At 36.9% G+C, this 144,179-nt stretch overlaps 1 protein-coding gene across 3 annotated transcripts; it reads right to left on the bottom strand.

Annotated features, from left to right (window-relative positions):
- Nucleotides 1-5,954: 5,954 nt before the first annotated feature.
- ABCB7 (ATP binding cassette subfamily B member 7) lies at nt 5,955-109,411 on the bottom strand. Of its 3 annotated transcripts, none has more exons than XM_004064412.5 (16): nt 108,658-109,411; nt 67,339-67,419; nt 65,476-65,562; nt 51,565-51,684; nt 29,181-29,313; nt 28,021-28,289; nt 26,534-26,622; nt 26,355-26,442; nt 24,172-24,346; nt 23,019-23,176; nt 21,952-22,115; nt 21,668-21,797; nt 17,746-17,917; nt 15,004-15,107; nt 12,893-13,000; nt 5,955-6,258 (listed from the first exon to the last, which is right to left on the bottom strand). In XM_004064412.5, exons 1-16 carry the CDS (start codon nt 108,823-108,825, stop codon nt 6,043-6,045), a joined length of 2,262 nt encoding a protein of 753 aa, XP_004064460.4. In that variant the 5' UTR covers nt 108,826-109,411; the 3' UTR covers nt 5,955-6,042. The 3 variants fall into 3 exon arrangements, with proteins under 3 accessions (XP_004064460.4, XP_018875252.3, XP_055232738.1); XM_019019707.4 differs by having other exon boundaries at nt 67,339-67,416; nt 108,658-109,401; XM_055376763.2 differs by lacking the exon at nt 108,658-109,411 and adding an exon at nt 108,533-108,609.
- Nucleotides 109,412-144,179: the final 34,768 nt, after the last annotated feature.

The following is a 144,179-nucleotide window of genomic DNA, read 5'->3' on the forward strand; positions in this document are numbered from 1 at the left end:
GTGCAGCCTGATGTTAGCTCTATTTTTCAGTTCAGCTATTAATACCTAAGGGTTGCCCCCAGGTTAGCACAAGGCACTTATTCGTCAATAGGATTTTTACCCTTTACGACTGGATGTGTGCATGTTTGGAGGCTGTTATAAATAGCTCACGAAATTTATTTTCACCCATATCCATCAGGGACTAGAAGCTTGGAGGATCCCTGTGTGATCAACCTAAGAAGGCACAGCCTTCAACATACACACAGTCTTTCAGATTGCCAGGGATGAGTGTAATTTTATTTTTAATCCTTGTTCCTGGGAGTCACTTCTGGGTCAAAGTAGCTTATTGCAGTGTTTGGTCAAAGGTTGTTTTTAAACTCCTTGTGCCAGTAAAGATTGCACCTTCTGTTGATGGGTCTGCATGCATTGGAATGCTTTCAAGTATGTCCCATGTTCTGCTCTGATTGTCGTGAGTGGGTGCAGACCCAGCACATGCACACAGACTTTTCAACCCCCATAGTTGACTGCACTCTCAGGACGGCTCTTCTTGGCTGTCTCTTTCATGTTTCTATTAAACTTCTGGTTGCTTTGCATGTGCAAGCTTCCCTTAATTGATCTCCACCAAGATCTCCATCCACTGTTTTTTGACAACATCTTTAGGGACGAAGTTCTTCATGCTCTGTTCCAAATGAAGTCAGTTTCCACAGGCAGAGCTATGGAGTTGTCTTTATTGCATGCCTTTCCCCTTGGGCAGAACCTCTGCACCACTGAACTGAAGCTGAGGGTGGGGCTCATTTTTCCTGAAATGAAATCATCATTTTACTCACGGGTGATGGGGTGGGGTGGAAGTCCCCCGTATTTGCCAGTTTCCTTCTTCGGGTGATGCCTCCAATGTTATGAGCAAGCTGGGATAGAGAAAATCAGGGCCCCCTTATTCTCAGTCTTTGCATAGAACGGAATTTCTACTCTAAGGGGGTGGGGGTAGGGCTGGGTGGCAGAAGGCATCTCTAGTCCTTTTGGCTTTGTCTGCCTGGGATAGAGTTTCTGCAACACAGGTTTGAGCATGTGTTTGTATGGGGTTGAGGGGTGGGATAAGAAATGTAAACAGTTGGCCATGACGGGGTGAAACTGTAGTCCCAGAATGGGAGCTGGGAGAAGAGTGAGCCCCACCTACCCCCATCATCTTCAGCATACAAGCCCTGAATGGAGCATCCAGGGTGGAACACTCAGGTAACACTTGGATGGGGGTGGGGGATATATGGAACAGGTTGCTCCTCAAAGACCAGACTTTTGCTGTTCTTAATAAGATTCAACATATTTTCTTGAATGAATGTTTCTCTATTTCCCATATGCCCTTAAGACAATTTTCAGAAATTTTAAATGATTGTTTTAAAAAACAATTTTACCAGTAAAAATGTTGTTTTGCTGGGGAGAGGGTCTATTGAGCTCCTTACTTTGCTATTATGGAAGTCCTACTCTCCAATTTATTTATTTCACCAATGCCAACTGTATTTCAAGTCATAATGGCCGGGTATCGGGAAAAATTTTCAATTAGCAATAACTGTGCCTCGGATAAACCTCGCTGGCTTCCAATTTATTTTTAAATGTAACTTCAGTGGAAATGTGGTGCAGTAGAAGGAAGAACAGACTAGGTGTCAGGAGCCAGGGTTTTCATCCCAACTTGGCCTGTTTCCTCATTTGTAGAATGAGGGGATTGTATTAAATGACCTCTAAACTCCTTCTCACTTTAAAATCTCATGATTTTATGAAACTGAAACTACTGTAGCTGTGTAACAACAGGAAGTATGGAAACAATCCACTGACCTTTTTCAACCAAAAAATGCTCCAACCTGTTATTAATTAGAGCATGCATTTCATTTCCAACTCTACCTAGCTAATAAAAATGCTAGTTTATCACATGATTTGCAGTCAAGACATTTCTATACCCAAAAGTTTACTTCCTAATCATTAGAACTGAGAAACTGGGGGCAACAGAAACTTGCCTTTCACTGATTGGTCATCAAAATTATGACAGCTTAATGTCAACTGAAAGCACACTATAATTTGCTGCCATTTTACCCACATTATGAGCTTCACAATTACTTAGAAACAATTCCAAGTTTTCACCTTCTGCATAAGGCTGTAAGGTCATACCCTCGGAGTGTCTCTTAATTATCTGTATTTATTCTCAGTATGTGAATGACAAAATGTCAGTTTTCCCTGGACACTGCAGAGAAGAGTTGCTTCAATGGGATACCCATTTCTTGTCACAAATATAATGTTATTTAGTAATGTTTATCTACACAGATTGCTATAAACAATAACAGTGAGGTTAAGGGCCTCTCTGAGTTATTTTGTCTTAACTGACCAGTTTTAATCTATTTGATTTGGTATTATCATTTACTATAAAATTTACATTAAAAATCTATATATTCAAAGGGATTTGTTTACAATTTAAGAAAACTGCAATTGCAAACATATTTAAATGCTTTCAACTATTAATCCAGGACAGACTATCTAGTACTAAAGATACAAGGTAAGAGAATTGTGAATATACACTGGCAAAAGTTGCTACTCAGCAACACATTCAGCAAGTAGGAAGGATAAGAGCAAGATGGCAGTATGGACAAAGATCCAGAAATAAGGAATCATAAAATCTTTAAATATCTTGCCTTTAAAGCAAAAACTTTTTTAAAAACAGCCATCTTCACAAACTACTTTGTCAACATCCAAAGGAATGACACAATATTTATCTTAAGGTTTATAAAAGGTGCAAATCTCTGTAGAGGAAAAACATACGCTTATCTTGAGCTTGTTCATGTCCAAATGCTAAGGTCTCTTTCTGATTTTCAAAAGTGACCCTCAGACTTGAGCTGTTAAAAATTTCCAAATGAGCCCATCTGCTCACCAAGATATTTCTATGTTAAGAACCTTCAGTAAGGCATCTGGCCCAGTTTTTACAATCCCAAATTACCTTGGTTTCAACTTAATTTTTGTAAACTGGAAGTCCCTTAGGAAGAAAGTAAAATTTTCAATCTTTAAAATAAAGAGACATAAAAAATAAAACCCTATCATCTTGCTCCATTTTCAGACTCCATATTCTAAAACTGTACCTGATTCATCTCAATATATTAAAAAACATTATGTTGCAACACTGATTTAGAAATTTATACACTTTATCCTTTTGTGTGAGTACATAATATTATAATGTAAAATTAGTACACTATAATTAAATGCCCTTTTTCTTGGCATTTCCTCTGAATGAATCATCCTAGGAAGCTTTTCTTTCATCTTAATTTGTCTATTATTTCCCTGTATAGAACTACCTTAATATGAAGTGGTTAAAAGAAATGCCTTTAAGACTTAGTTATGGACCCTACAATAACTGCTTTTCAAGTAATTTAAGATTTTGTTAGTTGAAAATAATGGTTAATGACAACAATGGCCTAGGGACCACTTACAATCATACGAAAAAAAAATAGCTTTGTATCTCTTAGTGGGAAAATTATCCACACCTTGGAAACATTCCTAACCTTCTTGGACTAAAGGTTTCCCATATCACAAAATAACTTACTTTGAACACTATTCACACCTCAAAACGAATTATTGCTGATGGTTACTTCAGTATTATGTGTTTGTTTATGCGGCTAAGCAAAATCTTTTCCATCAGCATCACTGGAAATGTATAGAGGGAATTAACAAAGAAGCAAAATTTCTATTGAGACTTTAACCACATTTCCAGTAATGCAACTGGTTTATTAAAAGTACTCACCCCACCCCCAGAAGAGCAGTAACAACTATGGTTTCAGAGTAAGAAATGTTGAAAAGGAAAAAAAAAAAAAAAACTAATCCACTTTTCAGTTGATTATGCATCTCAGTATTAACTCTAGCTTTAAAAGCAAGATCTTGCATCACTTACTCTGGCAGCAAAGACTATGAAATACTGGTTTCATGTTACTTATCAAATTACCTTTATATAGCAAGAGTGGACACCTAAGTTAGATAAGTTCAGCTATCCACTCACCAATGTGAACAATACTAAAATTAATCTCTCCCATATCAAATTATAATGAAAAATTTCCTAAAACTATAAACCAATAAAATATTAGGACCTTTTCTGAGAAATAAAACCTTATTACATAGTTATGTGGCCATTCATGAGGTACATATGTTTTCAAATTGAATGATTACTACCAAACAAATGAAAGCAAGTTCATACTGGAAAAGAGAAGAACTTTCTAAGTGAATGTATAGCAATATTTTATTAATTCTTTCTAGCAGGTAAAACTTTTTTTCCTCCCAACGTAAAACTTGATTATGTTGTTTGGGCTCTTCCTTGTTATGTCAGGCTTAAAGAAACTAATTAAATTACTGAAAAGTAAGGGAAGATCTTTTAATAAAGAAATTCTGAAGTGTCAACACAGAGATTAGAGTCTTGATCATCTAAAGAATATAATATGTAATACTCTATTTACCTAAATGTTAATATTTTTTAAATGGACACTGATTTATACACGTGTGAGCATGTGCATACATGCACGACATCCCATTTACTTGTTTCTTTGTAAACTTCGAGTAGAAAAAGCAGCACATTTAAGATGGAAATATAAAAGGAAATGAACTTTCTAAGCTTTTCAGATTACTCCCAGTATAGCAACTTTCAAATTACATAGGAGTTTGTAAATCTTTAAAGAAAAATGTGTAGTTTTGTCCAAAACAAAAACAATGCCTCATATTTTTATGGAAAAATAAAATTCTAATCACTAGATGATAGTTATGGTGCTGCTTAATGATGAAGAATATTCTACATAGCGACATGAGAATGAAGGTTTTTTTCCTTCAAAAAGTACATAGTTGCAAATACTTCAAAAATTCTAGCGGCCGGGTGCGGTGGCTCAAGCCTGTAATCCCAGCACTTTGGGAGGCCAAGGCGGGCAGATCACGAGGTCAGGAGATTGAGACCATCCTGGCTAACACGGTGAAGCCCCATCTCTACTAAAAATACAAAAAAATTAGCCAGGCATGGTGGCGGGCGCCTGTAGTCCCAGCTACTCAGGAGGCTGAGGCAGGAGAATGGTGTGAACCCAGGAGGCGGAGCTTGCAGTGAGCCGAGATCGCGCCACTGCACTCCAGCCTGGGCTAAAGAGCGAGACTCCGTCTCAAAAAAAAAAAAAAAAAAAAAAAAAATTCTAAGTATAGGCTGGGCATGATGGCTCACACCTGTAATCCCAGAACTTTGGGAGGCCAAGGTGGGCGGATCATGTGAGGTCAGGAGTTCAAGACCAGCCTGGCCAACATGGCAAAACCCTGTCTCTACTAAAAACAGAAAAATTAGCCAGGTGTGGTGGCACGCGCCTGTAATTCCAGCTACTTGGGAGGCCAAGGCATGATAATTGCTTGAACTCAGAAGACAGAGGTTGCAGAGAGCCGAGATGTGCCACTGAACTCCAGCCTGGGTGACAGAGTGAGAATCTGTCTCAAAAACAAAAAACAAAAAACAAAAAACAAAAAAGAAAAGAAAAAAGTAAGTAACCTATCAAGTAAGACATCAAACTATAAATGCATGTCTATTTCTGATACATTCTAATTTTAAAAGTTTATAAATTCATTTTCACATCAATTTCAATTGGAGGAAGGAGGGAGAAGAAACAATGAACCTACACTATCCTCTTTTTCTTTCATGTTAAGAAACAGACACTTTCCCTCTAAATTGTCAGCATAAAGGTTTTAAAAACTATAAAAATTGGGAAACCAATCTGATTTATCTGGCTATAGATCAAATGAATGTCAGGCCTCAAGAGGGTAATGTGGTAATATCAAACAGGTAGCAAAAATTATGCATTGAGCACAACCAGGACAGTGACAAGAAAATAATTTGGGGATAAATACAGATGCCACATTAAATAGACTATGAAAGATGTAAAACTCAAATCCCCTTTTAAATAAATCTTATCTAAAAGAAGGATTATAGAAAATGGGAATGTATTTTTTTTAATAAAACAATTCTGCTTCAGTGCAAATATGTAGTCCAAAACAACAAAAAAAGAAAATGTCTTATGTGACTTAGCACGAACAGTTTCCACAGCCTTTCACACTATTGACAATTTCTTCTTGTAGTTTCTTTCTTTCCTCCTCTTTGGATATATTTTCTTTCTTTGCTTCCCATTTGGGGTTATCATGGTTCTGCACACGGCTGCTCTGTGTATGCCACATTTCTGAATAGATACTATGAGGGTTAGCAAGCAAACCATGGTGGGTACCACGTTCGGCTACCTTACCCTAAAAAGTAAACACATGAGAAACACGGAGAAAGGTCATTTAACTAGCATAATAACTGAAAATACCAAATACTTTCTAACTAAGGAGTTTGAAGGATTTGCATTCATTAAAATACTTCTCCCAATTCCTCATACACAGTATAAGTGAAAAAAATTTAGGTAGGAATGCTTTCCTCCCTGTTGAGCTACCCAGTGCCAGAACAAACAAAAGGCTATAAAATTTCTAATACCATAAACACCATTTTATTTAAAGGAAATAAAATTGTAATGTTTCATTTGTCATTTTGAAGGGAAGAAAGGGAAGGTTAAAATGTAAAAAGGTGATATTTTCTGTAATCAGCAAATATTCAAATCAAAAGCACTGTTATTTACAGAGACTTAAAAGATTTAAAAATAATATCCTTAAATCCTTATGTGTACTTTGAAATAAAAAAGATTTCATAAAATAAAAAAGATTTAATGAAAATGAAAAGTTTACTTCTTCCAGTGGCTATTTTTGTTAACAATGGTTATTAAACTTAACACTGCAAAGATTTGGTGGTATAGATTCCAAACTCTGATCTACAATTAATTTGTTTCTTGATAGCTACGGTTAACCATGCTGAGAGACAAAAGGACTTTTGTCACTTTTACTGGTATTCCTGGTAACAAGACTTTTACAATAAACCCTTAAGTAAAATAACTGAAATGTCTGTGCCTACATTTAAGTATTTACATGTAAGGTTATACCGCTATTCCTTGATTTATTCATTTCTGGCATTATCTACTAACTTCCTACTATGGAATACGGAGATTCAACACTGATACTATCCCACATTCCCACTACTCCATCATTTACTCTCCTAATAACATCAGTTACATCACAAATTTTGATTCAGTGTTTACCTTATTACGACTTTGTAAGTATTCCCTGCTTAGCTAAGTAGGTACTAGGATTTTATATTTATTTTCTTATATAGTCTTTTAATTCTCCTAGACTTAGTAACTTGTTTTTTTTTTCATTTGCTTAGTTTTCTGTGTCACTATTGGAAATCTCTCCAAAGTTTATTACACAATCACAAAACCCTTCTCAACAGTATTTTTCTCATAATCAACTACATTAGGTAATCTATTAGTTTATTTCACCTCACCACCCAGAGATATTCCCTTCAGAGTTTTTAGGTTGTTTTCTACATCCTCAATTCTGAAATTGTATGATAATGTGCCCTGGCACAGCTTTATTTTTCCTTTCCATTCATTGTGGTGGGTACTCAGGCCCTTTCAATCTAGAAACTCTTGCTCTGAAGTTCTAGACACTTTTTTGGTATTACTTTCTACGGCAAAAACCACAATAACTTTTGTACCAACCTATTATTTGACAATTTCCTCCCCTGTTTCTGGCCTCTCTAGAACTACCACTAGTCAGATGTTGGACTTTTTAGATAAATTCTCTTGTTTTCTGATCTTTTCTCTATATTCTCTCTCTTTTGGAGATTTCCTTGACTTTATTTCAGCAAAGACATTTCTCATTTCAAAAATCTTGTTCTCAGGTCATTCCTTTATTTATTTATTCACCAAATCCATTTTAAAATTTTGAAATATTTCAAGAGTGACACAATGAACAACTTTATATGCTTCTCCTAGTTTGGCAACCATTATTTTTTCCTACATTTGCTTTCTCCACCTCACCTTCTCTCTATATATACATGATTTTTTTGCTACACAATCTGAGAATGAGCTGCAGACATCATTACACTTCATCCCTAAATATTTCATTAGCATGTATCTCCTAAAAACAAAGACATTCTCCTACATGACTGAAATACAACTATACCACACTCAGGAAATTTAACAGTGGCCAGCCATGGTGGCTCATGCCTGTAATCCCAGTTCTTTGGGAGGCCGAGATGAGAGGATTGCTTGAGCCCAGGAGTTTGAGACTAGCCTGGGCAACATGATGAGACACCCCCCCGCCCATCTCTACCAAAAAAAAAAAAAACACCAAAACACACACACAAAAAACTGAACAGTGATATGATATTCTTATTTAACATACAGTCCATATTCAAACTTCATCAATTGTACCAATAATGTCCTTTATACTTTTTTTCCATCTAGGATCCAATCAGGATCAACAATTGAATTTATAACAGCTTCGTTCTAGTCTGTGTGTGTGTTTGTGACATTGATATTTCTAAAAATGTCCAGTCCTGTTTTTAAAAGACTGCCCTTCAATTTGTATTTGTCTAGTTGTTTCTGATTATTAGATTCAGGCTAAATTTTTTTTTTTTTTTTTTTTTTTTTGAGATAGACTCTTGCTATGTTGCCCAGGCTGGTCTGGAACTTCTGGGCTCAGGTAATCCTCCCACCTCTGCCTCCCAAAGTGCTGTTATTACCAGCATGAGCCACCATGCCCAGCCCAAGTTAAACATTTTGGGTAGAAAGAAAAGATAATATATCTTCAGTGCATTACATCAGGAGGTACATGAGTTCAATTTGCTCCATTACTGATATTAGGTTTGATCAATTGGTTAAGGTGACATCTACCAGTTTCTCTATTTCTCTATTTTCAAGGTATTTTTTCTCTAATTAGTAAGTAACCTATGGTAATTTCAAACCGTGCAAATATTCTAGGCTCAATAGCTTTACACCATATGGTTTCAGCAACCAGTGAGGACCCTTACCTGAATCAATTATTACAATGGTGGCTGTAAAGTGTGATTTTCTAAATTTGTAATTCCTTTTACATTTCACGTGTTAGTTGGCTTTCTTCCTAAAGGGGAATTGTCCCTTTCCCCTTGATAATTTTTGTTTTAGCAGTATCATCATGGATGCTTAGATGTTTTTTATTTAATGTATTATAATTAGTGTCATTATTCTTTTTATGCCCCAATTGGCTAGTGGGAGCTCATTCAAAATGGTTCCTCTGTCCTCATGACTTGTGTTCATTAGTTTCCCTGACCCAGATCGGGAATCAACTACTTCTCCAAAGAGTCTTGGTTCCTTTTAGTGAGGAACAGTATTTAGTGCCCAAGATCTGGGTGCCAAGTATACCCATTACTACTGGGTTTTCACAGCTTCTAGGCCTCTTCAGTGAATAGAGTTGGGACATTTTTTTTAAATCATAAATTCAGACTGATAATACTATTCCAATATATCACAAGGTTCTCCTCTTCCTTGCCAATTCCATATTTTTATCTTTCTTCTCCAAGAGATCTGTTTCCCAACATCAATGTATTTGCTCGTAAGCGCAATCTTACACTATACACAAAAATAGTCTCAAAATGGTTACCCCCACACTACTACCAACAATACACTAGGTTCAAATTTCCTTTGGGTTATTTTTGTCTTTATAATATATTCCACTAAGGGTATATAATCAAAGTAATATATTCAAAAGTTACTTGGCTTAATTCTATTTTTCTTCTGTATGGTTATGTTAGCAATTTTATATGCAATTCGTTTTACTTCTTTCTGTTTGTATTCAATTTTTATTTTTCCCCATCCTTGTTGATTTAATTTTATTTTTGAAGGTATAAAAACACTAAGCATGGTTCAAAAGTAAAAGAAATATTAAAACTTCATTCTCTTTTCTGTATCTCTTCTAACCCTTTGTACCCACATCCCATAGGCAGCCAATTGCTTTAGTTTCTAGTTTATCCTTTGAGTTTCTTTTTGCAAAAATAAGCAGATATACATATATTCCTTTTTCCTTATCTTCTTTGCAAAAGGTAGCATGCTATATTCTCTTTTGTATCTTACTTTTTTTTTTCACTTACCAATATATTCTACAGATCATGCCATATAAGTTTCCTTTACTTTTTTTTTTTTAAATTTTTGGAGACAGAGTCTCGCTATGTTGTCCAGGCTGGTCTCCACCTCCTGGGCTCAAGTCATCCTCTTGCCTCAGTCTCCCAAGTGGCTGGGATTACAGGTTACTTTTTTTTTCTTCTGTCCTTATTTTAGAAATACTGTATTTTCCACAATCTCTGAGCATATTAAGAAAGTCTACATTTTCCATTGAGTTCCTTTTTTCTCTGTTTTGGAGGTCTATCCACTGACATTTAAGAATAGAGCATTGAAAGGCTGAACGGAAGCTCTGTGTGCATCAATATGCCTTTCTAAACCACTGGACTTCATGGTAGGATGATTATGTAGATATCTGGACATTTTGTTGGGGTTCTCAAATACAAATATCTTTTTTTTTTTTCCTGGGGCTGCTTTTGTTTCTCCAGAGAAGAATCCTCCTATTATTTGCTGATGAGTTAAGGAGTAGTGATGGTAAAAATAAACAACTGGTTGGCAAAGTTCTTGGAGCCAGTGGCACAAGAGGGTCTGTGGTCCTATCCTTTGGTATGTTTTGATTTTCAGTTAATCTCTCCCTTCATTGTTAATGTGCCTGCTGGTCTGCTTGTGTCCAAAGCCAGTAATTTCCTGATAAGTAAATCTCCAGACTCTTGCTAAGGTTAGGAAGGAGTATAAACACCAGGCTGTGGGGGTGAGAAAGGGACCTGGGAACTTTATTTCTTATGTAGTCTTACACTTAATTCTGTTACTTTCAACCTCATGCTTATCGCCACTTTTCATCATATCTGGTGCCTTCAATTCCTGAGCCTTTTCAGGGGTCTACAACATGAATCAACTTGCTTTTTTTTAAATTGATGTCTCTCTCTTTTGACACACAACTTTTTAGCTCTGCTAATCTGTCTACTTACCAGTTTCCCCCAATTTGCTGGTATCTCTTGTCCACTGTTACTCCCTCTCCTATTATCTTTGTCCTTACGGCTGTATACTTATTATACTTATTTTATTTCTTCACTTTCATTTTAGTATGGTTAGGGGAAGAAGAGATAAACAAATGTATCCAACCTTCCATGTTTAACTAGAAGTTCCCTAGATATGTCGTCTTAACATTAACACTACTACAAGAAATTGCTGACAGAACACAGGAGGTGACAGATTATTAGTCAAAGCTAAGGTCATATTAGTTTCACTAGAAAATGAAAATCTGTTATCTTCATAATCAGACAACTATAGAATCATCAAATTATGAATAATAAAGAGATTCTTGTTTAGATACAGTTGCTATGATCATTAATAAATTAGGTCCAATTATAACCCAAAACCCAAGTGGCAATGGTGTAAAATAAGTGTATAGATACTGTGAATTACATGGCATGAGGCAGGTAATTACATGGCATGAGGCAGGTAATCACATGCCTGCTAACGTATTTTAACAACTTCTATTTGTAATAAAAGGCTCTTACTACTTGGCTGCATAGAATCAGAAAGCTTATAAAAAAGTAGCAGATTTTATTTAAGATTCTTGAACATCAATGATATAATAAGGTATTATTTACAAAATTTCCCATTTAAGACATTCTGGTACAACCATACTGGAAAAATCAGTTTGGTAATGAATATAAATATTTAAGAACAAACCAACAGAAAGGCCTAGGGTCACAAGTATGCAAGCAACTTATGAAGGTAATAGTATACAAACCACAACACTGAATACCCTATAAGAAATGTTAGTGGAGTGAAAAAGTCCCTTTAAATAGCTCAATATACAGACAGTACATGAGAATGCTTCTCTCTAAACTCTTAGTACACAGGTTTTCAAAATGTGACCAGGCGTGATGGTTCACGCCTGTAATCCCAGCGCACTTTGGGAGTCTAAGGTGGGCGGATCACCTGAGCTCAGGAGTTTAAGACCAACCTGGGCAACATGGTGAAACCCTATCTCTACAAAAAATTAGCTAGGTGTGTGGCACATGCCTGTAGTCCCAGCTACTTGGGGGGCTGAGGTGGGAGGATTGCTTGAGCCCAGGAGTTCGAGGCTGCAGTGAGCCGAGATCACGCCACTGTACTCCTGGGTGACAAAGTAAGACCCTGCCTCAAAAAGGAAAAAAAAAAAAACAAAATGATAAAGAATTGAAGATATATTTATTAGAAGGGAAAAATAATTACAGAAAAGGCTGAATGCAGGGTGGAAAACTGCATAATGTTAGAAATAATCAAGTACTAGGGGGGTGTGGGGAGAAGAGGTCCTTACAGAAAGGAGAAAAGAAAAATTATTGCAATTTTCAAATCTACCCATCACAATAGTGGTACTCTGATTTGTCTAGACTTTTACAGTATACTCATATAGTAATTCCCTTAGAAGAGATAAAGCAGGCTATCTTTTTTCTTACTTTCCCGAGAAGGAAAAACATAAAATAAAAATGACCATGTTTAAAAATGACTACTTTATTTTATGGTAATTTTCTTTTAACCATCAAGGGTATGTGCAGGTATTAGAAAAACAAAAACATATAATACAGCAAAGACACCAAGCAAAGAGTCTATTCAGAGCAAAAATGAAGGCAGAAAAGTTATTTTATATATGCACCATTGAAAAACCTGCTTCTATCGTGAAGATTTAATGCTTTCCTGATTAAACTTTTGCTTATAATACTTTAATAAAGAGTGAGTTAATATACTTTATTCCTTCTTGGAAGTGACATGCATTATTTCCAATCAAAAGGGGCTAAAAACAGAATTGTAACAGGATTCAGTCTCAACCAAATAATGTAAGAAACAATATTTAAGCTTCTTGTATCTATAACAATTTCCAGTGTTCCTCAAATACTAAACTTTAAAGTTAAATCTCTTACCTGATCCAAGACAATGATTTCATCTGCATCAACCACTGTTGACAATCTGTGTGCAATGAAAATAGAAGTTCTGTGTTTGACCACATCCTTCATGGCACCAAGAATAGTCTGCAAGTTTGGTAATATGAAGAACAGGAGAAAATAAAAAGAACTACACATTAGGCAAATGTAAATTAAAATAATCATACATTTCCTAAAGGAACATAAAAAATGCCAGTTTTTTTTAATTATGTAAACTTTATACTGATACCAAATATTAGACCTAATCTAATAACTGCTAAAAGGAAGAGGAGAAAGCAAAAAGAGAAGGCAACTATGATCACATTATCGTGGAAAAAAATTCTTTAAGATAGGCAACATTTCTCTAAGTTACAAAATCTGGGAGAAAGTAGATATTTTCTATACAAGTACAAATAAACAACAACTCTCGTGATATCAGGAACATAGCCACATATAATGTTTACCAATGAGAACAAAACTAAAATGAGGAGAGACTTAAGTGATAGGACACAGAGAAATTCAAAATAATCCAGAGATAGGGAGATTCAAAGAGTATAGGAACATTTGCTTTTCCTTAGTTCAAACTCAGAAGACAGAAGGGGAAACAATGATAACTGTATATTTTTAACTGCAGAAACCTCTTTTTCAAAAGCATTCTGACTTCCTAATGCATCCTGGAAATACATTTTTGTTTATTCCCAGTAAAGTATAAGAGTTGTATATATATTCAGCTATACTTGGAAACCTGGGTCTAAGTACAGCAAGCTAGATGGAAATAGCAGTGTGGGGGATGGGGATATACCCAAATTTCCTACGGATATTTCTGAACATTTTATTTATTAAAGGAATAAAATTATCAAGAGCAGATGGTTACCCAGGAAAAGATCTTATTTTACTAGGGCAGACTGATAATAAGGTACAAGGCCAATACTAAGAAAGCCTGTTATGTTTGTGAGGACTCCTTTTTTAACCTTTAACAACTTAAACTCTGACATCCTACTGAAGACTCTGGACTTTTTAAAAAGGCCCATTAAAATTTACCACATCTTCTAATAACTCCTCCCCTTGGGGGGTTGTCTATTGGCTCTTAATGGGTTATGCTCTCTGACATAATAAAGCTGTGTGACTCAAATAATGACTGTTGGTAAGTCTTTTAGTTTGTGGTAGTATGACACATTTTTAGGTAAAAAGTTCTTATAAGCATGTTCCTATTTTTCCTATGAATGGGGTCTGGTCCTGCTTATGGGTCACTTTAAATATATGCTAACCAATTCACTTCAAAATTAAATTGCTTTAAATATGCTGCAGATCAAACAATGGGCCCTGAAACTTAACTCCGTATGAAAATACGTCACACAGCCTGTAAAGCTGAATTAGGCCTATCCTTCAACACTAGGTTTATACTATGTATTGAATTAAAAGGTAGTTGAATGAAGGCAATTGACAAATGCATCTGCCTATCTTCAGTTCTAGATTAAGGGGATATGATAATGAAATTACCATTGTTGTTGAGACTTTTGTATGTAATGTAAAGATGTTGCTATAAAATCTAATGCAGCTGTGGGGCAATGTCATGACATCAGTGTCACATCTTGGTGTTTCATAACACTTCCAGTGAAATGAATACAAATTGATACCAGCACTGCAGGTTGTGTGTGCCTGACTTGCATCTCATGAGTCGCTCCACGATAAGTGAAAGGCTTTCTGGTATGTACCATGTCATAGGTTTCACAATCACTTCCATGACTATTTTAATGAGTGTTAAGTGGCAATACGAGAGAGACTAAAACTTTCTTCCTTTGTCAGCATATCAGGTGATTCCTACAGCTTTGTAAGATGCAAGGGCAATACAACAACAGCATAAGGTATCACACAGTTCCAAAAGGAGACACATTTGCAAATGGACTTAACACTGTGGTATCTCTAGTTCAATACAACCTGGTATTCTTACCATCAACACTTGCCATATGGAAAAAGGGGGATAGGCATTTTGCTCTATAGCACTTACTATTGAAGTTTATTCAAAATACAAAGTAATGCAGCCATTTTACTGAAACTTCCAAGTAGAAAAGTTAAACATTGAAGAGCTTTATATTTTAATCATAACTTACCTCTTCAGTAATCGAATCTAACGATGAAGTAGCTTCATCATAGAGTATGACTGGGGGGTCCTTCAAAATGGCTCTTGCAATTGCTACTCTTTGCTTTTCTCCTCCTGGTAAAGGAAAATTTTACTTTAAGGAAGCATAGTGCATGCATATTTTATGTTTTTAGTGTTTCCATTGATTACAACCACCAAGTAATACACTGAACATTTCCTTATTCTCCTGATCACAGTTCATTTTACTGAGTTGTAGAGTTGAAGTTCATATATAATATCTTTTGACAAATTATAGTCCCTGAAACATGAATGCACTACTGAATTCTGACTTCATAGCAGGTGGGAAGAATGAGAATGAGGCAGGAAGGTAACAACTTTGATTCTACTATTATTCTTCTACCAGAAGCATGCTCATTATATGTTACTTTATATTACAGATAATTCTCAATGAACTGCAATCTCAGAAAAATTTCAATGACAGAATTGACAATGCCAAAAAAATAAATATCTGAAACCTGAAACTTGAAGACATTAAACTATGAATAACTGAATTCGTCTCTTAAGATAAAAAAGTAGCATTCAGCCAGTATTCTCAAGGATTGTTTTTTGATAGAAAGCTATTATTTTCACAGCATTCTTCAAAGTTAAAGGCATATACTAGATATCTTTTCCTTTATTCAGGTATTTATTATAGGTCTCTAGCATATCAAATTTTTAAAATAGAAAGGATACAGGCCCAGAAAAGTTAAGTGATTTGCTCAAGGTCACTGAGCAAGAATCTGGACTAGACCCATTCCAGTCCAATGCTCTTCTTATCACAATGTGTAAGCCCACATTTATTCCTACATACAAGAATAAATATTTAGAAAGTATTTCTTAAATAAATAGTGAAAATATGTAGTGAAATGTATAGAAACCTTTATTACTGGGACTACTGTAGGTCTAAGGTCATCAATCTTATATAGAACTATAGTTGCAAGTACAGAAGATGGCACTCTGCTGACTATGTCCCTTTTGGCTTCTTTTCTTGTCTATTATACATTATCAATATCTGAAAAACATATTTTTCAGCTTATTAGGAAATAAGCTCTATCCATTACCTGGTACATTAAATATTTTTATTTTTACTTGTTCTACAATTATTATCTTTGGCCTATAAAGGGGTTCCTTATTTTTAATATTAGTAAGTTTATATTTATGCTAGCCATACGCTTCCCCACCTCACAGGATCAAAATTCTCCTAACAAGGCAGGTACCATAAGTACTATCTTCCCGCCTACCTATCAGCCCAGTAGCAGAAAGTTCCTCAAAGAAGTAGATATTCAGAGGAAGGACTAGTTTTGAAGTGCCTCCCAAATTTCAAGTGGAAACCAACTCAGTTGTAATTCTATTCAACAGTATTTTGGAACTTGGAGAAGAAATGTCTGTTTATTCTCTAACATAATTATTAGCATAGATGCTAAATAATAAATTGCTCATTTTGAGAGGTTTGATTGTAAGGAAATGAGAAATAGGTAAGAATAAAATTTCTTTAGCTATTCCTATCCCTCAAAGGCATGCAGAAAGGAAAAATAAGATTAGAAAATGGAACACAGCATAGCTGGCTGAGGCAAAGTCATGCATTAAGAGGGCTAGTTTATATTACGTGATAAATTAGGGATCGCCAGAATTAGCCAAACGGACACATAATTTGGGGGTGGGCCAGATAATTGGAAATTACTCCTATTAAAAGCAGTAATAAAGTGTAAATGTGGACTGGAATGATACCGGCATCTTATACTACCAGGTAATGACCCAATCAACTTAACTTGGAAATAATCTTTGCTTAAAATTTTCTAAACCTAGCCCAAAACTTTCTAACAGATTGCCAATTCCTGAATAACAGGCCTGTTTATGCTTCATTTTTTTAACTTTCAAATCATTTAGCATAGTAGCTTGCACATAGTGTGTATCTAATAAATGAAGCCAGTTTATAATGAAGAGGAATGTGGATTCGTTAAAATTCATATAGAGTATTTCTCATTCTATTTTTGCCTTACCTCTATCTCTAATTGATACATTTCTTCCCCAAACTAAACTAGACATTGCTATACTTTTGAATTCAAAGAATTTGGGGGTAAAGAAACATTTTTCTGTGTCCTCCAAAAAAAAATCAGTCATTTTAGGGTAATTCATTCTTAAACCTAGCAATCTCATAATTAAAACATTTAACAAGAAATGTATAAGCCTCAAAATATCCTTGGCCACAGAACAAAGGACATGAAAATGAATCTGGCTGTAAGGAAAGTATAGCAGTTAACAGGATCAAATATAAAGAGGTCTCAAGTACTGAAAACATCTTCTAATGATCTAGGAAGTTATGATGAGAGATATACACTATTCGTTATCAAATTACTTCTCCCTAACTTTACTACTTTCCCAGGTAAAGAACGATCTTGTTTTTCCTTTATCATGAAGATTGTAGATAACAAGTTAGTAATGATCTGAGCATATTTTGATAACTTACTTAATATCAAACACCTACAGTGTTTGCAGCTGCAAGTGAAAAAAAAAAGACTTGCATGACTTGAGAATAGTTACTAATATGTTGAATTGGTTATAGTGAGGGCTAGGAGATTAGTAACCCAATCAAATGTGACTCAATTAGCACTACATTTGAAGTCTCTCATTACATTTTCTAAAAAATGGCTCTGACAAATTAGAGTTTGAAAGAAGTATACAAGAAGGGGGCAGGTCTAAAATCTCTGATCACCTGAAAGCTTGAGTCCTCGTTCCCCTACTTGGGTGTCATATCCATGTGGCATTCGAAGAATTGCATCATGAAGTCCAGCTAATTTTGCCACCGCATACACTTCCTCATGTGAAGCACTGATGTTTCCATATAAGAGGTTGTAATAAATAGTATTATGGAAGAGGACAGCATCCTGAAGCAGATACACTGAATGAATATATATCTATATCTATATATCTCTCTATATATGTTCATTATTAAAAATTCAAATAGTAAAGAGACAAAGGCATAAAGGGTAAAACATGACAGTCCCTTTCATCATCCCTCATCTGCGAAATCCCATTCCCTTCCCAGGGGTAGTCATCATAAACAATTTAGTGTGCATCATTCCAGACTTCTTCCTGTGAATTTATATACCTAAACATATGTTTCTTTCCCCTAACACAAGTATGGTCATTCTACACATAATATTTTGCAATTGCTTTTTTCAGTTAACATATCATGGATATTGTCCATGTCAATAACAGAAAACTAACTCATTCTTTTTAACAGTTGTATATTCCATACTATGGAAATGTCATAATTTATTTATACATTCTCCTACTGATGGACATTAATGTGATTTCCAAGTTTATGCTACTACAATGTTGGAATAAAACATTATGTATATGACTTTGTACGCCTGTGTGTTTCTATAAGAATTCCTAGAAGTAGACTGATGAGTTTAAAATTAAGCATACTTTTATCCTTTGATATTAATGCCCAAATGTCTTCTAAATATGGCCCTACCAGCAACCAATAATGTATAAGTACACGCTAACCAATAGCATATGAGGGTGCCAGTTCCTCATATACTCAGAAACCCTGGATATTAATAATTTTTAGGTGTTGCTATTCTTAGGGGAAAAATGTGTTTTTTGTTTAAATTAGCATTTCCCTAATTACTAACGAGGTTTGAATATGTTTTCCTATGTTTCTAAGAAGCTTTGACATTGATATTAAAACAGAAAACAAATAATTTATGCAATATATATATTTTTGGAGAAAGTTCACTTCAAGCATTCATTTGATATTTCAACTTATTCTCACATGGCACACTAAAGCTAATTTATTTCAAGTGAGCATCCATCTCCCATTTTTCTTTCAATCTCTAAACGGTTGGAAGGCTATGGTTAGGTGAAATAAAATGACTCCATTCGTTCACATTAACCAGGATACCCATCTTCTTTAACATCATAATCAGACCAAAAATTTCATATATTGCTTTAAATAGTATTTAAATCATTTATATACCTATTAATAAAATTTCTCATATTGAGACAATACTTAAACTCAATAAGCTCATTGTATAAACAGAAACTGCTTATTTTAAAATAATTTATATTTAGGAAAAAGCTAAATGTGCTAGATGGAAATTTTGAAAATATAAAAACTAATATAAAATAAATACTGATTTTTTGGTGTAATTTCTGCTAAAATGGGTAGATTTTAGCTGCTCTAGTCACAAAAACATGGGTAACTGTGAGATGATGGACATGTTAATTTGCTTCTCTACAGTAATCTAATTATCTATATGTATCTCATAACATCATGTTAGATACCTTAAATATATACAATAATGTTTAATAAATTAAAATTTAAATAATCCATATTCCCAACATGTAGCAAGATCTAATATTACATTGATATTTTCTATCTTTTTTCTCTACTGCAATGTATTCATTTAATATAATAAAATCAGGATATTATATTTTGCTTGCTATCCTCCTTTTTAATACTTTGTATTTGCATATTTTTCATGACAATATTCTTTAAAAACACAATATTTATGAATGGCTGCATGACTCTGATCCTATAACACTGTAACCATCTACTTACTGTTGGACATTTACATTGTTTCCAACTGATGCTACTATAAATAATGCTGTAATGAACATATTTGCATATAAAGACTTGTTCACATCTCTGTTTATTTCCTTACTAAAATTTCCTAGAGGCAGAATTATTGGAATAAAGGGTATAAATATTTTTCAGGAACTTGATACACACTGCCAATTTGCTTGTCAGGAAAGCTGTATACTTCCACCAGCAAAACAAGAGATTGTCCATTTTACACAGTCTTGCCCAAACTGGATATTAGGAATTTCAAAATCCTTGCCAATCTGATAGGTGAAAAAACGACACGTATCCTGTTGTTGATTTAATTTATATTGCTAAGGCCTCCAATGAGGATGAGAGTCTTTCATTTACTGATGATGTATATTTTCCCTTTGTGAATGTGTTACTTCCCAAAAGGATGAGGATAATTGTTACAATGCCCAAGAGAATGGCAGGAATCTATTTACATGGATGAGGACACTGAATCCTAAGTAGTCACAGCTCAGAATCCAGTTCACTTGACACACAGTTTAGATTAGTGTTTCTTTTTCCTTTTTTTTCTTTTTTATTTTTGAGACTGAGTCTAGCTCTGTTGCCTAAGCTGGAGTGCAATGGCGTGATCTCGGCTCACTGCAACCTCCGCCTCCTGGGTTCAAGCAATTCTCCTGCCTCAGCTTCCCGAGTAGCTGGGATTACAGACGCCTGCCACCATGCTCAGCTAATTTTTCTATTTTTACTAGAGACGGGGTTTCATCATGCTGGCCAGGCTGGTCTCAAACTCCCGACCTTAGGCGATCTGCCTGCCTCGGCCTCCCAAAGTGCTGGGATTACAGGCGTGAGCCACTGTGCCCAGCCTAGATTAGTGTTACTTAACATACAATCTATGAACCATCTATATCAGAATAACCTAGGAGGCATTTTCAAAAAGGCAGTTTTCTGGGCCCACATAGTCCTCCAAAATCGTAACTGGGGTATGTGAGAAAGAACTGGAATTATTAAATTAGATTATCTAATCCAATTTAAATGATACGATTTATTTTTTAAATTTATAAATGGTATTGTATATATTTAAGGTATAGAACATGATGTTATGAGATACATATAGATAGTAAAATGATTACTATAGTGAACAAATTAACATATCCATCATCTCACATAGTTACCCAATAATTTCTCTAAATGACTCATATGTGGGATTTTCAGTGAAAAAGAGGACAGGGGAGAGTCCATGTGTGGGATCATTTGGGGGACATTTTGCAAGCTACATATCCCCATCCAATCACTCTCTTACAGTTCTTCCTCTCCCCATATTTTGATCCATTCTCCCAGGGATTTGATTCTGGCTCCAGAAATCAACTTTATAATACATACTAGCTGCAACTAATTCCCAGGTCTCTCTATAAGCTTTCATCATAAAAAAGCTCACATCCTATAAGGCTATCTACTTCTTAACTTCTCAGACCTTACTTTGAATTTATTTTCCCTCCAAAGTAACACAGTAAGTGTTCATTAAATGTTTAACATGGGTTCGGCACTGTGCTTGGTACTGAGGGCAGAGTGGTTAACAAGGCATACAAAATTGAGGATGGCAGACAAGCTACTTTGTAATTATTATAAATCCACTATGTTGAAAACTGCTCCAAATTACAATAGTAGTTTCCGTTTTCTGAACAATTATGTGATAGACTCGGTATTTTATATTTATTATCTCTAATCCACAATTTTATCCTATAAGATAAATGGCATCCTTATTTTACAGATAAGAAAATGGAGGCCCCAGGCCACACAACTAATGACAATTAGAGATGGGGTTAGAATCCAGGTCTGTGTTCTTTCTATTCTATTATGCTATCATTCCAGGGCTTCCTATCATGCAGATTTTTCCTTCAAGTTTTTTTCTTTTCCTTTTTTAAAAAATCCCTTTTGATACCAGAATTTCACTGGTAGGGTCTAATACTGACTAATTCAGTAGCATATGTTGATCCCTTGATTCAAATTGTTCTAGTTACAGATTGATCAACCCAATAAATCTTCCAAAAATTTGTTTTTTTCTGTTTTTAAATACCTGAGGTACCACTCCCACTGCCCTCCGAAGGCTTTCCAGGCTCACATCTTGTATATTTTGACCAGCAAGATAAATGCTACCCTTTTGAGGCTCATAGAAGCGAAACAATAGCCTCACTATTGTGCTTTTCCTGAAATTGGAGATGAAGAAAGGTTATTTAGCTCCTATTAATGTTAGGAAACCCCAGTTTTAAACCACAGTAATCATTTTGATAAAGAAAGAAATATTACATTGGGAATCATCAGCCTATAATACAGAATTTTACAAATAACTAAATTACCCACCCTGACCCACTACCTCCTACAATGGCCACTTTCTTTCCTGCAGGGACTTCAAAGGATATTCCACTAAGGACTTTCTGGCCCTCAATGTATTCAAAATGCACATTATCAAAGGCCACGGTAGCTGTCTGTGGTGTGATCTGAAGGGGAGATGCCATCACTTTGTCCTAGCAGGGAAGAGAAAAAAAAAAAGCCACTTTACGCACTGCCTAGAGTACAGCTATGAAGACAATTTTCTAATTCACAGAAAGAAAAAGGATATAATGGAAAAGAAGGAGGTTTATAAGTGGACTTAGACCACTTCCAAGCATGCATTTAAAGATTTGTTTTCTCACGCTTCATGGCTAAGGTAAAACAAACCCTGAATGTTTTGGTTTCTGAGCAACTTTTTTTGAGGTGGGGTTGGGGAGGGAGAAGGGATAATGGGCAGGGGAGGAAAGGGGCTGAGGGTGCAAGGAGAGGCAATCATATATTCCATGTCATTATTACATAAGTAAATTCAGCGTAAGTACAAATAATTCAACTTAACAAAATTTACTTTCTAGTATAATAGTCTTCATTAACATTGTAAGATTTTATTTATTTATTTATTTATTTTGAGACGGAGTTCGCCCTTGTTGCTCAGGCTGGAGTGCAATGGCAGGATCTCAGCTCACCACAACCTCCGCCTCCCGGTTTCAAGCGATTCTCCTGACTCAGCCTCCCGAGTAGCTGGGATTACAGGCATGTGCCATCACGCCCAGCTAATTTTGTATTTTTAGTAGAGACAGGGTTTCTTCATGTTGGTCAGGCTGGTCTTGAACTCTTGATCTCAGGTGATCCACCCGCCTCAGCCTCCCAAAATGCTGGGATTACAGGAGTGAGCCACCATGCGTGGCCAGGTTTTTAAACATAGAAGTGAAAGCTCTAACAACCTCTTAATACAGGTGATAGCACCCCCGCCCCTGCCAATTCCTGCAAGTAAAATAAATTGGTTTGCTAATGTGGTAATGTAGGAATATTCCTAGAATAATCCTACTAATAGGATGATGTTCACATACTTTTGAAAAGGTACTATATAGATTACTTACTTTAATTCGGGTGTCTACCTTGAGTAGAGTAAACAAGGTGTTCATATCTATGAGTGCTTGTCTAGTCTCTCTATATACAGTTCCCAGAAAGTTCAGGGGTAATGAAAGCTGAAAAAGCAGTCCATTCACCATTACTAGATCTCCAACAGTAAGGGTACCTTAAAATGCAATCGGCAGAAGAAAAAAAGGGTATTTTAGATAAATGTTACATACTTTTCCAATTTACGATAGGTTTATAGTCTATTACCACGGAACAAAATATTCTTAATCAGCAACAACTCTTATGTCAACTCAATTTCAAAGCATTAATCCATGATTTAGGTAATACAGGGAACTTAGTATACGTTAGGAATGGGAAAGACCCACCTATACACTATATATAATATATAAAAAAGAATGGTTTAAGTGAGGATAGAAATTGAAGGCTAAAAATTTTCTCTTTTTTTCCCTAAGACACTAGCAATGGTTTCTTTGTAGTGTAAAACAGAAATTTAAAAATTAGTATACATTAAAAATTGGAGAAAATAGATATCACGATTAAGGATGATAAACCATTCTGATGTACATCAAGTTGAAGGAAACAAAATGAAACAACAACAACAACAAAATGTTGTTGTGACCTAAATATGTTTTCCACAGATTTTCCACATATTTAGGTTACAGTGAATGAATGAATACTAACTGAGTGGGGGTGGGGAGGGTTTCCAGAAAGGAGGGACAGACATTTACTTTTGAAGTGTTTTGCAACTAAAAAAAGGAGTAGAAAGATTAAAAGGTTCCTGGTCATTCTTAAAAAAAAGAGTGTTTGCAGTTTAGTGCTTTGAACTAAACACTATATTAATTATATTGCTTTACAGGTCTACAAGAGAAATTAGAAAAACTAGATACTAAAAAAAAAGTTGTTCTTAAAAGAACAGGTAGTTACAAACAGTAATCCCAATCAGTGAGTGAGCCAGTGCTAAACGAAAGGAAGTTAAAAAACCATTATCAAACCATCAAGTAAATACATTCTGATACAAAGAGAAAAGTACTCCAAGGATGTGAAAGCACTTTAACATCCTTTATAATTAAGATAAGCATACACATTCCTTTCATTAATCTTTATTTATAAAAGTTGAACAGCCTGTAAATGTGATAGCCACAGACTTATTACCTGCCACAATTCCCTGACTGGCGAGCACCATTATAGCTGTTAAACCGACACTGAAAATAGCACTTTGACCAAAGTTCAGCATAGCCAGAGTAGAGGTACTTTTCAATGAAGCAGTCTCATACGTCTTCAAAAATCCATCATATCTCTGTGCTTCATATCTTTCATTATTAAAATACTACAAAATACATAAAAATAACTATGGGCAAGTATAATTAGAATTTATTCTCTTAAGTGATTAGTATACTTTTCATCAGACTTCATGTATGAATACAATTTTGTACTGTAGATTCCATTTTAAAAATTGACTCAATATATTGGACTATGATATCCCTGCAGTTTTCCATAATGAATTGTATCTGAAAAGTCCACAAAATTCACCCAACGAATATTTACTGAATGCTTGTCTAATTGCAACCCAACCTAAAACAAAATCTTCAATGACACTTCCTTCACAAAGCCTTCCCCTGAGACTCTGAATTGACAATTCCCACTACCCTCACAACATTATGCCTTCTTATTTAGTCACCTGCACACTTAAATTCTCTCGGTACAGTATAAAATTCTGGGATAGCAGGGATCATAAAGTAATCTTTTTACCACCCTCCCCTGTGAAAGCACTTAGAACACATAAGAGGCATTCAGTAACTATTTGTTAAATGGAAATATGAACAAATAAATGAAAGAATTAATGGGAAGCACTATGCTAGGCACTCTGAGGGATAGAAGAGAGTCAAGAATTTATATGCCAGTTTGATTAGCTTACTGTTCATTCTGAATCAAGATGCTAATGGTATACAGTCATGCATCACTTAACAAAAGAGATATGTTCTGAGAAATGCATACTTTAGGTAATTTTGACTGTGCAATCATCATAGAGTGTACTTACACAAACCTAGATAGTATAGTCTACCACTCACCTAGACTATATGGTATAGCCTATTGCTCCTAGGCTATAAACCTGTATAGCACGTTACTATATTGAATATTGCAGAAAATTGTAACACAATGGTATTTGTGTATCTAAACACAGAAAAGGTACAGTAAAAATATAGTAAAGAAGATTTGCAATGGTATATCTGTATAGAGCACTTATCAGCAATGGATCTTGCAGGACTGAAAATGGCTCTAGGTGAGTCAGTGAGTGAGTGGTGAGTGAATATGAAGGCCTCGGGCATTACCGTACACTACTGTAGACTTTATAAACACTGTACGCTTAGGCTACACTAAATTTATTTAATATTTTCTTTCTTCAATAACACATTAAAATTAGCTTACTGTAACTTTTTTACTTTACAAACTTAAATTTTTAAAAACTTTTTTACTCTGTAATAACTTGGCTTAAAACACAAACACATTGTACAGCTGTACAAAAATATTTTCTTTCTTCATATCCTTATTCTATAGGCTATTTTCTATTTAATTTTTTTTTTTTTTTACTTTTTAAACTTTTTTGTTAAAAACTAAGACACAATCACACACATTAGCCTAGACCTACATAGGATCAGGGTCAAACATCACTGTCTTCTACCTCCACATCTCGTTTTACTGGAAGGTCTTCAGGGGCAATAACATGCATGGAGCTGTTATCTCCCATGACAACAATGCCTTCTTCTGGAATACCTCCTGAAGGACTTACCTGAGTCTATTTTACAGTTAACTTTGTTTTTAGAAGTAGAAGGCGTACACTCTAAAATAATGATTAAACGTGTAAAAATACATATACTAGTTAACATACTAGTTTATCATTATCAAATATTAAATGACGGGTCGCACAGCTGGTTTGTTTCCACCAGCATTACCAGAAACATATGAGTAATAGAGTAATGGATTGTGCTACAACATTACAATGGCTACAATGTCACTTGCTGACAGGAACTTTTCAGTTCCATTATTATCTTATGGGACCAACATCATAGATGCCAAAACATCATTATACAGTGCGTGACTGTATTTATGATCACTTATAAATTAATTCAGAAGGTAAAAATCTGATAGTGCCAAACAAAAACCGAGAAGGAAAGAGGATAATTTCTAAAGACAAACAATAAAATAGTATTATTCCATCACACCTAGAGATCATATCCTAACCTGAAGCTCTAATTTACAGTACCTATTAAATTAAATGGTAGATCAAATCTTAGTGCAGTGTGAAAGGCAGAGGAAAGTATAATTAAACATATTACCTTTACAGTTTCATAATTCAGCAGTGAGTCTATAGCAGCATTACCTGCATCATTATCTGCTTTGTTCATTTCTATTCTAAATCTAGTTCTGTAAGACAAAGATTTGCATAGGCATGAAATACATGTTATAAAAGCATAACAATTTCTAAATTTTATGTGGCTTCTAGGGAATAAATTACCTCCACCGTGTGACTGCAACTGTGAATGCTGTGTATGTACCAAGTGTTCCAAGGGTTACCAAAGCAAACTGGGCACCGCATTTGTAATACTAGAAAAGGAAGTCCAAAGAAGAAATGTGAAACAGTTATTGTTCTTGCCAAACAGTTTGTAATACACAACAGCAAATCTCGGTCAAAAGATTTTAACAAAAATATGATGGCGTGAAGTTATGTACGTGAATGATGGGTGAAAAATCAAATACTTTAGAAAATCTACTTTAGGCAACAAGGGAAGAAAGTCAAACTGCACTTGCTACATCAGTAGTACCATCAAATACTAATAGGAAGATAGTACAATAAGCCTAAAGAGGAATAAAAAATATATACATATATTTTTAACTATAAAAGGTGAAATTGCTAATCATTAGAGAAATGCAAATCAAAACCACAATGAGATATCATCTCAGATGAGTCAGAATGGCTATTATTAAAAAGTCAAAAAATAACAGATGTTGCAGAGAAAAGGGAACACTTATACACTGCTGGTGGGAATGGAAATTAGTTCAGCCACTGTGGGAAGCAGTTTGGAGATTTCTCAAAGAACTTAAAACAGAATTACCATTTGATCCAGCAATCCCATTACTGGGTGTATATATATTCAAAAGAACATAAATCATTCTGCCATAAAGACATACAAATGCGTATGTTCATTGCAGCACTATTCACAATAGCAAACACATGGATGCCAATCAATGGTGGACTAAATAAAGAAAATGGGGCCCATGTACATCATGGAATACTATGCAGCCATGAAAAACAAAATCATGTCCTTTGCAGCAACATGGATGCATCTGGAGACCATTATCTTAAGTGAATTAACTCAGGAACAGAAAACAAATACCACATGTTCTCACTTATAAGTTGGAGCTAAACAATGAGTACACACAGACACAATGAGGGGAATGGACACTGGGGCCTATTGAGGGTGGAGGGTGGCAGATGGGTGAAGGCAAAAAACTACCTATTAGGTACTATGCTCACTACCTGGTGATGAAATAATTGGTACACCACACCCCAGTGACACATAATTTACCCATGTAACAAACTTGCACAGGTACCCCCTGAAGCTAAAAGTTGAAACAGAGAAAAAAAAATAAAAGGTGAAATTGCCTAAAATGTTATGAATGGTGATGAGAAACCTAGATATTCTGAGCATATTAGTCCAATGCCATATACAAAAATCTCTGCTTTAAAAAAAACCTTGTAAGTACTAGTTGATGACTAATCTATGTGTAGCATTGAACAGTTATTTACCATAACAACACGATAAAGAATTTGAGCAGTCCATTGAAGCTTGTGGCAAAATAATTAAACTGCATAATATTTCTGGCATCATGGAATTTTGCTTTCAAGCCCATGGGCATGCAACAGTACAACACCTTCAAATATTCAATTGCTACTAATGAGAATTTAAGATAAAAGCTTGTTATGAAAAATGTTTAACTTACCAAAACACCACTGACAAGCATCACTTCAAACATGATGGGAAGAAGATTAAATACCAAAGCACTCAGGACAAAACTGATACCCCTTGTTCCTCTGTCAATAGCCTTAGATAAAGCTCCCGTCTGTCTGCTCAGGTGAAAACCCAGATCCAGGTTGTGAAGATGGAGAAAGACATTTTTGGCTATTCTTCGGATTGAATTCTGGGCTACCTTGCCAAATACTGCATTTCGAACCTCGTTAAAAAAAGCAGCTCCAGCTCTTGATACACCATCTAACAATACATTCAAAAGAAAAAATAGGATGTAACAATATTAGAATCAAAGGAGTATAGAAATGACAAGGGCTCAGAAAATGTTTGTACAATGAGTAATTCAGTGAATGAATATATCACAGAATATTTACAATAAAAGAAACCTAGAAATAATCTAGCCTAATGAGTATTAACTTTTCTACCACTATGAATCCCTTCAGTGTTATTTCCTCCAGGTTTCAGACACTAAAAGATATTTTTTCCAAATAAAATACTTAAATAATAGCCCACATGGCATTACTGTGGATAAATGTGCAGTGTCTGTTGAGGTTTTTTAAATCTAATTTAATCTTCCTAAATAACAAGTGATAAAATTGAGACCGTGAAGAATCAAGTGCCTTGACCAAAGGCATACCCCTACTAATGTCTCCCAAATCTCATAGTGTCCTTTCTAATGCATGGGACACACAGCATTCATATTCTGTTCTTTTCAAATTGTAGATTTGTGTCATTACTAATGAATATATTTTAATAAAGCATTTATGTACATATATATTTTTATTTAGCTATTTCCTATTTAATAGCTAACAATGCCAGCAAGAAAATAATTGACCTTTGTGGAAATGGATGTTACAAAAAGCCTAACTATTAGAAGTGGTTGTTATGAATTTAATGTCTTATTTTATACTATTGTTTTCTAGAACTTGTAAAAATGCTACTGTTATCATGGAATTTTTTGAAAGTGTATCATACAGAATAGTTTTCAAAAACACATACAAAACATCTCACATAAAACAACAAACATCCAAAACGCTAAGTTGTGTTTGTAGTGAAAAGGTCATCTGCTCAAATATGATGAAACCTCCTTGAAGAAAGTCAACACCTGTAGACAGATTAAAGAATCACACATACAGCCAATCAGAACTGCTGTTGCCATGGTTGCAACTGTATTTGGTGCATCACTCAAGTTCAGCATGTTTCCCGACATCTGGTTGAGGCTGTCTACAGCATATTTAAACATGAAGGGAACCACAATATTCATGGCCTAAAAACATAAAAACATCAATTACCCATTATATACAAAATACTTATTTATAAAAGTACAAATATTTACCTTAAATTAGTACTTATGGTAATGTTTACATATTTACCACTTACTGGTATTAGAGTGATTTTCCCCATTCATAAAGACAACATCTTTGACATTGGGAGAGCTGTCATTTCAGGCTTCATACATCACACTGCCATGTTAATATTCATTTATAAGCTATGTGAATTAGTCAAATGCTTCTGCTTCCATGAAATCATCCCAGATCTGCCACTCAAAAATGCTGTCTCCATTATCTAAAATCCTACAAAGCTCATGACACTATGGCAAACTGTCTTACACTGTAGTTATTTGTGTATATATTTCCCTTTCCTACTGGATCCTTGAGGGTCTGTGTCATTTTACTTTTTGTCCCACCCATGCTGAATATAATGCTCTTATACAGTAGGCATTCAATAAATATTTTTAAAATAATTTGGTCACCAAAATAATGGTAAACTAAATTACACAGCAAGCCAGATCACAAAAGCAGATGAATTACAAGTATATGTGGCTGATTCACCATTTGAAAAAACATTGATAAATCCATTTGTCCTATTTGTCCTACAGAAAGCTTCTTTGCCCCAATACCACATAAAACAAAGCCAAATTATTATCAAAACTAAGCTTTCAATAATGAACCTATTTCTCCATGAGAATACATCAAAATAAAACTTAAAAAGAAAATTAGAAGCATGATGTTTTCATATATTCAAGGCAAATGTTTCATCATTCACATTCTATATTTTCTGCAGTTATAGTATCCAAAACATCAACCATCATTTAGGAACAGAAAGTTTGTCAGACTCCCAAAGTTTCTTTGAAGAAATTAAATTGATGCACATTAATAACATGTGAAAACAATTCTATAAGCCTTAATAAAAACACTGAAATCCCAGATCTTGTTACTGCTCCATTATTATGCCATCTATCTTTGCAAAGTTTAGCTATAACTGATAGAAGCTATGTAACTCTTACCAAGATTCCAAGGTAACGTATACAAGAGTCTTACCAACCAAGCAGGCATTCTAGTATTCGACAATATCATTAAAATACACAGCACATGTTGGGATGCTTTTAAGAATGTAACATGAGATAAAGTGCTTAAACATTAAGCTTTCTGACTTCCAAAATCTAATAGAATATATGGCAGGTCTCAAATAGCATAAATTTCTCAAATCTGATTCCCCTGTAGCCATATAACCTTAGGTTCTTGCTTCTTCTTTGCCTTTTTTTTTTTTTTTTTTTTTTTTTTGAGATGGAGTCTCACTCTGTCACCCAGGCTGGAGTGCAGTGGGGAAATCTTGGCTCACTGCAACCTCCGCCTCCTGGGTTCAAGCGATTCTTCTGCCTCAGCCTCCTGTAGCTGAGATTACAGGCATGCACCACCACACCCAGCTAATTTTTGTATTTTTAGTAGAGACAGGGTTTCACCATGTTGGTCATGTTGGTCTCAAACTCCTGACCTTGTGATCCGCCCGCCTCGGCCTCCCAAAGTGCTGAGATTACAGGTCTTGCTTCTTCTTGAAATGGTCTCCTCTCCCCTATCTACCTCGTCACTCTTCGAAGCCCAATTTTAATCCCATTTCTACCATAATGCCTTCTCTGAAACATGCAGCCAATTTGGCACTCTCCATTTTCTATCTTTTTGTTATAGTTTATACCTCAATATTTATCACTTTTATGATATATTTCTGATTCATTTTGTATGTATATATGCATGGATATATTTCCATCCTTTTTGCATAAATTTGAGGGGTACAAGTGCAGTCCTGTTACATGGATATATCGCATACTGGTGAGGTCTGGGATTTTAGCGTATCTATCACCCAAATAATGTACAAACCTTTTGTGACAAAACTGACATTTACTGAACAACAGCTAGATGAATCAGGTATGGTGAAAGGTAGGTACCTTTCACAAATGTGAGGGATGAAAGGAATAAAAATTTTACAAAATAGATTTTATCTGTATAGTTGAGGAACCTCAGGTTCCACAAGGTTTAATGACTTGTCTGGTAAGCAGCAGAGCTGAGATTAAAATACAGGTCTGACACTTGAAGTTAGAATTTTTTCTAGTATACCATAGCCACATTAGCAGCTTATAAGGCAGGGACAATATATTTCACTTATTTTGCACCCTAAAATGGATGCTCTCAAAGGCACTGTTTAAACCAGCTATAGTTGTAAAGTATATCAAAAGTAATTTAAATAAATTTGAGCAGATTCCAGGTTTTCCATTTAAGGATACAGTCCCTCACCTGCAATCCAATACACTTTCTTCAGTAGGAGAAAAAGTGATAGTTACAGCTAGCATGCAATTCTCATAACTCACAGCCCATTATACCTTTTCCAAAGCTGTAGTGAATGACGCCTAAAACTAATGTATCACCAATAAAGTTGTGCAATTTTACTTCCTTGAAAATGTTTTTGGATTTGGTCAAACTAGAGAACATCCTTGTAAGTGTTCAGGACGTGTGAGTCTCATCTGCATTGTGTTGTTAGTGGCAGAAAAAGGGCAGTTAGCACATGCAAAGAGCATGGCACTACCTCTAATAATAACTGAATACTGTCAGTTTTCCCATAAAAGTTATTTTAAAAAGGTAAGAAATATGCCATATATGTTAAAAACGAAAGAAATACACCAAAGAAATAAGAAGGATACTACATGTAGATGTTTTTATTAACATGTAGTGTAAGTTTTATTTGCTTTGTGATATTTTGGGGATGGGACTAGCAAATAGTGGTTTTCCCCAATATCCTGCCTTTAGCAGAACTAGATTTAAACCATTCCAGGCAAATGAGAATCTTTAAAAAAAAAATAACTTTTTTATTCTGAAATAATGAGACTCATAGCTGCAAAACAGTACGTAGTACAAAGAGACCCACGTACCCTTCACCCAGCATCTCCTAATGACATTTTATTTCGCTGTAGTTCAGTATCAAAACCAGAAAGTTAACATCGTCACATTACCGTTAACTACTGGACTAGAGAACTCATTCAGTTTTCACCAACTTTTAGCTTGTATTCATGTGTATGTGTGTGTAGTACGTATGTGTCTGTCCGTGTGGTTCTATGCAATTTTACCGCACGTTCAGATCTGTAACCAGCACCACAATCAAGATACAAAACTATTCCATCACCACAAGAGAAATCCATTATGCCACCACTTCGTATTCACCCCCGTTCTACCTGCCTCACCCCAGTCCCTTTACCCTGGCAACCACTAATTAATTTGCTCTTGATCTCTACAGTTTACTCATCTTGAGAATATTCTAGAAATGGAATAATATATAACCTTTTAGGATCAGCTTTTGTTTTATTCAGCATAACGTGCTCAAAGTTTATCAAGACTGTTGCATGTATCGATAGCTCATCATTTGCTATTGCTAAGGATTATTCCATTGATGTACTAGAATTTATTCAACCAGTCACCCCGAAGGACATTTTGGTTGTTTCCAGCTTTAGGCTACTATCAGTAAAGATGTTATCAACATTCTCATACAGATGGATATAAGTTTCCATTCATCTGGGAAAAGACCCAAGAGTCCAATTGCTAAGTCATATGGCATCTCTATGCTGACCTTACTAAGCAACTGCCACACTCTTTCTAGAGTTGCTGTATCATTCTATTTTATATTTTTGAGACAGAGTCTCACTCTGTTGCCCAGGAAGGAGTGCAGTGGCATGATCTCGGCTCAGTGCAACCTCCACCTCCCGGGTTCAAGCGATTCTCCTGCCTTCGCCTCTTGAGTAGCTGGGACTACAAGTGCACGCCACCAGGCCCAGCTAATTTTTGTATTTTCAGTAGACACGGGGTTTCACCATGTTGGCCAGGCTGGTCTCAAACTCCTGGGCTCAAGTGATCTCCTGCCTCGGCCTCCCAAAGTGCTGGGATTACAGGTGTGAGCCACCATGCCTGGCCTGCTGTATCATTTTACAATAACCAGCAAAGTATGAGTGACCCAGTTCTTCTGCATCCTCACAAACATTTGGTATTATCATTTTTTTTAATTTCAAAACTGTTCCAATAGGTGCATATTGATACCTCATTGATGTTGAGCACTTTTTAATGTGCTTATTTGCAATCTATATCTTCTCTTTGGTGAAATATCTGTTCATGTCTTTTATGCATTTTATAATTGGATTGTTTGTTTTTCTGCTGTTGAGTTTTAAGAGTTCTTTATATACCCTAAGTATAAGGCCTTTGTTGGATATGTGGTTTGCAAATATTTTCGCCCAGTCTACTGCCTTTTATTCTACTCAGGAGTCTAACTTCTCACTCCATTCAGCAGTAATGAGGAATCTCTTCTGCCAGGAGCCAATAGAGGCCCAAGTAGGAACCTGGATTCTCATCTCCACCCACAGTAATGAGGCAGCACCCCTGCTCCACTGAAGTGGTGACACAGGAGGCCTGCTAAACAGAAGATTTACATAAGATTCAGAGTCTAATAATACTCTACATGTCCAGGTTTCAATTTAAAAAATCATATCAAGAACCAATAAGATATCAATTTGAATAAGACAATACAATTAATAGACACTAACATCAGGATGACACAAACATTACACCTATCTGAAAGATTTCGGAGTAGCCATCATAAAAGTGCTTCCAGGAATATTTATGAACATGCTTAAGTGAAAAAATAGAAGTCTCAGGAAATAAATAAAGGATATAAAGAACCAAATGAAAAATGCAGAACTGAAAAATATAATAACTGACATATAAAAACTCAACGGATGGGCTCCATGGCAAAATGGAGAAGACAGACGCAAGTATTATTGAACTTGAAGATAGAACAATAATTAGGAATACAATGCTTTCATATATTCAAGGCAAATGTTTAATCATTCACATTCTACATTTTCTGCAATTATAGTATGAAAAACATCAACCATCGCTTAGGAACAGGAAGTTTGTCAGGCTGCCAAAGTTTTTCTGAAGAAATTAAATTGATGCACATTAATAATATGTGAAAACAATTCTATCAGGCTTAATAAAAACACTGAAATCCCAGCGCTTGTTAATGTTCCATTATTATGCCATCCATCTTTGTTAAGTTTAGCTACAACTGATAGAAGCTATATAAATCTTACCAATCAAGATGTCAAGGTAAGGTATACAAGAGTCTTAGCAACCAAGCAGACGTTCTAGTAGTCAACAGTATCATTAAAATACACAGCAGATGTTGGAATGCTACCTAAGCTTAACAACAGGGAGAAAATAGACTAAAGAAAAAAAAAAAGCCAACAGAGTCTCAGGGACCTATGGAGCTGTAACAAAACACTTACCATCCTTTATTGAGTCCCAGAAGGATAGCAGAAGAGTGTGGGGCACAAAAAAGTACCAACGAAATAATGGCTGAAATTTTCCCAAATTCGGCAAAAGACATAAACCTATAATTTCAAGAAGCTGAGTAACCCAAATGTGGATAAACCCAAAGAAATTCACACCAAGACACATCATAATTAAACTTATGAAAGCTAGAGACAGAGAAAAAAAATCTTAAAACCAGCTAGATAAAAACACGTTATGCATAAGGGAAAAACAATCTTAAGACAGCAGATTTCCACAGAGGCCAGCAGTAAGTGGGATAACATTTTTCAAGTGGTGAAAGAAAAGAACTGTCAACCTAGTACCATACACTGGGCAAAATTAGCCTTTGTGAATGAAGGTAATATCAAGACATTTTCAGATTAAGGAAAACTAAGAGAATTAGTTACCAGAAGGCCTGCTTTAAAAGAACTGCTAAAGAAAATTCTTCATACAAGACGTGAAAGCAGAAGGAAACCTGGAATATCAGGAATGAAGGAAGAGCAATGGAAATGGTGAACATCTGTGTAAATATAATAACCTATTTTTAAGTTCTTTAAAAATATGTTTGATGGTTAAAAGCAAAATTTATATTTGTCTAGAAAGATTCCATAGAGCAATAAAAAAGATTACTGACTGATGCGGTTTACAGTACATCAAGATATATGAAACAATTGTAAATATAAAGGGGGAAGGTAAGGGAACTTACAGAGTAGTAAGTTTTTACATTTCATTTGAAGTAGTAAAATATTGATCCTAAGCAGACTGTGAAAAGTTACTTATGTATATTATAATTTCTAGAGTAACCACTACAAAATTATATAAAGAGATGAACTAAAACACATAGTAGATAAATTAAAATGGGATAGTAAAATCTGTTCAAATAACATAAAAGGTGACAGTAAAGGTAAAACCAAGTAACAAAATAAATTTATCAGAAAACACATAATAAAATGGTAGACTGAAATCCAAATATATAAATGATAGCAATATTATCAATATATTACAATGATCAACAAAAATCAATAATTATTAATATATCAACATATTAGCGATGAACAGTTAGAAACCAAAATTTAAAAAAGAAAATTATTGACATTGCCTTCATCAAGTAAAAAAAATTCTTAAGTATAAATCTAACTCAGGGTCTCAACCTCCAGCACTACTGACAGTTTGGGTTCCATAATTATTTCTTGCGGGAAGAGCTATTCTGTGCATTGTATGATGTTTAGCAGTGTCCTTAACCTCTACCCAATACACACCAGTAGCATACCCCACCCCCTCTAGTTGTGACCTATAAAAATGTCTCCAGGCATTGCCTAATGTCCTCATGGGGTCAAAATCACCCCTGGTTGGGAACCACTGGTATAATCAAACATGTATCATGTCTGTATGCTGAAAGCTATCAATGCTGATGAAATAAATCAAAGAAAAGCTAAATAAATGGAGAAACATACTACATTCATCCAGTGGAAGACACGACCTAGTAAGGATGTCAATTCTACCCAAATTGGTCTACATTTTTAATAAAATTTTATTTAAAACATCATCAGGCTTCTTTGATAGAAGAGCTTTAATAGCTATAGAAAAGTTTATTCTAAAATTTATATGCAGAGGCAAAAAAACTGGAATAGCTAAAAACAATTTTGAAAAGAAGGGAAGAAAGTTGGAAGAATCATCCTACTTGGCTTTAAAACTTACTATAAAACCACAAAATATATATATATATATATATCAAATATAAAAATAGTGTGGTACTTGGTGAATGCGGAAACACAAAGATCAATGAAACAGAATAGATTCCAGAAAAATATCCCATACATAATCATTATGGTAGAAAGAATAATGGCTCCCCAAAGATATTCATGTACCAATTTCCAGAACCTATAAAGATGATATTTTACATAGCAAAATGAACTTTGCAGATGTGGTTAAGCTGAAGAACATGATTATGTTCTTTATCCTTGATTTTGTGGGTGGGCCAAATCTAATTACAGGAGTACTTATAAGAGAAAAGTAGGAGAGTCAAAGTTGAGACGAAGGGAAGCAGAAGGGTCAGAGTCAGAGAGAGATTGAACATGCTGTTGATGCTGAAGATGGAATAAGAGGCCCTGAGCCAAGGAATGTAGGTGAACTCTAGAAGCAGGAAAAGGCAAGGAAATAGATTTTCCTCAAGAATTTCTGGAGGGAGCACAGCCATGCCAAATATCTTTATTTTGATCCAGTGAAACCTAATTTTGGATTTCTGACCTCCAGAAATGTAAGATAATAAATTTGTGGTGTTTTCAGCTACTATGTTTGTGATAATCTGTTACAGCAGCAATAGGAAACAAAGCAAATTGAATGGGGAAAGGATAGCCTTGGTGTTGGAACAACTGGAAAAAAATTCAATTTGGTGTTGGAACAATTGGAAAAAAATTTAATTTCTACCTAAACCTCATATAAGAATTCAAACTGTAGCACTTTAGTTCAGTACATATTTTTTTAAAAATGTGGCACAATCTAAATGTAAAAGAGAAAAATATATAAAACTTTTAGAAGAAAACAAGAGAAAATCTTAATGACCTTGAGTTAGGCAAGTAGTTGTTAGACATGACAACAAAAGCATAATCCATAAAGAAAAAAATAATAAACTAAAATTTATCAAAATTAAAAACATTTGTTCTACATAAAATACTATTAAGGGGATTAAAAAACAAGCTACAGACTGGGAGAATATATCTGCAAATCATATATCTGGTAAAGGTTTCATATCAGAATATATAAAGAATTCTCTAAAGTTGAGAGGAAAAACATACAGCCCAATTAAAAAATGGACAAAATGCTTAAACAGACACTTCACAAAAGGAAGATATACAAATGTAAACTAAATACACACAAAGCTGCTCAATATCCCAGGCCTTAAGAGAAATGTAAATTAAAACCACAAGATACCACCATTCACCTGACAATACCAAGTGTTGACAAAGAAGCAAAGCAACAGGAACTCTTTCATATACTGCTGTGGGAATACAAAAAGAACTACTCTGGAAAACAGCTTGGCAGTTTCTTATTGAGTTAAAAATGTGTTTAGCATGACCTAGCATTCCACTCTTAAGTGTTTATTCTAGAGATATGGAAACTCAGGTTCACACAAAAACCTGTGTCTGAATGTTTAAAGCAGCTCTAGTTATAATCTATAATCACTAAAAAGTGGAAAGAACCCAATGTTGTTGAATGGGTGAATGGACAAACTCTGCTATATCCATACAATGGAATACTATTTGGCAATGAAAAGAAACAAACTGGTATATCCAGTTGGATGAATGACCAAGACATCATGCTTAATGTGAGAAATCAGCTCAAAAGGTTATATACTACATGATTCCATTTACATGGCATTCTCAAAATGAGAAAACTATAGTGATAGAGGACAAATCAATGTTACCCAGCAGCTAGGGGTCTGGAAAGGGTATGACTATAAAGAGGTAACAAAAGGGAGATTTTTGGGGTGATAGCACTTGTCTGTATCCTGACTGTGGTGGTAATTACATGAATACACACGTGTTAAAAATTATGGAACTGTATACTAAAAAGAGTGCACTCCATTGAATGTACATTAAAATTAAAAGAAATAAAGCCAGCATCACACCACAGACCCGGCTCCCTGGGGGCAGGAAATGTCTAAAAATAAGGCTGAATCACAGTGTATTTCAATAAAAATCAACCCAATATGAAGTTTCATACCCCTGTTACTTTTTAAAAATTAAGAAACTGGTTATATTTACAAGATTGTAATCTTGTGACAAAAGGTATATTTAATCTGACTGCAATGTACACACTAAGTACACGAGAAATAAAGGAAGTTTAAATATTTTTTTTTTTTTGAGATGGAGTCTCACTCTGTCGCCTAGGCTGGAGTGCAGTGGCGTGATCTCGGCTCACTGCAACTATCGCCTCCTGTGTTCAAGTGATTCTCATGCCTCAGCCTCCCGAGTAGCTAGGACTACAGGCACGAACCACCATGCCCAGCTAATTTTTGTATTTTTAGTAGAGATGGGGTTTCACCATGTTGGCCAGGAAGGTCTCAAACTCCTGGCCTCAAGTGATCTGCCTGCCTCGGCCTCCCAAAGTGCTGGGATTACAGGTATGAGCCACCATGCCCAGCCTCAGAAACTTATAAAACTTTTTTTCTTTCTTAGATCAAAAATTTAAATCATATAAATAATCTGCTAGGCTCTTGAATTATCAAAGACTGGTATATCATTACAAAATGGTATTCATTTAATTTTTAGCACAAAACTGTACAATTTGGGACACTAACTGAAGAAGAGAGTTAAGTAAAAAGTAAAATTGCCATAAAGGACTACCAAAAGTATGCTATATCTACATGGTGCCAAAATTACTGGTCAATACAGTCAGTTTGCTGAGGACATCAAGTTCTAGATTTAATTATCGCTTTTCCCATTATGATCATGACTAGTCATCTGAGGAACCCAATTCTTTCAGACTTTTTAATATCTAAACCCCTTAATAAATTCACCTCTTTCAGAGTGGCCTCTGTTAACTAAGGGCTTTATGAGCAGTGCTGCCAAGAATTGCCCAATATATCTAAACAAGTAAAAAAGAATTTTGTTCCTTTAATTGCTTCTCTATTCACAAAAGAATCAGGAGAAAAAAGAATAAAGACCAGGAACACTAAAGAGAGATCTGATTAGCAAGGCAAAGCAAAGATAAAAGAAAACCAGACAAGGTAAGGTAGGAGATCGGCATGAATTATTTTCCAAGCACTGGTCAGGAGGCCCCACTAAACAAACAGGATCTGAGAAAAACAGAATGCAGCCAAGAAACCAGCCAAAACCAGCTAGAACCCAGATGGTGACGAAAACAACCTCTAGTTGCCCTCATTGCTCATTATACACTAATTATAATGCATTATCATGCTAAAAGCAACTCCCACCAGAACCATTTACAAATGCCATGGCAACTCCTGGAAGTTGCTTTATATGGCTTAAAAGGAGGAGGAACCCTTAGTTCCAGGAACTCCTCATCCCTTTTCCAGGAAATTCATGAATAACCCACCCCTTATTTCACAACTAATCAAGGAATAGCCATATAGCTAGCCAGAAATCCACTGCTGCTGAAAGGGCTGCTGCTACTACTCTGTCTATGGAGCAACCATTTTCCTGTACTCTGTTGCTCTAATAAACTTGCTTTCACTTTGCTGTCAGCTCACTCTTAAATTCTTTCCTGCACGAAGCCAAGAACCCTCCCAGGCCGAGCCCCAATTTTGGGGTTTGCCTGCATTAAGGGTACTCAGACAATTTGTAAAGATTATCAGGGTAGTGGTAGAATCCTCACAGAACTGAAGTTTCTATTCTCATTAAAGGAAAAATATCAAACAACAACAAAGCAGTTATGTAAGTTGATCAAATAAAATTATTTTATATTGTATACATTATTAATTCATGAAAATTAGGCCTAGGCAACAAAGGAAATGTCATTAAAGATTTCCATTGTATAAATAAAATACTTCTGGCTTGTATATAAAGTTTGCTCTGGGCATCAAAGAGTAACCTCAACAGAAAACAGCCTATTTAATCCAATCCTTGCAACATAGCTGAATATGGATCCTGAGAAAGTAAAGCAAGAGTTATGACTAATCTATATGAATAACAGACACGCAGAAGACTCCATATGCAAGACTGTTACATAATGTAATATTTGTAAGAAATGTCATTTTTACCTAGTCTGATAGTATAAACATGGAAAGGTATGACATAGAAAGGGACTATATGTCATTATCATTTTCAATAACAGACATCTAAAAGCTAGAGATCATAATATCCACAAAACAAACTTGTTTTACCTTATTTCATGGCTGAAGCACACAGATCTGAAAGCAAATTAAAGAATATGAAAGAGCAATTGACTTGCAGTCTCAACTCCACTAATCTAATCAAGTCCTCTTATCTAAATCCTCTAGGAGATAAAACATTTAGAGGGGAAAAGTAGATCACACTGATATTTAATGAACAACCTCAATGTAACTAGTAGAAGTTACATGATATGTGAACCTGATTCATTAAAATTTTTTGTTCATATGGCCTTATCCCCTAAAATTTGTCTGGCCCCCGTTTAGCAGGTTCCAGAGGAAATTCTAGCCTCTGACACCTACAGCTACAGCTAACACTAAAGACAGCCAACTCCTAGCCAGATAAACATAAAATCTCACATTAAAGGCATATTTATCATCTAATGCATTGTGTCTAGCTTTCAAAAAAAATTACAAGGCATGCCAAAAGGCAAAGAAGAGTCTGAATAGACAAAGTAAACATCGGAACCAGACTCAGATAAGGCAGAGATTTTAGAATTATCAGACCAGGAATTTAAAATGCCAAAGGCTCTAATGGAAAAAGCAGACAGCATGCAAGAAAAGATGGGTAATATAAACAAAGAGAGAGGAATCTCTAAGAAAGAATCAAAAGGTTGTACAAGAAATCAAAAACACTCTAACAGAAATGAAGAATGTCTTTGATAGGCTCATCAGTAGACAGGACACAAAATAGAAAAGAATCAGTGAGCTTGAAGACGTATGTCAGTGAAAACTTCACAAAGTGAAAAACAAGAACAAAATGAATTTAAAAGGGAAAAGAATATGCAAGAAATATGGGAGAATTACAAAAGGTGTAACATATGTATACATAATGGGAATACCATAAGGAAAACGGAAAAGGAACAGGAAAAATAATTGAAATAATGAAGGCTAAGAATTTTCTAAAATTAATGACAACACCAAACCACAGATCCAGGAAAGCTTAGAGGACACCAAGTAGAAAAAACAAAACAAAAGAAACAAACAAAAAAAAAAACACAACAACAACAACAAAAAACTCCCAAAAGGTACAGCCTGGCATATCATATTCAAACTACAAAAATCAAAGACAAAAATAATCTTAAAAGAAGCCAGGGGAATCACCTATAAAGGAACAAGAATAAAAATAACAGTGAAGGCAAGCAAGAACAGAGTGGAATGAAATATTTAAACTGTTGAAAAAAAACAATCCACCAACCTAGAATTCTGCACCTAGTGAAACTGTCCTTTACAAGTGAGGGAAAAACATACACTCTCTACAAAAGCAAAAACTGAGGAAATTTGTTGCTAGTACATGGATCTTGCAAGAATTGTTTTTAAATAAAGTTTTCCAGAGAGAATGCAAATGATATTGGTCAAAACCTCAGATTTACATTTAATTGGGAAGCAATGTTAGAGAAGGAATAAATTAATGTAAAATAAAATAATTTATCTTTATTCTTAATTGAGCTAACAGATAAGTTTCTTCAAAATAATAACAGCAACAATGTATTGGGTAATTAAAGCTTATAAATAGGTGAAATGAATCACAGCAGTGTGTAAGTGATAGGGGGAATGAATTGGGAATACCGTTATGTGTACCACCCCCATGAAGCAGTAATAGTGTCATATTAAAGTGGAATTAGACTGCCTATAAATGTATAATGCAAACTCTATGGCAACCACTTAAAAATTAAAAAGTATAATTGGAATGTTAAATGATTAGAAAAAACAAAATCATATAAAATGTTTAATTAAAGCCAGAGAAAGAAGAAAAAGATTGAAGAAAAAGTAAAATAAAAGCAAAAACCAAAGAAGAAAGGAAATGAACAGAAAACAGTTATACATATGGTCAATATTAATCCAACAATATCAGTTAATCATTTTAAATGTGAATAGCCTACACCAATTAAAACACAGATTGTCATCATGGCTGAATATGATGGCATTAAAAAAAAACAGATTGTCAGAATGGATTTTTAAAAGATGATCCAATTACAGACCCAATTTTAAATATCAAGACATAATGAATTATATGTAATGGATGAAGAAATATACACCATCTTAACCCTTATCAAAGCTAAGCTGGAGTAGAAACCATATTAATTTCAGATAAAGCACACTTCAGATCAAGGAAAATTAACAGGAACCAGGAATAAAAGAGGGGCATTACATAATGATAAAGAGGTCAATTCTCCAAAAAGATATAACAATCCTTAATTGTGTATGCACCTAACAGCAAAATATCAAAATGCATGAGGCAAAAACTGATAGAATGGCAAGGAAAAATAGATGCATCTTCTATTATATCTAAATGACACCTATAGGATACTTCATCCAACAAGAGCAGAATACACATTCTTTTCAAATTTGCACAGATCATTCACCGAGATAAATGACACTCTGGGCCATAAAACACACATTTACAAATTTTTAAAAGTACACATAGCACGAAGTATGCCCTAGGCAAAATGGAATTAAATTAGAAATCACTAACAGAATGACGGTAGGCATATCCCAATGATTAAACAACATGCTTTTAAATAACACATGGGTCAAAGACTAAAGAGAAATTTTAAAATATTTTGAACTAAATAAAGATGAAGATACAATGTATCAGAATTTGTGGGATGCAGCAAAAGCAGCACTTAAAAAGAAACTTATAGCACTGAATGCAAATATTAGAAAAGAAAGATCTAAGATGAACAATGTAAGTTTCCATCTTGGGAAAATAGAAAAAAAAAAGCACAAAAAAAGTGCAAATTAAATCCAAAGTAAGCAGAAGAATAAAAATTGGGGCAGAAATCAATGAAATTGAAAAAAGGAAATCAACAAAACCAAAAGCTGGCTCTTGGAAAAGAGCAATAAAATTGCTAAGTCTCTAGTCAGGCTAATCAAGCAAAAAAGAAAGAAGACAAACTACTAACATCAGAAATGAAAGGCAGGCCTTCAGTACTGTTTCTATGAAAATTAAAAGATAATTGAGGGATAGTATGAGCAACTCTAGTCCAACAAATTTGATAACTTAGATGAAATGGACAAATTCCTTAAAAGATCCCTTCCTATACAAGATACATTGATAAACTGAATTGGTCTGTATCTATTAAATAAATTGATTCAATAATTAATAGCCTTCCAAAACAGAAAGCACTGGTCCAAATGGTTTCACTGGTGAATTTTACTAACTACTTAAAGAAGAAATGATGTGAATTCTCTATAATTTCTTCCAGAAAACAGAAGTAGAGGGAATACTTCCTCATTCCATGAAAACAGCACCATTCTAATATCAAAACCAAAGACATTACAAGAAAACTACAGACCACCCTCTTTCCTGAATATAGATACAAAAATCCTCAACAAAATATTACCAAATCATACCCAGCAATGTATAAAAACAATTACACGACATAACCAAGTGGAATTTATTCTGGGTATGGAAAGCTGGTTCAACATTTGAAAATCAGTTAATGTAATCCATCACATCAACAAGCTAAAGAAGAAAAATCAAATGATGGCAGATGAAAAAAAAATCATTTAACAAAATCCAACACCTATTCATTACAAAAACTCCCAGCAAACTAGGAATAGAGGAAAACTTCAACTTGATTACAAACACCTATAAAAAACCTTAAAGTTAACAACATACTTAATGGTGGGAAACTAAACTGTGAACAAGGCAAGGATGTCCTCTTTTATCACATTATATTCAACACTGTACTAGAAGTCATAGCTAATGCAATAAGAAAAGGAAATAAAGGTATTCATTCTACAAAGGACAAAATAAAACTGTCTTTGTTTGCAGGTGATATAATTGTCTATACAGAAAATCTGAAAAAAAAAATCATCAAAAAACCCTACTAGAACTAAAAAGCAATTACAGCAAGGTTGCAGCATACAAGGTCATATACAAAAGTCAACTACTTTCCCACATACCACCAATGAACAATATGCAATTTGAAATAAAAAATACAACACCATTTAAATTAACAACAAAAAATGAAATACTTCAGTACAAATATAACAAATGTGTGCAAAAAGTATATGAGGAAAACTACAAAACTCATATGAAAGAAATCAAAGAAGCTAAATAAATGGAGAGATACTCCATGTTCATGTATAGGAAGACTCAATATTGTTGAGATGTCAGTTTTCTCCAGCTTGATCTATAGATTCAATGTGACCCCAATCAAAATCCCAGTAAGTAATTTTGTGGATATGGACAAACTGATCCTAAAGTTTATACAGAAAGGCAAAAAACTCAAAACAGCTAACAGAATACTGAAGAAGAAAACAATACTGGAGGTCTGACACTACCTGACTGTAAGACTTACTCTATGAAGCTACAGTAATCCTGACAGTATGGTACTGGTCAAAAAATAGACAAATAGATCAATGGAAATAGAAGAGACAGCACAAAAATGGACTCACAAAAATATAGTCAACTGATCTTTCACAAAGGAGCAAAGGCAACCCAATGGGAAAGAGACAGCCTTTTCAATAAATGATGCTGGAGCAACTGGACATGCCAATGGAAAAAAAAAAGGAATCCAAACACAGACCTTACATATTTCATAAAAATTAACTCTAAATAGATCATAGACCAAAATGTAGAAGATGAAACTATAAATCATCTAGAAGATAACGTAAGATAAAATCCAGGTAACCTTGGGTTTGGCAATGACTTAGCACCAAAAACATGATCCATGAAAGACTGGTAAGTAGGACTTCATTAATATTAAAAACTTCTGCTTTACAAAAGACACTGTCAGGAGAATAAGATGACAAGCCACAGACTGAGACAAAGTATTTGCAAAAGACTTAACTGATAAAGTATTTGTATCCAAAATTACAAAAGAACTCTTAAATCTCAACAATAAGAAAACAATCAAATTTAAAAATGGGCAAAAGAACTGATCAGACACTTCACCAAAGATGTACAAATGACAAACAAAGCATATGAAAAGATGCTCAACATCATATGTCATTAGGCATTTGTAAATTAGAACAAAAGTGAGATGCTACCACACACCTATTAGAATGGCTAAAATCTAAAATATCAATAACACCAAATGCTAGTGAGGATGTGGAGCAATAGGAACTCTTAGTCATTGCTTGTAGGAATGTAGAATGGTATACCAACTATAAAAGGTTATTTGGCAGTTTCTTACAAAACAAAACATAGTCTTACAAGACAATCCAGCAATTGTGTTCTTTGGTATTTACCCAAATGAGATGAAAACTTATGGCCACACAAAAACCTGCACACAAATGTTTACTGCAGCTTTATTAATGACGGCCAAAATCTAAAGGAAACCAAGATGTCTTTCAACAGGTGAGTGGATAAACACACTATAGTACATCCATATAACGAAATATTATTCAGTGATACAAAGAAAAGAGCTATCAGGTAACACACACCCACACAATGAATATCTTGAAATACATATTGTGAAGTGAAGGAAGCCAGTCTGAAAAAGCTACATACCATATGGTTCCAACTATATGACATTCTGGAAAAGGCAAAACTAGAGAGTTAGTAAAAAGATCACTGTTGTTAGGAATTCTGGAGGAAGGAAGGACAGATGAGTAGATGGATCACATGGGATTTTGGGGGCAGGGAAACTATTCTATATGATATCATAATGGTGAATACATGACATTATACATTTCCCAAAAACCATATAACTGTACAACACAAAAAGTGAATCCTAATGTAAACTATGGACTTGGTTAATAATAATGTATCTTTTCAAAATAATTGGTTCATCAGTTTTAGCAAAGGTACCACATTAATGCAAGATGTTAATAACAGAAGAAACTGCATTGTGGGGAAAAAAAGGGGGTATATATAAGAACTCTTTGTACTTATTGTTCAATTTTTCTGTAAACTTAAAACTTCTCTAAGATATAGTATTTTAATAATAATAATAATACCAGGGTAAAATTCATACTTCTCAAAAAGGCATCAGGTAGCACTGTCTCATTTTAAAAAATATTTTTCAGAAAAGTTTCAAAAAAATGAAGTACATAAATGTTTTAAAGTTACAAATGTCAAAATAGTTATTCAAAAATACTAAATCCTTCATAAAGCCTTCCCTATATGCTTAATTGTTGGTACTCTCCTACAGCTTCATTTGTCTCTCCTTTTGGATGTTTCTATTATGTTATATACATATATATCTCTTATTATTTGTTAGTCAATAAATACTGGCTCAATATATATATCACCTGTTATACTTTATATAAAAGATGCATTTCTGAAGAAAAAGGGTGTTTATTTTTATAAATCACTCTCCCTTGAAATTATTATAATTGTAAAGATAGCTTATTTTTGCACTTGATACTTTAACTTCCTTTGCCCCCAGTTTTTCTGTCGACTAAGTGGTTTCCAAGATGGCAGTGGTTAGAGAATATGAATAAACATTTTTTGGTAATACTAAAGGTAACATACATTTTATAAAATCAAATGAATTCAATAAATATGTTTTACATTTTCCTTAGATCCTGGCATGGTTGTATGTAAAATACTAATAGAAAAGTTGAATTAGGTTGGCCGGGAGTGGTGGTTCATGCCTGTAATCCCAACACTCTGGGAGGCTGAGGCGGGCGGATCATCTGAGGTCAGGAGTTTGAGACCAGCCTGACCAATATGATAAAACCCCGTCTCCACTAAAAATACAAAAATTAGACGGGCATGGTGGCATGCACCTGTAATCCCAGCTACTCAGGAGGCTGAGACAGGAGAATTGCTTGAACCCGGGAGGTGGAGTTTGCAGTGAGCAGAGATCATGCCACTGCACTCCAGCCTGGGCAACAAGAGTGAAACTCCATCTTAAAAAAAACAAAAACCCCATAGAAGACCTCAAATTCCCCAGATTAATAATGATATGATACTCCTATGATATATGTATAGATGGTAAAAAAAATACATTACATATGATTTGTAGGGATTTAAGGAATGAATACAAATGGCATTTTGTTTTTGTCTCTCTTGGTAGTAGAACCCCTAAAATACATCTTATATAGAACCCAAACATATTAAAATAGAATTGCTACAACTCTGCTAGAAGAAATACCAATCCCCTCTCTTAGTCTACTCTGGGCTCCAAATCATCTCTACATAATATCATTTGTCTTTAAAATTTTTGCTGGAGACAATGATAGCCTTAAGACTCTCAGAATCAAAAGAGCATTAAAAAGTAAATAAGCAAGCAGAAGGTATGCTATGTTCTCATACATTAGGCACAAAATCTTCCTCCTGTTTTCTTCTTCTTACTTGACAATCCTTCCTTTCTTCTTTCTCATCTATGTTTCATGCCTACTTATGATACCACTACAGCCATGCAGATGTCAGGGTGGCATTTAGAGCTGAGAAGATTCTTGAACACTGCACTAAAATCCCCAGAATATGTGGAGGAGGTAGGAAAGATCAGAATATAGAGAGGCCTAGATTGATCCGAGGTGTTTATATGCCAAAGCACATATTCAGGTTTGATGAAAAATAGGAAGCCAAGGATAAAAGGGAATAAAAATCCATCTTTCCACACCAATTATAAAACACACCTGCAATACTACTCAAGAATAAACAATGATCACTTTTTAAATATTTGCAAGAGCAAGCACTTTTAAACGGACAGTCCGCAAAGCTGTGCAAATGCTTTTTGGAATGGTCAAATGCTACTACTATGTTCTACATGCTTAAATTTATTCTATGATCTAGTTTCTGTTTTGTAAAAAGAAAATTGTTTTCTATATGCTTTGAAAGTACTAGCAGGCACTCATCATAACATCTGGCAATTTCTTCCTTCTCCTGATTCAAAAGAAATCAAACATTCTTTTTGAGGATTTTCTATATTCACTTCTGCTTATCTGCAATCAGTTTACATGAGTTTAGTATAGCATTTTCCATCTTATGGGCACTCAGTAGTCGTTGATTAAAGAATCAAATATTAACCTTCTAAAAATATTTTAGTCATTAAGGAAGTTAGTTTAGATCTAGATTTCATACCCTGATATTGACCTGTCACTAAGCAACAGAAATCTGTATTTTGAAGGACTGGAACTCACTCTAAAAATAAATTCTAATACAAATGCCATTACTTAAGACTCTCCACTTTGACTAGCTTAATTAGTCATGTTCTAACCTGTTCTCTTCAATTAAAAAGAAAGTCTAGAAAACAATCTGCCTTTAACTTGTCAGCAAAATACCTGCATTCAACTAACAAAGGAGCATATGAGCTCAGAATCATATTTATCCTTAGGTAATTGGTATGTAAAAGACAATTCAGCAACCAATACTATGCTAAAAATGCACGAGGGTTAAAATTTTTCAACAATACGTACTAAAATTACATTTGTAATATTGTTCTTTCTGTTCAGCTTAAACAAATGTAACAAAAAATGCTTTCTTGACCTGTTGCTCAGCATCTTGATTTAAGTAAGTACTCTTTCCCAAGAATGGGTGAGATCCCCGGGAGAGTACTCAACAGAGATTACAGATGAGAAAGGAGACATGAAAATGGAGTCTGATTGTGAATTATTTTGGCTTTTCTCTTAACTGCACAGTCACTCCTTCTCAGTTTCCTCTATTTACTTCCCTAGAGGAACACATTAATCAAAGGTACTGTCCCTAGTTGTCTTCTATTTCCTTCTATTTGTGTTCTTTTCCTTGGTGAACTCACTAATTTGCATTGTTTCAACTGTCATCTCAATCTCTCTAGACCTGGGCTCCTTCCTGAGCTTGTTTCACATTTTGTATTACCAGCTGAATATCTCTATCTGGGTGTTCTGCTAGTACCTAAAACTTAACATGTCCAAAATCAAGATCTTCATTTTCCCCAAACAAGACCTTCTGATTATACCCACTTTTGTTAAAGGCATTCTTATTCTCTCATCCTGGAATCCTACTTTTTTTTTTTTAACTTCTAACAGTTGACCCACTGCTAAGTATTGTTGACTCTATCTCCCCTACTGCACAGTATCTCTTGCATTTTCCTCCATGTTGCAATTTCTACTACTATTTCAGTACAAATTGCTATTACTTCTTATCTAGACTATCACATGAGCCTTATAACTGGTCAGTAAACATTTGCTGAATGAATGTGTGAAATAAATGGTATCCCTACTTTAGGTCTATCACCACTTGAATTCATCTTTTACACATGGCCAGATTAATTTCCTAAAACACAGTTCTAACCTTATTACTCATCTATTCAAAATACAGGTTCCCACTTCCCACATAATTAAATACATTTTTCTGTCTCACAGTCACAATATTTCACATTTACGAGCTCTAATCTGTCTTTCCAAGCTTATTTCCGAATTCTCTGAAACATCTTCCCCTCGCTGGAACCAAGATAGACTACTCACTTCTGTACACATACTATGCTCTCTCACAACTAGGCCATTTTTCATGTTATTCCTACACCTGTAATAATCCTACTCATCAATCAAGGTCTATCTCAGATGTCATCTCCTCTGTGAAACCTTTCCTAACTCCCCATGATGGTGGTTCCTAACTTTCTTCTGAAACCCCACAACACCCGACTGGCACTTCTTTAAATCATTTATGACCTACCTTTTATTAGGGCAATAAAATAAAGCTTGCCTTATCCCATATGGTTTGAGGAAAGAAATTTGCTTTGTTCATATCTGAACACTCTGCAATGCCAAGAACAGTAGTGTGTATAAGTTCTCAATTAATATTTTTAGGGTAGGGAAAAGAATAAGCAAATAAAGGAGAGTATACATAATATAGGGAAAAAAATAAGTGGTAAGAACTGGGTTCTAAAATAAAATCTTAATCCTTATATATAAGAGTGGTAGCCAAATTATAGCCAAACCTCCTTTATGCTCATTTTAAGCAAACACTTTTTACCATTATTTTTGGAAATCTAAATTTATTTATTTTTAATACTTGTATTTTACTACCTGCCAGGCACTGTTATAAGTCCTTTATATGTTAACTTATTTAATCTTTATAGCAACCCTATTTTACAAATGGAGAAACTGAGGCACACAGACTAAACAACTTGCTTAAGGTTACAAGGTGGCAAAGCCCAAGCAGTCTGATTCCAGAGACTTCATCATGACAATATAGTATACCTACAAACGTGTACTTCCCTGACTTTAAAATCTGAGTAAATTGGGGGCTGGGTGCGGTGGCTCACGCCTGTAATCCCAGCACTTTGGGAGGTCGAGGCGGGTGGATCACCTGGGGTCAGGAGTTAGAGACCAGCCTGGTCAACATGGTGAAACGCCATCTCTACTAAAAATACAAAAATTAGCTGGGCATGGTGGTGCACGCCTATAATACCAGCTACTCGGGAGGCTGAGGCAGGAGAATCGCTTGAACCCGGGAGGCAGAGATTGCAGTGAGCCAAGATTGTGCCACTGTACTCCAGTCTGGGCAACAGAGTGAGACTCTGTATCAAAAAAAAAAAAAGAAAAAAAAATCTGAGTAAATTTGAAACAAGGTTTTTATTTTCTTGAAAACTCGAGGTCATCATTATAACTTTGCTTTATATAGTACAATGACAAACTGAGAAGGCTGCTGAAATGCAGAGGGCTCCTATACTGAACGTACCAAAACAGTCAGGTTTTGTGGCTTTTGTTTTGTTTTGTTTTTTAGCTTTTCTCTTGATATTAAGCTGTTGCTTATTACTTATGGCTATCAGTGTTCCTAAAATGGCTTCATCCTCTTTTCAATTTACTGGGATCTGGGAACCAAGCTTACCAAAAATATGTATTATTTCGGAGCCAAAGAGGCTCCAAAAAGCTTCTTTTACAAAGGTGCTTATGCTTTGTTACAATCAATGCCCCTATATCTCACAACGGTTTCAAGGAGTGAATTCCACTAATTCTGTGAGAAGTCTGATCCAGAGATAAACAGGACATTACCATATAATTTCTAATGACTGCATAAAATAATTATGTAAACTAAATGAGGGTCTTAAAAGTTGGTCATGCTACCCCAAAAGTGATTTACACCAGGCCCAGGATTCATAACTAGAAAATGTAGTATTTCTTAGTTAGAGCAACCAAACAATGCATAATTTCTTACCTTTGCACCACCCAAAAATCCCAGCGAAATGGCAACTCTAGCTCGTAGATCTGGCCTGTCTTTGGGCCACACATAAGAAAGCATTGCTTTTATGATTTTCCGAGTATCAACATCTTTTAACTATTGAAAGAGAGAAAACAAAGCAGTGAATAACATGTCCTTTCAAATATAACCATAATTCAATAACGTAGAATTTATATATTTGAGAAATACATGAAAACATTACAAATATAACTTTTATTCTGAATCTAAGGCTAATATCTTTCAAAATCAAAATATTTTAGAGCAAAATTATTTCAATTACTTTAAAAAAGTTATTCATTTCTCTTAAATGTCTTACTTTCAATTTTAGCCACTCTCATATTGTTAAAAAAGTAATTTAGTGGTCATGAAGGGACATGTACTATACATTTATTTATTAAGCTACCAAAACACTACAGAAAATTCAAAAAAAATTTCCATATTTCCATTTTTGTAGTAGAAAATTTATATACATTTTGGCTATTTGTCAGTTTTTTATTTAAAACACTTTGGAGTCCCAAGTCTAAACTCATGGTAGAGCAGAGTTGCAATACTCCTTTTAGGAAAGCAGAGGGCTTGGTATTGACTATATCAAACAAAGTTGAGTTACTGAAAATTTCCTCACAAATGCAATTTTCCAATAATACTTAATCTGATCTAAATCCATCTCACATTTTTTTCTTTGTCCCATGTTCCTGAAGCAACATTCCCATTAAATTCTTTTGCTTTACTTTCAGCTTTAGAGGCAGAATATTAAGAATAAAAACCACATTTTCTAATACCAAACTAAGTAGACCAATACATATATATTCTAAAACTACTATATTATTATGATTGGCAAAACAATCCCCATTTAAACATTAAAATCATAACTTGATTTCTGGAAAAGGTATTAAAAAGAATAAAACATACCCAAAAAACATTGAAAAAGAAAAAAGTAAAAAAAAAAAAGATACTGCTTATTACTGCTGAGGGCATATGAAAATGAGCACTCTAATACACTGTTGATGGAGAATACACTGAAATAATCTTTCTGGAGAGCAATTTGCTATATATTACAAGCTTTTAAAATAATTTTGCCCTTTGTGTCAATAATTCTACTTCTGGGAATTTATGCTAAAAAAAACCCTTATAAATATGCTCTAAGTTGAATCAATTTTATCTCCTAAAAATCTCTTGAATCTATTTCTTTCCATTTCTAACCATAAACCTCATCTGAGCTATCATCAATTATCGCATAAACCACTGCAACAATCTCCTAACTGATCTCCCTGCATCTACTTTGTCCTTATCTAGTAAGTTCACCCTGCAATCAGATTTCCCTTCCAGCTTAAAACCCTTAAGCAGTATCCTATCATTCTTGGGATAAAAACTAAAATCTGTAACATGGCTTATAAGGCTCTGCTTGGTCTGGCCTCTGGATACCTCTCCAGTTATGTTTTATACCACTGCTTTCAGTGCTTAGGCCACACTGCCTTTCTTTTAGTTCCTTAAACATTCCATAATCCCTTCTGTCATGGGGACTTTACACAGTAATGTCTACTCCGTCTGGAATAATCTCTCTCTCTCTAACACCTTCCCCTGTGGCTCCTTCAACCTCTTTCAACTAGTTGACCAACAGCTCAAATAGCATTTCCTCAATAATGCCTTCCCTAGCCCATCAGGGTCCTTTGCCTTATTCTCGCACAGTACATTATTCCTTTCTTTCACAGTATCCATTTCAGTTATAAACTACATAAACAGCAGTACAATTATTTGATTAATATCCACTCTCCTGCACATTCCACATGAGTAATCACTCTAACAGTAGTGCTTACTGTTGTAACTCAAAGCCAAATACAGTGACTGACATACAATAGGTACCTAATGAGTATTTGTTGAATAAAGGAATGAAAATTTAGCTATAAGGTTGTTTACACCAATTCTGTTTTAATAGAAACAAAATTGGAAACAGCCTAAGTGATACATGTTGGAGAACAGTGTAAATAGAGTGAACACATACAACAAAATGCCGCCATTCAGAAATGTATGTAGTGACAGAGGAATGTGTTAAACGAAAAAAGCAGAGTGAAAAAAATATTTTTGTGGGAAAAAATGTGATATATGTAGGAGTTTACACCAGAAGTGTCAATAACAGTAGCTGTGAGTGGGTGGAATCATTGATACTTTTTTATGGCCTTTTGTTGTTGTTGTTGGCTAGCTTCTACTTTTTATAATTCACATATATTCAGCAGGGCTTCGGGAGGGAAGTTATATAATTTTGAGTAGATTTGCAAAGCAAGGAACGGGGGGAAATTGTCAACATATAATATAAAACTAACCTGTATTATATAAGGTACTGTCAAGGCCCAGGACAGTACCTTATATAATACAGCTTAGTTTCATATTATAGTTATCCCTCTAGGACTCAGCAAACTACTTTTCTAGTCTTTTAGGCAGTTTATCGCATAAAGAGTATTAGAAATAAAATTGTTCATATTGTAAAAACACAAGAGTTATCTTCCTGAACTGCTTTAAATACGTAAGATGACAAAAATATGAAATGCTGAAAGTATAGTTCTTAATGTTTTATTTTATACACACACATATACATGCTCTTATAACTGGTAAGACCTTTTAAGGCAGTAATTTTAAAATTCCCTTTCCCAATAGAACTATTATGAAATAAATATAATTTAAAGCATTATAACACAAACTAGGGCATTTCAACCACTTTCCCATTTCATGAGTTTTGTCTATCTTACTTTTCTTGATGGAATAATGGAAAAAGGCCCTGCTTTCACGTATCTTTAGAAACACTCTCTTCTATCAAAACCTTCTACAACACATCCCAGAATTTTTTCAATAAGGACACAGTGAAGTTATGGCTAAGAGCAAGAAAATTATTCTAGTTGGCTTAATAGTGCATAAAATGTCACCACTTCATTTAACAAAATGGGTTCTGAAGTTATGTAATTATGCATTATGAGTCCATTAAGCTGTAAAGTACATGAATTCCATTAGTTTTGATAAACTATAAAGTTTGAAAAATAATGCATTTTTTTAACTGGAGACCAAACCAAAGAGGCATTTCAGAGTCCGAGGCACAGTTTTTATTGATTCATAATATTTTATATATTTATGGGGTACACGTGAGATTTTGTTGAATGTACAGAATATGTAATGATCAAATCGGAGTATTTGGGGTATCTATCTCCTTGAGTATTTATCATTTCTATGGGTTGGGAACATTTCCAGTTCTCTCTTCCAGGTACTTTGAAATACACATTATTGCTAATTATAGTCACCCTGCTCTGCTATCAAACATTAAAACTTACACCTTTTATCTAACTGTAGGTTTGTAGCCATTGACCAATCTCCCTCTATCCCCCACTCCTAACCACACACCCTTCCCAGGCTCTGATATCTATCACTCTATTCTCTACCTCTATAAGATCAACTTTCTTAGATAACATGTGATATTTGTCTTTCTGTGTCTGACTTATTTCACTTAACATACTAACCTCCAGTTCCATCCATGTCGCTGCAAATCACAGGATTTCACTTTTTTGTAGACTAAGAGTATTCCACATTTATATTATCGTATTTCCCACTGATGGACACTTAGATTGATTACATATCAGCTATTGTGAAAAGTACTGCAATCAACATACAACATGCAGGTATCCTTTTGATATACTGATTACCTTTCCTTTGGATAAATATCAGGTAGTGGGATGGCTGGATCATATGGTAGTTCTAGTTTTAGTTTTTTGAGAAATCTCCATACTGTTTTTCATAGTGGCTGTACTAATTTACAGTCCCACCAACAGTGTATAAGAGCTTCCTTTTCTCTGCATCCTCACCAATATCTGTTATTTTTTGTCTTTTTATTCACGGCCATTATAACTGAGGGAAGAGGATATCTCATGTGGTCTTGATTTGCATTTCCCTGGTGATTAGTGATGTTGAACATTTTTCCACATACTTGTTGGCCATCAATATGTCTTCTTTTGAGAAATGTCTTTTAATTGATTTTTTTATTATTGAGTTGAGTTCCTTGTATATTCTGAATATTAGTCTCTTGTTGGATGAATAGTTTGAAAATATTTTCTCCCATTTAACAGGTTGTCTCTTCACTCTGTTGTTCCTTTTGCTGTGTGGAAGCTTTTAAGCTTAATATAGTCCCAGCTGTCTATTTTTGGTTTTGTTATCTGCTTTTCAGGTCTTCACCACAAAATCTTTGCATAGACCAATGTCCTAAAGTATTTTCCCTATTTTTTCTTCCAGTAGTTTTACAGATTCAAGTCTTACATTTAAGTCTTTAATCCATCTTGAGTTGATTTTTGTACATGGTGAGAGACAGGGATTCAGTTTCATTCTTCTATATATGGACTCCAATTTTGCCAGCACAATTTATTAAGGAGAGTGTCCTTTTCCCATGTATGTTCTTGATGCCTTTGTCGAAAATCAGTTGGCTATAAATACATGGATTTATATTTGGATTCCCTATTCTGCTCTATTGGTCTATGTATGTTTTTATACCAATACCATGCCATTTTTGTTACTATAGCGTTATAATATATTTTGAAGTCAGGTAGTGTGATGTCTCTAGCTTTGTTCTTTTTGCTCAGGATTGCTCTGGCTATATGGGCTCTTTTTTTGGTTCCATACAAATTTTGGAATTCTTTTTTCTATTTCTGTGAAAAATGATGTTATAACTATCCTTGTAGAGATCTTGCACCTCCTTGGTTAGATTTAATCCTGAGTAATTTTTTTGGTAGCTATTGTAAGTGGGATTGCCTTCTTCATTTTCTTCTTAGCGATTTCACCATTGGTGTATAGAAAGACTACTGATTTTTGTATGTTGATTTTGTGTCCTGTAACTTTACCAAATTTATCAGATGTAAGAGTTTCATTGGTGTAGTCTTTAGTTTTTTTCTAGATATAAAATCATATCATCAACTAAGAGGGACAATCTGACTTCTTTCCCAATTTGGATGTCTTTTATTTGTTTCTCTTACCTGATTGTCCTGGCTAGGACTTCCAGTACCATGTTGAATACGAGTAGTGAAAATGGGCATCCCTGTCTTGTTACAGTTTTTTTTTTTTTTTTGTGGAAAGGCTTTCAACTTTTCCCTATTCGGTATGTTGTTAGCTGTGGGTAAGTCATATATGGCATTTATTATGTTGAGTTTTTCTATGCCTACTGTGCTGAAAGTTTTTATTATGAAGAGATTTTGAATTTTATCAAATGCTCTTCCTGTGTCTATTGACAAATAAAAGATTGATTCTTTGAAAAGATAAATAAAGCTGAAAGACCACTAGCTAGATTAACCAAGAACAAAATATAAGATTCAAATACGTGTAATCAGAAATGGAAAAGGAGACGTTACAACTGATACCACAGAAATACAAAATATCATCGGAGACTACTATGAGCACTTCTATGCATACAAACTAGAAAACCTAGAGGAAATATATAAATTTCTGGAAATGTACAACCTCCCAAGACTGAATGAGGAAAAAAACAGAAATACAGAACCCACCAACGAGTTCCAAAATTGAATCAGTAATAAAAAACCTCAAAACAAACAAACCCAAAAACCCCAGAACCAGGCAGATTCACAAATTCCATGAGACATATAAATAACTGGCACTAATCCTACTGAAACTGTTCCAAAACATTTCAGGAAGAGGGAATCCTCCGTAACTCATTCTACAAGGACAGCATTACCCTAAAACCAAAACCAGGCAAGGAAACAACCCAAAACAAAACGAAAAACTATAGGCCAATATCCCTGATGAACACAGATGTAAAAATCCTCAACAAAGTATCAGTAAACCAAATCCAACAGCACAAGATAAAGATAACATACCATGATCAAGTGGGTTTTATTCCAGGGATGCAAGAATATATGCAAATCAATAAATATGATTCACTACAAAAACAGAATTAAAAACAAAAACCATATGATCATCTCAATAGATGTAGAAAAAGCATTCAAAAAATCCAGCATAAACCTTCAATAAACTAGACACAGAAAAAATACACCTCAAAATAATCAAAGCCACATATGGCAAACCCAGAGTCAACACCACACTGAATGGGGAAAACTTGAAAACACTCCTGAGAACGAGAATAGAACAAGGATGCCTGGTTTCAACCACTCCTATTCAACATCTTATTGGGAGTCCTAGCTACAGCAATCAGAGAAGAGAAATAAATAAAAAGCATCCAAACTGGAAAAGAGGAAGTCAAATTATCTCTTTTTGGTCTTACACCTAGAAAACTCCTCCAAAATGGTCCTCCAAAAGGGTCCTAGATTTGATAAATAACTTCAGTAAAGTTCAGGATACAAAATCAATGTACAAAAATGAGCATTTCTATACATCAATAACAAGCAGAGAACCAATCAAGAGCTCAATCTCATTTACAATAACTACAAGAAAATAAAATATCTAGAAATACATTTAGCCCATGAGTTGAAAGATGTCTACAAGAAGAACTATAAAACACTGATGAAAGAAGTCATAGATGACACAAACAAATGGAAAAACAAACTCAAGGATTGAAAGAATCAATATGGTTAAAAAGACCATACTGTCCAAAGCAATTTAGATTCAACACTATTCCTATCAAACTACTAATGTCATTTTTCACAGAATTAGAAAAAACTGTTCTAAAATTCATATTGAACCAAAAAAGAGGCAGAATACCCAAAACAATCCTAAGCAAAAAGAATAAAGCAAGAGGTATCACATTATCTGACTTCAAATTATACTACAAGGCTACAATAACCAAAACAGCCTGTACTGGTATAAAAATACACATATAAATCAATCAGAAAGCAAGCCACATATGTACAACTAACAGATCTTTGACAAAGTTGACAAAAGTATATACTGGGGAAAGGACAATCTATTCAATAAATACTGCTGGGAAAATCAGATAGTCACATACAGAATAATGACACTGGACCCATATCTCTCACTAAAAACAAAAATTAACTAAGATCTAACTATAAAAAGCCTAGAAGAAAACCTAGAAAAAACTTTTCTAGACATTGGCCTAGGTAAAGAATTTATGACTAAGACTGCAAAAGCACAGATAACAAAAGTAAAAACAGACAAATGGGACTCAAATGAAAAAGATTCTATACAGCAAAATAAATAATTAACAGATTAAATAGAAAAATTACAGAATGGGAGAAAATATCTGCAAACTATGCACCCAACAAAGAACTAATATCCAGGATCTAAAAGGAACTCAAAGAACTCAACAAGAAAAAAACAAGTAACTCCATCAAGAAGTGAGCTAAAGGCATGAACAGATAGTTTTCAAAAGAAGACATATAAGCAGCCAACAAACATATGAAAAAATGTTCAACATCAATAATCATCAAAGAAATCCAAACTAAAACCACAATGAGATTCCATCTTACACCAGTCAGAATGGCTATTATTAAATAATTAAAAAACAACAGATGTTGGTGAGGATGTAGTAATTAAAAAACAACAGATGTTGGTGAGGATGTAGAGAAAAGGGAATGCTTATACACTGTTGGTGGTAATGGAAATTAGTACAACTGCTATGGAAAACAGTACGGAGATTTCTCAAAGAGCTAAAAATAAAACTACCATTCAATCCAGTGATCCTATTCCTGGGTATCTTCCTAAAGGGAAACAAATCATATAAAAAATACACCTGCACTCATATGTTTACCACAGCACAATTCATACTAGCAAAGTAATGGAATCAACCTAAATGTCCATCAACAGATGAGTGAATAAAGAATATGTGGTATAGAGTATCATCAAGGGACGCAGAGCACGATGGTGGACTATAAGGCTCCACCAATCATCCCCCTTCCCTTCAAGGACACCAATTTAACAACTATCTACACAGAAAAAACACCTTCATAAGAACCAAAAATCAGGTGAGCCCTCATAGTACCCGATTTTAATGCCGTATTGCTGAGTCACTGAAGAGATAGAAAAAACAGTCCTAAATTGCTGACACCACCCCTCCCTGACACCGCAGAAGCAGTGGTGTGGTGTGGAGAGCATCTCTGGGTGCTGGAAGCGGGAGAGCACCGCAACTGTGAGGTGCTGAACTCAGTGCTGTCCTGTTAGAGCAGAAAGGAAAACCAGAAACAGGACGAAACTCAGCTGATGCCCCTCGGCAGAGGAAGCATTTAAACCAGCCCTAGCCAGAAGGGAGTAATCGATCCCATAAACCCTGCCCCTGCAGGCTAAAGTGCTTTGTGCTCTAAATAAGCTTGAAAGGCAGTCTAAGCCATAAAGACTGCAACTAACAGGTGAGCCCTAGTACTGAACTGGGCCCAGAGATGGTGGGCTGAGGGCGAGGGTCACACAACCTACTGAGACACCAGCTGGGGTGGCTAAGGGAGTGCTGGCATTGCTCTCCCCTCACCCCAGGTTGTACAGCCACTGCTCCCAAACAGATCCCTTCCTTCCACGTGAGGAGAGGGCAGAGTGGGGAGGACTTTATCTTGCATCTTGGATATCAGCTAAGCAACAACAGGATAGGGCAACTGTGAGAGTCGTGAGGGCCCCATTCCAGGCCCTAGCTCCTGGACCCATTTCTAGACATGCCCTAGGCCACAAGGGAATCCACGGCCTTGAAGGGAAGGACCCAGTCCTACCAACACTCATCACCTGCTAACTGAAGAGCCCTTGGGCCCTGAATAACCAGAAGTGATACACAGTTACTACATCAAAGGTGAGCCTCTGAGAATTGCTGGCTTCAGGTGAGACTCGGTACATTGCCACCCGTGGTGGCTAGGTGTGAAGCTCCTTCTGCTTGAGAAAAGCAGGGGGGAAAGTGAAGGGAACTTTGTCTTGCACCTTAGGTACCAGCACAGCCACAGAGGGGTATAGCACCAAGCAGGCACTGGATGGTACCGGATTATAGGATTTGACTCTTGGACAGCATCTCTAGACCTGCCCTGGGCCAGAAGGGGGCCCACTGCCCTGAAGGGTGAGTCTCTGGCCAGGCAGCATTTACCACAAGCTGACTGAAGAGCCCTTGGGCCTTTAGGGGACATTGGGGGTAGTCTGGCAGTACTCTCCGTGACCTGTGGTGGCTGTGGCTACAGAGTGAGGCTCCTCTGACTTTGGCAAGGGGAGAGGAGTGGGAAGGACTGCATCCTGTGGTATGAATGCCGGCTCAGCCTCAGTATAACAGAACACCTGGCAGACTTCTAAGGTTTTTGACCCTAGTTCCTGACTCACAGACAGCACCTCTGGACCCATGCAAGGCCTGGGGGAACTCGCTGCCCAGAGAGGAGGAACATGGGCCTGGCTGGCAAAGAATGTGGGCCTGGCTGGCTTTGCCACCTGCTGACTGCATAGTCCCAGGGACTTACCAAACATAGGCAGTAGCCAGGGAGTGGTTACAGCAGATCCTCGGTGAGAACCTGTTCCTCCTCTGCTATCAGAATATACAACATGCCTCAAATTTAAAGCCCCACTGCAATGTAAAACTAGTACTCTATTAGTATGAGGAATTAAAGTTTTTAGAAAATCTCAACTATATATTGGAATTAGATAGTCATAGTTAAAGGAAGCAATTAGATCCAGAAAAAAAAAACCAACAATAGTAACAAAGAAATAAATTCAGATAGAGTCACTAAGATCTTGGAATAGTAACAAAATTTTATTTACTTTTTTTCAGAAATGACTTTAGAAGAAAAAGTTCGGAAATGACAGAGGGCTGAGAGAAGCTGAAAGCAACTGAAAACGAGGTGGCCCAAGAGAAAAAAATCAGAAGAAAAAGAAACTTGACTGATACCAGAAATACTCACTAAATACTTATTCCATTAATTAATTAATGTATATTTTCAAACACATGATGGGAAATTCTTATTAATATCCTAGAGGCAATACCTAATAATTAATTAAATCACCACAACTTTTGACAGATTTTTAAATATTTACTTATTTGGTATTAACATACAGCTTCATAAGCTTCATGAGGCTGGACAGGTAAGAAATAATGAAAAGAACATCTATACAATGAAATAGCACAATCACAGTATGGTGGGTCAAAAACAAATACATAAATAAATAAGTACACAAATAAAACTGAAAGTACCAAACTCAGTAGGGTGTAACTGGAAAGCCACAAATTATACTTCTTATGAATTGACAGTGCTCAGTTTGACAGTGTGATCTGAGGAAGAGAAGCACTGCCTCATGGCCAAATGTACTACAAGTGAACAGCTATACCTAATAACGATGTAGACAAGGCCTGAGAATAAAAAACCAAAACAGCTGGAGCAGCTCATTTGGTAGAATTTTCAGATATTAAAGATAACTGTATATTAATAAATTGAATACACATTCTGTTTCTCAGGTAAGTAAGTTTCTATTTCTCACCAGGAAAGGTCAAGCACTGAAGCAAGAGCCTATTTTTCTATCCATTGCTCGTTCTTTTCAAGGGAGTGAAGCCCAGTGGCCCTTGATAAGAAAATGAAGAGTAAGAAAAAAAAATGATCTTTTGATAAAGGTAGAAGAATCACCTTTTCCTTAGCCGATGAGGAATTTCTCTAAGAATTCTGGTTTTACAGACATTCCTAAATTCTAAAAGCAAGAAATGTAATACCTCATAGAATCAAGGGACTGATTTTGAAAGAAACTACTTGGGGACAAAACTTGTAGTGAGGAACTAAAAAACACACAAAAAAATTGGAATGCTGTTTTGTAAAAATATGAGCTATAGCCTGAAGGTTTTCTCCCTAAAGAACCAATCTAGAAGAAAATTTGGAAGTGTCCATAATTTCAGGGATAAGCAAACTATCCAGAGAAAAGAACTGTCTCCTCAACCCAACAACTGCAATAAAAGGAACAAACCACTTCAGTACTATTAAAGACAACAATGGATTTATAAAAAGAAGGTCAAAAACTAGTGAGTTCAGTCGATGTCTAAAAAATCCAGAGTGTAACTGGAAAATTTTTATTGTGTTGTTGGAGAGATACATATAGTGAATTTGGGATAAGAGAAGAAAATATGTATGAGTTGTCAGGAAAGGCTTTACAATTTTTGTTACATTATACTTCAGGGTTTGTTTTCCGAGCTTTGTTGGTCTGAAAGTTCAATGAAGAACTTATTCGGTGGTGATCAGACCCTTTCCTTAAATGGATTATGCTACATATAAGATGGATTTGTATTTTACAGTCCATTTAATAATTTACAATAAAAAGAACTACCCGCCAGACTGATATTCAAGTTGGCCAGTCAATGAATTTTCTATCCCAAAGGAAAGACAATTTTAGAAATCAAATGAAGATCATAAGGCTATTTGATTATGTATGAAATCAGAGCTAGAATACAGCCTCACCATGTCATCCAGGTATGCTTGCCCACTGGTCTAATGTGTCCACTCATTTTAACAAGTCTCTTCCCAATCTTCCAATTTTTAATCCTCCAAGTTACTCCAAGTTTTAATACCAATTTTTAATATTCCAAGTTACTGTTTCACTTCTTCTGATTACATCAAGCTCTCCAATTGCTTAAGTAAGTGAAAATTTCTCTTTAAAAACTACTAGCTTCTGACTGTGTCCAATCAATAAGAATGTGTTTCTAACATAAAAAAGAGTATGTCAAGCAAAATCTCAGAAAGAATCCTTTCATTAGGGTCTTCATTATTTGTGTCCTTATTAAGATACATGGCTAACTAAATTTACTAGCAGATGCCTCCTCAAAGCAGCATATAAATAAAAATTTAAATGCAGGAATAAAGCTCCAAAATCCTTTAAAAATCTGGGGATTCTATTATAAAACAATTCCTTAATTCATCTACTTTAAAAACTGGAGTTTTCAAATACTGAAATTGCCACTCCTTTTTCACAAACCCTTTATGATCCCATGCTATATAAACGGATGATTTAAATAATTTCCAAGCAGCATTATTAATACTCATTGTTAGCTGTTAAGAACACACACATGTAAATGAATAAAAAGCGAAGCAAAGCTGGGTTTGGTGGTGCACACTTGTAGTCCCAGCTACTCTGGGAGGCTAAGGTGGGAGGATTGCTTGGGCCCAGGAGTTCGAGAGCAGCTTGGGCAACATAGAGAGATCCCTTCTCTATAAACAAGCACACAAAAAGTAAAGCACTACAGATTTCAGTTGGTTATAAGGTAAAATCTATTATTTGTCACAGTGATAAAACTTCTACATGGCAGTTTACATATTCTGCCATGTTGTTAAGTTTCTAGACAGCAGAGATTTTGTCTTGTATATCTCCAGTACTTAACACAGAGTTTAGCACAAAGAAGGTATTCAATATATACTTTTTAAATAAATGGATTATGGTAGAGGACAGGCCTTACAATCTCACATTATAACAACAGCAGCTAAAATTTATTGAGCACTTACTATGTGTCAAGCACTATTTAAGAGCTTTAACATGGTGTGAGGAGTTAACTCATTTAAATCCCCTTCAAAATTATCATCTCCATTTTACAGATGAAGAAACTGAAGCACACAGAGATTAAGTAACTAGATCAAGGTCATTCTACTAGCAAGTGATGGAGCCACAATTCAAATCCAGGCAGTCTGGCTCCAGAGCTCAAGCTCTTAACTACAACTCCACACTATTTCTTTTCTGACATGGTCTCCAATCTATATGATTCTATGATTCCAATTCGATAAAAAGGCTAAACTAATACAAAGGTGGCCAGGGAAAACAAACAAAGGGCTACAGACTAACTATAAAGTATTACGATGAGTGTTGCTTTATTTTACTGGAGCAGAAAGAAACTGTCTTGAAGTTTATACTGCTTGAGCCTAAAAGAAGTAGCTGCTTCTCCTTTATTAAGTCAACATGTTTTTGGTTGTGTTTAGATTATTAGCAACTATCCTTAAGAGGCCTTGGTGACAGATGATCCTGAAAACTGGCAAATATCATACCAAAGACTAATGCAAAGATAAACAAATCTCACTATTTGGGTTAATATTTTAAAATTTTATTTTATGATACTTTGCAGTTTTAAAAATCAGCTATGAAGGATAATGTACAAAAATGGGACAGAAACATGAATGTGAAGTGTTTTGAGTTCCTTGAAAGAACTGTACTAGGAATCAAAGAATGGAAAAAAGCACTGAAAACTGTTTCCTGCCAATCACTTTTTATCAATAAAATAATTAACATTTACTTCTCTCTTTGCAATTTAAAGAGTACTTTTACATAAAATTTGTTCACTTGACCACCAACCCTGAAAATATCATTTCTACTTAGAAATAACATGTATATACTGATTGGGTAAAGCCAGAGGAAGAAAATAAAGGCAAGCTCAGAGAAAAAGGGCCAGATGTAATACTGTATAACAGTATTCCAATGACATTTTTCACTTACTGAGAAAAAATAAATAGTGCAAGTCTTTCTATTTCAACAGCCCTACTGCTTAGCATGTCTGTATAATGATAATAATAATGATAAAGAATATGGATAACTAGGTGGATCAGGTAGATAGAGGATTTACCATGAAGCTAGGGGATATTCTAGGATTTCTCTAAGTGTATAGAAGGGGAAACATTAACCTTGAAGCACACGCACACACACAAATTGTTTTTCAGGTGCTAAATCTAATTTGCTTACTTATTATAAGGCTAGATTGCATAACAACCTCAAATGATGCTATTTTAAAGAACTAAAACATTTAGGTGGATAAATAACTTTTCTTTTTTAGTCAATCATAAATCTTTAAGTCCGAGAAAATATCATCTATAAACTATGGTCAATTAATATGTTTTTTTTTCATTAGAGAACATGCAGTTAGATGAGTCAATCAAAATATTCTAGGATATTATAATCTTAAATACATGTATCTTCTGTGCAAGGACAATCATCAAGAATTTCCAGTTACTTGTTACTGGCTCTTACCCCTTCTTTTGGGTCTGTGTGGAGTCCTCCTCCTGCATGACCATGCCAACATGTCCTCTTTTCTATCAGTGGCCATACCTGGAGAGCCTAATTGAAGATGATACCAAGCAGTCCGTTAGCTATTACAGAATTTCAGATGTTTCAAAATTTGGCTTGAACAGTCTAATCTAATGAACGTTTCCAAAACAAATTCACAGGTATAGTATTTAGTCTGGCATAGTAAAGCAAAACACCTCCACAATTAACTTATAGCTAAATTTATGTTAAAAATATTAAGATACAACAAACTCATACTGAAGTCACTTTCTCTAAATAGCTTTTGAAACTCACGTTTAAAGGATTTAACCTGTTTTACACTTCTACTTGACTTATACTGGCTTTCCCAGTGTCATTCACTACTATAGTGCCGATAATCTCTTATTCCATTATTGGCAAGCAAGTATAATATGCAGTTAATTTATATCTCACTTGCTTTCCTTGTGTATACATTTCTTTTTTATAGTTAATACATTTAATTTTAAACAACTGATTCTTTTTCTTGTTGTACTTGCTCATATATACATTTAGAAACAAGGTATTTTTTAATATCCCACAGTCTGTCTTATGCCTATATTGTAGTCATTTGCATACACTGTTTTGCCTTTCTTATTACACGATAAATTTCTGAAGATCAGAGACAGTGTCTTTTATCTTTGTATCTCCCATGGAACATACCACAGTATCTTACACACGGGCAAGGTAAGTTTCAATACTTGTTGGATTAGATGATTTTTCAGTAGCTATAATAATCAATAATTAATGAACAAGGGCACAGTTCTTTACAAACACAAATGCGTATCAATATCATACATAGCATAGCAATATCAGCTCTGGGCCAAGCTATGAAAATGGAGTTACAAAAAGCAAAAACTGCCTTCTTGCTCTCACCAGTTGAGATAGAAAAAGTGATTGCCATAAACAGGATATTGATTTTTGGATCAATAATCTCAAAGCACTTTGTAAAAGGAAAACATCAAAAGGTAATTCTTGGTCTGACAATGTCTCTTTGTGCCATTTTTTCCTCTAAAAGATTGAGCAACAAGTTTTATCAAGGGGTCTGGTGAATACCACACAAGACAGTGAGGTCTTCAACAAAACAAAAGACTAAAATAGAAATAAACTTAGTGGTGTCATAGACAATAAGAAAACTAAGCACATTTTCCCCTTAACACTTTAATAATGGAAAATATAATTCATTTCTACAGCCTCTGCATAAATTAGAACAATGCTTTGTATCTTAATGGCAAATAATTACTAATCAGAAAGAAAAACAAAATACCCAAAATTTAGACTGTCTTCTAATTTTCTAGTCTTTTCTATCACGGAGATTTATGGGTCTCATTTTAAAGCACTGAGAATTTTTAAAGATGTCTTTCACTTATATTAGCAATGAAAAATAACCTCATCAACATGTAAACTCAGCACTACCTACCTCATGGGCTCTAATAAGCTTAGAATCCCTTGGTATTTCTACTATCTGAACATTGGTAACATTAAAAAACATAAAGCATTTCACATATCAGATATAAATTAACAGGATAAATTTAAGTGTCAACAAGTTGCTATTACATTTATAAAAGCTTTCTGAAAATATTACTTTAGTTGACACTGATTCAAGAGATTCAGATAGATTTTTCCAGGGGTAGAAAACATCAAGACTTCTCTCTGCATTTCCAGAAGCAGAAACATACCTTCTTATTCATCTTGTCAGCATTTAGAAAAACACAAAAAGGGAGATGTAAAGTATGTAGTATAAATTGGGAAATGCTCCAAGGGTTTACAGGTTTTTCCTAGCTATATGTAGACATGTTTGCTCAATCTTACCTTTGCAGCATCTAAGAACTGTCCTGAATTGCCTTTTCCCAATCTCTGCCATGTGATACTTTTTAATGACTCTGGAATCTGCTGACAAGGAAAAAAAGTAGGGGGAAGTTTCAGAGTGGACACTTAATATTCAAAGATTATTTCCTTTGTTCATAAACACACAGAAAATTAAAACCATAGCCATATTGGAGAGATGATTATGCTTTTAACGTATGCCTAAAAAGACAAAAAATAGGCCGGGCCTGGTGGCTCACGCCTATAATCCCGGCACTTTGGGAGGCCAAGGCGGGCGGATCACGAGGTCTGGAGATCGAGACCATCCTGGCCAACATGGTGAAACCCCGTCTCTACCAAAAATATAAAAATTAGTTGGGCGTGGTGGCGTACGCCTGTAGGAGGTTGAAGCAGGAGAATCGCTTCAACCCAGGAGGTGGAGGTTGCAGTGAGCCGAGATCACGCCACTGCACTCCAGCCTGGCAACAGAGCGAGACTCTGTCTCAAAAAAAAAAAAAAAAAAACCGACAAAAATAAAATTTGTGGTCCTGGTATGAAGTAAATTGTATTACCCATTATAAATGTCAAATTGTACTTTCTTTTCATCCCCTTTCTTTCTGGTTTCTGTCTCTTTTCTTTTTTTTTTTTTTTTTTTTTTTTTGGTCTTTGCTTCTTAAATCACCTAAAGTCTTCAACCCAATTTCTTTCTTAAATGGCTTTTATGCTCTTTTCAAATACTCCTCTTTTGTTATCTCTTTACTGTATTTTATTATGCTCCACATCTTGTTTCTGTGCCTTCTTTCGTCTTAATCGGAATGCTAAATTTATATACTGGTCACAAGATCAGTTTTGACAAACGATTCTATGTAACCAGATGATGGACTCTGTAAGCCAAAAGTAAAATGCTACTAAGTCCCCCAACCAACTGAATGGCCCCCCTCCTGGCCAAGGGGACCCCAAAGAAACCTGGAAGTCTAGTTCAGGCCATGATGCTGGTTTTGTGTGTGTGTGTGTGTGGGGGGGGGGGGGGGGGTCGGGGCAGAATTAGACATGCCTCAATATACCCTCTTCCCTTTGGAGTTCAGAAACAACTGACCAGCATTAACATTAAAACAGCGATCTTAAGAGTGATAAAGCAGAATTTGTGGCAATGACATGCCAAATTCCAACCTGACTGCTATAGTATCATATGACAGATTAACAGGCCCTGAAGGAAATCAAAGTATTTTATCCCAAAATATATTTCTTTGACATATTCTGAAATGGCCCTATGAATCTGTCTCTTGTGGGGGAAATTTGCATTCTGTAGAGAATCTCCTTCCCTTATTAAGTCTTTTCTGGAAAGTCTGACACCTTTTAAGGTCTGATAAGAGACATTCACCATCTTTATCTCTGAAGCTTGCGACCTGAAAGCTTCATCTACATGAGAAGAACCTTGGATTCCACAAGCCGCTGTTCAAACTCAAGCATTTCTTTAAGCTGAATTCAACTCTTCAGGCCGGGCTTAACTCTTTCAACCTATGACCTGGAAGTCGCACCACCCCAAGCCCCCCGCCCCCATTGTATAAACACAAGCTATAACCAAACCAACTTGGACACATGTTCTCAGGACCTCCTGAGGTTGTGTCATGTGCCATGGTCCTTAACCTTAGCAAAATAAACCTGTAAATTGAGACCTGTCTCAGATACTCTTTAGTTTGCAACTCCAATCAAAGTTTCCTTGAGGCCACTTTATCCTTGGTAACGTTTCAAAAGTGGAGCTGAAAGAAGGCAGAATAAAGAATCTCTCCATGTGAAATACCACACGGACATCTGCAAAATGGACACACACCTTTTTGAAATCTACCAACAATTTAGTGAGGAAAAAATCTGCTTCTCGGGTCAAGTGTCTCCCAAAGTATCAGAGGCATTTGAACCAGAGCAACTCCATCTTGAGTAGGGGCTTAGTAAAATAAGGCTGAGACGTGCTGGGCTACATTTCCAGGTGGTTAAGGCATTCTAAGTCACAGGATGAGCTACGAGGTCGGCACAAAATACAGGTCATAAAGACCTGGCTAGTAAAACAGGTTGTGTAGTAAAGAAGCTGGCTAAAACCCACCAAAACCAAGATAGCGACAAGAGTAATCTTGGGTCATCCTCACTAGTACACTCCCACCAGCACCATGACAGTTTACAAATACCATGGCGACATCAGGAAGTTACCCTATATGGTCTAAAAAGGGGAGGCAAGAATAATCCACCTTGATTATGTACTTGCTTAGCACATAATCAAGAAATAACCATAAAAATCTGCTCTGCCTACAGAATAGCCATTCTTTTATTCCTTTACTTTCGTAATAAACTTGCTTTCCCTTTTCTCTAAGGACTTGCCCTGAATTCTTTCTTGCATGAGATCCAAGAACCCTCTCTTGGGGTCTGGATCAGGACCCCTTTCCAGTAACATCTTTCTGGCAACCACATAAGAGACAATACTGAGGAAACCCTAGACCTAAAGGCTAACTTTGGGTAAGTGGTGAGGTCCAGTAGTATATTTCCGGAGACCACCAAAGGGACTATACTAAAGAAACCCCTGACCCAAAGGAAAATCACCTGCGCACACCAATTGACTGACTTTGGGTAGGTCGGGTGCATATATGCAGGTAAAGAATGGGATTGGTTAGAGGCCCAACTTAGGAGTGTTAGAGTTTCTCCTAAGACAGGGTTAAAGGCTCCTCTCAATAAAAAGCAAGGACGCTTGAATGACCTTGGGTTCGAGGCCCAACTTAGGAAGGTTAGGGTCCTTCCTAAGATTTAGGGGGTTAGAGGCCCCTTTCAGTAAAGTCCCTCTCAGCTGAGAACAGGTTTGGCACTATGGGATGTTAACTGCTACTCTATTTGGATTAATCTGTCTTGCACTTTTTGCTGATGGCTATGGATGACAGGATTAGGCATGTACAGGACCATGGGATATGGGGACTTTTTTCCTCCCCAAAACGGGAAACTTGAGAGCTGATGGGACTGCTGGAAAAAATCCCTTTGCTACTGGCAAGTGGCCACCTGAACTCTTCAGTGTCGCTGCAATGGGTGGGTCTTTCTCTGGCCTCCCTGAGCTCTTTGCCTTCCCCTCCCAATGGAGGCAATACTTTTCTCCCTTTCCTTTCCTTTCTCTCTCTGTGTGAACTGGTTGAATGAATGGTAAAAATCACTGTTTAGCTCCTCTGTAAAATTCTGATTAATTGGAAAAAGGATTTGTGAAGCTAGTCTTAAGCTGTAGTGAATCTGTTATACTTTGTGCTATGAATTTGTCTTTCTGTATCATTCTGTCCTAAAGAGGAGTACCTTAAGATAGAACATGGGCTTAGGATCCCATAAGCCTACTGTTCAAGACAGCCCAGCAAACTGGTCAGTCACGTCCTTGGGAGCTTGACCTTGTAACTACGTGGCAGTGTTTTCTTTTGGTCTCTGCCATCACAATGGCAGCCTGGGTGCAGGACTCAATTCCTGGCTTAGGGAATGACCACTTTCTGGTTTGTTAACTGTGTGCCTTTCTTGAATTTTTCCTTTCTCTGAGCACCTGTGAAGTTACTTTTGGTAAAGTTTAAAAGCCAGAAATATCAGCCGGCTAAAGTCTGATAATAAGAAATTTAAAAGGCCTTTTTTTTTTTTTTAAAGAGCACTGTGGTTAAAAGTCAGCTTAATTAAAAGCAGATATTCAAGTTCTAACAGCCTGGGACTCCTTAGGAAAAAAGAGGAAGTGCCACAGATCCCGTTTTGGAATAAACCTCTGTTTTACTCATGAAACTTCAGGAATCAAAAGTAGATAAGATTCCTCTCAAAATCTAAGGCTCTGTTCCATTTTGCATTCCATTATCTGATATTTTTTACTTTTGGCAGGGGGTGACAGAAATTAATTTGCATTACGAGAGAACTTTGGTGTGTAATAACTAAATAGGAAATATACTTTTGAGGACAGCTAATGGCAGTTATGGGGAAATACTCAGCTCTGCTCTGCAGGTTTGGATCAGAGAAGCATGCTCTTAGCCACCTAGGAAGTATGGAGATGTCCCCATCCCCCACTGAGAGATAACACTCCCATGGGGATGAGCTGATTCCCTTTTTGGGATCCAGGATCTGGTATAAAATGGGACCCTTAATTTCTGGAGATCTGTTTTGCCTTCCAGCTGTGCCTGCTTATTACACCCTAGAAACTTTAGGCTTTAAAGAGAAACTTAAAAACTGGCGAATGAAGAACCTTACAGCTACAGGATCTTCTGTCTGTGTATTTATATTTGTTGTGTGTATGATGCTTATATCTAAAAGAGCTTTGATTAATTGGTTTAATAATAACAAAAGTTTAGATCAAACATTTTGTCAGAAAAGTAAAAAGTGTAATGACTTAGTTCACATGACTTAAGTAATCTTTGGGAAATAGAAACAGTTTTACATGCAAGGTGTGCAAAGAAAGTGAAATGAGTTTTTGGTAAAAGATTACAAGAAAGCATGGAAATAAGGATTTTTCTGCCTAGATTAAAGGGTTAAAGGATTGTTTTAAGTTAGGATAAAGCTGAAAGTCTGAGCAAGTTGTGGAAGGTTTGTGAAAAATTAATCCTGTAAAAAAAATTATGTGTGTGACATACTGGCTAAAGTTAAAGGGGGTATTATTCGGTTTTTCCGTAAGTTGAACAGTGGAATAAAAGTACAACAGGTTTTTCTTAGAGCACTTATCTACTGTTTAACAAAAATTTTTGTAAAGGGTTATAAAAGGTTTATGAGAATCTTACCTTATGGTCAAACATTAAAATTGGGTAGATAACGTCTATAAGGTTTTGTTAGGAATTGGGTTTGACATCAATAATGCACAAATGCAATGGTGAAATTTGGCTCATTTAGTATAAAAATCATACAGGAAGCATTGGCAAATATGAAATGGTATTTGGCTTTCTTTGGGCTGTATTTATATAAATATGTTACTGATCTCTGTTCCAAAATTATGTAAAACTCCTATAATCCTGCTATAACTTCGTGTATGTTATTAATAGTTATAATTATTATGTACAATTGTATGCCACAGAAGTAACCAAAATTTCCTTGAATAGTGGCTGTCCTAAGACTTTTTAATATCCACAGACAATTGTCTTGTTCTGATCCTCTTCAAAAGGTGGTTTATAGTCAGCTATATGACTTTGACAGGTGTTCTTAAATGCAGGTGTCTGATAACTTTGCAGATTATGAAATTAGAATAGAGAAAAAAACTTTTAGGACTCTCATGGAAAGCTAAAATGTTTATGAATATCAAACAGAATAGGAGTGAACTGAATGTACTGAACTAATACAAGACTGAAGTAATCTTTTTTACTTTGCTTAAAATGCTGCTGATCCTTTGTTTTATTTTTCAGAGTCCAGAAAACTTTTAAGCTATTTACAGCTTGTAGCAATTGAGCAAAATATACTCCTGTAAACAAAATTTGGAGCATATATGTTTCTCTCTACCTGATTTTTCCAAAATTTGGAAACTACTTTTGAGTATTCTTAATTTATGGAAATATAGTAATTTGCATAAGTGCAATAAGAAACTGTTTTCTTGGCTGGGCATGGTGGCTCACGCCTGTAATCCCAGCACTTTGGGGGGTCAAGGTGGGTGGATCACTTGAGGTCAGGAGTTTGAGACCAGCCTGGCTAATGGTGAAACCCTGTCTCTACTAAAAATACAATAATTAGCCAGGTGTGGTGGTGGGTGCCTGTAATCCGAGCTACTTGGGAGGCTGAGGCAGGAGAATCACTTGAACCTGGGAGGTGGAGGTTGCCAAGATCATGCCACTGCACTCCAGCCTGGGCAACAGAGTGAGACTTCATCTCAAAAATAAATAAATAAATAAATAAAAATAAACTGTTTTATTTTGCAACAGGACACAATTGGAGAAACTGGTTATTTTACCAAGGCTTTGACTGGAATGGCATGCTTTCCTTTAAGGAATGTAACTTGACTTACAGAGTCAATAAAAGCCCCCTGGGAAAACTGGCCTCATACCTTGTCTACACAGTTCCTGTGCAGGGTTCCTAACCTATGGTAAGTAAAGAATGTCGCTTTCTGACAGGCCCAGGAGCCCCAGATTATCCTGGGACCTCAAGAGGAAAGGAATTTAAACAACTGATAGGCATTTGAGGGTACAAACCCATGACTGGGTTTGGCTTTAAAAAAGTCTTCTCTAAGATTCCTTATGAAGCAGAGTTCCATCAAAGCCAATTTAAAAAGCCTATGTAGGCTGGGCATGGTGGCTCACACCTGTAATCCCAGCACTTTGGGAGGCTGAGGTGGGCGGATCACTTGAGGTCAGGAGTTTGAGACCAGCCTGGCCAACACGACGAAACCCCGTCTCTAATAAAAATACAAAAATTAGCCAGGTATGGTGGCATGTGCCTGTAATCCCAGCTACTCTGGTGGCTGAGGCAGGAGAATCACTTTAACCCAGGAGGCGGAGGTTGCAATGAGCCAAGATCGTGCCACTGCACTGCAGCCTAGGCGACACAGCAAGACTCTGTCTCAAAAAAAACAAAAAAAGTCTATGTAAAAAAAAATAATTATTCTTGTTGGACATTATACAAATAATCAGGCCAAGCATAATAAAGCAAATCAGTCTTACCATGATTTATCTTTAGTAAAAATCGGAGACTGGAGAGAAAAAAAATTATGTTTCAAGAACTATGGTATACTTGTTGTTATATTCTAGTCACAACAGTTGTTTTAGAGTGTTTTCTGCAATTTAGACTGACTGCTTGTTCCTGTGAGCCAACCAGTGATCTCTGGCTGCTACTCAGAAGAAACAAGAGGGATGGGTAATACAAAAATCAAGATCAGTATTCTATTCTGGACACACTGGAATCAGCTAGCAACCCCACATCAACTTGGTTCCAAGAGTTGCACAGTTCCTTGAAAGCCTTCTAATTTAGTTTACTTGGGATAATTTTGCTTATTTTGCTTTACTGTTGTGGAATATATTGTTGTACTCTTTGTGCAGGAATGCAGAATAAGTTTACTCAATCTTAAATTAAACACTTATTAACCTTCCAGATATCGCCTTTTGTCAGAATGGCCCTCAACATACTGATGCTTTCTGACTGAGCTCCTCTCTACCCTGAATACAAGAGACCCTCACAGTTAGGCAGGAAGATCATCATCCCTATTCAGCCTGAAGAAATTGCATCAGATAGATCTTCATCCTTCTGCAACCCTTAGGATTAAGGGTTCTCTTATAAAAGGGAGGGGTGAAACGTCAGAGGCATTTGAACCAGAGCAACTCCATCTTAAGTAGGGGCTTGGTAAAATAAGGCAGAGACCTGCTGGGCTAAATTCCCAGACAGTTAAGGTATTCTAAGTCACAGGATAAGATAAGAAGTCAGCACAAGACATAGGTCATAAAGACATAGATGATAAAACAGGTTGCAGTAAAGAAGCCAGCTAAAATCCACCAAAACCAATATGGCGACAAGAGTAACCTCTGGTCACCCTCACTGCTACACACCCACCAGCGCCATGACAGTTTACAAATGCCATGGCAACATCAGGAAGTTACCCTATATGGTCTAAAAAGGGGAGGTGTGAATAATCCATCTCTTGTTTAGCATACAATCAAGAAATAACCATAAAAATGGGCGAGCAGCAGCTCATGCTGCTGCCCCGCCTATGGAATAGCCATTCTGCAATGCTGCAATGAACATGGGCATGCAGACATCTCTTTGATATGCTGATTTCATTTCCCTTGTGCCTATAAATAGAAGAGGAATTTCTGGATCATGTAATATTTCTATTTTTAATATTTTGAAGAATCTCTACACTTTTCCAAAATGGTTTTCTCAATGTAGAGTCCCACCAACAGTGTACAAGGGTTTCCTTTTCACCACATCCTCACCAATACTTATCTCTTATCTTTTTGGCAATAGCTATCCTAACAGATATGAAGTGATATTTCATTGTGATTTTGATTTGCATTTCCCTGGTCATTAGTGATGTTGACCACCTTTTCATACCTATTGACAATTTGTATGTCTTCTTTGAAAAGTGTCTATTCAAGTCCTTTGCCCATTTTAAAATTGGGGTGTGTGTGTGTGTGTGTGTGTGTGTGTAAGTTGTGTGAGTTCCTTCTGTATTTTGGATATTAACCCCTTATCAGATATGTGATTTGCAAATATTTTCTCCCATTCCATGGGTTGCTTTATAGTTTTGTTGACTGTTTCCTTTGCTGTACAAAAGCTTTTTAGTTTGATTTAGACCTACTTGTTTATTTTTGCTTCCACTGACTGGGCTTTTGGTGTCATATCCAAACAATCATTGCCAAGGGTAATGTCAAGGAGCCTTTCCCTATGTTTTCTTCTAGGAGTTTTGAGGGTTTAAGGCTTATGTGTAAGCCTCTTATCCATTTTGAGGGGTTTTTTTGTATGAATAAGATAATGGCCCAATTTCATTCTTTTGCATGTGGATATCCTGTTTTCCCAACATGATTTATTGAAAAGACTATCTTTTCCACATTTTGTACTTTTGGCACCCTTGTAGATTAGTTGAATGTATATGCATGGGTTTATTTCTGGGCTCTATATTCTGTTCCATTGGTCTATGTGTCTGTTTTTATGCCAGTACCATACTGTTTTGATTAATACAGCTTTGTAATTTGAAATTAGGAACTGTGATGCCTCCAACTTTGTTCCTCTCTCTCAAGATTGCTTTGGCTATTTGGGGTCGATTGTTCCATGTTAATGTTATGACTTTTTTCTATTGCTGTGAAAAATGCTGTTGAAATTTTTATAGGGATTGTGTTGGGTAGTGTGGAAATTTTTATAATATTAAAATATCTTTCCATAAATCCAAAGATATTAAAATCTTTCCATTTATTTGTGTCCTCTTCAATTTTTTTCATCAGTGCTTCATAGTTTTGAGTATACAGATCTTTCACCTCCTTGGTTAAATTTATTCCTAAGTATTTTATTCTTTTTGATGCTATGGTAAATGAGATTGTTTTCTTGAGTTCGCTTTTCCAGACAGTAAATATTTTAGGGTTTACAGGCATATCGTTTCGGTCACAACAATTCAACTCTGTCATTGTAGCATGAAAGCAACCACACATGATAAGCAAGTGAACAAGTGTGGCTGTGCTCCAATAAAGCTTTATGTATGAACAATGAAATTTGAATTTCATGTAATTGTCATCTATCACAAAATATTCTTCTTGATTGTTTTTCCAACCACTAAAAAATGTTTTCAAGTATTCTTAGCACAGGAGCCTTGCAAAAATAGGTGGCATGCTGGATTTGGCCCAAGAGCCATTGATTGCTGACCCCTTCTCTAAATAATTTCTAACATCCCTCAACCTCCAAGGATTTTGAGAATGACAGAGTAAAACAAAAGAAAGTACAACAACCAAAAAATCTCCACCAGCACCACCACAAAAAAGCAACACACAAACAAAAAATATGTACGGGATTCCCCTCTACCTCTAATAGTTTTTCCTTTATCTAGCAAATGTTCACATCTCTGGGTACGTAACACCAACAGCAAGGCCTATTTAAAAGACAGAAGAAAAGGTCCTGACAGAAGTTTTTTTATGTTTGTTTAAGCAACTTCTATGAAGTTTCATTGTTCCCATTCACATAGGTTCATTTATCATAACATTTTTGTCATCAAGAAACTTGCACACTGCTTCATAAGTTTTAGCTAAGTGATGTGAGATTCCAAGCTGCTTGCTAATAAGAGTAACAAAGAATTGCAAAGCATTTGCCAAAATCAGGGCAATTAAAACCAATGGCTGAATATTAAAAGTTAAGAAAAAACTCCAGAACCAACTCCTTTTAGATCATGAAATTTGGGGACGAATGTACAAAGAGAAATTTCTTTATCATATTAAGAGTGAATATACCAAGGACACATTTTTAGACACAATAATTTCATTGAGCTGGCTTATTAGAACCCAAGATCTTTAGAAAATTGGTACGAATCTCTGAGTACTTCTAATATTCCTAACCCTATTGTGTTTGTGGACAGAATGAAGAAATTATCACACATTCCACACAACAGCTGGAATGATGAGATAATGTAATAAAAGAAATTGAGAAAGTAGAATTGGAATATTTTCTGCTTCTTTACAGTTTCAACTTTCAGTAGTTTAATACCGAAATTGCTTGCTCTTATATTTACTAATGGGGACTTGGAAGAGAACCCTCAAGCACATTTCTTAACTTTCGATTCCATAGCTGGACAATTTCATTATGTTTTTCTATAATGCTCCTTTACGTTTGTTACTTTTTATGCATGTGTCAGATTGCCACTGGTGATTAAATTACCTCAAAAATTATTCGAAACTCATATAAGATAGCATTTTCATTTACTTGGACCATTCTGTATGGCTCAATATGCAGGTCATATCCCAAACCCCCTGGTTTTCTTTATAAGCATTCCAGCAAAGTCTGATACAGGCCGTCCATAAGTAGGATATATCAGACATAATCTGCTTATAACAGAAAGTGTAGGCTAAGAGAACATTGATATAACACAAACCCAACTCTAGGGCTGACAAATGATATCTAATGAATTCCTGCTTAACAAACTAGATAGAAAAGGTACTTTGAAAAAGGTATTTGGCTTTGTAAATTTTAAATTCCTTTTGGCCTATCTATATCTAGTCTCTTTCTAGCATGCTGAAAGCTAATTTCTACTTCAGAGGTAGGGAAACAGGTATTTGGGACAATTTCTGATAGCAATCTACTGCTCCCCTCAGCATGGATGTCTTCTCTTTATCTCCTTGCTACTCCATTTTTGTGTCTCCCTTTTCAGGTGTTCACTGATTTCTTTTTGTTCTGCCTGTTTTTAAATTCTTAGTTTAATACTGCTACGGGCACTCAAGCCTGAGGTTTCTAATTCCTATTCCATTATCTCCCCGTGGTCTTACTAAACAGAGGCATGATACAGAATCCAACTGTGTATTTCTGATAACGCTGCTTTTGCCTAAACCAATTGAATTAGCTCCTCAAATGAAAAAAAGGGACTTTTTCAAAAAATATGGTAAAGCCACTCTACCCAATCCCCCCCAAAAAAGATACACACACAAAAAATGCCTTAATTTTGCTCCCTCTCATTTTTCTTCAGGTCTACATGAGCCCTGAAAACCTGTCAGTTTTTTTTCTAAAAGTACCCACTTTTCTTTTCAACTACACTTAAAAAATTCCATGAGGTGACTAAAATTCATACACTAGCTAGAATACTTGTTTTCACAAAATGCCAGAAAGAAAACTGACAGCTCTGCTAGAAGCATTTTAAGAGCTAACTTTTTTTTAAAGCTGGCTGGCTTGAAAAGAAGCACCTAGATCCTTCAACTCAGTCTAGAACATTTCAAGAGTAAATAAACTTTAAATTATCCCACCAAACTTTTCAAAATGCACTCACTGCTGCCATACAAAAAGGATTGTATCTTCCATGTTGTACACAACGAAATTTTAAATACAAGATCCTTATGCTATAGTTTACACTCTAAAACTCACAGATGCAGGCATAAGTTTTGGCTGCTTGAAATAAGTAAGTTCTTTGAAACCAATGAGAACAATGACACAACATACCAGAATCGCTGTGACACAGCTAAAGCAGTGTTTAGAGTGAAATTTATAGCACTAAATGCCCACACGAGAAAGCGGGAAAGATCTAAAATCAACACCCTAATATGACAATTAAAAGAACTAAAGAAGCAAGAGCAAACAAATTCAAAAGCTAGCAGAAGACAAGAAATAATTAAGATCAGAGCAGAACTGAAGGAGATAGAGACAGGAAAAATGCTTCAAAAAAAAATCAATGAATCCAGGAGCTGGATTTTTAAAAGATTAACAAAATAGATAGATGACTAGCCACACTAATAAAGAAGAAAAGAGAGAAGAATTAAATAGACACAATAAAAAATGATAAAGTGGATATCACCACTGATTCCACAGAAATACAAACTACCATCAGAGAATACTATAAACAACTCTATGCAAATAAACTAGAAAATCTAGAAGAAATGGATAAAATCCTGGACACATGCACCCTCCCAAGACTAAACCAGGAAGAAGTTGAATCCCTGAATAGACCAATAACAAGTTCTGAAATTGAGGCAGGAATTAATAGCCTACCAACCAAAAAAAGTCCAGGACCAGATGGATTCACAGCTGAATTCTACCCGAGGTACAAAGAGGAACTGGTACCACTGCTTCTAAAACTATTCCAAACAATGGAAAAAAAAAGGGACTCCTCTCTAACTCATCTTATGTGGTTGGCAATATCCTGATAACAAAACCTGGCAGAGACACAACAAAAAAAGAAAATTTCAGGCCAATATCCCTGATGAACAAGGATGTGAAAATCCTCCATAAAATACTGGCAAACTGAATCCAGCAGCACATTAAAAAACTTATCCACCACAATCAAGTTGGCTTCATCCCTGGGATGCAAGGCTGGTTCAATATACGCAAATCAGTAAATGTAATCCATCACATAAACAGAACCAATGAAAAAAACCACATGATTATCTCAACAGATGCAGAAAACACCTTTGATAAAATTCAACACCCCTTCATGCCAAAAACTCTCAATAAACTAGGTATTGATGGAACGCATCTCAAAATAATAAGAGATATTTATGACAAACCCACAGCCAATATCATACTAAATGGGCAAAAACTGGAAGCATTCCCTTTGAAAACTGGCACAATACATGGATGCCCTCTTTCACCACTCCTATTCAACATAGTATTGCAAGTTCTGGCCAGGGCAATCAGGCAAGAGAAAGAAACAAAGGTTATTCAAATAGGAAGAGAGGTAGTCAAATTGTCTCTGTTTGCAAATGACATGACTGTATCTTTAGAAAACCCCACGGTCTCAGCCCAAAAACTCCTTAAGCTGATAAGCAACTTCAGCAAAGTCACAGGATACAAAATGGAAGTGCAAAAATCACAACCATTCCTGTGCAATCATTCAATGTGAAAAATCACAAGCATTCTTATACACCAATAACAGACGAACAGAGAGCTAAATCATGAGTGAACTCCCATTCACAATTGCTACAAAGGGAATAAAATACCTAGGAATACAACTTACAACGGATGTGAAGGACCTCTTCAAGAAGAACTACAAACCACTGCTCAAGGAAATAAGAGAGGACACAAACAAATGGAGAAATATTCCATGCTCATGGATAGGAAGAATCAATATCGTGAAAATGGCTATACTGCCCAAAGTAATTGATAGATTCAATGCTATTCCCATCAAGTTACCACTGACTTTCTTCACAGAATTCAAAAGAACTACTTTAAATTTCATATGGAACCAAAAAAGAGCCCGTATAGACAAGAGAATCCTAAAGAAAAAGAACAAAGTTGGAGGCATCACACCACCTGACTTCAAACTATACTACAAGGCTATGGTAACCAAAACAGCATGGTATTGGTACCAAAACAGATATATAGACCAATGGAACAGAACAGGGGCCTCAGAAGTAACACCACACATCTACAACCATCTGATCTTTGACAAACCTGACAAAAACAAGCAATAGGGAAAGGATTCCCTATTTAATAAATGGTGTTGGAAAAACTGGCTAGCCATAAGCAGAAAACTGAAACTGGACCACCTCCTTACACCTTATACAAAAATTAACTCAAGATGGATTAAAGACTTAAACATAAGACCTAAAACCATGAAAACCCTACAAGAAAACCTAGGCAATACCATTCAGGACATAGGCATGGGCAAAGACTTCATGACTAAAACACCAAAAGCAATGGCAACAAAAGCCAAAATTGACAAATGGGATCTAATTATACTAAAGAGCTTCTACACTGCAAAATAAACTATCATCAGAGTGAACAGGCAACCTACAGAACAGAAGAAAATTTTTGCAATCTATCCATCTGACAAAGGGCTAATATCCAGAATCTACAAGGAACTTAATCAAATTTACAAGAAAAAAACCAAACAACCCCATCAAAAAGTGGGCGAAGGATATGAAAAGACACTTTTAAAACGAAGACATTTATGCAGCCAATAAACATCTGAAAAAAAGCTCATCATCACTGCTCATTAGAGAAATGCAAATCAAAACCACAATGAGATACCATCCCACGCCAGTTAGAATGGCGATCATTAAAAAGTCAGGAAAGAACAGATGCTGGAGAGGATGTAGAGAAACTGGAATGCTTTTACACTGTTGGTGGGAGTGTAAATTAGTTCAACCATTGTGGAAGATAGTGTGGCAATTCCTCAAGGATCTAGAACTAGAAATACCATTTAACCCAGTAATCCCATTACTGAGTATATACCCAAAGGATTATAAATCATGCTACTATAAAGACACATGCACACGTATGTTTATTGCAGCACTATTCACAATAGCAAAGACTTGGAACCAACCAAAATGCCCACCAATGATACACTGGATAAACAAAACGTAGCACATACACACCATGGAATACTATGCAGCCACAAAAAAGGATGAATTAATGTCCTTTGCAGGGACATGGATGAAGCTGGAAACCATCATTCTCAGCAAACTAACACAGGAACAGAAAACCAAGCACCGCATGTTCTCACCCCTAAGTGGGAGTTGAACAATGAGAACATACGGGCACGGGGAGGGGAACATCTCACACCGGGGCCCATTTGGGGTTGGGGAGCAAGGGAAGAGATAGCATTAGGAGAAATATCTAATGTAGATGACGGGTTGATGGATGCAGCAAACCACCATGGCACATGTATACCTATGTAACAAACCTGCACGTTCTGCACGTGTATCCCAGAACTTAAAGTATAATAAATATATATAATATATATATATATATATATTTTGACTACCTTCCCACCATCATCCACCCACAAGGAAACCCTTTCACTATTAGTTTACCCCTAAAGATGCTTAGTCCAGAACAGTATAGAGGGTTCGCTGAAGGCCAGGGTAGTTAGTATTTTACCACTTTTCATATTTTTGTTTTGATTTTGGCTTGCTAAGGTATTTTTACATTATACAACAATGCAAATTAGTAACAGCTATCACATAATCATTTTTAGTAATGAACAACAGTGGCTACCACTCACTGAGCACTTATTATTTGGGTATTCTAATGCCCAATACTACATTATCTCATTTCATTCTCACTGCAACCCTACAAGGTAGCTAATACTATTATTATTTTCCCATTTTACAGATTAGAAACTGAGGCTTAGAGAGGCTTATTTGTTCAAGTTCATACAGCCTGTAAGTGGTGGAATGGAGATAACCCATTCCTAACACTACAGTACTAACAATATTAGCAATGTCGCTGAATCTAGGGAATTTACTAATTGTCATATTACTGACTGATAACCTTGAAATGTCTAGGTTAACTTTTCTGTTGCTATTAAGGCATACAGGATTTTGTTTGTTTTTTGGTCCAAGAATCAATGTAATTCTGATTTTAAAAATACAGGAGTGATATCACCAAAAATGACAAGAGTATGGGGCTATAAAAATTCATCCCTCCACTAAGGCAACAATTTAGCTAGCAAAAACTGTCAGATCTCAATCAACTTTTCCAGAACTCTGGAATCTAATGAAAAACTAACAACAACCAGGGGAGTGTATAATGAAAAAAGAAGTTGCTAAATAAGTATCAGAAGACAGTGTTATGACATTTGTGCTCACTCACATACCATCCTTCCATCCCCCAATGGGGATGGCAGCTTGCATTCTTGGTATAGCTTGCTGGTACCAGAGAAGGAAATATGGACTTGTTTTTGAAGAATTACGGTTATACTTTTTGACTTGTCTGGCAGCTCCCTGAAGGACTGGCTCAGGGGCTTATCTTGTACCTATCAGAACACTCTTGGGGCTGAAGTGGCTTTCCATAGGGTCCTCTGTTGAAAGCATATAAAGGCATATGCCTGGGTCAAGGGATAACAGATGGGCAAGCAACAAAAAGAGTTAAACTTAGCCTAGGAAGAAAGACCCTGGGAAAAGAGATACAAGGGAGAATCAGTACCTTGAAAAGAGAATCGAAATATTAGGTATGAAAAGTAATAATATAAATAAAGCAACACAAAAGTGTACATATTAACAACTATTTACTGAAGCAAAGGAAAAGAAAAAATCAAAATGGAGATAAAAATATTTACAAAAATAAAGAGATTCATTGTACAAAAATTAAAGATAAAATATTTCATACTGAAAGAGTCCATAGAGTGCCAAGAGAATAAGAAAAAACTACTTCCTGGACATATTGACAGTAAAATTTAAAAACATGTAAGTAAAATAATATATTCTAAATGAATCTAAAAAAAAAAACAAATAACTAAGAGTCACATAGACAAATGGGGACATAGAAAAAATAGAAAAGTTATTTTAAAAATTACAAATAACATGAAGTAAAAAGAAATCAGATGGACATCAGACTTCTTAAGAGTAATACTAGATGCAAAAAGAAAATGGAGTAGGATTTTCAAAGCACTGAAAGGAAAGAGTGTTGAGCCTAGAGTTTTATATCCAACTTAATTGTGTTTCAAACATGATGGCATTCTTGGCACAGGTTTACATGGGTCTGTTCGGTTTGTAAAAAAATCATCAAGCTGTATACTTATATGTGCATTTCCTGCATATATACTTTAATAAACGGTTTAAAAAGCATATGATGGGGGAGATAGCAGGGCAGTGGACGTATATATAATTTTTTTAACTTCCCAAATTCTCACACTAACAACAGAATAACCAACAACAGAACCTGTGAACAACATTTACAACAAAATTAGGCTGAAACAAATCCCCTTCAATCTCAAAGTGCAAACACATAGAAAGACTACACACAGACCGCCATTTTTGCTGCTGCTACAGCTCCCACCCCAATGCCCTCAAGCTCAGGAGAGAGCAAAGAGCTTAAGGACTATTATGAACCTCCAGCATAGCATAGCTGCCTTATGTAAAAGTGGCCAGTCTGTTCTCCACAGTAGGTCCCTGCCTCTACTACTCCTCACTGGGTAGGGCCCTCTGACCTGGGCCCACAGCACAACCACCCTGACACCACCTGAGCAGCTCTGCATCTCTCTGAGGAAGAAATCCCAGAGTCAACCCATATCCCTTCTGCCATTACAGCTACAGCAGTACCACCCTTACTGCTTTTGAGCTGGAGAAGGAAAAAAGAGCCTGGTCACTTCACTGATACCTCCGTGACACTGCAGCCACCATACAGAGGAGCCCAATTTCTCTTCCCTGTGAGTCCCCACCCCTCCTCTTCACCAGGCAGGGCCCCAGGCTTGGGGCTGCAGCATAGCTTCCCCACACTTGGCTGAACATTCCCATTGTTAGTGGCTCTGTGTTTCTCTGGGGTGGAGTTTATCAGTGGCCACTGACAGCCCCTCAGCCTCTGCCACTACTACAGTACTACCGGCCTTGCTGCCCTTGGACTGGGGAAGGAACAAAGATCCTGAGTGCTTCACTCACACGTCCAGCATGCCACAGCTCTCCTACGAAGAAGAGGCCACAATGACTTCTCTGTGAGCCTCTGACCTCCTCTGCCCAGCACCAGGCAGGGAACTCTGGCTTGGGCCCGCAACACAGCCACTCCACATTAGGCTGATCATTCTGACTGACAGCAGCTCCGCATTTGCCTGGAGCAGAGCCCCAAGGAACAAGCGAAAGGCCCTCTGCCACTGTCACTGCCAAGGTCACCAACCCTGTTAACTCCAGCTGAAGAGGGAACAAAAAGCCTGAGCTCACCCCAGACTTGTGGAGCACAGCTCAGGAGTGCCAAACCAAGATCTACAGCCAGCACTCCAGTGGGAGAGGAGCCCACACTCTCAAAGCACTGAGAGGGAGCATGGCTGTAAATGCAAGGAAATACAGAGGAACTGCACAGCTGAGCAAAAGCCTACCTACCAGCCATTATACTTTAAGTATCATCTGGATTAAAGTCCAAACTTCAACACCAAAAATACCTTGCTAAAATACTCTGCTATGAAACCAAGAACAAGAATTCAGCCACGAATAAAGACCCTGCGGCAAGCCTCAGCCCTTTGAAAACGTCCAGAAACAAAGTCAACTGACTATACTCAAATTACACCACAGTTAAAGGAACATCAGCCCACACAGATGAGAAAGAACCAGCACAACAACTTTGGCAACTCTAAAGGCCAGAGTTATCTCCTTACCTCCTAACTACCACACTAGCTCCCTAGCAATGGTTCTTAACCAGGAGGAAATAGCTGAAATTACAGACATAGACTTCAGAATTGGGACCACGATGAAGATCACCTAGATTCAGGAAAACGTTGAAACCCATTCTGAGGAATCCCAGGTATACAATAAAATGATTTAAGAGATGAAAGACAAAATAGCCATGTTAAGAAAGAACCAAAATGAGCTAAATAGCTGAAAAATTCTCTACAAGATTTCGAAACACAAGGGGGAGTATTAACAGCAGAATGAATCAAGCTGAGGAAAGAATCTCAAAGCTCAAAAACAGGTTCTTCAAATTAACTCAGTTACACAAAAATAAGAAATAATTTTTTCATGAACAAAATCTGGGAGAAATATGGTATTAAGTAAAGAGACCAAATCTACGACTAATTGACATCCCTGAAAGACAGGGAGAGAAAGCAACTTAGAAAATATATTTGAGGATACTGTATGCAAAAATTTCCCCAACCTCACGAGAGGCTGACATACAAATTCAGGAAATTCTGCGAGAATTCCTGTCAGTGTGAGATACAGTACAAAACAACCATCCTCAAGACACATAGTCATCAGATCCTCCAAGGTCGAAATGAAATAAAACATATTAAAGCAGCTAGAGAGACGGGGCAGGTCATCTACAAAGGGAACTCCATTAGGCTAACAGTGGACGTTTCAGCAGAAACCCTAAAAGCCAGAAGAGACTGTAGAACTATATTCAGCATCTTTAAAGAAAAGAAATTCTAGCCAATAATTTAATATCCAGCCAAACTAAGCTTCGTAAGCAAAGGAGAAACAAAATCCTTTTCAGACAAGCAAATGTTAAGGGAATTCATTACCACCAGGCCTGCCTTAACAAGAGGCCCTTAAAGGAGGCTAAACATGGAAACAAAAGACCATTACCAAAAACCACAAAACACACTCAAATACATAGACCATCAACACTATAAAGCAAATACACAATCAAGCCTACATAAAAATCAGCTAACAACACGATGACAGGATCAAATATGCACCTTAATTAATATTCACCTTAAATGTAAATGAGTTAAATGCTACACTTATAAGGCAAACAGTGGCAAGTTGCATAAAGAAACAAGACCCAACTGTATGCCATCTTCAGTGGACCCATGTCACATTCAAGGACGCCCACAGGCTCAAAGTAAAGGGATGGAGAAAGATGAAGTAAACAAAAAATGAAAAGAGCAGGGCTTGCCATTCTTATTTCAGACAAAACTGACTTTAAACCAACAACAATCAAAAAGGACAAAGAAGGGCATTACATAATGATAGAGGGTTCAATTCAACAAGATATAACCATCCTAAATATATATGCACCTGACACTAGAGCACCCAGATTAATAAAAGAAGTTCCTAGAGACTTACAAAGAGATGTAGATAACCACACAATAATAGTGGGATGCTTCAACACCCCACTGGCAGTATTGGGCAGACTATTGTGGCAGAATACTAACGAAGACATTCGGGACTTAACCTCGCACTTGATCAAATAGACCTAACAGCCATCTACAGAACACTCCATGCAAGAACAATAGAATATACATTCTTCTCATGTGCATATGGCACATACTCTGAAATAGACCATATGCTTTACCATAAAGCAATTCTCAACAAATTCAAAAAAGCTGAAATTGTACCAACCACACTCTCAGACCACAGAAAAATAAAAATAAAAATCAATGCTAAGAAAATCACTCAATACTATAAAAGTACGTGGAAATTAAACAATCTGCTCCTGAATGACTTCTTGGTAAATAATGAAATTAAGGCGGAAATCAGGAAATTCTTTCAAACTAATGCAAATAAAGATACAACATACCAGAATCTCTGAGACACAACTAACGCAGTGTTATGATGAAAACTTAGAGTGCTAAATGCCCACATCAAAAAGTTAGAAATATCTCAAGTTAACAACCTAACATCACATCTAAAGGAACCAGAAAAACAAGAGCAAACTAACATCAATGCTAGCAGAAGACAAATAACCAAAATCGAGCTAAACTGAATAAAATGAAGATAAGAAAACCCATACCAAAGATCAACAAAAACAAAAGATGGTTCTTCAAAAGAATAAATAAGATTGATGGACCACTATCTAGACTAATAAAGAAAAAAGGGAGAAGATCCAAATAAACACAATCAGAAATGACAAAGGGGACATTACTGTCGACCCCGCAGATATTTAAAAAAAAAAAACCCTCAGAGACTATTACAGACACCTCTATGCACACAAACTAGAAAACCCAGAAGACATGGATAAATTCCTAGAAACATACAACCTCCCAAGATTGAACCAGTAAGTAATTGAAGCCCTAAACAGATAAATGAGTTCCAAAACTGACACAGTAATAAAAAGCCTACCAACCAGGAAAAGCCCTGGAACAGACAGATTCACAGCCAAATTCTACCAGATGTATAAAGAAGAGCTGGTACCAATCCCATTCAAACAATTCAAAAAATAGAAGAGGAGCAACTGGTCCCTAACACATTCTATGAGGCCAACACCAATCTGATACCAAAACCTGGCAGAGATACCACAACAACAAAAAAGAAAACTTCAGGCCAATATCCCTGACCAACATAGATTTAAAAATCATCAATGAAATACTAGCAAACCAAATCCAGCAGCACAACAAAAAGCTAATCCACAATGACCAAGCAGGCTTTATCCCTGAGATGTAAGTTTGGTTCAACATATAAAAATCAATAAATGTGATTCATCACCAGAAACAGAACTAAAAAGAAAAACCACATGATCATCTCAATAAACACACAAAAGAATTTTGACAGAGTTCAACATCCCTTCATGTTAAAAAACCATCAACAAACTAGGCATTGAAGGAAAATATCTCAAAGTAATGAGAGCCATCTAAGACAAACCCACAGCCAACAGCATACTGAGTTGGCAAAACCTGGAAACATACCTCTTGAGAACCAGAACAAGATGAAGATGTCACTCTCACCAGTCCTACTCAACATAGTCCTGGATTTTCTAGCCAGAGCAATCAGGCAAGAGAAAAAAAAAAAAAGGCATCCAAATAGGAAGAGAGGAAATCAATTTATCTCTCTTCACAGATGATATGATACTATCATATCATCTAGATATCACCTAGAAAACCTCATAGTCCTTGTTCAAAGACTCCTATATGTGATAAACAATTTCAGCAAAGTTTCAGGATACAAAATCAATGTACAAAAATCAGCAGCATTTATACACACTAATGATGTCCAAGCTGAGAGTCAAATCAAGAATAGAATCTCATTCACCATAGCAACAAAAAGAATACAATGCCTAAGAATACAGCTAACTAGCGATGTGAAAGGTCTCTACAATGAGGATTTCAACACTGCTAAAAGAAATCAGAGATGGCACAAACAAATGGAAAAATATCCCATGCTCATGGATATGAAGAATCAAAATTGTTAAAATGGCCATACTGCCCAAAGCAATTTAGATTCAACGCTATTCCTATTCAAACTACCAACGTTTTTCAAAGAATCTGAAAAAAACATTCTAAAATTAATTCAGAACCAAAAAGTAGCTCAAATAGCCAAAACAATCCTAAGCAAAAGCAAAAACAGAAACAAAAACAAAACAACAACAACAACAACAACAACAAAAAAGCTGGAGGCATGGAGGCATCACAATACTTGACTTCAAACTATACTACAAGGCTATAGTAACTAAAAAAGCATGGTACTGGTATAAAAACAGACAGACTGACCATTGGAACAGGTTAGAGAATCCAGAAATAAAGCTGCACACCAACAGCCATCTGATGTTCAACAAAGCCGACAGTAACAAGCAATGGGGAAAGGATTTTCTATTCAATAAATGCTGCTGGGGTAACTGGCCAGCCATATGCAGAAGATGAAAATGGGCCCCTATCTTTAACCATTGACAAATATAAATTCAACATCAATTAAAGACTTAAACGTAAAACCCAAAACTATAAACTCTGGAAGACAACCTAGGAAATACCATCTGGACATGGGACCTGGCAAAGACTTCAGGAGGAAGACACGAAAAGCAATTTTAACAAAAACAAAAATTGACAAATGGGACCTAATTACACTAAAGAGCTTCTGTACAGCAAAAGAAACAACCAACTGAGTAAATAGACAACCTACAGAATGGGGGGTAATATTTGCAAACTATGTATCCGACAAGGGTCTAATATCCAGTATCTATAAGGAACATAAACCAACAAGCATAAACCAACCAACCCCATTAAAAATGCGCAAAGGACATGAACAGACACTTCTCAAATGAAAACAAACACATGGCTAACAAGCATATTAAGGAATACTCAACATCATTTATCATTAGAGAAATGCAAATCAAACCCACAATGAGATACCATCTCATACCAGTCGGGATGGCTATTACTAAAAAGTCAAAAAACGACAGATGTTAGCAAGGTTTTGGAGAAAAAGGACCATTTATATACAGCAGGTGGGAATGTAAATTAGTTCAGCCATTGTGGAAAGCATTCTGGAGATTTCTCAAAGAACTTAAAACAGAATTACCATTCGATCCAGCAATCTCATTACTGGGTATACACCCAAAGGAATATAAATCCTTCTACCATAAAGACACACGCCTGCGTATGTTTGTGGCAGCACTATTCACAATAGCAAAGATATGTAATCAACCTAGATGCCCATCAATGGTGGACTGAATAAAGAAAATGTGGTACATACACACTACGGAATACCACATAGCCATAAAAAAAATGAGATCATGTCCTTTGCAGCAACATGGAGCTGGAGGCCATTATCCTAAGCTACCAGACATAAAGAGAAAACCAAATATTGCATATTCTCATTTCTAAGTGAGAGCTAAACATTGAGTACACATGGACACTCAGAAGGGAACAATAGACACCAGAGCCTATTTGAGGGTAGACAATGGGAGGAGGGAGAGCATGGAACAACTATGTATTGGGTATTATGCTAATTACCTGGGTGACAAAATTATCTTTACACTAATCCCCTATGGCATGCGGTTTATCCATGTAACAAACCTGCTCATGTATCCCTTGAACCTAAAAGTTGGAAAGAAAAAAATAAAAACATCTTCTTAATGTTTGCTTACACACACACAAAAAAATGCTCAATACCATTAGTCATTAGGAGAATGCAAATCAAAACCACAATAAAACATCACTTCGCATCCACCAGTATAACTAAAATTTAAAAAGATAGATGTTAACAAGTGTTGACAAGGATGTGGAGAAATTGCAACCCTCATACACACACACACACACACACACACACACACACACGTGTTCCAACAGAAGAAAAAAAGTATGTATTATGAAGCTATTAGGTACATATTTATGTGTGTATACACACATGCATATTTATACATATACGTATGTACACACACACACACAAAATCAAGCCTGGCAACTGTATTGTTCAATCTGTATTTAATGGGTTTTATTTTAGTTTTGACTGCTTTAAAATTTTTTTCTTTTTAATTAACTCCCGATAAAAGCTCTTCATAAAGATTTTCCCAAACCAGATACTAATACTGGAGGGAATGAAGAAACACCTTTTATATCACTTCACAGCTATTAACAAGTAACTTGACATACAGAATAGCTTTTTAACCGGGATTCCTTTTTCATACATCTTTTACAATAGTAGTTCCCAAGCCTGAATATACATCAGAATCCACCAGAGGCTTTTAAAAAATATAGACTCTTGAACATTATCCCAGACTTGCTGAACAAGAATTTTCAGGGATATGAGGCCAGGCGCAGTGGCTCATGCCTGTAATCCCAGCACTTTGGGAACAGAGGTGGGTGGATCATGAGGTCAGGAGATCAGCACCATCCTGGCCAACATGGTGAAACCCTGTCTCTTCCAAAATACAAAAAATTAGCTGGGCGTGGTGGTATGCACCTGTAGTCCCAGCTACTCGGGAGGCTGAGGCAGGGGAATCGCTTGAACCCGGGAGGCAGAGATTGCAGTGAGCCGAGATACAGCCACTGCACGTCAGCAGGGTGACAGAACGAGACTCTGTCTCAAAAAAAAAAAAAAAAAAAAGGGATCTTCAGGGATGTGATACAGGGATCTGAAACTATTTTTAAGACCTTAAGGTAATTCTGATGCAGCTAGCTCAGCACCTAATCTCAGGTTCACATTTGTGAACCACTGCTGTATACCACTGATTAATCTTCCTAAAACACTTCAAACCCTTATTCCCTCTGCTCAAAATTATCTAATAGCTCCCTACTAACTCCAAACACCCTTGGAATGGTATTTAAGTTCTATGTTGATCTGACACCAATTGACCTTTTCAGTCATATCTCTCCCATCTCTATTTCATGAACACTTTATTCGAACTGATGTGTTCACTAACCTTCAAACACACTTTGCACATTTGCTGACATGAGTTATCTTGCCTAGAATGTCTTCTCCCTTCTTCTTTCTCTAAATTCATCTCTCAAGATGTCAGTCAAAATTTACCACCTTCCTAAATCCTTTCCACATCACTCTCTTCTCCAAGCCTGAAGTAACTCTCTCATCTGAGAGTAGTACCTGTTTACAAAACTCACTGGTCAATCGTGTAACCTCTTATATGGTTCTGAACTGTTCTTGAAGTCTTCTTTATTTTTATTTAGGTTTAAACTCACATTACATTTTATTGAATTATTCTATATACTCAATGAAGGCAGGTCACATGTCTTTGGATTCTTTATATCTGCCATGCTAAACTTCATAATGTTTCTCAGAGAAATGCTCATATAAACATTGATTTAACTTAATTCCTTTCCTCCTCAAATGATTCTCATAGATGTTATCTAGGCAGATTTCTACATATAAGCTTTTAATCTGTAAGTGTATAATCATACAGGCTAGTACAAAAGTTCTGCATATTTTAATGCATTGTGAAGATGCCCTTAGTTTATAGAAAATATAATATGGGTTAGACTGTCACAATATCAACTATACATACACATATTAGCAATCAATTTGTATAGAACGTTTAAGACACATATGACCAAAGCTACAAAACTTTACCAAAGTACATAAAAGAAAATTTAAATAAATGGAGAAAAATACTAGATTATATAATATGATGATATTGATGCTCCCCAAATTAATAGATTTAATGAAATCCAATAGAAATCTCTACAGGATTTTTAAAGGAGATCCTGACAAAACTATTTTAATAGCTCCTCTGGAAGAATAAACTAGTGAGGCAAGCCAAGAAAATTTTGGAGACGAGGAGTAATGTAAGTGTGTTGGGAAGGAGAAACTTATTCTATCAGATATTACATTATATTGTAAAATAAATGGTGTGTGAAGCTGAGTGTGGTGGTGCATGCCTGTAGTTCAACTACTGGGGAGGCTGAGGCAGGAGGATACTTTGAGTTCAGGGGTTCAAGTCCATCGTGGGCAATATAGTGAAACCCTGTTTCTAATAAAGGAAACAGTGTGGTACTGACATATGGATAGGGAAATTAATGAGATCAAGTACCAAATATTGAAACAAATCCAAATATAAAGTTACTGTTTGACAAATTCTTCATATTAAAATCAGTATGGGAAAAAAGAGATCTTTACTTAATACCATACACTAAAATAAACCATTAATGGGGTAACAATTAAATATGATCAAATTAAACCTTAAAACAATGAAAAGAAGTGATATGACCGTTTATCTACTCCCAGGATAAGAATGGATTTTCCATCTGGAAGGTCTCTGCTCTCCTTTATAGACAACCAGGATAAAAGGCTAGGACAGGATTGGGAGTGAAGGTTTCCTCCCACCTTCACTTTCTGACCTTGTTCTGATATGCTCTTTAATTTAAAGGCAGGATGTGAAAAGGACATGAAAAGACACTCAGAGTCAAAAATAAAATTAGAAGAGAATAGAAACCAAGACCAAATGTTTCTCTCATCCTTTTATACCACCAAATCTCCCTATTCTTCTTAATTTTACCCATGAGAGTTGTGGAATGAAGTAGAAGTTCTATCACCAGGACATAATCTCATAAGGTTAAAAACAAAGACAAAAACCCTTAACTCTCATGTCTTCAGGATGAGAGTGGAGCACATGAGAGATGAGCTAAAGTCACCTCTTGTCAATATGTTGGCATTTTTTAATTTCATTTTTCTCTAAAAAAGATATCAATTCAGCATCTTTTAATTCTAAACCAAGCTTTGGAGAGAGAAAGCAGCTCAGGTTCTGGCAGCTGCTTCGCTGAGAAACTTAAAGGCCACAGCAAAGAATAGATAATAATTGGGCTCAAACTACACATTTACTGTAAAATATTTCAGCATCACAAAAATGAAAGTTGGGTTCATTGTAGAAAATTTGGAAAATATAGAGAAGATGACAGAACATAACAGTCACCCATTATCCTACCATACAGAGATGAACAATGTTTTTATATTTGGGTGTGCTTCTTTTTAAATCGCTGTTTCTTGCTTATTTTTTTTTTAATATAATCATTTGGCCTACTGAATTTTGTAGACTGCTTTTTACACTGAATATTAGATCATATGCATTTTCCCCATCATTAAATATTGTTGAAAAACATCAGTTCCAAGATTGGTGAATTGATGGCTGAACCATAATTTATTTAACCAATCCCAGTGTCAGATACAAAAGCTGTTTTCAACTTTGAGCACTACAAATAACACAGTAAAGAGTATCTGTATATTAACTTATAAACATTTGTGCACTTTCCTGATTGTTTCCTTAAGACAGTTTCTTAGAAGTAGAATTGTTGGTTCAAAGAGGGTGAAATTTTTGTTTAAGGTTTTTGATTCATTCTGACAAACCACCCTCCAGAAAGGGGGCTGATTTCAGGGCCAGTGCAGGGAAAATATAAGATGAACCTGGAGCACTGTGTGATGCCAGAAAGTAAAGAAATGCTTGGAAAAAGATGAGGGCATGTCCAAAGGAAACAGGAGCCAACCTAAAAGGATCTCCCAATGGCCCAAACCTGGAAAAATAGAGCAACAAAATATATAATTAATGTAATGGATTTTAACTCATAGAATATAATTAACATCTGTGGGTCCATCCCGGTATAAATAAATTAATGATTAAATGAGGGAGAAGGGACATCTCTTCCTTACAGAAAAATTCCAATTAACAAATGTAGAAGGAATGAGGGAAACAGAAAAACAGACAGTTGTCCCACAGTATCTGTGGGAGACTGGTTCCAGGAACCCCTATAGATACCACAATCCACAGATACTGAAGGCCCTTATATAAAATGGTGTAGTATTTATGTATAACTTATGCACATCCTCCTGTATACCTTAAATCATCTCTATATTACTTGTAGTACCTAATACAATGTAAATGCTATATAAATAGTTGTTATACTGTATTGTTTTAGAAATAATGACAAGGGGAAAAAGCCTGTAAATATTCAGTAGATGCTACCATTATTTTTTCTCCAAATATTTTAACCTGCAGTTGATTGAATCCACAGATGCGGAACCCATGGATATGGAGGGCCAACTGTAATTAGGCAAACACCATAGTAATAATTGCAGACAAGATCCACTGATGCATGCTAAAATTAGCTACTGAAAGTTTAGAAAGAAATATGATGTTTGCATACTTTCAAAGAATCTCCCCCCAAGGTGTTTTTAAATTAGCCTTTCCCCATTCATCCACCAGTCCAACATCTACCCACAAGACTTCAATATTCATCTATAAATTGTTCACCTGCAAAGTCTTTCTTGACCTCCTTGGACTGAAGGTGGTTCCCCATCTCCGGGCTCATATAAAATCCTGCACATTGCTCTACAAAAGCATTTACCACACCTTAAAGTATTGGTTTGCCTACCTGTTTTCTCCTTCAAACTGTGAATTCCTGGAGGGCAAGGCTGTGTCTTATTCACGGCTATAGCCCCAGTGCCTAGTAGAATGTCTGCCAAATGGCGGGTGCCCAAAAAGTGTTTGTTAAAAGACTGGTAGCATGTTCTTTTTGTAAACATAGAGCTGTATTAGGTGGTGATAAACTCTAGAAACAGAATATAGTTTGATTTTACTGTTTTTACATATATGACAATACTCTAAGCTAGTAACATTTAAGAATTTGTTTCAAAGAGTTTTACAATAGGTTTATTTAAATAGATTTACTCTATTTATCAAAGCAATGGATTATGGAAGCACAAAGGGCTCTGTTTCCTTTTTAAAACTGAATGCTTTTAACAGCACCCAAATCACCTCTTGAATGCTTTGCTGCTTAGAAATTTCTTCTGCTAGATGCCCTAAATCATCTCTCTCAAGTTCAAAGATCCACGATTCTCTAGGGCAGGGGCAAAATGCCAACAGTCTCTTTGCTAAAACATACCAAGAGTCATCTCTGCTCCAGTCCCCAATAAGTTCCTCATTTCCGTCTGAGATCACCTCAGCCTGCATTTCATTGTCCATTATCATTATCAGCATTTTGGTCAAAGTCATTCAACAAGTCTCGACGGAGTTCCAAACTTTCCCACATCTTCCTGTCTTCTTCTGAGCCCTCCAAACTGTTCCAACCTCTGCCTGGTACCCAGTGCCAAAGTCACTTCCAAATTTTCAGTTATCTTTTCAGCAGTGCCCCACTCTACCAGTACCAATTTACTGTATTAGTCCATTTTCACGCTGCTGATAAAGACATACCCGAGACTGGGAAGAAAAAGAGGTTTAATGGACTTACAGTTCCATATGGTGGAGGAGGCTTCACAATCATGGCAGAAGGCAAGGAGGAGCAAGACACGTCTCACATTGATGATGGCAGGCAAAGAGAGCTTGTGTAGGGATACTCTCCCTTATAAAACCATCAGATCTCGTAAGACTTATTCACTATCAAGAGAACAGCACAAAAAAAGACTTGTCCCCATAATTCAATCACCTCCCACAACATGTGGGAATTGCGGGAGTTATAATTCAAGATGAGATTTAGGTGGGGACACAGTCAAACCATATCAGATGGGTAAGAAAATTTTTATTCAAATACCCATTTATAGTCTAAAAACACTGAGACTGAGATAAAATAACTAAGATAAGGTAACACTCTCCTGCTTCAAAGCCCTGTCTTCTTTCCATGATACAAGAACACTTGGTGACAAATCTTGACAATGCTACCTCATGACAGGCAATGCAGGCACTTATCACTTCTCTCCTATATTACTTCAATATTCTCTTAATTAATGTCCCTATTTCCAATCCTTGCCTATTTCTAATCTTTCCCTCAAACTGCACCCAGAATCACAGCCCTAAAACAAATTTGATAATGTCACTCCCTACTTAAAATTACTTTCTAGAATGGCCATGTACAAGAAAACTTTCAGTGATGACAGAAATATTCTGTGTGGTGAAATATAATAGCTACTTAGCCACATGTGGCTATTGAGCACTTGAATTATGTCTAGTATGACTAAGTTACTAAATCTTTAATTTAATTTTAATTGAAATTTAAATAGCTACATATGGCTAGTATCTACTATATTAGAGAGTAAAGCTCTAATCAATAGGGAGCCTTTTTTCTAATCCTGGTGAAAACCACTGAATAAATAGGTAGAAGCAAGAGAAAGTAAAATTTTAAAGCATTTTGTAAACTAAAACACTATAAAAATATTAGCCGGTATTATTAAAAGTATAGGTTATACTGACCTATTAGCATAGCGGCTTTTTTTTTTTTTTGGCTTTTCTGTATTTTCTAATCTTTCAGTAGTGGGTTTGTACTGTTTTTGTAATTTTTTTTAATATAAAAACTTGATTTTGAAAAAAAGAAACCTAAGTATAAATAGCTCTTTATTAGGCAGAATCAAATATGCACAGCAAGAGGAGAAACCACTGAAATGAATAGGAAACACTAGGACTCAATTTCCAAAGAATCTCCCAATTCCGCAATGAAGTAACAACCAAAAACTGGTTACACTTAAAAGCAGCAAATACTTCCAGGAATGCTTTATAAATGCATTAAAGACTTTTTTACTCTGGGACGGGGAGTGGCCATCTCAGATCTTGGTGTCTTCTCTATGTCCCACAAGCAGGAGTGATTGCTCAGAGTATGGGAGGATCTCCATGAACCAGGAAGAAATTGAATCCCTGAACAGACCAATAATGAGTTCTTTACTTGAGGCAGTAATAAACAGCCTACCAACCACAAAAAACCCACGACGAGACAGATTCACAGCTGAATTCTACCAAATGTACAAAGAGCTGGTACCATTCATACTGAAACTATTCCAAAAAATTGAAGAGAAGGAACTCCTCCCTAACTCATTCTCAGACCAGCATCATCCTCATACCAAAACTTGGCAGAGACACAGCACCAAAAAAAACTTCAGGCCAATATCCTTAATGAACACTAACACAAAAATCCTCAACAAAATACCGGCAAACCAAATCCATCAGCACATCAAAAAGCTTATCCACCACAATCAAGTAGGCTTTATCCCCAGGACTCAAGGTTGGTTCAACACACCCAAATCAATAAATGTGATTCATCACGTAAACAGAAGTAAAGACAAAAACCACATGATTATCTCAATAGATACAGAAAAGGCTTTCAATAAAATTCAACATCTATTCATGTTAAAAACTCTCAATAAACTAGATATTGAAGGAACATACCTCAAAATATGAAGAGCCATATGTGACAAACCCACAGCCAACATCACAACATCATACTGAATGGGGAAAAGCTGGAAGCATTCCCCTGACAACCAGCACAAGACAAGGATGCCCTCTCTCACCACTCCTATTCAACACAGTATTGGAAGTTCTGGCCAGGGCAATCAGGTAAGAGAAAGAAATACAGGGCATCCAAATAGGAAGAGAAGAAGTCAAACTATCCCTGTTGGCAGATGGCATGATTCTGTATCTAGAAAACTTCATAGTGTCAGCCCAAAAGCTTTTTAATCTGATAAACAACTTCAGCAAAGTCTCAGGACACAAAATCAATGTGCAAAAATCACTAGCAGTGAGTCAAGGCTGGCTCTAAAAAAATAAAAATTAAAATAAAAAGATAAAAAAATAAAAACAAAAATCACTAGCATTCCCATACACCAACAACCATCAAGCCAAGCACCAATGAGGAACAAACTTTCATTTACAATTGCCACAGAGAAAATAAAATACCTAGGAATACAGCTAACTATAAGGAGGTGAAAGATCTCTACAAGGAGAACTACAAACCACTACTCAAAGAAACCAGAGATGACACAAACAAATGGAAAAACATTTCATGCTCATGGATAGGAAGAATCAATATAGTCAGAATGGTCATACTGCCAAAAGCAATTTATAGATTCAATGCTACTCCTATTAAATGTCAATGGTAATTGACATTGTTCACAGAACTAGAGACAACTATTTTAAAATTCAAATGGAAACAAAAAAGAATGCAAATAGCCAAGGCAATCCTAAGCAAAAAGAATGAAGCTGGAGGTATCACATTACCTGATTTCAAACTATACTACAAGGCTACGGTAACCAAAACTGCATGGTACTGGTACAAAAACAGACACACAGACCAATGGAACAGAATAGAGACTCCAGAAATAAGGCCTAACACCTACAACCATATCATCTTCGACAAACCTGACAAAAACAAGCAATGGGGAAAGGAGTCCTTATTCAATAAATGATGCTGGGATAGATAACTGGCTAGCCACATGCCGAAGATTGAAACTGGAGCCTTCCTTATACCATAAACAAAAATTAACTCAAGATGGATTAAAGACTTACATGTAAAATCCAAAAGTATAAAAACCGTGGAAGACAACCTAAGTAAGACCATTCAGGACAGAGACACGGGAAAAGATTTCATGACAAAAACAACAAAAGCAACTGCAACAAAAGTAAAAATTGACAAATGAGGTCTAATTAAACTAAAGAGCTTCTGCATAGCAAAAGAAACTGTCAACAGAGTAAGCAGACAACCTATAGAATGGGAGAAAATTTTTGCAAATTATGCATCCAACAAAGCTCTAATATCCAGCATCTATAAGGAACTTAAACAAATTTACAAGAAAAAAACATAAAAAGTGGACAAAGTATATGAAAAAAACACTTTTCCAAAGAAGACATACATGCAGCCAACAAGCATACAAAAAAAAAATGCTCAACATCACTAATCATTAGAGAAATGCAAATCAAAACCACAACGAAACACCACCTAACACCAGTCAGAATGGCTAGTATTAAAAAGTCAAAAAATAACAGATGCTGGTGAGGTTATGGAGAAAAAGGAACACTTATATGCACTGTTGGTGGGAGTGTAAATTAGTTCAACTACTGTGGAGAGCAGTGTGGCAATTCCTCAAAGAATGTAAAACAGAATTACCATTTGACCCAGCAATCCTATTACTGGGTATGTACCCCAAGGAATATAAATCATTCTATTATAAAGACACATGCATGCGTATGTTCATTGCAGTACCATTCACAATAGCAAAGACATGGAATCAACCTAAATGCCTATCAATGACAGACTGGATAAAGAAAATGTGGTACAAATATATCATGGAATACTATGCAGCCATAAAAAAGAACAAAATCATGTCCTTTGCAGTGACATGGCTGGAGCTGGAGGCCATTATCCTTAGCAAATTAACACAGGAACAGAAAACTAAGTACTACATGTTCTCACTTACAAGTAGGAGCTAAATGGTGAGAACACATAGACACATAGAAGGAAACAACAGACACTGGGGCCTATCAGAGGGTGGAAGGTGGAAGAAGGGAGAGGATCAGAAAAAATAACTAATGGCTACTAGGCTTAATACCTGGGTGATAAAATAATTTGTACAACAAACCTCCATGACATAAGTTTACTTATGTAACATACCTGCACATGTACTCCTGAAGTTAAAATAAAAGTTACAAGGCCAGGCGTGGTGGCTCAGGCCTGTAATCCCAGCACTTTGGAAGGCCGAGGTGGGCGGATCACCTGAGGTCAGGAGTTCGAGACTAGCCTGGCCAACATGGCGAAACCCTATCTCTACTAAAAATACAAAAATTAGCCAGGTGTGGTGGTGTGCGCCTGTAATCTCAGCTACTTGGGAGGCTGAGGCAGGAGAATCGCTTGAACCTGGGAGGCAGAGGTGGCAGTGAGCCAAGATTGTGCCACTGCATTCCAACCCGGGTGACAGAGCACAACTCCATCGCAAAAAAAATAAAAAATAAAAAATAAACAAATAAAATAAAAGTTACAGAGATGATAAAATGTGTTACTACTAGTAGACAAAACAAATTGGACTTCAAATAAATGAACATAATATAACCTACTCAAAAAGGTCAGTTCATCAATTGAAAAGCTTAAACATGAAATATTTTTCTCATTGTAAAAACAAGTACAGTATATCAAACTATGTCTGTGTATCCATAATAGCAAATTAAATTTTTTTTTGTTTTTTAGCATCCCAAACCTCCCCCCCCAACCCCCGAGGTAACCACTTTTACCAGACTGGAGTATATCTTTCCAATTTTCTATGTATTTGCATATACATACACACACATACATTGTTATGGTCTGAACTGTGTACTCCCCGCCCCCACAAATTTATATGTTGAAGTCCTAACCTCTAATACTGCAGAATGTGACTATATTTGGAAACAGGGCCCTTAAAGAGGTAATTAAAGTTCAATGAGGTCATTAAGGTGGGCCTTAATCCAATATGACCAGTATACTTCTAAGAAGAGGATATCAGGACACAGACACACACAGGGGAAAAGACAATGTAAAGACAGAGGGATAAGATGGCCATCTACATGCCAAGGAGAGAGACCTCAGAAGAAATCAACTCTACTGACACCTTCATCTTGGACTTCATGGGTTCCAGAACTGTGAGAAAATACATTTCTGTTGTATAAGCCACCCAATCTGTGGTGTTATGGCAAACGTAGCAGGCAAGCACACATGTACATGCACAGTTGTTAAGTCACTACAGTCAGAGTAGTTGAAGAAAGAGTTCATACTTAGCAAACATTCATGCACTCAAAAATATGAATATATTACAATATTATAGTATAAGTTACTCAAGATCAGTAAAAACAATTTTATAAGTAAACCAAAATCGAAGCTTCACCTTGTCTTTTTCTAATATGCTTTGAAAAGCAGAAGTTTAAAAGTTGCTCTCCCAAAACATCAGCACCTAAGGAACTATACCCTTAGGATGCGGTTTCCCTACTTTAATATCCATCCCTCTCTAGATATTGTAAAGAAAACTTAATCAGAGGACTAATGAACATCCCAAAATACACTGTGCAGTTAAAGTTTCTACAAACAGCAAATTTTTATATCTTATTCCTCAAAGAATGTTATCCTGTAAGTCACTTTATCTTAGCAAATGATGCTCACAAATAAAGTAACTCAAAAATTTTAGGATAAAAAGTAAGTGTGCTTTGGTTATTGAACTAAAACTGACAACAATCAGTGATGCAACTCCACCACGGTACCATATGCCTAATGACAGAAATGCAATGGACAAACTTATGAGGTTGCCCTGAAGAAAGTTAGCTTTCAATTCCAAATGTATAGCAGTGGAGCAAATATTAATTATTATGTTAGATTTTTGCTTTGGTTTGGTTATAGAGTTTAATCATTCATTTTACATATATTTTCTGATTACCTATTACATGTAACATACCGTGCCTAGCTCTGTGGAAGATAAAAACAAAAAAGATGATTGGAATATATTAGCCTTTTAGGCACATAAAATCTTATCTCCTCCACAAGATACATAACTACTTGTAGGAAAAAGTGTTGTAGGAGTTCAGAGGAGGGAGAAATCAAAGTCTTATTAGCTTATAAGGAATGGTTTCAGGGAACGGACTGACCTTTGAACTAACATTTGAAAAATAGGCACCAGTTAGAGAGAGGGCATTTCAGACATAGGGTATGGCATAAAAAAAAGAACAGACACAAAAAAGCACATGGTCCAAGGAACAGGGAACAATATAGGGTGACTGGAGGGACAGGGTATTTGTAGAGAAACAGTTTACAATACGGCTAGCAATCTAGTTAGGTGGAAATTTTTAAGGCTAAGATATAAAGCCCACTGAAGTTTATGCAGGGAAGTGATGGGATAAAAGTCATGCCTTAGGAAGAATAATCTAGATGTGCTGTATAGGATGGATTGAAAGGGCAAGTCCCTGAAAGCAGGGACAAAACTCATGCATAAAGTAATAAGGGTCTAAAACTAGGGCAGAAGTTAAGGGACTGAAAAGGACAGAAGAGGCCATTGCTACTACAAAGAAACGTTCATCTACCTGACCAGATTACTGTGAAGACCAAATGACATTAAATAAAGACTTGAAAAGTATCTTTACTCACTAGTGGCAAATCCTACAAGGGAGTCAAGAGAGCACAGATGAGGACTTCAGGGAGATGGATTTCAGGAAAGGAAGGAGAAAATCAAAACAACAAAAATATCACATTTTGCAGGTAACTATATATACCTATTAACATTACTAAAATCTTAAGTAATTAAAAGACCTAATTTTGGTCAAGACTGAGCACCAAGAAAAAAAATGCTCACAAGTAAAAAGAAACAGAATTTAAAATTATCCCAATAATGTAAAAATTATGTACATGAAAGAACAGAGATTCAAAGGAAAAAGGAAAAATTATTTAACATGTGGGATTGTAGATATCTGTCTTGATGTTTTTATTAGATGTGGTTTTGTATAATTAAAATGGGGACAATGTAAAGCCTAAGAATCATATACAGAATGGGCAATTTTCTCTCTTATTATATACCTTATTTTACAATATGGGAAAGAACATACTTTTCTTTGAAAAAGCAAAATCTTTAAGATAACACTGACAACAATACAGCAATAAATGATATCAATTTTATAACAATTGTATAACAATAATTAAATGATCAATTATGCATTTATCATTTAATCAAAATTTTGATGTACGTTTCCACTCTATTTCTACCCCGCTGCCCAGTGACAAGTGCTCTTTATCTTGCCACTGGCTACTCAGGAACACCATTAGAAACCCACCAGCCAGCAATATTGTATTAATCAGGGATTACTGACTGGAAGAGGGGATAGGTTTCTGATTCCCCTGAAATTGCATGCAAAATGAAGCACATACGTATGTATATTTTTCTAGGGAGAAGGTCTATGGCTTTTATCAGATTCTCAAAGGGCCTCGTGTTCTAAAAGAAAATTTAGAAACATGAAATTTTCTTCCTCTTCCTAATAATCTTAATAACTAGTTAAAACCAATGTGTCAGTGACTTAGAGAATGTTATTTATTCAACTATATCTGAATAAAGAATCCCCTGAATTCCTCTTCTCAAGTCCCAGTGCCACTTTCCATTCCTTACCATATACAGCCCATGTAAGGTATATCTTTATTTACAACTTTTATAGCATTGCTGTTATTCTTCACCACCCCTTAGAATCTATTTCTACCATCCTAGATGATTTCGGAACCTAGCTTACTTTTTCCTCCACACTACTTCCATCCTCCCAACACTACCAAATACTAAGCTCATAATTAAATTCCATTTTTCTATTCCTACTCTTAGATATACAAATATGACAAGAACAATACAAATTTGTCCCATTAAAAATTCATGTGAACATAAACTTACCCTATGTTGCTCCTGAATACTACACCAGTAGTAAACTAGGATCACAAAGTAGAGGTACTATATAAAAAGGGCTGGTCCTAAAGGATTACAGTAAAGAAACAAGAGAGTTGCAAGAAACCTTAGAGATCTGGTAGTCAAATATTACTAGTTTACAGGATCTGATGTCCAAAAGAACAAGTTATCTGTCCAAGATAATTAACAGTACAAATAGAGCTCAGGCGGTCAAGTGTCCTGGTCCAGTGTTCACCCCACAATACCAAGTTATGCCCTTTGCATACCAGTTATTTCATTATTTTTAACATTTAGAAATAAAAATCTTTAAAGTCATCTGTATTTTCTTTACAGTAAGGCTTACTCCTACCTCAAGACCCCTTAATAGTATTCAATATCATTCCTTCCAAGCTTACTGTGTGAGAACAATGTAGGGGACAATTAAAAGCTGTGTTGAAATCAAGATAGACTGTCACTCACTCATATGAATAATTGGTTTGGTATGTCTTGCTCTTTTCAAAACCAAGCTGGCTGCTTCCTAACAGCTCATATTTTTCTAATGACAGTAAATTATTGTTTAATAATTTTAAAAGTCTTTCTTGGTCTCCTAATAAAAGGACTATGCTTTTAACATTTGTGTCCCCCTAAAATTCCTATATTGAAACTTAATCACCAAAGTGATGGTATTAAAAGGTGGAGTCATTGGGAGGTGATTAGGACTTGGAGAGTAGAGCTCTCATAAACAGGATTAGTTCCCTTATAAGAGGGGCCAAAGAGCTGCCTTGTCTCTTCTACCACACGAGGACACAGCTAAAAGGCACCGCCTATGAACCTCAAGACCTCACCAGACACTAAATCTGTCAGCACCTTGAACTGTGAGAAATAAATTACTCTTGCTTATAAGTCATGTAGTTTATGGTATTTTGTTATACCAGCCCAAACAGACTAAGATAGACTATTAGTCTAAGAAATTATTTCTCATATGAACATTAAATCCCTCTTCCTGCAAATGAAGTCCACATCTTTGTATCATAACCTAATGTTCCAGTTAAGTTTAGGCATCACTGAACTACAAATAACCCCTTCAGGTCCTTTTTTTTTTTTTTTTTTTTGAGAGGAAGTCTCGCTCTGTCGCCCAGGCTGGAGTACGGTGGCGCGATCTCGGCTCACTGCAACCTCCGCCTCCAGGGTTCAAGCAATTCTCCTGTCTCAGTCTCCTGAGTAGCTGTAGTCACAGGTGCACGTGACCATGCCCAGCTGCTTTTTGTATTTTTAGTATGGACGGGGTTTCACCATATTGGTCAGGCTGGTCTCGAGCTCTTGACCTCAGGTGATCCACCTGCCTTGGCCTCCTAAAGTGTTAGGATTACAGGCATGAGCCACTGGGCCAGGCCGCTTCAGGTACTTTAAATGTCACTGAATCACCTCTCACCCTTTTCAGTTCCATGATCTATAATCCACTTAAAGACACCCTTATTTCTCTTGTAAGTTCTGTTTTTGTTGTTGTTGTTTGTTTGTTTGTTTGTTTTTGAGACGGAGTCTTGCTCTGTCGCCCAGGCTGGAGTGCACTGGCGCGATCTTAGCTCACTGCAAGCTCCGCCTCCCGGGTTCACGCCATTCTCCTGCCTCAGCCTCCCGAGTAGCTGGGACTACAGGAGCCCACCACCATGCCTGGCTAATTTTTTTTTTGTATTTTTAGTACAGACGAGGTTTCACCATGTTAGCCAGGATGGATAAGTTCTGTTTTTTATTCTCTTAGTACATTTTGGGACTGTTGAATAATCACTGTAGTTTCTTCATAGGCATCTTATACTGTTAAATTTAAATATGAACTAGAACCTCTAAAATGTAGAATAGGAGGATTATTTCTCTAGTGTTGTTATTATATTCCCACTTCAGTTAATATGAAAGCCAGGAGTAAAGTATTTTAACTTTTATCTACTCTGCTAACTCTTAGCAGCCAATGGTGGAAGAGTAGGAAGGTGGAACTTGCTACTGGGAGAAATTAAAGCTCCCATTCTTTGTCCATGAGGTCAGACCAACAAATGAAAACAAAACAGTACCTATCCAAAAGAACTACCATATTCCACAACCCAGGTCTGGGCATATACTGGGTGAGAAATACATTTTACAATGAATTCCAGTAATCACATACATGTGGGACTGTGTGTGTGTGTGTGTGTGCGTGTGTGTGTGTATATATATATATATAAAATATATATGTGTGTGTGTATATACACATAGAAGTTCATGAAACAATACTTCACTTAAGATGTAAAAAGCACTGCTATTTTCTTTATATTCTACTGAATTTCATCTTAAAAAGTGCTAATCCAGCCCACTAACATTTCATAACACTGCTCTAAGGTTCCTTTCAGCTCTAAAATATTACGCTATATACTAATGATTGTCCTAAAAGTATGAATTCAATAATTATTTTGTAATCTTAATCACAAGTCACAAATTTGCAGGTACCTCAGGTTACCTCAGCTTCTACTTTGAAAACTTTGTAATCATTCCTTTCTCACCCTGTTTTAAAAAAAGGATGGCAAGAGTTCCATGCCTTTAAGAAACAGAAAACAAAGGTAACATCTTTCCCTTGTTTTGCACACTGAGGAAATGGTAACTAAAGGAAATGGTAGGATGTAAAGGACAGAGTGGAAGAAGGAAGTTGTGGAGATAGCGTTCATGGAAAGAGAGAAAGCTAAATTTGTATTGCCATTGCCTCCTCTGAGATTCCTAATAACTTCTCCTTTTCCCTCTTCCCCCTCATTCTTCCAGCTTAAGAAATTTTATCTTAAGATATCTAATTTTATCTAAGATAACATTTACAAATTTTATCTTAACTTCATCTGCCTTATTGGAGAACTACAGAACAAAAACCATTCCCAAGAGATCATGTGTTAGAAACTTTCAACCATAAAATACTTTAAAAACCTTAATAAAATCATCTAGATTTGCTTCGTTAGCCTAATCTGCTATTTCCTATCTTGAATGACTCAGTACAGTCTAAACTACGTGCAGTTCTAGAAAAGGTCCATGTTCTCTCTGACTTGTGGGCCTTTGCACATGCGATTCCTTCTTTGGCTAACTTCTAATTTTTCAGCTCTTGCCTTAGATATCAGTTACTTAAGGCAATCTTCCCTACCTTACAATTAGACTTAATACCCCTCACATATACTGTCCCATACCTTGTACCTTTTCCATTATTACACAGCTCCACTATATTTTAATTGCCGATTAATTTACATATTTCTCACTAGATTTTAAGCTCTTTAAAGACAGGACTTATATTTTATTTTGTTTGCTCCTGTAGAGGTGTTCAATAATTACTGAATGAATTATAAATGTCATTCCATCAGCCTTCCACATGCTTAGTGTCATTCCCTATTCTCCCTGTTCAGAACATTCTCCCCAGTTCTATCACCAGCATGAAATACTCTTTATAACCTGGCCCTTAATTATCACTATTTCCTCTGGATGCCTATAGCCTTTATTGTACATACTATTCATTTGCTAATTAACCCACCACTGTGTTTTTCAGTTATTTTTGTAATGCATAGATCCAATCTCCTTAACTAAACTGTACAATCCTTGAAGGCATAACTGTATGTCTCTCTTAGTACCCTATCATCTAGCACAGGGCTATGTACAAGGTAGACGTTAAATATTTGTAGATGAAGAATCAAAATTTAAGAGGTTGTTTCTCATACAAAACTGACAATATTTTAAAGTGATACTGATAAATACGTGGTGGCAATTAAACCTCTTGTCAATACACAGAAAATAAAAAGATATACTTTAGTACAGTTAAGTACAAATAATTTTTTAAAAAACCATTCCTGAGTGAGAGGTAATAATGGACTCAAATTTTAGGAGGCACTACAACCATAGCTACATTCATAAGTTAAGGATAAGTACCCTATGGCTTCCAAAATGACCTGTGCACAGAGAACATCACTGTATTTTTCAGATCTAGGACAGTCATATTTATACAAGAATTTAGGGCGGTCTATGTTTTGGAAAGATAGTTACGGTTTTGGCCTATCAAGAAGCACGCCTGTCAGCAAGGGAGTTAACTGGCGCCACTTGTTTATAGATAGCTTGCTGTCACTACAGTGCTCTCCGAATTGCTAATTCCAACTGAGTAAAATCTGAACCACAGATAAACTGTCCCAAATTCCATTACTAATTGGGGAAAATAATCCAGTCTTCCTCGTCTTTAGAAAGGCAAGCAGGCTGGGAATGGTGTCTACACCAACTCTTAATATGAGAGAAAAACTATGACTCCTACGAGAGCCTCCAGCGCTCCAGGTGTCCTCTGCCCAGAACCTCCTGCCCCGTTTCCCTTTGCTAAACTCAAAGGTTTTCTTCTTCGCCCTTTCCTCAAATTACTGACGTTAATTTCCTTCACTTACTGCTGCTCCGAGTTAGCCATGACTTTCTTCTTGGTGCTCTCTCTGCCCCGAGGTCACGAGGGCAACCTTTTCCCTACAGATCCCATTGCCCTTCACCCTATTCTTCCATGTCAATGGCATCTCACCTGGTAGGCTCGAGCGGTTCCCAAGGCGCCGAGTTGATGTGGCTTCCACTGCGGACCTGAGCCGCTAACAGAGACTAAAGGCCGGATCAGAATCGCGGAGTGCCGGCGCTTTTCGAAAGCAGCCGCCGCGGCCGCCCAGCGCCAAGAATGCATCGCGAGCAGCGCCATCTTGAGCGAGGAAAGAGGAAGCGAGAGAAGAGGATTATGGGACACTGGCGGACTGAATTCGGCTACCTTAATTGTCTCTCCTCTTCTTGTTTTCCCAGGGCCCCAGACCGGAAATGGATTCTGTTTGAAGATTCGGGTGCATTCGCGCAGCCTCTTTTATTTGTTTTTCCTTAGGGCCGAGCTTTGTTTGTTTTCCTTACACAACCGGGAATATTGCAGTAACACTGTATTTTTCTCTTTTCCTGGAGTTGCCAGATGAAATACAGGATGCCTACCTAGTTAAGTTTCAATTTCACGTAAACAACGAATCATTTCTTCGTGCGTGTGTCCCAAATATTGTATCTGCTAAATCTGTCAACCCCATCTTGTCTGTCATAATACTCTCTTACCTCCTCCAACTCAATGTCACGCTCCCCTCTCTCCATTTTCCCTATGCATATTCTTATCTTCACTCCCTTCTGAATTAAGGAAAGATTAAACTACAGACGTTAATTTCCCCTGGGAGGAGGCTTCAGCTGTAAGATTTACTGCTTCTCCGTCCTGTAAGGACTTTAACTTTGCTGATTGTTCTCTGTTGCGCAAACCTTGGGGCAGTTTTCCTTTGGTCTGTTGCTCGTGGGACAGACACACACACACACACACACACACAGAGAGAGAGAGAGAGAGAGAGACTACAGACATCTTTACTAATTTTGTCACTCTTTCTAGCTCTTCGCTTTGGTTTTTGCAGCGTCCCTAATTCTTGAAAAATCGCTTAGGTTGGCTGAAGGGTGGTAAAGTGAAATGTATGGAGAGAAGACCATGTTTAAAGACAGGCTTATATTCTTTTGTCACCACTATTATCAAACAAAATGTCAAAATATGTTTACAGTTATCTAGGAAACTGCATTTCCAGTTGTAAATGTTACCTGAAACCCCGGAGACAATAATGCAGTTGCAATTTTATATTCACTGCTGCATTCTCCAACTTTTCACACAAAAGAGACAAATAATTATGGACTTCTTATGAAGAGGTACTTTGGACTAGTAAGTCTGATAAAGAAAAACAGAAATCTGTAGCCCATGCAGTTAGCTTTTTTGTTCTGGGATTCATTCAAGGGGATGCTTGAGCTAGTTATTTAAAGAAAAATAGAATTCAAGTTGAAGAGGTTGACTGGAATTACACGTAAAGAAGATGACATGTTAAAAGCAAGAAGGCATAAGAAAATATTTTCAGGTTCAGGAGTCTATGGAGTTTGGGAAAGTAGTGGGAGGTTAACCTCAGTGAACAGAGACCTGATGGTAAAGGGCCTTCTATTTCATTCTAAGAAGTTAATACTTTATCCTATAACCAGTGAAGAGTTTTAATCAGGAGAGTAACATGATCAGATTTATATGTCCATTAAGCTACTCTGGCTTAAGTGAGAAGGTTGGATTGGACGGAGTTCATATTGAAGTCATGAAGTTAATGCAATAGTTCAGTCATAAAATAAAGGCCTCAACCTAGCAGAAGCAGTGGCAGTAGATCGATTGCAGGGCAATTAGGAGATGGAATTGGCAAGACTTAGTGACTAATTGGATGTTTCTAGCTTATTATTGTATTGTTGACGGTAGATCAGTAATGGCCTCATATTAATGACTATATTGTCATCAACAAATATTTATTCAGCATCTATTCTGTGTTAGACAGCTACAGTATACATTAGAGAAACTCTAGACTCTACTAATGATTTTTCTTAGGGCTGAATATTGCCACTGAATCTTACCACCCAGTTGTAAAGTCTTTGAATGGAGCCAAATTATTTTTTTCCAAAAGTAGTGCTCATTGTAAGCCAACTCTTTTGATCAAAAAGTGTGAATAACATTGAAATACCCAAGTTGTTACTCTATGATGAGCTAAAGTGAGGCAAATATTTATTTGCCAAATAAGCCAAAGAAAATTTCCAGGGCACCCAGAAATAGAAAGTGAAGCATAATAAGAGTTGCACACTGCTGGGGAAGAGCAGCAACAAAAAGGCCAACTCAGCCTGTAATAACTTGACACATAACTGTCTGACATAAATTAAAGAGACAGAGGTATACACAATAAAAGCTGCTATAAATAGCTGCTACAACCACAGATCACATGATAGCACTTTATGTATGCAATAATTATACTTAAATGTGTATAGTACTTTGTAACTTACAATCCGCTTTGTCATACCTTATTTCATTTAGTCCTCACATCGACCATGGAAGATAGGTATTATTTATTAATATGCCCATATTTATGAGGAAACTGAGGCTAAGAAAAGTTGTGACTAGGTCAGAGGCCACAGAGCTAATGGGATGGAGACCAAACCTAGGTTTTATGACTCCAAACATAGTGCTCTTTTCACTTAATAGCACCTGAAATGTGGAAGAAACACTTGAGCAATTTAAGAAGGCCACAGTGGTCTTCTGTTTCTAAAAAATACCAGAACTTATTCTCACCTCAGGACCTTTCCACTTGCTTTCCTCTCTACCAGGAATATCTTTCCTGTAGATTTTTAAATGACTTTTTCTTATCATTCAGGTCTCAAAACAAACGTCACCTGCTTAGAGAAGCTTTCCAAGAGAACCTTATCTAAAGAGGACACCCCCTGTCCCCACCACTCTGTATCACCATTGCCTTGTGTTATTTCCCTTAAAATCTTGCTATTCCAATGTGATCCACAGACCACTAGCATTGGCATTACTTGAGAGGTTGTTAGAACTGCAGAATCTTTTTTAGCTATTTTGAACTATACAATAAGTTGTTGTTAACTATAGTCACCTGCCCTACTGTACTATAGAACACTAGATCTTACTCCTTCTAACTACATTTTTGTACCCATTGACCAACCTCTTTTCATTGTCCCCTCCCTTCTGCTCTTCTTACCTTCTGATAACCACTATTCTACCCTCTACCTTCATGAGATATACTTTTTTAGCTCCCACATATGAGTGAGAACATGTGGTATTTGTCTTTTTGTACCTGGCTTATTTCACTTAGCATGATGACCTTCAGTTCCATCAATGTTGCTGCAAATGACAGGATTTCATTGTTTTATGGCTGAACAATATTTTATTGTGTATGTACACCACATTTGGAAGAAAATGTTCTCAACATAAAGAAAAGCTAAATGTTTCTTTATTTGGTTATTACCTTGTTGTATATATTGTTTATGATATCATATGCATCATGTATCAAAATATCACATGTACTTCAACAATATGTACAGCTATTACATAGCAATAAAAAAAGAAATGCAGAATCTCAAGCCCGATGCCAGACTTAAATATTCAAAATCCGAATTTTAATTAGAATGCCTCAGGTTGTTCATATGCACATTCAAGTTTGAGAGGCACTTTTAGAGCACGTATCACTTTCTGAAACTAACTTCTTTATTTTCCATGTACTTTTAACATTTGGAAATATTGAATCATAACTGAAAATTACAAAGAAAAATGTAATCACCATGTACCTACAACCCAGCTTAGTCATAGCTTAAGATTTTATGATACTTGCCTTAGATTTTTTTTTTTTTTTTTTTTGAGACGGAGTCTCACTCAGTTGCTCAGGCTGGAGTGCAGTGGCACGATCTCAGCTCACTGCAACTTTCGCCTCCCGGGTTCAAGCGATTCTCCTGCCTCAGCCTCCTGAGTAGCTGGGACTACAGGTGCATGCCACCACGCCCAGCTAATTTTTTGTATTTTTAGTAGAGACGGGGTTTCACCGAGGATTGTCTCGATCTCCTGACCTCGTGATCCACCTGCCTCAGCCTCCCAAAGTGCTGGGATTACAGGCGTGAACCTCTGTGCCCAGCCTGCCTTAGATCTTAAAAATAATGACTTAGTTGAAGATCCCGGCATTGCCCTTCTCTAATCCTAGTCTCTTTATCCTTGTGGATTTATTTCTGTTTTATTCTTTTATGTTATTTTGGTGGAGTCTGTAAGGAAGAGGTGATAAATAGGTTTCATTAATCCACTATGATTATCTGGATGACCTACATATTTTATGAGGCTAGTATAAACTTAATACATGGACGAGGACCATACAAGAAAATTATAGGTCAATCTGGCTGTGATTTTCCTCTTCGTTTTCTAACCTCTAGACATTTCCTTTGTTTGCTTTCAAGCTCGACTATGCATTTTTTAAAAACTGTGGGGCTTTTTGTTGCTACTTTTAACCAACTTGTCTGTGTTTGGAGTCTGTAGGGTAGTGTCTCTTACATGTTGTCAGTTAGCCCTCTTGTCTCTATTGTATACCTCTTAACCTGGTTTACACTTTAAAAAATGTAGCCCAAAATTACCCTTCCCCCAAAATAAGGTGCATTGCATAAAGATGTTTATATCAGTGTTATTAATAATAGCAACTTTTTCTATTGTTTTACTTTATTTGTTTATTTATTTTTTAGAGACAGGGTCTCGCTCTTGTCACTCAGGCTGGAATGCAGTGTTGCAATCACAGCTTACTGCAGCCTCAAGCTCCTGGACAAGGGATCCTCCCGCTTCAGCCTCCCAAGTAGCTGGGACTAAGGTGTTTACGACAGTGCCTGACATATATTTAAAACATTTTTTAAAGATGAGGTTTCGCTATGTTGCCCAGGCTGGTCTCAAACTCCAAGCCTCAAGTGATCCTCTTGCCTCAGCTTCCCCAATGGCTGAGATTTACAGGCATGAGCCACCATGACCAGTGCAACTTTTGAAAATAATTCCAAATATTCCAAAAGCAGTTCAATGAAATACCTCAACAGCTATTATTTGAAAAGTATATGTATGTACTTGCGCTGATACTGTATATGGGAAAGTATATATGAAATAATGTTGAATAAAGAAGAAACAAACATATATATACATTTATGTGTATGAATATATAAACACATACACAAATGTTTATTACTATTGAGATTTTAGGAGAACATTGCACAAAATAAGTAGTTGTTTTAAAGTTATGTTTATCACTTTTTTTCCCTTTTTGAAGGGAATATTTATTGGGCATTTATTCTGTTTTAAGCACTGCACTGCACTGCACTGGGTGCTTTAAGTTGTGTCATCAAATTTAATCCACTCAACGCACATAAAGAGTGGTTTCTGTTATAATCTCCACCTTACAAATGAGGAAAAGAAAGCTCTTGGCTTGCCCAAGTAGTTTGGAAGTGGTAGAGATGATATCCAAATCCAGAAGGTCTGATTCCAGAGCCCATGCTCCTTATCACCATGCCATAGAGGGTTTTAATAATAGTTGTTTGTATAAAAATTAAATTTTAAAAATGAATGCAAAGTTTTAGTTATTTTTTAACTTAATAAAAATTTAGAGATTTTGGTAAACCTTAATGCTTAACCTCCAGGGGAAAAAAATCTTTTACAAATTTGTAAATGAGCTGGTTTCTTTGCATATCATGCAAAATAATATCTTAATCCTCATATATAATAATAACAGCTATTAATTATCGAGTGCTTCATCTGTAACAGGGAGTAGCTACTGCTTTACATACATGATCATATAATCCGCTCCAATATTGTATGAGGTAGCTAATATTATAATTACCATTTTTTTCTGCTGATGTAACCTGAGACTTGCAGACATTAAAGAACTTTCCCAAGATTGCTTACCTAGCAAACAGCGGAGTCAAAACTCAAACCTAAACCTGACACTAAAGTCTATGCTGCCAACCTAAACTATGCTGCCTTTTCTTGTATGTGTCAATGCCACCTGTAGGATTTAGGGGGCATGCCAAATCTGTTTTCACTGTAATATTGTGGGCAATCCTATGTATTATAAAGCAGTGACCCAGCTTTATCTCGACAAAGAATAATCTTGTGGGAATTTCGTAGGACTGTGGGACCCCATGTAGATGGCACAATAAGAATCATCTCCTTTTGAACACTATGCATTGAGTCCATCCCAAGAGTCATCATGTGTATCCCTGAGAAATATTTCTAGGTATATCCTAATTTCCTTCTTTCTTTTCTTTTTTTTTTTGTATTTTTAGTAGAGACGGGGGTCTTACCATGTTGGTCAGGCTGGTCTCGAACTCCTGACCTCAGGTGATCCACCCACCTCAGCCTCCCAAAGTGCTGAGATTACAGGCATGAGCCACCATGCCCAGCAGGTATACCCTAATTTCAAGTCTCTTGAAGATCTAACTTGCTTGCTGTTTTAAAGCTCCATGGTTTTACCTGGTATGAAGGATCCAGTGAACTGTGAAAACTTGTCTTTTTATCTGTGTGGCATGTAGACCCATGATAAAACTATAGATTAATAACTCAGTATGATGTTTTTAAGCTCTCAGAGCTCACTTCAAAGTTTTCATCTTAAACTCTCCAAGTTGCAATTTCAAGATATTCTAAAAGATGTTGAAGTGGGGTGAGAGAATGTGAATGAGAAAAATTAGAGAGTTATCTGGAAAATTATTTTAATAAGATGGGTTACAAAGGGGTGGATAGACTTGAGTGTGACATCAATTTTTAATAGGCTGAGCCTGATGAGGGTTCATATCTGTCTATTAATGTAATATCACTAAGATACCTCTGGCTATAAAACCCATTATTCTGTGATTTCTTACTAACCCGAATCATTATTTACTTTATGTTTGAGGGAGCCTCTCTGGCAGAATCAGATTTTTTTAAAGACCTATTGTTACCCAGGTAACTGCAATAATTATGGTAGTATTAATAATTACAGAGAAGGAAGGAAACTCAGGTACATGGAGGTAGTACTGAATGGTATGATGGCAAAAGCATCAGTATGATGTTGTATTGATTTCATGTTGCTCCATAACAAACTAACACAAACTTTGTGGCTAAAAACAACATACATTTATTATCTCACTATTTCTGTGGGTCAGTAATCTAGATACAGATGAGTTGCATTCTCTGCTCCAGATCTCACCAAGATAAAAATCAAGATATCAGCCAGGGCTGCAATCTCATCTGAGACTTGGGGTCCCTCTCTCAAACTCACTGATTGCCCAAAAACTTCCTTACAATTGTAGGACTGAAATCCTTGTTTTTTTGCTGGCTGTTGGCTGAGGACTACTCTGTTTCCAGAAGGATCCTCAGATCCTTGCCACATGACCCCTTTTATAGGTAATTAACATGATTGGTTGCTTCTCCAAGGCCAGAAACAGAATCTCTTTGGTTTTGAACCTTTCTTTCAAGAAAGGACAGGACCCTCTTTTAAAGGGCTTGCCTGATTAGATAAGACCCACCCAAGATAATCTCTTTTTTGATTAACTTAAAGTCAACTGATTCAGCGCCTTAATTACATCAGCAAATTCCCTTCTCTTTGCCATGTAACATAATCAAATCAGGGGAGTGTTATCCCATCCATATTCACAAGTCCTGCCCACACTCAAGTGGAGGGGATTATGTAGCGTATATATACTAGAGGGTGGAAATGATAGTGGCCATCTTAGAATTTTGCCTATGACAAAAAACTGGGGTTGCAGATCAAGTTGTAAATGAAAATATGTCTACACAAAAGCCTGAACATGAATGTTTATAGCAGCATTGTTCAGAATAGCCAAAAAGTAGAAACAACTTAAATGTTCATCAACTGGTGACTGAATGAACAAAATGTGGTATATCCATACAATAAAATTGCTATGGTTTAAGTATGTCCCCTGAAAAGCATGTTTTGGAAACTTAATCCCCAATTCAGCCTAATTCCTATTAGGCGAGGCCTGATGAGTGACATTTAGGTCATGAGGGCTACATTCTCATGAATGAACTAATGTTGATTACTAAAGGACTTGAGGGCTGGGTGAAGTGGTTCAATCCTGTAATCGCAGTACTTTGGGAGGTCTAGGCCAGTGGGTCACTTGAGGTCAGGAGTTCAAGACCAGCCTGGCCAACATGGCGAAACCCCATCTCTACTAAAAATACAAAAATTAGCTGGGCGTGGTGGCACATGCTTTAATCCCAGCTCCTCAAGAGGCTGAGGCAGGAGAATCGCTTGAACTCAGGAGGCAGAAGTTGTAGTGAGCCAAGATCATGCCACTGCATTCCAGCCTGGGTGACAGAGCAAGTCTCCATCTCTAAATAAATAAATAAATAAATAAATAAATAAAGGGCTTGAGGTTGTGAGTTTGATCTCTAACATGCACACGCATGCTTTCTTGCCCTTTCACCTTCTGTTTTCCAAGATAGGGTGATGCAGAAAGAAGGCCTTGTCAGATGCAGAGCCTTCAACCTTGGACTTCCCAGTCTCCAGAACTGTAAAAAATAAATCTCTGTTCTTTATAAATTACCCCTTATCAGAAACTCTGTAATAACATCACAAACAGACCAAGACAGAAATATTATTGAGCCATACAAAGGAATTAAGTGTTGATACATGCTACAACATGGATGGACCTTGAAAACATTATGCTAAGCGAAAAAAATAAAAAATACCATATATGATTCCATTTATATGAAATGACCAGAATAACAAATCTATAAAGATAGAATGTTAGATTAGTGATTGCCTAGTGCTGGGGAATTGGAATACCTGCTAATGTATATGAGGTTTCTTTTTGAAGCAATAAAAATATGTTCTAAAGTTGATTGTGGTGATGGTTGCAAAACTCCATGAATATACTAAAAAGTATTGAATCATACACTTTATAGGTGAATTATATAGTATATGAATTATAGCTAATAAAACTGTTTTTAAAAAAATCATGTTGTATTACTTGCCAGCTTCTTTGATGTTTGGCAATTCAAAGTCAGTTTCCTCACCCTTAAGTAGATTTAAGTAAATATAATACTCTCCCTAAGTGAATATAATACCTCCTTCATGAGGTTGCTGTGAGGTTCAAATGAAGTAATTATGATAAATTGTTTTGTAAACTTCAAAATGCTATACAAATTTTTTAATTGTTATTATGTAATATATAACTTTGCAACCAAGGCAAGATCAACTTAATCCTTTTTTTTTTTTTGGCTGTCTTGTCTCCCAATATATTAATCCCAATAGCTGGGTGTCATTTCTATATTTCCAAGACTAAATCCTTCTCCCCCTAGTATGTCCATTTCCTTTCATTCTCAACAGAAGTGGAGAACAGTTGCTCAATACTATCTATTCTTTCATCTACTTGAAGTCTTTTCTTTAAAATTCCTCAATTCTTCTCCCCCACATCAATAAGCTAATCCAGTTTCAAAGCTCAACAAGCCCAGTTGGTTTAACCTTTACTTATAAACCCTTATAAATTGAAATATCTTTTCCCCTTGTCTGATCCTTTTATATGTAAAAGATAAACAAGGGCTTCAGGATTAAAAGTCAGATCTGCCTTTGGGGTCTATGTATAACAAGGAATGTTTAAAGCGAAGGTCAAGGAAAGGATAAGAGATTGGCGACTGGAAGAGACATTTTATTTAATTGAAACTAAGAAGAATCCACAGGGATTACAATTCTCCAATGTTTGAAGCAGCAGATGAAATAACACAAGAAAAGATTGATAGGCATGTCAATGACATGTTTAAATGCCTGCAGTATAATACCAAAGAGAAAGGCTAAATTAACAAAAAGTATTAATTAGGTAAAGCACATTCATATGGAGAAAAATTGAAAGGTGAAACAGATGATTGGTCAATTTTTAAAAGTTTAATGATTTTTTAATATTGTTTTCTGTTTTTTAAGATAATAATTTTTTTCTTTTTTAAAAAAGTAGAGATGAGGTCTCACTATGTTGCCCAGGGTGCTATTGAACTCCTGAGTGCAAATGATCCTCCTGCCTCAGCCTCCCAAAATGCTAGGATTATAGGGGTAAGCCACTGCACCTGACTAAATAATAAATTTAACATAAAAATGATGAAGAATTCACATATCATGGAAAGTTTCTGAAATATAACTTATTCTCTAGCTCATTCAGATTATTAGCAAGATCAGGGGAAAATCATTAACCTAGCACATAATCAGCAATAGATATTTTAAGTTTAGGATTTAAATATGATGCAGGACTGTCAATACCAGAATATCCTCGGACAAAATGGGATGGTTGGTCATTCTAGTTTAGTCTTACAATAATTTTGTCCATAAGGGGCTTGTTATCATTTTATTCCTCTTTTGTACTCATTGTATATGATAATTAAAATCAACATGATTTTTAAACCCTGTTTTTCAACCTTCTTTCCATATTTTAAACACTTCTCCTGTCTCCTCCCTATTTACCAATTACCAACCTATTCTGAAAAGAAATTGCATTTGAGAAGAATGATATTGTAATAACAGATAAAAATAGGAATGTCAGTTTCCACTCAGTAGGGATAGTGTTGAGCATGTTGTCTGTAACACTTTCTGGAGAAGAGAAAGTCGGACAAACTACGACAGCCTCCTCCATGGAGCTAACTCCATAACAAAGGTGGGTTCATGAGACTATATAATAGCTTGATGCCCCCAATCCTTAAGACCATTCAAATTAATCTGCTCAGATCCTCTACTCACCAAATAGCCTTTTTTCCAATTCTTTTTTTTTAACATTTTTTATTGTGAATAATGTAAATAAAAGTGTATAAAAGATAAATGAACAATTCTATGAATTCTTTAAAATCTGAGCATATCCAAGCAGCTACCACCCAGGTGAAGAAATAGAGCATTAACAAATTCCCAGGAGCCCCCAGTAATAAATCTTCTCTTCTCCACAAAAGAAAACTAAAGACATCCTTACTTTGGTTACACTTGCCTTCTTTTAAATTTTATTTAATGGAATCATATAGTTATTTTCTACATCTGGTGTTTTTATTTAATCTTCTGTTTGTGATCCATGTTGTGACATATAGCTGTATAATTTTTTATTACCATGTAGTATTCCATTGCATGAATATTCCATTGCATGGACATTTGGGTTGTTTCCAGTTTGGGGTCATCATGAATAATGCTGCTATAAATATTCTTATATACATCCCTTGGGTGTACATGTGCATGCATTTCTTTTGTGAATAGACTTGGGAGTAGAATCTCTGAATCATGTATCTTCAACAATACTTGATATTGTACATCCTTTTCAGTTTTGATATTCTGCTAATGTGCAGTGGTATCTCTACATTTTCAATTTGTATTTTCTTTTTGTAATTTGCACTTTCCCTATGAAATTTAGCACTGTAAAAAATTTGTATCAGTAATTGGGGTATCCTCTTTTGTGAAATGCTTGATCAAGCCTCCTGCTGATTTTCATGTTCTTTTTTATATACAAGCACATTTATATATTCTGATATAAGTTTCCTGTTGGTTGTATGTATTACAAAAATCTTTCCCCACACCGGATCTCCTAAAGTTGTATGTAAAGCATGAATTGTACGACTTCAGAATTGCTCTTTAAATTATTCATGGGCCTGGATCATATATGTCTCTTTATCATCTTTAAGTAACTATCATATTAGACCCATAATGGGGGTTCAAGCAATATTTGAATTAAATCATTGAAGGACATGGTGAATTGATTTTTGTGTAGTTTTTAAATGCTGTTTCACTTTGCATATGCATTTAATTTTATAATTTCAAAAATAGTTTCCAAACATTACTATGCAATGTTGAGCATTTTTTTCATATGCTTGTTGGCCACTTGTATATTTTCTTTTGAAAAGTGTCTGTCCAGGTCCTTTTCACACATTTTAACAGGGGTTTTTGGTTTTTGCATGTTTTTTGTTTTTTTTTTCAAATGTTCACTTTACTTTTAATTTGTGATTGCAGGCAACATTCACATATCCTGGACTGTGACACATCAGCATTTGTTTCCCTTAGCCAGCCCAAACAAGTACAAATTGGTAAGTGTTTTGGATTTCTGTTTTATGTATTAAATACAGTGAGAGGTTGACCTCCCACTGTCCCCCTCAATTAAAAGCTACGGGCTCAGTCAGCTTGCAGGCATTGCTGCCTGTTTTTTAGCTTGTCTCTGAAATAAATGAAATAATTAGCAAGTATCATGGACAGATGAGAAAATAAGACAAATCTGTGATTCATTAGGTATGCTACTAGTATATTTTGTCATTTACCTCCATTCTGTTCCTTTCCCATCGCACTTTTTCTAAAATGAATTGCAGATTTACTTTCAGAATGAGAAGTACCTGTAGTAAATTGATGCCTACATTGACCTGTCCATCTCTATACTTTCCCTACTTATTTGTACATATTTGAGATTTATTCACCCCATTAAACTTGTATCAAATACTTGTTTTACAAACAAATAAACTGAATATTTTATTTGCTTTTAAAATAAGGTTGTAAAAAGATGGAACACCTCATCTCTTATTGGACCCAAAATAATTTTGATATTAACCATCATTAAATGTTCTGTTTTCTTTTTTTGGGTGGGGTTGGGGTTATTTAAAAATTTTGTCCTTTTTTATCATTTTTAAAATTTCCATGGGTTTTGGGGGAACACGTGGTATTTGGTTACACGAGTAAGTTCTTTTTTTTTCTTTCCTTTTTTTTTTTTTTTGAGACGGAGTTTCGCTCTTTGTTGCCCAGGCTGGAGTGCAATGGCACGATCTCGGCTCACCGCAACCTCCGCCTCCCGGGTTCAAGTGATTCTCCTGCCTCAGCCTCCCAAATAGCTGGGATTACAGGCATGCGCCACCATGCCTGGCCAATTTTGTATTTTTAGTGGAGACTGGGTTTCTCCATGTTCGTCAGGCTGGTTTTGAACTACTGACCTCAGGTGATCTGCCCGCCTCGGCCTCCCAAAGTGCTGGGATTACGGGCATGAGCCACCGTGCCCGGCCGTGAGTAAGTTCTTTAGTGGTGATTTGTAATATTTTGGTTTACCCATCACCCGAGCAGTATACATTGAACCCATTTTGTAGCTTTTTATTCCTCACCCCCTTCCCACCCTTTTCCCCTGAATCTCCAAAGTCTGTTGTATCATTCTTATGCCTTTGCATCCTTGTAGCTTAGCTCCCACTTATGAGTGACAACATATGATGTTTGGTTTTCCATTCCTGAGTTACTTCACTTAGACTAATAGTCTCCAATCCCATCCAGGTTGCTGCAAATGCCATTAATTCGTTCCGTTTTATGGTTGAGTAGTATTCCATAGTGTATATATACTACAGTTTCTTTATTCCCTTGTTGATTGATGGCCATCTGGGCGGGTTCCATATTTTTGCAATTGTAAATTTTGCTGCTATAAACATGTATGTGCAAATGTCTTTTTCAGATAATGACTTCTTTTCCTCTGGGTAGATACCTAGGAGTAAGATTGCTGGATCAAATGGTAGTTCTACTTTTAGTTCTTTAAGGAATCTCCACACTGTTTTCCATTAGTTGACATTCCCACCAGCAGTGTAGAAGTGTTCCCTTTTCACTGCATCGACACCAACATCTATTTTTTTTTTTGGTTTTTTAATTATGGCCATTCTTGTGGGAGTAAAGTGTTATTGCACTGTGGTTTTGATTTTAATTTCCATCTTGATTTCATTGTTGACTCAACGATCATTTAGGAGCAGGCTATTTAATTTCCATATATTTGCATGGTTTTGAGGGTTCCTTTTGGAGTTGATTTCAGATTTTATTCCACTGTGGCTGAGAGAGTACCTGATATAATTTTGATTTTCTTAAATTTATTAAGACTTGTTTTGTGGCCTATCATGTGTTCTATCTTGGAGAAAGTTCCATGTGCTGATGAATAGAATGTATACTCTGTGGTTGTTAGATAGAATGTTCTGTAAATATCTGTTAAGTCCATTTGTTCCAGAGTATAGTTTAAGTCCATTGTTTCTTTGTTGACTTTCTGTCTTGATGACCTGTCTAGTGCTGTCAGTGGAGTATTGAAGTTTCACACTATTATCATGTTGCTATCTCATTTCTTAGGTCTAGTAGTAATTGTTTTATAAATTTGGGAGCTCCACTGTTAGGTGCATATATTCTTAGGATTGTGATAGTTTCCTGTTGGACAAGGCCTTTTATCATTATATAATGTCGCTCTGTGTCTTTTTTTTTTTTTTTTGAGATGGAGTCTCAATCTGTCACCCAGGCTGGAGCGCAGTGGTGTGATCTTGGCTCACCGAAACCTCTTCCTCCCGGGTTCAAGCGATTCTCCTGCCTCAGCCTCCCTAGTAGCTGGGACTATAGGTGCACGCCACCACGCCCAGCTAATTTTTGCATTTTTAGTAGAGACAGGGTTTTGCCATGTTGGCCAGGCTGATCTCAAACTCCTGACCTCAAGTGATCCACCTGCCTTGGCCTCCCAAATTGCTGGGATTACAGGTGTGAGCCACCACACCTGGCCTGTCTTTTTTAACTGCTGTTGCTTCAAAGTTCTTTTTGTCTGATATAAGGATAGCTACTCCAGCTCGCTTTTGGTGTCCGTTTGTATGGAATATCTTTTTCCACCCCTTTATCTTAAGTTTATGTGAGTCCTTATGTGTTGGGTGAGTCTCTTGAAGATGGCAGATACTTGGTTGGTTAATTCTTACCCATTCTGCAATTCTGTAATCTTTTAAGTAGAGCATTTAGGCCATTTACATTCAATATTAGTATTGAGATTTGAGATACTATTTCATTCATTATGCTAGTTGTTACCTGAATACCTTGTTTTTTTATTGTGTTATTGTTTTATAGGTCCTGTGAGATTTATGCTTTAAGGAGGTCCTCTTCTGGTGTATTTCTAGGTTTTGTTTCAAGATCTAGGATTCCTTTTAGTATTTCTTTTAGTGCTGGCTTCGTAGTGGCAAATTCTGTCAGTATTTGTTTGTCTGAAAAAGGCTATCTCTCCTTCATTTATGATGCTTAGTTTTGCTGCATACAGAATTCTTAGCTGATAACTTATTTAAGGAAGTTAACAATAGGACCCCAATCCCTTCTAACTTGTAGGGTTTCTGCTGAGAAATCTGCATTATTCTGATAGATTTTCCTTTATAGGTTCCCTGGTGTTTTTGCCTCAGAGCTCTTAAGATTCTTTCCTTTGTCTTGACTTTAGAAAACCTGATGATGATGTACCTAGGCAATGATCTTTTTGTGGTGAATTTCCCAGGTGTTCTTTGAGCTTTTTGTATTTGAACATCTAGGTCTCTAGCAAGGCCAGGGAAGTTTTCCTCAATTATTCCCCCAAATATGTTTTTCAGACTTTTAGATTTCTCTTCTTCCTCAGGAACACTAATTATTCTTGGGTCTGGTCATTTAACATAATCCCAACCTTCTTGGAGGCTTTGTTCATTTTTTAAAATTATTTTTTCTTTGTCTTTGTTGGATTTGGTTAAATCAAAAGCCTTGTCTTCGAGCGCTGAGGTTCTTTCTTTTGCTTGTTTGATTCTATTGCTAAGACTTTCCAGTACATTTTGCATTTTGCTAAGTGTGTCCTTTATTTCTTGAAGTTGTGATTGTTTTTTATTTACGCTATCTATTTCACTGAATATTTCTCCCCTCATATCTTGTATCATTTTTTCATTTCCTTAAATTGGACTTTACCTTTCTCTGGTGCCTCCTTGATTAAGTTAATACTCGACCTTCTGCATTCTTTTTCAGGTAAATCCGGGATTTCTTTTTGGTTTGGATCCATTGCTGGTGAGCTAGTGTGATTTTTGGGGGGTGTTAAAGGTTTTTTTTTTTTTATGTTACCAGAATTGTTTTTCTGGTTTCTTCTCATTTGGGTAGGCTATGTCATAGGGAAGATCTGGGTCTCAACGCTGATTTTTCAGATTCTTTTGTCCCATGGGGTGTTCTCTTGATGTAGTACTCTTCCCATTTTCCTAGGGATGTGGCTTCCTGAGAGCCGAACTCTAATGATTGTTATTTCTTTTCTGGCTCTAGCCACCCAGCAGGGCTCCCAGGCTCCAGGTTGGTACTGGGGGTTGTCTGCACAGAGTCCTGTGATGTGAACTGTCTTCAGGTCTCTCAGCCATGGATACCAGCACCTGCTCTGGTGGAGGTGACAGGGGAGTGAAATGGATTCTGTGAGGGTCCTTAGTTTTGGTTGTTTGATGCACTATTTTTATGCTCGTTGGCCTCCTGCCAGGACATGGCAGGCTTTCAAGAGAGCATCAGCTATGGTAGTATAGGAAGGATCAGGTGATCGGTGGAGCTCTAGAACTCTCTATAGAATATGCCCTTTGTCTTCAGCTACCAGGATGGGTAGGGAAAGACCATTAGGTGGGGGCAGGGTTAGGCATGTCTGAGCTCAGACTCTTTTTTGGGCTGAGCTTGCTGAGGCTGGTGTGGGGGATAGGGGTGTGGTTCCCAAATCAATGGAGTTATGTTCCCAGGAGGATTATGGCTGTCTCTGCTGTGTCATCCAAGTTATCGGGGAAGTGGGGGAAGGCTGGCAGTTACAGGCCTCACCCAGCTCCCACACAACCCAAAAGGTCGGTCTGACTCCCATCATGCTCTCCCCAACAGCACCAAGTTTGTTTCCAGGCAGTGGGTGAGCAGGGCTGAGAACTTGCCCAGGCTACCAGCCTCCCCGCTGAGAAAGCAAGCAGTGCTTTTGTGTCTGGAATTGGTGGGTTCTTGGTCTCACTGACTTCAAGAATGAAGCCATGGACCCTCGCGGTGAGTGTTACAGCTCTTAAGATGGTGCCTCTGGAGTCTGTCCTTTTTGATGTTTAGATGTGTTCAGAGTTTCTTCTTTCTGGTGGGTTCCTGGTCTTGCTGGCTTAGGAGTGAAGCTGCAGACTTTCGCAGTGAGTGTTACAGCTCTTAAGGCAGCGCGTTTGGAGTTGTTTGTTCCTCCCGGTGGGCTCGTGGTCTCGCTGGGCTCAGGAGTGAAGCTGCAGATTTTCGCAGTGAGTGTTACAGCTCATAAAAGCAGCGTGGACCTAAAGAGTGAGCAGTAGCAAGATTTATTGTAAAGAGTGAAAGAACAAAGCTTCCACAGTGTGGAAGGGGACCTGAGCGGGTTGCACTGCTGCCTCGGGCAGCCTGCTTTTATTCTCTCATCTGGCCTCACCTACATCCTGCTGATTGGTAGAGCCAAGTGGCCTGTTTTGACAGGGCGCTGATTGGTGCGTTTACAATCTCTGAGCTAGATACAAAGGTTTTCCACGTCCTTATCAGATTAGTTAGATACAGAGTTTCGACACACAGGTTCTCTAAGGCCCTACTAGAGCAGCTAGACACCGAGTGTCGATTGGTGCATTCACAAACCATGAGCTAAACACAGGGTGCTGATTGGTGTGTTTACAAACCTTGAGCTAGACATAAAGGTTTTCCAAGGCCCCACCATAGCAGCTAGATACAGAGTGTTGATTGGTGTATTTACAATCCTTGAGCTAGACATAAAGGTTTTCCAAGGCCCCACCAGAGCAGCTAGACACAGAGTGTCGACTGGTGCACTCACAAACCTTGAGCTAAACACAGGGTGCTGATTGGTGTATTTACAATCCCTGAGCTGGACATAAAGACTCTCCACATCCTTAGCAGAGCAGCTAGATACAGAGTGTCAATTGGTGCACTCACAAACCTTGAGCTAGACACAGGGTGCTGATTGGTGTGTTTACAATCCTTGAGCTAGATATAAAGACTCTCCACGTCCCCACCAGACTCAGGAGCCTAGCTGGCTTCACCTAGTTGATCCTACACTGGGGCTGCAGGTGGAGCTGCCTGCCAGTCTCGTGCCGTGCGCTCGCACTCCTCAGCCCTTGGGTGGTCGATGGGACTGGGTGCCGTGGAGCAGGGGGTGGTGCTCGTCGGGGAGGCTCGGGCCACACAGGAGCCCATGGAGTGGGTGGGAGGCTTAGGCATGGCAGGCTGCAGGTCCTGAGCCCTGCCCCGTGGGAAGGCAGCTAAGGCTCAGTGAGAAATCGAGCACAACGCTGGTGGGCTGGCACTGCCGGGGGACCCAGTACACCTTCCGCAGCCACTGGCCCGGGTGCTAAGTCCCTCATTGCCCGGGGCTGGCAGGGCTGGCCGGTTGCTCCAAGTGCGGGGCCCGCCAAGCCCACGCCTACCCAGAACTCCAGCTGGCCCGCAAGCGCCGCACGCAGCCCCGGTTCCCGCTCCCGCTTCTCCCTCCACATCTCCCTGCAAGCTGAGGGAGTGGGCTCCAGCCTTGGCCAGCCTAGAAAGGGGCTCCCACAGTGCAGTGGTGGGCTGAAGGGCTCCTCAAATGCCGCCAAACTGGGAGCCCAGGCAGAGGAGGTGCCAAGAGCGAGCGAGGGCTGTGAGGACTGCCAGCATGCTGTCACCTCTCACTTTGTTGTCTCCCCACCTGTTGAGTCTGCACACCAGAATCATGCCCTTCCCCGTTCTGGCCAGGAGACTTTGCATTCAGTTGGAGTTGTTACAAAGTTCAGTTGGAGGTTTCCTTCTCCCTGTGGTCTTTTCCCAGTTCCTCTGTCAGCCTTCCCCAAGAACCTCTGTGAGACAAGTCAGAAATGGCTTCCCTGGGGACCCAGATAGCCCACAGGGCTTTTCCCACTGCTTCCTCTACTACCCCTGTGTTTTGCTCAGCTCTCTAAATTGACTCAGCTCCAGGTAAGCTCAAGTCATTCTCCCATGATCTAGACCTTCAGGTTCCCCAGTGAAGGTGTGTATTTGAGGGTGGACGATCCCTCTTTCCCACTGTCACAGCTTGGGCTCTCACAGTATTTGGGCTTTCTCCCAGATCCTGCAGGAGTGATGTACTTCTTTCAGAGGGTCTGTAGATTCTCTCCGCTTTTCTGACATATTCCTGCAGTATTTCTGGAGCAAAAGTTCACGATATGAGTCTCCACACTCTGCTCTGTCCATGTGAGCTGGAGCTGCAAGCTAGTCCTGCTTCCTGTCTTCCATCTTCCCCTTTTTCTCTGTTATTTATTTATTTATTTTTTTGCTTGTTAATTTGTTTACATTTCTTATATATTCTGGATATTAGACCTTTGTTGGATGCAGTTTGCAAATTTTTTTTTACCATACTATAGGTTGTCTGCTTACTCTGTTGATAGTTTCTTTTGGTGTTGCAGAAGCTCTTTAGTTTACTTCAATCCCATTTGTCAGTTTTTGCTTTTGTCACAATTGCCTTTGGCATCTTCATCATGAAGTCTTTGCCCATGCCTATGTCCTGAATGGTATTGCCTAGATTGTCTTCCAGGGTTTTCATAGTTTTGGGTTTTAAATTTATGTCTTCAATCCATCTTTTTTTGTATATGGTTTAAGAAAGGGGTTCAGTTTCAATCTTCTGCGTATGCTAGCCAGTTATCTTAGCACCATGTATTGAATAGGGAGTCCTTTCCCTATTGCTTGTTTTTGCTGATTTTGTCAAAAATCAGATTGATGTAGGTGTGCAGCATTATTTCTGGGCTTTCTATTCTGCTTCATTGGTGTACGTGTCTGTTTTATTACCAGTGCCATGTTGTTTTGGTTACCGTACCTTGTAGTATAGTTTGAAATTGGGTAATTTGGTTCTTCCAGCTTTGTTCTTTTTGTTTAGGATTGACTATTAAGGCTCTTTTTTGCTTCCATATTAATTTTAAAATAGATTTTTTCTAATTCTGTAATGCATGTTATTGGTAGTTTGATAGTAATAGCTTTGAATCTGTAAATTGCTTTGGGTAGTATGGCCATTTTGTCAGTATTGATGCTTCCTATCCATGAGCATGGAATGTTTTTCCATTTGTTTGTATCCTCTCTTCTTTCCTTGAGCAGTGTTTTGTAATTATTGTTGTACAGGTCTTTCACCTCCTTGGTTAGCTGTATTCTGAGGTATTTTATACTTTTTGTGGCTATTGTGAATAGAATTGCATTCTTGATTTGGCTCTCAGCTTGGATGTTGTTGGTGTATAGGAATGCTACTGATTTTTGAACATTTACTTTGTATCATGAAAATTTGATGAAGTTGTATATCAGATCAAAGAGCCTTTGGGGAGGGATTATGGGGTTTTCTAGATATAGTAACATATCATCTGCAAACAGGGATAGTTTGAATTCCTCTCTTCCTATTTGAATGCCTTTTATTTTTTTCTCTTGTCTGATTGCTCTGGTTAGGACTTCCAGTACTATGTTGAATAGGAGTGGTGAGAGAGGGCATTCTTGTCTTGTTCTGGTTTTCAAAGAGAATTCTTCCAGCATTTGCTCATTCAGTATGATGCTGCCGGTGGGTTAGTCATAGATGGCTCTTAATATTTTGAAGTATATTCCTTCAATGCCTAGTTTGTTGAGGGTTTGTAACATGAAGGGACTTTGAATTTTATCAAAAAGCCTTTTCTGCATCTATTGAGATGATCATGTTTTGTTTGTTTGTTTGTTTTTAGTTCTGTTTATATGATGAATCCCATTTATGGATTTGCATATGTTGAACCAACCCTGCATCCTGGGGATAAAGCGTACTTGATCATGGTGGATTAGCATTTTGATGTGCTGCTGGATTCAGTTTGCTAGTCATTCTTTGAGGATTTTTTCATTTATGTACATCAGGAATATTGGTCTGAAGTTTTCTTTTATTTGGTGTGTCTCTGCCAAATATTGGTATGAGGATGATACTGGCTTCATAAAATGAGTTAGGGAGGATTCCTTCTTCCTCAATTCTTTGGAATAGTTTTAGTTGAAATGGTACCAGCTCTTCTTTATATATCTGTTAGAATTCAGCTGTGAATTCTGCTGATCTTAGGCTGTTGCTGGTTTATAGGGTTTTTATTATTGACTCAATATCAAGACTAATTATTGGTCAGTTCAGGGTTTTAATTACTTCCTGGTTAAATCTTGGGAGGCTTATGTGTACAGGAATATATCTATTTCTTTTAGATTTTCTACTTCTGTGCATAGAGGTGTTCATAACAGTCTCTCTGTGTTTTTTTGTATATTTGTGGGGTCAGATAATGTTCTCTTTTTCATTTCTGATTATGTTTATTTGGATCATCTCTGTTTTATTATTAGTCTGGCTAGCAGTCTATCTATTGTATTGATTCTTTCAAATAACCAGCTCCTAGATTCATTGATATTTTGTATGGTTTTAAACACCTCAATTTCCTTCAGTTTAGATATGATTTTGGTTATTTCTTGTTTTCTGCTAGCTTTGATACTGGTTTGCTCTTGTTTATCTAGGGCCTCTTGTTGTGATGTTAGGTTGTTAATTTGAGATCTTTCTAAATTTTTGATGTGGGCATTTAGAGCTATAACCTTCCTTCTTTTTTATTTTACTTTATTTTATTTTATTTTTTTATTATTATTATACTTTAAGTTCTACGGTACATGTGCACAACATGCACGTTTGTTACATATGTATACATGTGACATGTTGGCATGCTGCACCCATTAACTCATCATTTACATTAGGTATATCTCCTAATGCTATTCATCCCCCCTCCCCACACCCCACGACAAGCCCTGGTGTGTGATGTTCCCCTTCCTGTGTCCAAGTGTTCTCACTGTTTAATTCCCACCTGTGAGTGAGAACATGTAGTGTTTGGTTTTCTGTCCTTGCGATAGTTTGCTCACAATGATGGTTTCCAGCTTCATCCATGTCCCTACAAAGGACATGAACTCATCATTTTTTATGGCTGCATAGTATAATATGGTGTATATGTGTCACATTTTCTTAATCCAGTCTATCATTATTGGACATATGGGTTGGTTCCAAGTCTTCGCTATTGTGAATAGTGCCGCAGTAAATATATGTGTGCATGTGTCTTTATAGCAGCATGATTTATAATCCTTTGGGTATATACCCAGTAATGGGAGGGCTGGGTCAAATGGTATTTCTAGTTCTAGATCCTTGAGGAATCGCCACACTGACTTCCACAATGGTTGAACTAGTTTACAGTCCCACCAACAGTGTAAAAGTGCTCCTATTTCTCCACATCCTCTCCAGCACCTTTTGTTTCCCGAATTTTTAATGATTGCCATTCTAACTGGTGTGAGATGGTATCTCATTGTGATTTTGATTTGCATTTCTCTGATGACCAGTGATGATGAGCATTTTTTAATGTGTCTGTTGGCTGCATAAATGTCTTCTTTTGAGAAATATCTGTTCATATCCTTCGCCCACTTATTGATGGGGTTGTTTGTTTTTTTCTTGCAAATTGGTTTGAGTTCTTTGTAGATTCTGGATATTAGCCCTTTGTCAGATGAGTAGATTGCAAAAATTTTCTCCCATTGTTTAGGTTGCCTGTTCACTCTGATGTTTCTTTTGCTGTGCAGAAGCTCTTTAGTTTAATTTGATCCCATTTGTCAATTTTGGCTTTTGTTGCTATTGCTTTTGGTGTTTTAGACATGAAGTCCTTGCCCATGCCTATGTCCTGAATGGTATTGCCTAGGTTTCCTTCTAGGGTTTTTATGGTTTTAGGTCTAACATTTAAGTCTTTAATCCATCTTGAATTTTTTGTGTAAGGTGTAAGGAAGTGATCCAGTTTCAGCTTTCTACATGTGGCTAGCCAGTTTTCCCAGCACCATTTATTAAATAGGGAATCCTTTCCCCATTTCTTGTTTCTGTCAGGTTTGTCAAACATTAGATGGTTGTAGATGTGTGGTATTATTTCTGAGGGCTCTGTTCTGTTCCTTTGGCCTATATCTCTGTTTTGGTACCATTACCATGCTGTTTTGGTTACTGTAGCCTTGTAGTATAGTTTGAAGTCAGGTAGTGTGATGCCTCCAGCTTTGTTCTTTTGGCTTAGGATTGTCTTGGAAATGCAGGCTCTTTTTTGGTTCCATATGAACTTTAAAATTGTTTTCCCCATTCTGTGAAGAAAGTCATTGGTACCTTGATGGGGATGGCATTGAATCTATAAATTACCTTGGTCAGTATGGCCATTTTGACGATATTGATTCTTCCTATCCATGAGCATGGAATGTTCTTCCATTTGTTTGTGCCCTCTTTTACTTCTTTGAGCAGTGGTTTGTAGTTCTCCTTGAAGACATCCTTCACATCCTTTGTAAGTTGGATTCCTAGGTATTTTATTCTCTTTGAAGCAATTGTGAATGGGAGTTCACTCCTGATATGGCTCTCTGTTTGTCTGTTATTGGTGTATAAGAATGCTTGTGATTTTTGCAGGTTGATTTTGTATCCTGAGACTTTGCTAAATTTGCTTATCAGTTTAAGGAGATTTTGGGCTGGGATGATGGGGTTTTCTAAATATACAGTCATGTCATCTGCAAACAGGGACAATTTGACTTCCTCTTTTCCTAATTGAATACCGTTTCTTTCTTTTTCCTGCCTGATTGTCCTGGCCAGAACTTCCAACACTATGTTGAATAGCAGTGGTGAGAGAGGGCATCCCTGTCTTGTGCCAGTTTTCAAAGGGAATGCTTCCACTTTTTGCCCATTCATTATGATATTGGCTGTGGGTTTGTCATAAATAGCTCTTATTATTTTGAGATATGTCCCATAAATACCGAATTTATTGAGAATTTTTAGCATGAAGGGCTGTTGAATTTTGTCAAAGGCGTTTTCTGCATCTATTGAGATAATCATGTGGTTTTCGTCTTTGGTTCTGTTTATATGTTGTATTACGTTTATTGATTTGCATATATTGAACCATCCTTGCATCCCAGCGATGAAGCCCACTTGATCATGGTGGATAAGCTTTTTGATGTGCTGCTGGATTTGGTTTGCCAGGATTTTACTGAGGATTTTTGCATCCATGTTCATCAGGGGTATTGGTCTAAAATTCCCTTTTTTTGTTGAGTCTCTGCCAGGCTTTGGTATCAAGATGATGTTGGCCTCATAAAATGAGTTAGGGAGGATTCTCTCTTTTTCTGTTCATTGGAATAGTTTCAGAAGGAATGGTACCAGCTCCTCCTTGGACCTCTGGTAGAATTCAGATGTGAATCCGTCTGGTCCTGGACTTTTTTTGCTTGGCAGGCTATTAATTATTGCCCCAATTTCAGAGCCTATTATTGGTCTATTCAGGGATTCAACTTCTTCGTGGTTTAGCCTTGGGAGGGTGTATGTGTCGAGGAATTTATCCATTTCTTCTAGATTTTCTAGTTTATTTGCATAGATGTGTTTATAGTATTCTCTGATTGTAGTTTGTATTTCTGTGGGATCAGTGGTGATATCCCCTTTGTCATTTTTCATTGGGTCTATTTGATTCTTCTCTCTTTTCTTCTTTATTAGTCTTGCTAGCGTTCTATCAATTTTGTTGATCTTTTCAAAAAACCTGCCTCTGGATTCATTGATTTTTTGAAGGGTTTTATTGTGTCTGTATCTCTTTCAGTTCTGCTCTGATCTTAGTTATTTCTTGCCTTCTGCTAGCTTTTGAATGTCTTTGCTCTTGCTCCTCTAGTTCTTTTTTTTTAAATTTTTTATTTATTATTATTATTCTTTAAGTTTTAGGGTACATGTGCACAATGTGCAGGTTAGTTACATATGTATACATGTGCCATGGTGGTGTGCTGCACCCACCAACTCGTCATCTAGCATTAGGTATATCTCCCCATGCTATCCCTCCCCTCCCCCCAACCCACAACAGTCCCCAGAGTGTGATGTTCCCCTTCCTGTGTCCATGTGATCTCATTGTTCAATTTCCACCTATGAGTGAGAATATGCGGTGTTTGGTTTTTTGTTCTTGCGATAGTTTACTGAGAATGATGATTTCCAATTTCATCCATGTCCCTACAAAGGACATGAACTCATCATTTTTTATGGCTGCATAGTATTCCATCATGTATATGTGCCACATTTTCTTAATCCAGTCTATCATTGTTGGACATTTGGGTTGGTTCCAAGTCTTTGCTATTGTGAATAGTGCCGCAATAAACATACGTGTGCATGTGTCTTTATAGCAGCATGATTTATAGTCCTTTGGGTATATACCCAGTAATGGGATGGCTGGGTCAAATGGTATTTCTAGTTCTACATCCCTGAGGAATCGCCACACTGACTTCCACAATGGTTGAACTAGTTTACAGTCCCACCAACAGTGTAAAAGTGTTCCTATTTCTCCACGTCCTCTCTAGCACCTGTTGTTTCCTGACTTTTTAATGATTGCCATTCTAACTGGTGTGAGATGGTATCTCATTGTGGTTTTGATTTGCATTTCTCTGATGGCCAGTGATGATGAGCATTTTTTCATGTATTTTTTGGCTGCATAAATGTCTCCTTTTGAGAAGTGTCTGTTCATATCCTTCACCCACTTTTTGATGGAGTTGTTTGTTTCTTTCTTGTAAATTTGTTTGAGTTCATTGTAGATTCTGGATATTAGCCCTTTGTCAGATGAGTAGGTTGCAAAAACTTTCTCCCATTTTGTAGGTTGCCTGTTCACTCTGATGGTAGTTTCTTTTGCTGTGCAGAAGCAGTTTAGTTTAATTAGATCCCATTTGTCAATTTTGTCTTTTGTTGCCATTACTTTTGGTGTTTTAGACATGAAGTCCTTGCCCATGCCTATGTCCTGAATGATAATGCCTAGGTTTTCTTCTAGGGTTTTTATGGTTTTAGGTCAAACATTTAAGTCTTTAATCCATCTTGAATTGATTTTTTATAAGGTGTAAGGAAGGGATCCATTTTCAGCTTTCTACATATGGCTAGTCAGTTTTCCCAGCACCATTTATTAAATAGGGAATCCTTTCCCCATTGCTTGTTTTTCTCAGGTTTGTCAAAGATCAGAGAGTTGTAGATATGCGGCATTATTTCTGAGGGCTCTGTTCTGTTCCATTGATCTATATCTCTGTTTTGGTACCAGTACCATGCTGTTTTGGTTACTGTAGCCTTGTAGTATAGTTTGAAGTCAGGTAGTGTGATGCCTCCAGCTTTGGTCTTTTGGCTTAGGATTGACTTGGCGATGCGGGCTCTTTTTTGGTTCCATATGAACTTTAAAGTAGTTTTTTCCAATTCTGTGAAGAAAGTCATTGGTAGCTTGATGGGGATGGCATTGAATCTGTAAATTACCTTGGGCAGTATGGCCATTTTCACAATATTGATTCTTCCTACCCATGAGCATGGAATGTCCTTCCATCTGTTTGTATCCTCTTTAGTTTCACTGAGCAGTGGTTTGTAGTTCTCCTTGAAGAGGTCCTTCACATCCCTTGTAAGTTGGATTCCTAGGTATTTTATTATCTTTGAAGCAATTGTGAATGGGAGTTCACTCATGATTTGATTCTCTGTTTGTCTGTTTTTGGTGTATAAGAATGCTTGTGATTTTTGTACATTGATTTTGTATGCTGAGACTTTGCTGAAGTTGCTTATCAGCTTAAGGAGATTTTGGGCTGAGACAATGGGGTTTTCTAAATATACAGTCATGTCATCTGCAAACAGGGACAATTTGTCTTCCTCTTTTCCTAATTGAATACCCTTTATTTCCTTCTCCTGCCTGATTGCCCTGGCCAGAACTTCCAACACTATGTTGAATAGGAGCGGTGAGAGAGGGCATCCCTGTGTTGTGCCAGTTTTCAAAGGGAATGCTCCCAGGTTTTGCCCATTCAGTATGATATTTGCTGTGGGTTTGTCATAGATAGCTCTTATTATTTTGAGATACGTCCCATCAATACCTAATTTATTGAGAGTTTTTAGCAGTAAGGGTTGTTGAATTTTGTCAAAGGCCGTTTCTGCATCTATTGAGATAATCATCTGTTTTTTGTCTTTGGTTCTGTTTATATGCTGGATTACATTTATTGATTTGTGTATATTGAACCAGCCTTGCATCCCAGAGATGAAGCCCACTTGATCATGGTGGATAAGCTTTTTGATGTGCTGCTGGATTCGGTTTGCCAGTATTTTATTGAGGATTTTTGCATCAATGTTCATCAAGGATATTGGTCTAAAATTCTCTTTTTTGGTTGTGTCTCTGTCCGGCTTTGGTATCAGGATGATGCTGGCGTCATACAGTGAGTTAGGGAGGATTCCCTCTTTTTCTATTGATTGGAATAGTTTCAGAAGAAATGGTACCAGTTCCTCCTTGGACCTCTGGTAGAATTCAGCTGTGAATCCATCTGGTCCTGGACTCTTTCTGGTTGGTAAGCTATTGATTATTGCCACAATTTCAGCTCCTGTTATTGGTCTATTCAGAGATTCAACTTCTTCCTGGTTTAATCTTGGGAGGGTGTATGTGTCGAGGAATTTATCCATTTCTTCTAGATTTTCTAGTTTGTTTGCGTAGAGGTGTTTGTAGTATTCTCTGATGGTAGTTTGTATTTCTGTGGGATCGGTGGTGATATCCCCTTTGTCATTTTTTATTGTGTCTATTTGATTTTTCTCTCTTTTTTTCTTTATTAGTCTTGCTAGCAGTCTATCAATTTTGTTGATCCTTTCAAAAAACCAGCTCCTGGATTCATTAATTTTTTGAAGGGTATTTTTTTGTCTCTATTTCCTTCAGTTCTGCTCTGATTTTAGTTATTTCTTGCCTTCTGCTAGCTTTTGAACGTGTTTGCTCTTGTTTTTCTAGTTCTTTTAATTGTGATGTTAGGGTGTCTATTTTGGATCTTTCCTGCTTTCTCTTGTAGGCATTTAGTGCTATAAATTTCCTTCTACACACTGCTTTGAATGTGTCCCAGAGATTCTGGTATGTTGTGTCTTTGTTCTCATTGGTTTCAAAGAACATCTTTATTTCTGCCTTCATTTCGTTATGTACCCAGTAGTCATTCAGGAGCATGTTGTTCAGTTTCCATGTAGTTGAGCGGTTTTGAGTGAGATTCTTAATCCTGAGTTCTAGTTTGATTGCACTGTGGTCTGAGAGATAGTTTGTTATAATTTCTGTTCTTTTACATTTGCTGAGGAGAGCTTTACTTACAATTATGTGGTCAATTTTGGAATAGGTGTGGTGTGGTGCTGAAAAAAATGTATATTCTGTTGATTTGGGGTGGAGAGTTCTGTAGATGTCTATTAGGTCTTCTTGGTGCAGAGCTTAGTACAATTCCTGGGTATCCTTGTTGACTTTCTGTCTCATTGATCTGTCTAATGTTGACAGTGGGGTGTTAAAGTCTCCCATTATTAATGTGTTTGAGTCTAAGTCTCTTTGTAGGTAACTCAGGACTTGCTTTATGAATCTGGCTGCTCCTGTATTGGGTGCATGTATATCTAGGATAGTTAGCTCTTCTTGTTGAATTGATCCCTTTACCATTATGTAATGGCCTTCTTTGTCTCTTTTGATCTTTGCTGGTTTAAAGTCTGTTTTATCAGAGACTAGGATTGCAACCCCTGCCTTTTTCTGTTTTCCATTTGCTTGGTAGATCTTCCTCCATCCCTTTATTTTGAGTCTATGTGTGTCTCTGCATGTGAGATGGGTTTCCTGAATACAACACACTGATGGGTCTTGACTCTATCCAATTTGCCATTCTGTGTCTTTTAAATGGAACATTTAGTCCATTTACATTTAAGGTTAATATTATTATGTGTGAATTTGATCCTGTCATTATGATGTTAGCTGATTATTTTGCTCGTTAGTTGATGCATTTTCTTCCTAGTCTTGATGGTCTTTACATTTTGGCATGATTTTGTAGCAGCTGGTACCGGTTGTTCCTTTCCATATTTAGTGCTTCCTTCAGGAGCTCTTTTAGGGCCGGCCTGGTGGTGACAAAATCTCTCAGCATTTGCCTGTCTGTAAAGTATTTTATTTCTCCTTCACTTATGAAGCTTAGTTTCGCTGGATATGAAATTCTGGGTTGAAAATTCTTTTCTTTAAGAATGTTGAATATTGGCCCCCACTCTCTTCTGGCTTGTAGAGTTTCTGCCGAGAGATCTGCTGTTAGTCTGATGGGCTTCCCTTTGTGGGTAACCCGACCTTTCTCTCTGGCTGCCCTTAACATTTTTTCCTTCATTTCAACTTTGGTGAATCTGACAATTATGTGTCTTGCAGTTGCTCTTCTCGAGGAGTATCTTTGTGGCGTTCTCTGTATTTCCTGAATCTGAAGGTTGGACTGCCTTGCTAGATTGGGGAAGTTCTCCTGGATAATGTCCTGCGGAGTGTTTTCCAACTTGATTCCATTCTTCCCGTCACTTTCAGGTACACCAATCAGACGTAGATTTGGTCTTTTCACATAGTCCCATATTTCTTGGAGGCTTTGCTCATTTCTTTTTATTCTTTTTTCTCTAAACTTCCCTTCTCACTTCATTTCATTCATTTCATCTTCCATCGCTGATACCCTTTCTTCCAGTTGATCGCATCGACTCCTGAGGCTTCTGCATTCTTCACGTAGTTCTCGAGCCTTGGTTTTCAGCTCCATCAGCTCCTTTAAGCACTTCTCTGTATTGGTTATTCTAGTTATATATTCTTCTAAATTTTTTTCAAAGTTTTCAACTTCTTTGCCTTTGGTTTGAATGTCCTCCCCTGGCTCAGAGTAATTTGATCGTCTGAAGCCTTCTTCTCTCAGCTCGTCAAAATTATTCTCCGTCCCGCTTTGTTCCGTTGCTGGTGAGGAACTTCATTCCTTTGGAGTAGGAGAGGTGCTCTGCTTTTTAGAGTTTCCAGTTTTTCTGCTCTGTTTTTTCCCCCATCTTTGTGGTTTTATCTACTTTTGGTCTTTGATGATGGTGATGTACAGATGGGTTTTTGGTGTGGATGTCCTTTCTGTTTGTTAGTTTTCCTTTCAACAGACGGGACCCTCAGCTGCAGCTCGTTTGGAGTACCTGGGCGTGTGAGGTGTCAGTCTGCCTCTGCTAGGGGGTGCCTCCCAATTAGGCTGCTCAGGGGTCAGGGGTCAGGGACCCACTTGAGGAGGCAGTCTGCCCGTTCTCAGATCTCCAGCTGCGTGCTGGGAGAACCACTGCTCTCTTCAAAGCTGTCAGACAGGGACATTTAAGTCTGCAGAGGTTACTGCTGTCTTTTTGTTTGTCTGTGCCCTGCCCCCAGAGGTGGAGCCTACAGAGGCAGGCAGGCCTCCTTGAGCTGTGGTGGGCTCCACCTAGTTCGAGCTTCCAGGCTGCTTTGTTTACCTAAGCAAGCCTGGGCAATGGCGGGCGCCCCTCCCCCAGCCTCGCTGCTGCCTTGCAGTTTGATCTCAGACTGCTGTGCTAGCAATCGGCGAGACTCCGTGGGCGTAGGACCCTCTGAGCCACGTGCGGGACACAATCTCCTGGTGTGCCATTTTTTAAGCCCATCGGAAAAGTGCAGTATTCGGGTGGGAGTGACCCGATCTTCCAGGTGCCGTCTGTCACCCCTTTCTTTGACTAGGAAAGGGAACTCCCTGACCCCCTTCGCTTCCCGAGTGAGGCAATGCCTGGACATGCTTCGGCTCGCGCGTGCACCCACCGACCTGCGCCCACTGTCTGGCACTCCCTAGTGAGATGAACCCTGTACCTCAGATGGAAATGCAGAAATCACCCGTCTTCTGCGTCCCTCACGCTGGGAGCTGTAGACCGGAGATGTTCCTATTCGGCCATCTTGGTTCCTCCCCCTGCTTCTCTAGTTCTTTTATTTGTGATGTTAGGGTGTCAATTTTAGATCTTTCCTGCTTTCTCTTGTGGGCATTTACTGCTATAAATTTCCCTCTACACATTGCTTTAAATGTGTTCCAGAGATTATGGTATGTTGTGTCTTTTTTCTCATTGGTTTCAAAGAACATCTTTATTTCTGCCTTTGTTTTGTTATGTACCCACTAGTCATTCAGGAGCAGGTTGTTCAGTTTCCATGTAGTTGAGCAGTTTTGAGTGAGTTTCTTAATCCTGAGTTCCAGTTTGATTGCACTGTAGTCTGAGAGACAGTTTGTTATAATTTCTATTCTTTTACATTTTCTGAGGAGTGCTTTACTTCCAACTATGTGGTCAGTTTTGGAATAATTGCGTTGTGGTGCTGAGAAGAATGTATATTCTGTTGATTTGGGGTGGAGAGTTCTGTAGATGTCTCTTAAGTCTGCTTGGTGCAGAGCTGAGTTCAATTCCTGGATGTCCTTGTTAACTTTCTGTCCCGTTGATCTGTCTAATGTTGACAGTGGGGTGTTAAAGTCTCCCGTTATTTTTGTGTGGGAGTTTAAGTCTCTTTGCACGTCTCTAAGGACTTGCTTTATGAATCTGGGTGCTCCTGTATTGTGTGCATATACGTTTAGGATATTTAGCTCTTCTTGTTGAACTGATCCCTTTACCATTATGTAATGGCCTTCTTCATCTCTTTTGATCTTTGTTGGCTTAAAGTCTGTTTTATCAGAGACTAGTATTGCGACCCTTGCCTTTTTTTGTTTTCATTTTCTTGGTAGATCTTCCTCCATCCCTTTATTGTGAGCCTATGTGTGTCTCTGCATGTGAGATGCGTCTCCTGCATATAGCACTCTGATGGGTCTTGACTCTTTATCCAATTTGCCAATTGCTTCTTTCAATTGAAGCATTTAGCCCATTTACATTTAAGGTTAATATTGTTATGTGTGCATTGGATCCTGTCATTGTGATGTTAGCTAGTTATTTTGCTCATTAGTTGATGTAGTTTCTTCCTAGCATCGATGGTCTTTACATGTTGGCATGTTTTTGCAGTGGCTGATACCGGTTTTTCCTTTCCATGTTTAGTGCTTCCTTCAGGAGCTCTTGTAGGCTGGGCCTGGTGGTGACAAAATCTCTCATCATTTGCTTGTCTGTAAAGTATTTTTTTTCTCCTTGTCTTATGAAGCTTAGTTTGGCTGGATATGAAATTCTGGGTTGAAAATTCTTTTCCTTAAGAATGTTGAATATTGGCCCCCACTCTCTTCTGGCTTGTAGAATTTCTGCCGAGAGATCCGCTGTTAGTCTGACGGGCTTCCCTTTGTGGGTAATCCAACCTTTCTCTCTCGCTGCCCTTAACATTTTTTCCTTCATTTCAACTTTGGTGAATCTGTCAATTATGTGTCTTGGAGTTGCTCTTCTCAAGGAGTATCTTTGTGGACTTTTCTGTATTTCCTGAATTTGAATATTGGCCTGTCTTGCTAGGTTGGGGAAGTTCTCATGGAGAATATCCTGCAGCATGTTTTCCAACTTGGTTCCATTTTCCCTGTCACTTTCAGGTACTCCAATCAGACGTAGATTTGGTCTTTTCACATAGTCCCATATTTCTTGGAGGGTTTGTTCATTTGTTTTTACTCTTTGTTCTCTAAATTTCTCTTCTCGCTTCATTTCATTCATTTGATCTTCCATCACTGATACCCTTTCTTCCAGTTGATCAAATTGTTTACTGAAGCTTGTGCATTCATCACATAGTTCTCGTGCCATGGTTTTCAGCTCCATCAGGTCATTTAAGGACTTCTCTACACTGGTTATTCTAGTTATCCATTTGTCTAATTTTTTTTCAAGGTTTTTATCTTCTTTGTGATGGGTTTGAAATTCCTCCTTTAGCTTGGAGAGGTTTGTTGTCTGATGCCTTCTTCTCTCAACTTGTCAAAGTCATTCTCCGTCCAGCTTTGCTCTGTTGCTGGCGAGGAGCTGTGTTCCTTTGGAGGGGGAGAAGTCCTCTGATTTTTAGAATTTTCAGCTTTTCTGCTCTGTTTTTTTCCCCATCTTTCTGGTTTTATCTACCTTTGATCTTTGATGATGGTGATGTACAGATGGGGTTTTGGTGTGGGTGTCCTCTCTGTTTGTTAGTTTTCCTTCTGACAGTCAGGACCCTTAGCTGCAGGTCTGTTGGAGTTTGCTGGAAGTCCACTCCAGACCCTGTTTGCCTGGTTATCAGCAGTGGAGGCTGCAGAACAGCGAATATTGCTGAACAGCAAATGTTGCTGCCTGATCATTCCTCTGGAAGCTTTGTCTCAGAGGGGTACCCGGCCGTGTGAGGTGTCAGTCTGCCCCTATTAGGGGGTGCCTCCCAGTTAGGCTACTCGGGGGTCAGGGACCCACTTGAGGAGGCAGTCTGTCTGTTCTCAGATCTCAAACTCTGTGCTGGGAGAACCACTACTCTCTTCAAAACTGTCAGACAGGGACATTTAAATCTGCAGAGGTTTCTGCTGCCTTTTGTTCAGCTATGCCCTGCCCCCAGAGGTGAAGTCTACAGAGGCAGGCAGGCCTCCTTGAGCTGCAGTGGGCTCCACCCAGTTCAAGCTTCCCGGCTGCTTTGTTTACCTACTCAAGCCTCAGCAATGGTGGGTGCCCCTACCCCAGCCTCACTGCCGCCTTGCAGTTGGATCTCAGACTGCTGTGCTAGCAATGAGCGAGGCTCCATGGGTGTGGGAACCTCCAAGCCAGGCACGGGATATAATCTCCTGGTGTGCCATTTGCTAAGACCCTTGGAAGAGCGTAGTATTAGGGTGGGAGTGACCCTATTTTCCAGGTGCTGTCTGTCACAGCTTTCCTTGGCTAGGAAAGGGAATTCCCTGACCCCTTGCACTTCCTGGGTAAGGCAATGCCTTACCCTGCTTTGGCTCTCGCTTGGTGGGCTGCACCCACTCTCCTGCACCCACTGTCCGACATGCCCCAGTAAGATGAACCTGGTACCTCCGTTGGTAATGCAGAAATCACCTGTTTTCTGCATCACTCATGTTAGGAGCTGTAGACTGGGGTTGTTCCTATTTGGCCATCTTGGAACCGCATATAACCTTCCTTCTTAACACTGCTTTGTTTGTAACCGAAAGATTCTGGTATGTTGTATTTTTCTCATCAGTTTCAAAGAACTTCTTGATTTCTGCCTTAATTTCATTATTTACCCAGTAGTCATTCAGAAGCAGGTTGTTTAATTTCTATGTAATTGTCTGGTGTTGACTGATTTTCTTAGCATTGATTTCTATTTTTATTGCACTGTGGTCCGAGAGTGTGGTTGACATGATTTCAGTTTTTTTTTAATTTGCTGAGGATTGTTTTATTCCTAACTGTATTGTCTATTTTAGAGTATGTGGCATGTGCAGATGAGAAGAATGTATATTCCGTTTTTTTTGGGTGGAGAGTTTTGTACATGTCTGTTAGGTCTATTTGTCCCAGCGTTGAGTTAAGGTTCTGAATGTCTTTGCTAGTTTTCTGCCTTGATAATATGTCTCACATGGTCAATGGGGTGTTAAAGTCTCCTACTATTATTGTGTGGTTATCTAAATCTCTTTGTAGGTCTCTAAGAACTTGCTTTATGAATCTAGATACTCCTGTGTTGGCTGTGTATATATTTAGGGTAGTTAACTCTTCTTATTGAATTGAACTCTTCACCATTCTGTAATACCCTTCCTTGTCTTTTTTGGTCTTCATTAGTTAAAATCTGTTTTCTCTGAAATTAAAATAGCAACCCCTTCTTTCTTCTGTTTTCTGTTTGCTTGGCAGATTTTTCTCCATTCCTTTACTTTGAGCCTATGGGCATCATTGCATGGGGGATGGGTCTCTTGAATACAGCATACCATTGTGTTTTGCTTCATTATCCAACTTGCCACTCTGCGCCTTTTATTTGGTGCGTTAAGCCCATTTACATTCAAGGTTAGTACTAATATTGATATGTGTGAATTTGATGGTGTCGTCATATTGTTAGCTGGTTATTACGCAGACTTGTTTGTGTGGTTGCTTTATATTTTTCCTGGTCTATGTACTTAAGTATGTTTTTGTAGTTGTTGGTAATGGCCTTTTGTTTCCATATTTAGCACTCCTTCATGACCTCTTTTAAGGCAGTACTGGTAGTAATAAATTCCTTTAGTATTTGCTTGTCTGAAAAGGGTCTTATTTTTCTTTCACTTATGAAGCTTAGTTTGGCCAGATATGAAATCTTTGTCAAAAATTCTTTTCTTTAAGAATGCTGAATATAGACCACCAGTCTCTTCTGGCTCTGTAGGGTTTCTGCTGACAGGTCTGCTGCTAGCCTGATGGCCTTCCCTTTGTAGGTTACCTGTCCGTTTTCTCTAGCTATCTTTAACATTTTTTCTTTCATTTTAGCCTTTGAGAATCTGACGACTATGTGTCTTGAGGATGGTCTTCTTGTGTAGTATTTTGCAGGGCTTCTCTGCATTTCCTGAATTTAGATTTTGGCCTCTCTAGTGAGGTTCATGGATGATATCCTAAAATATGTTTTCCAAGTTCCTTGGTTTCTCTCCCTCTCAGGTATGCCAGTGAGTCATAGATTGGGTCTCTTTACATCATTTTATTATTCTTGGAGGTTTTGTTCATTCTTTGTTATTATTTTTTTCTTTATTTTTCTGTGACTCAGTTACTTCAGAGAGCCAGTCTCCAAACCCTCAGATTCTTTTCTCAGCTTGGTCAATTATTCTGTTAATAATTGCAATTGCATCATGAAATTCTTGTAGTGTGTTTTTCAACTCTATCATATCTGTGAGGTTCTTTCTTATAATTGCCATTTCATCTATCAGCTTCTGTATCATTTTATTATAATCCCTAGATTCCTTGGATTAGGTTTTGACTTTCTCTCCTGTATGTCAATGATCTTTGTTACTGTCCATATTCTGAATTTTATTCCTGTAATTTCAGCCATCTCCACCTGGTTAAGAACTTTTTCTGGGGAAGTAGTATGGTCATTTGGAGGTAAGAAGACACTCTGGCTTTTTGAGTTGCCAGAGTTCTTGTGCTGGTTCTTTCTCACCTTTGTGGGCTAATGTTCCTTTAATCTTAGAAGTTGCTGTGCTTTGGTTGAGTTTTTTCTCTTTTATCCTATTTGATGTCCTTGGGAGTTTGGTTGTGGTATAAGGTGGGTTCTGTCAGCTGGCTTCATTTCTGAAAGATTTTCAGGGCCAAAAGCTCAGC

This window comes from Gorilla gorilla, chromosome X (assembly GCF_029281585.2).
Source record: "Gorilla gorilla gorilla isolate KB3781 chromosome X, NHGRI_mGorGor1-v2.1_pri, whole genome shotgun sequence".
Lineage (NCBI taxonomy): Eukaryota > Metazoa > Chordata > Mammalia > Primates > Hominidae > Gorilla > Gorilla gorilla.

Coding starts and splice junctions, on each gene's coding strand:
- ABCB7 (XM_004064412.5), bottom strand. CDS start 108,825: ATGGCGCTGCTCGCGATGCATTCTTGGCGCTGGGCGGCCGCGGCGGCT. Junction 22,116..23,018: donor AGGTAGACACCCGAATTAAA/GTAAGTAATCTA, acceptor CTTCCCTGCTAG/GACAAAGTGATGGCATCTCC. Junction 17,918..21,667: donor CAGTGGGAGTGGTACCTCAG/GTATTTAAAAAC, acceptor TATCTGCTTCAG/GATGCTGTCCTCTTCCATAA.